The following is a 144,179-nucleotide window of genomic DNA, read 5'->3' on the forward strand; positions in this document are numbered from 1 at the left end:
GTGTGTGAACATGTCCTACTGTGTGTGAGCTAAGTGTGTGAACACGATTTGGTAAAGGTAGCGGTGAGAGGCCATGTAGGAGTACATGGTGGGTTGTCTCATTGCAGCCGTCCTTAGGAACTGAGTTCTGTGTTTGTGATCCATGAACAACTACTACCACACATTGCAATCCTTAATGGACTCTCTCGACTTATTAATCAACTTGATCTCTGTCCAGGAGTTACAACTAGTTTCTGGTGTTTGTAGGTAGTGTTAGTAGTCTACCAAGTGGCACCCGGTACAGGTGGGCTTGGGACAGACTAGGCACAGTGGCACGGTGTACCAAGTGGCACCCGGATGGTGGGCTTGGGAACCCTGCTCACATCATTTGGGGCCGTGAGCGACACCCCGGCCGGATCTCCTTGCGGATGGAACCCGAATAGGCGATAAACCTGGACGAGAGACTTGTGTGGTTAGTCAGGTCGTGGCCGACACCCTCCCTGGGCTTCCGCTTGAAGGTTGCCGAGTACATGTCGTGTAAACGGTGGTAAGTGGTGAGAGCGTGTGTGAAGAAGTACACCCCTGCAGGGTTAATATGATCTATTCGAATAGCCGTGTCCACGGTAAAGGACTTCTGGGTTGCCTGTACAGTTCATAGACAAGTGAAAGTGGATACTCTAAAATACGCAAGATAAGCGTGAGAGCTATGGATGGCGTTCTCGTAGGGAGACGGGAGCGGATCCATAGTGGTGTATTGATATGGTGAATATGTGGACTCGTGTGCGCCACCTCAAAAGAGTTACTTGCAGTCGTAGTTCAGGATAGCCACCGAGTCAAAGCTGGCTTGCTGCAGTTAAACCCCACTACCCCCTTTGTTGATAATGATGCATATGTAGTTAGATCTGATGTAAGTCTTACTGGGTACATTTGTACTCATGTTGCTTAATTTATGTTTTTGCAGAGAGACTTCAGTCTCGCTAGTAGTTCCGCATGGACTTCGATGTTTAGCTTGTTACCTCAGCTACGATCTTGTGCCGTCAGCAGGATCTGGTAGATAGTCAGGCTTCTCAGCCTTTTTTCATTTGTAGATGTCTGTACTCAGACATGTTAAGATTCCGCATGTGCTTTGACTTGTATGCTCTGATTGTTGGGTCATGAGACCCATGATTGTAATATCTCGCTCCTCGAAGCCTATTGAATAGAATACTTGAGTCGTAGAGTCATGTTATGATGCCATGTTGTATTTGCACATATCGAGCATATTGTGTGTATGTTATTGAAATGCTTGGTATGTGTGGGATCTCACAACCTAGTTGTTTATCCTTGGTAGCCTCTCTTACCGGGAAATGTCTCCTAGTGCTTCCACTGAGCCTTGGTAGCTTGCTACTTATCCGGAACACTTAGGCTGGCCGGCATGTGTCCTTCTTCATTCTTGTGTATGTCCCTTCGGGGAAATGTCACGCGGTGTCTACCGTATTCCTGCTAGCCTGCTACAGCACGGTTTACCGGAGTCCTGCTAGCCCAGTTGCTACAGCCCGGATTCACTCGCTGATGACCAACACATTCGTTGTTGGGTCATGTATGCCTATCCCTGTAAGTTGGTGCCACTTTGGGTTCACGACTAGCCATGTCAGCCCGGGTTCTTTGTCATATGGATGCTAGCGGCACTATCATATACGTGAGCCAAAAGGCGCAAACGGTCCCGGGCCAGGTAAGGTGGCACCCGTGGGAATACCGTGCGTGAGGCTGCAAAGTGATATGATGTGTTACATGCTAGATTGGTGTGACTTAGGATCGGGGTCCTGACACACACGCTTTGCAAACGGCAACTGTGTGCACGCTTACACACGTTTCCTCTCTATGAACCGTCTCGGATTATGGTGTATATCACAAACGTTTGTGTTTTACCAACCGTGTGTGCCGTAACAACTTGGAGAGCGTAATTTCACCGTAATTTAATTGCTTCTATATCAATTTAAAGTTGAATTTGAATTTGAATGTATGCTATAGATTTATTCATATCCATCAGGTTCAGACAACTAATGCATTATTCGATTCATAGGTACACATCAAGAATTACATAAGAACCAAATAAAGAATGATGAACCACAGTTGTATACTTGTACCATTAAAGACGGTAAAGAAAGAGGCGAAATACATTCTGGTTGCTAAACAAGGTGAAGCGGAATGCCCATATTGTGCCCCTCCTCCATGCAGAAGGCACGCACGACTCTAGTCCAACCCCTTGTGATTGCCGACCGCCCATCCTTCACGGTCTTCATGAAAACATCTAGATAATCATCGTGTTCTAGTAGAAATACTTTAACCTTTGCATGCCCACCAATCATGTAGTTTGAGAGGTAATCTTTAGTAAACTACTTTGGGAACCACTGCAAAGGAATAAACATTCAAACATTGTCATCTAACACAACTCATTATGGGCAGTAAAAAGATGGTTGCAGAGTTCTTACTTCCCCCAGCCCCGGATGTCCGACCCTTGTAACTTCAGCCTTTCCCATTTCACTGTTTGGTCCATAACTTTCACATCCGAAGTCCGATTTTGATGTTCTTTAGCTCGTTTTGAAGCTAATGACATCCCCCATCTATCTAGATAGGTTTCAACACCATTTGAGTCCATAAAGTTTTTGGAACTTTGGCATATTTGCCTAGGCCTTCCACCATATCATCTGCATTACCACCACCGACTTCTAAAACCTAACCCATATTGCACCCCATTACATTTGAGGTTATTTGAGTAGTGATTCGAGTCTCCTAAGGTGTTTCGGCTACTTAGGACAGTTGCTTCTTCATCAACCACCACCATAACTTCCGCATAACCTTGCCCACCATACATTTTGCCACCCCAACTTAACCAAATTTTGTTTGAGCTTGTTTGAATTGTGGTTTGTGTCTCCTAAGGTGTTTCGGCTACTTAGGGACGACAACTTCAACTCCGACACGTGTATGGCCCATCACTCCACTTCCGCATTGCCAAGTGCAAACTACCACCGCTTTCCGCTACCACTATTTGACTTTTGACGTTTGGAGATTCTGAGTTTGCGGTTTTTCTGTTTCCTATGGTGTTTTGGCTAATTAGGAACGGGTCAACATCGGCAACACCGCCACTCATCATCGCCAAGGACAGTAACCTCGATGACACCATTGTATATTCCACTTGCAATTGCATTGACAACCCCTAGCCCATTTTGCGTTACTTGCCTATCGAGACTAGCCATTTGAGTATTGCCGGCAACGTTACTTGTGCACATTAGGGATCTACACCTTCCATTGCATACATACCATATCATATTGGTATCATCTTGCTATCATATCATATCTTGTGTCACAAGTTTGTTCCTGCATATACGCAATTGCTATCTTGGTTTGTGCATTGGTGTAGAAATGGCCATACAAAAAAAGAAATAAAGCTTTTAAGCAAAAGAAAGAGAGCAAAGAAGCTTGTAAGAAAGTGCCATAGCATCATACCACATTGCATATAAGATTGTCATATCCGATCATCTTGGATCATCTTGAGACAAACACCGGGAACCATACATACATAGCATACTTGGGATAGAAAGTTTATCCATTTTGCATCTTATAGGTTGTGCACAAGTGTCTTATCCGCCTATTGAGCAATCGTGCTAGCGTCTCTCTTGAGTTGTGCAACATGAGCGTTTTTCGTGGATTCCACATTTTGTGCTCATTCCTTGGTTGCACGACCCCATTTATCTATTCGTGTGTGTGTGTGTTTCCGTGTGCCATTCATTGCTATTTGTCTACTTGTTTCACTTGCAAATTTGTGAATCTCTTTCCACATTATTTGACTCTTGCTAACATTTTGCATCAAATTTTTGTGCCACTATCCTCACCGAGCTCCACCATAAGCCTTACTTGTGTAGGTGTGAGAAATCGACGAGATCAGTACCAATTGTGCTATTTCCTTGTTACATCATTGAGTGATCATTGATCCATTTTCAACATCGGTCAAGGTACATTTGGTATAGTTCTCTCCTTTCTTCCACTCATATTTGCTCGAGTTTTGTGATGGATAGGCAAGGGATTTCATCTCCGGTCTTCGACAACAATGACGGCGCGAACAACTACATCACTAAAGCGTCCATCTTTGATCTGCAATGACAAATGCAAGGCGCACAATCAAGATTGCGAGAGCGCATCAAGAACATCTCCATCGACATTCGTCAATCCGAAGCAAGGAAAAGGGACTACATCTACAAGAAGATTTTTGCACATAAAGAGGAGCAAGATGCAAGGATGGAGGAGATTCGAGCCTTAATCAAGTCTACTTCCCCTTCATCATCCTCAAGGCGGCGATGTTCAAGTCACAAGTCTTTCGAGCGCAAACAAGATGCAAGTGCAAGTCGTCCACGTCCACATCTACATGGCGACCACCATCACATTTGTGATCAACATCGTCATGAAGGGAAAGTCACCTCCAAGCAACTTGTGCACGACGACGACGACCGACATCTACTATGAGCTCAAGCACGACAACGACATCATCATCATAAAGATGCTCTACAAGCGCAAATGCACAAGTCCCAACAAGGCCAACTTCACGCCAAGTCCAAGCTTCATGAGCAAAAGAGAAGACCGCGAGACGAGCATCACAATGACGGAGCTACGGCTACCACCACCACTTCGGCATCTTCGGCAAATGCTACCAAGGCATCGTCGCCTTTGGAGCAAAGAGAGAAGCTCCAAGTCAAGATCCTACCATGACAAAAGATCTTCTAGTCGTGAGCGAAATTTCTACAATTGTGGAAGACCCAGAAACTACTCCAATGACTATACGGCTCCCTACAAAAGAAGAGAAGACTCACCTAAAAGAAGAAGTAGAAGAGAAGAATCACCTCCAAGAGAGAGAAGGAGTAGAGATGATCATTGTGAATGAAGAACCTCTCGCAGAAGAAAGGATTCGGAAAGGAAGGACAAGTCATCAAAGAGCTAGACAAAACAAAGACATCAAACTCATGTTGGTGAATGGGTATCCGGTTCTGACTCTGACCACCACTCCGAGAGAAGTTATCACTCTGACTCCGAATATACTCAAGATGAAGGTGTTGTCGGTCTTGCACTTGTGTCAACCAAATCCTATGACATATTTGACTCACCAAATGAAGGAATTGGAAGATGCTTCATGGCTAAAGGCCCCAAGGTATCACACGCCGAGTCTATTGATTTCAATAGTGATGAAGATGATTTGCTAGGTGATGATGAGTTACTTGTTGACAATGCTAGTGATGAAAACTATGATGAAACTATTATTAATCATGCTAATGAAGATGGAATGAATGACAATGATAAGAACGAGATTGAGCTTCTAACTAAAGACTAAACACAATTAAGTTACCTCCTGAAACTACTTTAGAAGATCATCAAGAACTTTGAAAAACTCATGTGAAGCTACGCTTTGAGAAGCTCAACCTAGAGCAAGAACATGGGTTCTTAAAAGTCATCAATGATAATCTTCAGAAGAAAAGGTCTTCTTACATTGCCAAGCATTTACTCTTGTCTACTTACATGCCACAAGTAAAATCTAGCAACAAGAGTAAGAAAGATACTTCTTCTAGTAGTAACAATAATCATGTTAAATCCAATATTGTTGCTTCTAGTAGTTCTCTTGATTCAACTAATGATTCTCTTAGCCAAGCTACACTTGAGCAAGAAAATAGCTTATTGAAGGGAATTATAGAGAAAGATGTTTACAAGAGCCTTGCCGGAAGTAGGAAATTTGAGGAAATTGCACGCAAGCAAGGAAGACACCAGAAGAATCAAGGTGTTGGTTTTGAACGAAAGTTCAATGCCAATGGAGTTGAATGGGAAGAAGATCAATACCCCAAGATTAAGTTTGTTCCTCAACAAGAGAAGTATGATCCTACTTCCTTCAAGGGGACACAAGCTCAAGATGATCTTCCACCACAAGACCACAAGCTAAAAGTCAAGGACAAGCTTCAAGAGGAGATTGATGCATTTGAAGAAGCTCCAAAGGCCTTGGTCAAGTGGGTTCCCAAGTCCACCTCAAGTTCTACTTCATCAAGTACATCTACAACCCCAAGGATTCCCATAAAGATGATGTGGATCCTGAAGAAGAAGAACTAGAGAGTTCTTGAGGGTGACTCCGCCAACATACTTCACTCATATTAATATTGGCAAGAACAAGTGCAATCAACTTCCACATATTGCACTAGTTCAAGGAGTCACAAACGCTCTTGTTAAGTAAGTCAAGGGACAAGGTAACCTAATGCTTTCATGGACATCATCTTGTATGTACTTCACTCTATGTCTATGGATATTCTTGTTTGTTTCTTGTGGGACTAGCCCATGTAGGTATTGAAAGTGCAACTCACTCCAATGGATTGCTCCAAATGATCTACATCAACATTGAGCATCCACATCTTCAACATCTACATGAAGTCATCATCGATAAAACCCAAGGTTAGTTCATCCCTCTAAAAAGGATATCACATCTAGGGGAGCTTTACTCTAAGAGTTGAGCTAAAGCAACTCAAATGATGTGAACACAACAATGCTTTATGTAAAAGTGGTAACCCCACTTGAGCTTAAACGATGAGTATGACCTATGATCAAATGTTCTCATTTGACTCCTAAGTCAATATACTCATATATAGATGGCCTAGTCATTGCCAATTTCTTGATAGATGCTAGAGTGTTTGTGCATTCTTTGCCACATATTTCATTTGCTATCTTATTGTGTGAGCATGTTGGTTGCATAATTTTCTTCATTCGAGGACATCCATTTGTTGTTTTGATTGTTAAAAAATTTGGTCTTTTCTTTTGCCAAATGGATGGACAAGAATGCCTAAGTATTCTCTCTAGCTATCTATGCTTTTCTCGTCTCAAACTCTATTCATGCTACATCACAAAGCTTGATCAAGTCAGATTCGAACCCTCTGGGTGAGGACACTAGGAGTCACTGATTCGTCATAGACTTAAACTTCCAAAACCTCTTGATGCATCTTGGTCTGACCAATTCATTCCTTTGGGTCACACCGAGTTCATTAAGTTGATCTAGGTTTCAATCTCGGTGCAACCGACTTGAACACTTCGGTCTCACCGAGTTGTAGTAACCGCTTGTGATTTTGCATCTTGGTGCCACCGAGTTGTTCCACTCGGTCACACCGATAGGGTCTGGATATATATACCACGGGTTGAATTTTTGGAAATCCTCCAAAACTCTTCGCCCGCGCAGTCCAGCTCTGCTGACTCGAGGTCTCTGGATCATCGCCTCTGTCGCCAGTGACCCCCTGCCGCTGGTCTCCGCCGCTGACAACGGATTCTCCTCCGCCGTTGTCGTCGTAGCGAGCTCATCGCCAAGTTAGGGTATGAGTTCAATCCTTTGTGCTTTCTCACTCCGGTTCTTAGCACGAAGACAATGCCATGATTCTTGCCACAATTGAGATTACTCTATCTAGCAAAAACTTCCTTTAGATTAGTTTTGATTCGAAAAGTTAGGGTTAGGTTTCCACCGAATTCATCTCGGACCGGCCGAGTTGTAGAAATAGGTCTCACCGATTTGGCCTAGGCCATAGCACTTGTGAGTTTCGGTCTGGCTGAATCTTGAAAATCAGTGTGACTGAGTTCAGAACTTTGTGAAACCCTAGCAGTCTCGGAATCACTGAACTGTGTCTCGGTCTGATCGATGTCACTAGTTTAGACTCTGAACATTGCTTCGGTGTCACCGAAAGAACAAATCGGTAGCTCCGAAATGCCTTTTGCAGAAAACTTAAACTAAGTTTTTGGCTCAGTTGTTTTGCAAAATCTCTACACTTTGTGATGCTCATCCACTCTATCTCATCTACATCTATTCATAGGGTCAACTTTTCGCTTTCAGCATATCTGACAATAGTTATAGCCAGAATCAGTCTAAGGAGCAGGTTCAGATGAGTGAGGGCACTAGTCCCTCTGAGAGAAGTTATGACGATGGGAGCAGAAGCACTCCCAGCAACCTACCCAAAGCTGCAACTAGGCAGAGGAAGAAGAAGACATCAGATTCTGAGGATGAGGATTTCAAGATTGATGAGGAAGCCTCTTCCAAGAGGGAAAGAGACAAGAAAGAGCTTGGTACTACTGCCAACACCGAGCTAGGGATGAAGCAGAAAGCTCTTGCAAGAAGAGTTCCCATGTACAAATCCAGAGCCTCAACCTAAGAAACCACGGAGTTCACACTTGAACCCAAGGAGGCTGGTGAGGGCAAAAAGAGGAAGGAGAGGGTCAAGAAAACAATGGCCAGAGTCATTGGGAGATCTTCTATGATCACACACCCAGAAGAGGAAGAAGAGCAAGATGCACCTCCTGCAAAATCTCAGAAGCTAATGGGGGATGCAATCAGATCAAGGCTGCTCCATCAAAGCCCAAGTTGGCCCCCAAGGATGCTGCTCAAGCCCCCAAGAGATCCACTAGAAACATTCCAACAGCTGAGAAGAACAAGGCCCTAGTGCGTGAAGTGGAAGAAGAAGAGGAAGGACATGTACTTAGAAAGTTGAATCCCAAGACTCCTGACCATGATGACACCATCATGTGGCAGAAAATATGAAGCTCAAAAAGGATGCCGGTCTCAGGCTATGGAGGCAGAGTGGCCCATATGCCATTAGAAGGAGAACAACTGTTGATTACAGGTTCCACACAAAGGAACAACAAGACTTCTATGAGACTGTGATGCTTGACAAGAAGCCAATAGTAAGTGACATGAGATGGGTGGACTGGAAGTTCATTGACAGCAATGAAGATCATTTCCCAGGAGTCCATGAGAGCTTCAGGACAACAGCAGTTGATGCATCTGTTGGCCAGAAGTTGGCAAAATGAAATGAAGAGTTGATCATGCAGTTCTACTCCACAACACACTTTTACCGTGATGGTAAAATTGTTTGGATGACAGAGGGTACCAGATACCAATCTTCGGTGGCTGAGTGGGCAAAGCTGATAAATGCCCCAGAAGAGCATGAGGACGATACTAATGTATATGCTAAGCCAAGGAAGGGACATGACTCAATGGCTCACATGTACAAGGAAATTCCAGATGCTGCCTTGGACACCCACTAGTTTGGGTCTGTGTATTATCTGCTATCAGGTCTGCCAGCCATCAACACAATTCTCAGACATACTCTGCTGCCCAAGTCTGGAGATGACAGGATGATTAGAGGGCACTCAATAAATCTGCTGCATGTGTTTGATGTGCCTGAAAAATTCAAACTGATGACACAGATTGTTGAGACAATCAAGAGGACAGCAGCAGACCAAAAGAGATCATGTGGCTATGCTCCACAAATTCAGATGCTCGTCAACTCCAACATGGGCAAGGGCATGTATCTCTTGGATAAGCAACATCTTCCCCTGCTGCCAGAGTTTGAGGACAATGTGGTTGTCATGGATCCATCACATCCCACATTTGTGCAGGCTCAGGAGAAGAAAGGAAAAGCTAGAGCAGAGAAGCCAGCCAAGCCACCAAGTGCTGAAGAAGCCTCCCAGATTTTCCTGAAATCCAAGCAAGATCAACTTGGCTATCTCATTTAAGGAACTTTGAGGATTGATAAAGGGTTGGCAACCCTAACTCAGAACCAAGAAAGTCTAGAGAGGATCATTGAGAATAAATTTATGATCTAGACTTGAAGGTCACAGAGATCAAGACTGCAGTTGAGCAACTCCAGGATGAAGCTAAAGAGAGAAGAGGGAGAGCTACCACTGAAGCTTTTCACATAGTGCCAAGGGTACAAAGGTATGCAGCTGTGCCAGCTAGTGACACAAGGGCTACTACATCAGTGCCAGCTGCTACAGCCTCTATTGCTCCTCCAGTTGCAACTCCACCAGCTCCTCAGACCTCTTCGGGTGCATTCATCGCAGGACTCCTGATGCGGATCATCCTTCGATCATCCCCACGGATATACCATCATATCACCAAGCACCAAGAGGACCCATGACAAGAGCAAGAGCTACAGCTCTCGAGACCGAGGTGACTTCTCTCCTTAGTGATATCTCATTTCATCCTCTCGAGACATGGCTACTACCTAAGTCCGGAATGTTGTGCATGATTAGGTACCAAGTGGACCCTCCCGAGGATGCACATGAAGATGATCAAGCCACCAAGTCCATGGTAGAAGAGAACCAACGGAAGAAGGCGAGAACAGCTTCCAGGCACCGGACATCCGGCCATGGCCCCGGAGATCCGGCCCCTGGAGATCTACATGGCCAGGAGTCTGCAGGAGAAGCTACAGGGCCCGGACATCAGGCGTCCAGCCCGGACATCCAGCCCTATGCCCCGAAAATCCGGCCTCCTGCCTGGACATCCGGACACGCCGTCCAGGGAGCACAGAAGGCTACCCCGACAACCCGGACATCCGACCATCACCCCTGACATCTGGCGCCTCCCGAAGCCCCGGACATCTGGCCCCTGTGCCCGGACATCCGGCCCCGTCCATCTAGAGAGCAGCAAGGTCAACTCCAACGGCCTGGACATCCGGCCCGACAGCCCGGACATCCGGCCCGACATCCCGGGCTTCCGGCCCCTCGCGAGCACCCGGACATCTGGCCCCCTCCTGCCTCGGTGCAGCGCCTCCGGGCCGTGGCCCATGTACCCCTTCGCCCTCTAGACTATATATACTCCCCCTCCACCTACGTTCTAGGGTTAGCATTGGTTTAGCTCATTTGAGATAGAGCATTGCTCATCCGTACCAGATCTACTCCTCGTGAGGGACCGCACCTCTTCGGAGAAGATCCACCCAGATTCAAGGCCTCCATCCGGAGAACACAATCAAGACCTCCTCACAGAGAAGAACGGTTACTCTTGTATCATCCCTTGTTGACTTTGGATCTCGTGTTACTTTTTGCCTCGATGATCTAGCACTTGTGTGATCATATTCGTGTCGGTTGCGTGTTTCTCTTGTTTTCCCCCATTTTCCCTCGTGTTCTTCCACGCGTTCTTCGTGTTCCTCGTAGGGATTCTCTCCATACGTGAAAGATCGGCCCCATAGGGTTCCGCTCTACATCATCTTGGTATCATGAGCCACATTGATCACGTTTTTGGAGCCCCTACCCCATGTTTTCTAGCTTTATTTTGTTGTTTTCGTCCTAAATCCGAAAATCCCCACTAAAAATAGCCCCAACTTTTTTTGTGAGTTGTTGGTGTGATGAAGTTTTGTTGGATTTGATCCACGGATCTGCTTTGCATCGAGTGGATCTAGCTTTTCCCCATCTCTCCCACAATTTCCATCCATAAATTCGTCCGAATTTTGCCCCAGAGTTGCCCTTTTTCCCGTGGAGTTCATCGCGTTCATCCCCGATCCAGGCACCCGGACATCCGCCTGAGTCCCCAGACATCCGGCTGCTGGCCCGGACATCCGGCCCGTGGTAGAAGCAACTCCATCCCCCGCGCCCTTTTCCGCCAAGCTTTGCCAAATTTTGCCACGGTGCCCACACAACCTTCCGCATACCACCACCGCTCATTGCTACCTCCTATGATGATTTTGACTCATTTTGGTCTTTGAGATATTGGGTTGTGGTTCCCTTGTCCTATTGTGTTTCGGCTATATAGGTACGGTTCGACGTCAACATCACCACCACTCATCTCCATCGACTAATCATCATCGCCAAGGACGGTAACCTCGACGACATCTTTGTCATACCTTGCAATTGCATTGATAACCACATGGCCTTACTTTTGCATTGCTTACCCATCGAGACTAGCCATTGAGTATTGTCGGTAATGTGACTTGTGCACATTAGTGATCATACTCCATAGCATACATACAATACCATAGTGGTGCATATCTTAGCATCATCTTTTCTGTCACACAGTTGTCATCGCATACACAATTGCTATCTTGGTTCGTGAAGTTTTTCATGAGAAAAGAGCTCAAAAGTGAAACAGCCAACCAAGCTTTTAAGCAAAAAGGGAAAGATAAGTGAGGGAGTCCTGGATTAGGGGGTGTCCGGATAGCCGGACTACCATCATTAGCCAAACTATCATCGGCCGGACTATCATCATCGATCGGACTCCAAGACTATGAAGATACAAGATTGAAGACTTCGCCCCGTGTCCGGATGGGACTTTCCTTGGCGTGGAAGGCAAGCTTGGCGATACGGATACGTAGATCTCCTACCATTGTAATCGACTCTATGTAACCCTAGCCCTCTCCGGTGTCTATATAAACCGGATGGCTCTAGTCCGTAGGACACAACAACAACCATTACAATCATACCATAGGCTAGCTTCTAGGGTTTAGCCTCCTTGATCTTGTGGTAGATCCACTCTTTTAAACATCCACAATATCAATATCAATCAAGCAGGACGTAGGGTTTTACCTCCATCAAGAGGGCCCGAACCTGGGTAAAACATCGTGTCCCTTGTCTCCTGTTACCATCCGCCTAGACGCACAGTTCGGGACCCCCTACCCGAGATCCGCCGGTTTTGACACCGACATTGGTGCTTTCATTGAGAGTTCCTGATGCGGAGCATCCCATGATCATCCCCATGGACGCATCTACATCCCCTACAACACAACTTGGACCTATGACTCGAGCACGTGCAAGAGCTCTCGAAACCGAGGTGACATCTCTCCTCTCTCAATTCCCTTTCGATTCACATGAGACGTGGTTACTACCTCAAACGGAAACGCTATGCATACTCAGGTGCCAAGGACGTCGCTGTGAAGAAGCCAGGGAGCAAGGAGAACCGGAAGCGGAAGACATACGTGAAGACGGAGAGGAAAAGCGCCAAGGACCAGACTGGCCGGACGATCCGGACGGCGGCCCGGATGATCCGGACAGAGCCCGGACGATCCGGACCCCCATCCGGACGATCCGGCTAATTCGACCGAAGACTACAGAAGCCTCCCCCCTGAAGCCGGATCATCCGGACCCCGTCCCGGATCATCCGGACCCTACCCGGACGTCCGGACCGCCAGCCGGACATCCGGCCCTGCGCCTCCACCAGCCGAGTCTCCGAATCATCCGGGCCTCCACCCGGACCATCCGGACGAGCCCGGATCATCCGGCTTCGGACACGGATCATCCGGCCAGTGCCTGTGTGCGCGTGTTGGGCTGAGCCCGTGTACCCCTTCGACCCCCTAGCCTATAAATAGGACTCCTCCTCCTCCTTTTGAGACTTAGCATTGGATTAGCTCATGTTTGTGTGAGATCCTTTGCTCATCCACTTGGATACTTCTCCTCGGAGATCAGGACCTCTCCGGAGAAGATCCCCAAGCGGATTCAAGACCCCTCTTTAGGGAAGAACATCAACGCCTCCTCTTGGAGAAGAACGGTTCCGTTGTATCCTTTCCCTTTGTTGATTGTGGATCATATGTTACTCTATGTATTCGGTGATCTAGCACTTGTGTGATCGATTCCTTGTTGGTTGAGTGATTCCCTCTCGTTTTTCCCCCGTGTTTCCCTTTGTGCTCCTGCGTGTTCTTCGTGTTTCCCAGTAGGATCCACTCCAAACGTGAAAGATCGACACTACAGGGTTCCACCCTACATCATCTTGGTATCATGAGCCACGTTGATCACGTTTTTGGAGCCCCTACCCCGTGATTTCTAGCTTGATTTTGTTGTTTTCGTCCTAAATACGAAAATCCCCACCAAAAATAACCCCAATTTTTTTTGTGATTTGTTAGTTTTGAGGATGTTTTGTTGATTTTGATCCGTGGATTCGGTGTGTAACTCGTGGATCTTGCTTTTCCCCACCTTCTCCACCTCGAAATCCATCCAAAATCCGCGAAATCATCAAATTTCTCCCCGTTTTCGTGTTCTTCCCGAGCAGTTCCCGAGCGAGATTGACCTGCCCGGATCATCTGGACCCCGACCCGGATCATCCGGACACGCCCGGATCATCCGGCTCCTGGCCCGGATCATCCGGCTTCCTCTGCCGAAACTGCAGTTTTGCAGTCCTCCTCCACCACCCCAACCACCACCACTTCCACCTGCCAAACCCCAGCGACACAACCTCCGTACTACCATTCGACTTTGGGTTCGACAATTTGAGTGATATTTTCGTGTCCTTTTGTGTTTCGGCTATTTAGGCGCGGTGCGACATCAACAACTACCGCTCATTTTTGTCGACTACTCATCTTTGCTGCGGATGGTAACTTCATCGACATCTTTGTCATACCTTGCAATTGCATTGATAACCATCATATACCATCTTTTGCGTTGCTTACCCATAGAGACTAGCCATTGAGTATTGCCGGCAACGTGACTTGTGCACATTAGTAAGCATACCCCATATCATACATATCATCGTGGTGCATATCTCGGAATCAACTTGTGTGTCACAAAGTTGTCATCGCATACACAATTGCTATCTTGGTTCGTGAAGTTTGCATAAGAAAAGAGCTCACAAGAGAAAGAGCCACTCAAGCTTTTAAGCAAAGAGGAAAGATAAGCAAAGAGCTTATGAACAAGAAGCATAGCATCATACAACATTAAGATTGTCATATAAGATCATCTTGGATCATTGCACCGAAATACCATACATATAGCATACTTGGGATAGAGATCGTTGCATTTTTGCCTAGTAGGTTGTGCACAAGCTCCGTATCCGCCTATTGTGCAATCGTGCTAGCGTCTCTCTAGTATTGTGCAACAAGAGCATTTTCGTGGATTCCATATTTTGGCTCACTTTTGGTTTGCACAATCCCATTTATCTATTTGCGTGTGTGTTCCCGTGTACCACTACTTGCTTGGTCTACTTGTTACATTTGCGAATTTGCGAATCCTTTTCAACATTTTTGAGTCAAGCTAACAATTGCAATCAATTTTGTGCCACCATCCTAACCAAGCTCCACCAAAAGCTTTTACTTGTGTAGGTGTGAGAATCGACAAGGATTGGTACCAATAGTGCTATTTCATTGTCCACATTTGAGTGAACTTGATTCATCTTCAACTTAGGTCAAAGGTACATTGGTATTAGTTCTTCTCCTTCTACCACTCACAATTTTACTTGGTATGATGGATAGGCCAAGTTCTTCTACAAATCCACCTCTCATCGAGAACGGCGACGACATGTCATCATTCGTCACAAAGAGCCACCTCTTTGGTGCTCAAAGGGCATTACACCAAGAGCAACAAGCTATGAGCGACCGCATCGACAACCTCGCCACCGACTTGCGACTCTCTGAGCAACGTACAAGAGACTACTTCAACGACAAGTTCGACTCTCATAAGCAAGAAAATGATGCAAGAATGGACGAGATACGCGCCTTGATGAGGAACCGGCATCATTCCACTTCTTCCTCCTCAAGACAGAGCCGCTCGAGTCGACACCCTGATGACACCTTCTCCGGCTCAAGTACACCGTCTTCGGCCATTCTTCGACGAGCCGCGCATCAAGACTGTCATGCACCTCGCAACCCGCTACATGACAAGCAGTCACAAGAGCAAGACGATGAGCAAGTCCCTCGTCATCAATCAAACCAAGTGGCTTTTGCTCAAGCTCAAGAACGGCAATGACTTCGGCGCCAAGAAGAAGAACGAGCGAGTCTACACCAAGAAGAACAAGACGCCGAGGCTCAACGTCTTCAACAACAACAACGAGAAGCGCAAGCGCTTGAGGCGCAACGTGCCCTTCAAGAATCAAGTCGAGCCATCGCCAACCGCAATCGCGAATGGCGCAATCAAGAGGAAGCCCTTGGAGAAGAAATCCAAGAGAGGAACTACCATCCGCGTGCGCAACGTCAAGCTCCACAAGCCCCTCCTCAAGCTCGTCAAGCTCCCCTTCAACCTCAAGTTTAATAAGAGCAAGTTGATCATGGACTTCCTCTGCGCCAAGAGCAACATGAGGATGACTACCCTCCACGCCAAGTACGTCATCATCACCATCGCCAACAACACAATGAAGAGCAACGCTATGGCAAGCTCAAGTTCACAATGCCCAAGTTCAAGGGAAGCAATGATCCGGAAGAGTACCTCTCATGGGCATTGAAGGTCGACAAAATCTTTCGTTTGCACAACTATGAGGAAGAGAAGAAGATCGCTATGGCATCACTTGAGTTCCAAGACTATGTGCTCATATGGTGGGAACAAGTCCTTGAACGCCGGGAAGCAAGAGGTGAACCTCCAATCACCACTTGGGCTCAAATGAAGGATGTCATGCGAGCACGTTTTGTGCCAACCTACTACAACCGCGATCTCTTCAAGAAGCTACAACTCCTCAAGCAAGGAACAAAGAGTGTTGAAGAATACTACAAGGAAATGGAGATTGCCATGATTCGAGCGAATGTCACGGAAGATGATGAGCAAACAATGGCACGATTCTTGAATGGACTCAATCATCCCATCAAGAAGATCGCCGACTTCCAACCCTACTCCAACCTCATTGATCTCGTGCATCAAGCTACAAAGGCGGAACGTCAAGTGCAAGATGACTTCAAGTACGCCAAGTACTCCTACAAGACACACGGCTTCTCCAACAACCAAGCTTCAACAACTACTCCAACTTCGACATCAACCAAGCCTTCTCCAAGCAACGACGACAAGTCAAGTTACAAGAAAACTTCCACAAGTTCAAGTCGTCTTCCTCGTACTATGAGTAACCTCAAGCCGCGTGCTTCATCATCTACTCCAACCGATGAGACCGTCAAGACAAGCTCCTTTAAGTGTTTCACTTGCGGCGGCCGAGGCCACAAGTCCTATGAATGCACCAACAAGCACACCATGATCCTCAACGACGACGGCACCTACGACTCAATGAGTGAAGATGAAATGGAAGCTATTGAGCAAGTGGCCATGCAACGGCGCGTGAACGAGGATGAAGATGATCAAGTCTTTTGTGATGAAGATACGAGCCCCGCTCTTGTTGTCTCCAAGGTCTTGACACTTCAACATCAACAAGAAGAAGAGCAACGATGCCACATCTTCCACACAAAGGCCGGCATCAATGGACGATCCGTCAAGGTCATCATCGATGGAGGTAGTTGCCACAACTTAGCAAGCGAAGAACTATGCTCCAAGCTTCAATTGATCAAGAAGAAGCACCCGCACCCCTACAAGGTTCAATGGCTAAGTGACTCCGGCACTATACGAGTCGAGCATACGGTCCAAGTCTCTTTCAAAATAGGTGCTTATGAAGACACTTTGGAATGTGATGTGGTCCCAATGACCGTTTGCCACCTCCTTCTTGGTCGACCATGGCAATTCGACCGTGGTGTCATCCACAATGGGCGAACCAATCACTATAGCTTCAAGATGAAAGGGAAGGAGTATGTGCTACGACCTATGTCTCCTAGTCAAGTGATAGCCGACAAGCAAGCTACCCACCATGGAGAGAAGAGTGAGAAGGTCACCCACCCAAAAGTGAGTGAGAGCCACAAGCCAAATATGAGCGCCTCTTCGCCTAGAGAGAAAAACCTCATCCTATTTGCCACCAAAAGTGAGATAAGAGAAGTGTGTGAGAACCCATCGAGTGTGATGCACTTTGTCCTTGTGTGCAAGGATGGAGAACCAAAAACTAACACCATTCACGAGCTACCTTTGGTGTTTCAATCTCTTTTGCAGGAATTTCAAGATGTTTTCCCCGATGAGCTACCTCCGGGTCTACCTCCTCTACGAGGCATTGAGCATCGAATCGACCTCATCCCCGGAGCACCACTTCCAAACAAAGCTCCATACCGTGTCAATCCCGAAGAGACAAGGGAAATCCAACGGCAAGTACAACAACTCATCAACAACGGTCATGTACATGAAAGCTTAAGCCCATGTGCCGTTCCCGTTATACTTGTGCCTAAGCCCGACGGAAGTTTCTGCTTGTGTTCCGATTGTAGACCTATAAATGCTATTACCGTTCACTATAGGCATCCCATTCCTCGTTTAGATGATATGCTTGATGAACTTAGTGGAGCCAACTTTTTCTCAAAAATAGATCGTAAAAGTGGCTATTATCAAATTCGCATTCAAGAAGGTGATAAATGGAAAACTGCTTTTAAAACCAAATTTGGCTTATATGAGTGGTTAGTTATGCCTATGGGTTTATTGGAAGCTCCCGGTACTTTCGTGCGTCTTATGCATCATGTGCTTAGACCTTACATTGGAGTATTTGTTGTGGTTTACTTTGATGACATTCTTGTGTTTAGCAAAACAATGAAAGACCATATTAATCATGTTAAATCTGTTTTGCAAACCCTTCGCAAGGAAAGCCTTTATGCAAATTTGAAAAAATGCACGTTTGGTGTTGACAAAGTGGTTTTCTTGGGATTTGTTGTCTCTTCAAAAGGTGTTCATGTTGACGAAACTAAAATTGAGGCAATTAAAACTTGGCCCAACCAACCAATTTGCAACAAGTGCGTAGTTTCCTTGGCCTTGCAGGATTTTATCGCCGATTTGTGAAAAACTTTAGCACAATAGCCGCTCCTTTACATGCTTTGAACAAGAAGAATACTCCTTTTGTTTGGGGAACTTTGCAATCAACCGCTTTTGATGAGCTCAAGTCTTTGCTTACTCATGCTCCGATTCTTGCTTTGCCCAATTTTGACAAAACTTTTGAGGTTCATTGTGATGCAAGTGGTACCGGAATTGGCGGAGTTTTGATGCAAGAAAAACGAGCCATTGCTTATTTTAGTGAAAAACTCTCCGGTGCTCAACTTAACTATCCCGTATATAACAAAGAATTGTATGCTTTAGTGCGTGTCCTACATGTTTGGGAACATTATCTTAGACCTCATGAATTTGTCATCCATACCGATCATGAAACGCTTAAGTACTTAAAAGGTCAAACTAAATTGAACAAGCGTCATGCAAAATGGAGTGAATTTATTGAATCTTTCCCATATGTGATTAAGTACATTAAGGGTAAGGAAAATGTAGTTGCCGATGCACTTTCTCGCATATGCACGCTTGTCACCCAACTTGAGTTGAATGTTATTGGCTTTGAACACATAAAAGACTTGTATGCCAATGATCCATCTTTTGCACCTCATTATGCTAAATGTTTGACGCATACATCTTGGGAACGATATTACATCAAGGATGGTTACCTTATGAGAGCTAACAAACTATGTATTCCCGAGTCTTCTCTTCGTTTGCTACTTTTGCAAGAGGCTCATGGAGGTGGACTCATGGGACACTTTGGACGCGGCAAGACTTTCGCCACGCTCTCCAAGAACTACTTTTGGCCAAAGATGTTCCGCGACGTCTCACGCTTCACCACACGATGCTCTACATGTCGCAAAGCTAAGTCAAAAGCTCAATCCCATGGTCTTTACATGCCACTTCCTATTCCTTATCAACCTTGGGAAGACATTAGTATGGATTTTGTACTTGGTTTGCCTAGAACTCAAAATGGAAAGGATTCCGTGTTTGTCGTTGTGGACCGATTTTCTAAGATGGCACATTTCATTCCTTGCAACAAGATAGACGATGCTTCACATATTGCAAATCTCTTTTGTAGGGAAATCTTGCGCCTCCATGGAGCATCCCATGATCATCCCCATGGACGCATCTACATCCCCTACAACACCACTTGGACCTATGACTCGAGCACGTGCAAGAGCTCTCGAAACCGAGGTGACATCTCTCCTCTCTCAATTCCCTTTCCATTCACATGAGACATGGTTACTACCTCAAACGGAAACGCTATGCATACTCAGGTGCCAAGGACGTCGCCGTGAAGAAGCCAGGGAGCAAGGAGAACCGGAAGCGGAAGACATACGTGAAGACGGAGAGGAAAAGCGCCAAGGACCAGACTGGCCGGACGATCCGGACGGCGGCCCGGATGATCCGGACGGCGGCCCGGATGATCCGGACAGAGCCCGGACGATCCGGACCCCCATCTGGACGACCCGGCTAATTCGACCGAAGACTACAGAAGCCTCCCCCCTGAAGCCGGATCATCCGGACCCCGTCCCGGATCATCCGGACCCTGCCCGGACGTCCGGACCGCCAGCCGGACATCCGGCCCTGCGCCTCCACCAGCCGAGTCTCCGGATCATCTGGGCCTCCACCCGGACCATCCGGACCAGCCCGGATCATCCGGCTTCGGACCCGGATCATCCGGCCAGTGCCTGTGTGCGCGTGTTGGGCTGAGCCCGTGTACCCCTTCGACCCCCTAGCCTATAAATAGGGCTCCTCCTCCTCCTTTTGAGACTTAGCATTGGATTAGCTCATGTTTGTGTGAGAACCTTTGCTCATCCACTTGGATACTTCTCCTCGGAGATCAGGACCTCTCCGGAGAAGATCCCCAAGCGGATTCAAGACCCCTCTTTAGGGAAGAACATCAAGGCTTCCTATTGGAGAAGAACGGTTCTGTTGTATCCTTTCCCTTTGTTGATTGTGGATCATATGTTACTCTATGTATTCGGTGATCTAGCACTTGTGTGATCGATTCCTTGTTGGTTGAGTGATTCCCTCTCGTTTTTCCCCCGTGTTTCCCTTTGTGCTCCCGCGTGTTCTTCGTGTTTCCCCATAGGATCCACTCCAAATGTGAAAGATCGACGCTATAGGGTTCCATCCTACATCAGTTCCTCTATGTCGTCACCGATAGGCTTGATGGCCTCTTCAATCGACAATGACGTAGTCCTTGGTGAGACTTTTCTCCCCGGACAGATCTTCGTATTCGGCGGCTTCGCACTGCGGGCCAACTCACTTGGCCATCTGGAGCAGATCGAAAGCTACGCCCCTGACCATTAGGTCAGGTTTGGAAGCCTAAACTTCACGGCCGATATCCGCGGGGACTTGATCTTCGATGGATCTGAGCCACAGCCGAGCGTGCCGCGCTGTCACGATGGGCACGACCTAACTCTGCCGCCAGACGACACCTTGGAGGCCGCACATGAATGCGCTCCGACCCATAGTCCAGAGCCGATCGCTCAGATCGAGGACGGATGGCTGGACACCGCCTCGGGAGTAGCAACTTCTACGGCGATGGAGCCGAACACTTACCTTGTCCCGCATAAAGCTCATGACTCCGAGGTGCCGGACTCTCTGCCGGACTCTAAACCTCCTGCGCCCCTGCCGGTCGAATCCGACTGGGCGCCGATCATGGAATTCACTGCTGCGGACACCTTTCACCACTCACCCTTCGGGGATATCTTAAATTCGCTGAAGCATCTCTCACTATCCGGAGAGCCCTGGCCGAACTATGGCCAGGATGGTCGGGACGCGGACAATGAAGAAATTCAGAGCCCACCCACCACCCACTTCATAGCCACCGTCGACGATCTATCCGACGTGCTAAACTACAACTTCGAAGACATGAACGGTATGGACGACGATGCCGGAGACGATCAAGAACCAGTGCCTACAGGGCACTGGAAGGCCACCTCGTCACATGACATACATATGGTGGACACCCAAAAGGGAAGCGATACCGAGGAACAACGGGACGCGGCAAAGGATAATCCCGCCGATAAACAACCAAAACGGCGACATAGGCGCCGCCCTAAGTCCCACCTCGATCAAAGCAGCATTCCTAACGACCCAGCGATAGAGCAGGGCAAACCAGCGGACGACGAAGAAACAACCAAGCAACCATCCGAACAGGACGAATCGGATAATCAACCCCTTCACGGAGCAATCAACAGTCCGGACACATCACCGGAGCATAAGAACCTTCACAAAAGACTCGTCGCCACTGCAAGAAGTTTGAAGAAGGAAAAACGGAAGCTCAAAACAGTGGAAGACATCCTCAGAATGAAGTGGAGCAAAATACTCAAGACCATAGACAAATATGGCAATGGCCATCAAACAAAGAGCTACCCGAAGCGCAAGCTGCTGCCAGAATTCGACGAGGAAGCCATAGAGCCCTCACAGTCAAAAAATAAAGAGGCCGCCTGGCCGGATAGACGGCCAGATAACAGGCCAAAAGCGACAAGCGGCGCCGCACACAAGCTGACTTATGATCCTTGGAAAATGGACGGCCCAACTAGGTCCATCTACGGGCCAAAAAAGAGGGCCCCAGGAAGTAACACAACACGACAAGTGTTCGAAGACAGCGTTACACCCAAATACAGGGGCGCCGCACACCCGCTATGCTTTACCGATGAGGTGCTGGATCATGAATTTCCAGCAGGGTTCAAACCCATAAACATAGAGGCATACGACGGCACAACAGACCCCGGAGTCTGGATAGAAGATTACATACTACACATTCACATGGCTAGAGGAGATGATCTCGACGCCATAAAATACTTACCCCTCAAGCTCAAAGGGCCAGCTCGGCATTGGCTCAAAAGCCTCCTAGAAAACATTGTTGGAAGTTGGGAAGAACTTGAGGACGCGTTTAGAGCAAATTTTCAAGGGACTTATGTCCGCCCTCCGGATGCAGACGATCTGAGTCATATAACCCAACAGCCCGGAGAATCAGCGCGCAAATTCTTGGACAGGTTCCTTACCAAAAAGAACCAAATAGTCGACTGTCCGGACGCGGAAGCCTTAGCATCTTTTAAACACAACGTCCGAGACGAATGGCTCGCCAGACACCTCGGCCAAGAGAAGCCAAGAACAATGGCCGCGCTAACAAGCCTCATGACGCGCTTTTGCACAGGAGAAGACAGCCTCATGACGCGCTTTTGCGCAGGAGAAGACAGCACCAGCGACCCGAGTACATCCGAGATTAGAGATGGAAACGGAAAATCACGGCACAGGAAAGATCAGCGCCGGAACAAAGAAAAAAGCCCAAAGGGCACGGCGGTCAACGCCGGATTCAAAAGCTCGCGGCCAAACAATAAAACATTGCCTCTTAAGGACAACAGCGACGAGCTATCAAATTTAAACAAAATTTTAGATCGGATATGTCAAATCCACAGTACCTCCGGAAGGCCTGCAAACCATACCAACCGAAATTGTTGGGTTTTTAAACAGTCCGGCAGACTCAACGCCGGACACAAGGGGCTCGATGTGCCAAACGAGGACGATGACGAACCCCACCAGCAGAGCACCGGAAGTCAAAAGACTTTCCCACAAGAAGTCAAAACAGTAAACTCACTTCATGTGATAGTACGGAAAACCAACACGGCACTCGCTAAGACAAGTGTCGCACGGTCCACCCCAGCGGAACACCAACATTGGATGTCAAAACCAATGACTTTCGACCACCTGGATTAGTCCAGAAGTATCCGGAACGCAGGATAGAGTGCCCTGATACTGGATCCCATAATAGACGGACTGCAATTCACGCAGGTTCTGATGGACGGCGGCAGTGACTTAAACCTGCTATATCCGGACACAATCCGCAAGTTGGGATAGACCCTACTACAATTTGGCATAGCCGCACTTCCTTCAAAGGAGTGGCGCCAGGCCCTTATGCCAGGTGCACAATTTCATTATTACTAGAAGTTGTGTTCGGGTCACCTGACAACTTCCGACGAGAAAAGCTAACCTTTCATGTCGCCCCATTTAAAAGTAGCTATCAAGCATCACTGGGACGGGAAGCTTTCATCCGCTGCAATGCAATACCACATTACACGTCTCTTACACTTAAAATGCCCGGTCCACGTGGCATCATTTCATTAAAAGGTCACCTGAGACCCCAGACACGGCTGGACGAGTCCGGAATAAATAAGCTAGGGGCTACCTAGCCACACACCCCTTCACAAGGGTTTGTACATATAAGCCATAATGAGCTAGCACAAGCTCAGCTTTATTAATCTATATTTCAATTTTTTATGCACTTTCTCGCATGATTTCTTTTCAAACTAAGTTCCTCTCTTTTTACAGATGAACATCGTTCACACCCGTCCAGGATACGGCACAACGGAGACACAGGCGCAAACGTGCAGTAGGGACCCGTTGCAAGGACTCTTTTCAGACTAAGACCCTACGTAAACCTTTCTTAATGTCTCTTGTTGCTATAATCCCCTGGTTTCTCATTATAACCGGAGTGGAGACTGGCGTTTTGGCATAGGCCGCGCCAGAAGAACCTGCCCGTACCTGGACACAAGGGGCTTAGGGCATTGTTTTGCCCGCTACTGTAAAGACCGAACACCTTCGGGAGTGTTCGGCGTCTCGAGTTAGGCCTTATATGCATCAGCTCCGAATCATGTCTTTGGTCAAATGTTGGGTTTGCCCGGCTCCTGTGTTTTGCTGCCTTACGTTCCGTATCATCGGCTAACGCAGCACCAGGAGAACTACTGCGATTGTGCCCCAGTTCGGCTGGGCGAGCACCTCAGTAGAGAAAGCCGAAAACTGACTGTCATGATACAGCGAGAGACTAGTCAACCACACGATCGACCATGGGAATGTTTAGAATTCCTCCGCTTTGATGAAGGGCTGTTTCCCGGTCAGGCACATATGCGCCCCAAATTCGGAGAGCGCGGTGCCCCCAGGGGCTATGTCGTAGCCCCACCCTCGAACTCCATGGCTAAGTGAAAGTGATAAAGCATTATAGTCCGGTTGCCTCGTTTGCTACGCTACCACCTCCTTTACAGGACCGAGACGTCAGATTAAGTGTGAAAACGCGCTATTTTTTGCGAACACCCCCACACCTTGTGCGTGGGGGCTGAAGCCGATGACTGCCATCTTTCAGGTTATACACACGTATACATGAACGGCCGCATAGGAGATATTCTATTACTTGAACGCACAAGTATAAAAGGCGCTTACATCATAAAAATGTTCATTCGAACGTAACATTTTTTGAGCACTGCGACTCTATTACACGAGCACCACGCAGCACTTTGCCAAAATAGTGCTCGGCGGGTAACCGGTTATCATCCGAACCCGGGGTCGCAACAGCGGTGGCATCCATCTCTGTCCAATGTGTCTTCACACGGGCGAGTGCCATCCGTGCACCCTCTATGCAGGCCGACCGCTTCATCGCCTTGATATGCGGCACCGCCCCAAGAAATTGCTGCAATAAGCCAAAGTAACTCTTCGGCTCGGGCCTATCCGACCGGACATGGGTCACTATATCCGTCATAGCAAGCCCGGACAACCTATTTAGATCAGCCCACTCGGCCAAACGGTCGGTCAGCGGAAGTGAATGCTCCAGACTATGGAATTGAGACCAAAACAGCTCTTCTGTCTTGTGATCCTTCTGGCTTCGAAAATGCACAACGGCATCCGCCGCACTCGCTGCTAAGTCCGTATAACGGTCCTCTGGACCCCACACTTGGCCCAGCTGAGCATACTTTGGATCCGTAAACCTTCGGCGCAGCAGAAACGGCTTGCCAACTACAATATCTCTGGTCTGGCGTAGCTCTTCCTTTATAGCCCGCATTGCAGAGCGGGCATCCTTGGCTTCGGCGGTGGCCTTCTCCAGGTCTTCTTGCCCCGCTAGGCGCTCCTTCCCAAGAGCCTCATTGCAGTCGGTAGCATCTTTTAACTTCACAGCCATTTCGGCCATCTCTGCCCTGCTCCGGCAGTGTGCGGCCCTTTCGGCCGCTAACTCGTCGGCCGCCCTCGAGGCTGCCGCATTACTCCTTCTGGCCTGCTCCTTGGCTCGAGCAAGTTCGGCCCGAAGGCTCTCCACAGCAGCGGCACTAACTGCATTTTACGCACATGTTGTAAGGAGCTGGCTTCGGCCCCCTTACCAAGTGACAGCACAAAAACACTTACCTTGCGACTTATCAAGTCGCCTGTTGACCAACGTGATGTCCGCATCCGCAACAGCAAGTTGCCGCTTTAGTTCAGCAACTCCATCAGTCCGGCTGGCCCCCGGACGACCCGCCACCTGCATCGGCACGGCGGGAATTTAAACCTGCGATTTTGATCCTCGGCATGCTGTTGATTTCGACACCCTACCGAGTCTCAGGGGCTACTATCTATACATGGCGCATTCTATATGCAAAACTGTTAAAAGGTGTGTTATTTTTACGTACCTCAAACCCCGCCAGCAAACTCCTGACGGCATTATGCAACCCGCCTTTCACGGACGAAATCCTTTCAATCACCATCCTCATCAATGCATGGTGATCTTCTGAGATAGACGCCTTCTCAAGCAGATCCTTCAGCCGTACACCAGTTGGCGCCGAACTATCCGGCTTTGCCAAACCCGGGGGCTCCCTCCGTGACGACACTTCAGGCTCGTCCGCCCTATCTGACGGTGCCTCGGACAGAGGCGTCTCGCTCTCCATCATCTCCGGACGAAGGTCCCCCGAAGACGAGCTCATTTGCGAAGGACGGAGATCCGAACTACAAGGTAAAAACTTTAGTTATCCTCAGAAGCACAAATAGGGATGTCCCTTACTATAAAACTCCTTTCTTTCTACTTACGGCTCGTTGGAGGGCTGACTCTTTAAGGGAGATTGTGCGGCCGGGGCCTCCCCGGACACAGGACCCTCTGACGAAGGTTTCTTCCCCCGTTTAGGGGCTTTTGCCCCTGGGTCCTCGGAGGCAGTCCTCTTCTCTCCTTGGAGGGAGGGATTCTCGATCCCCCCTCTTTCAAGAGCCTCCTTAGGCGAGGCAGTAGCTTTCCTGCTTTCCCCTTCGCCTTCCTCTGGAGGCGCAACCTCAAGCATCCGGACCAGCATGGAATCCGGCACGGTCTCGGGGAGGGGGGCCGGACACCATATCAATTTTGCTTCCGCTATCCACTCATGTTTAGAAGGAAGTTGGTCATAAGGCAAATTGTTGAAAGGCAAACAAACGGTATGTCCGGACTTGGAACTACTTACTTGAGAATCCGGGCGATTGCAGCTTAGGCCAGCATCCTCGGTCAATTCCGGACACGCCTCTTGCGATCCGAAGAATAATTTGTACATCTCCAGGGGTGTCATACCCATGAAGTGTTGAAGAATCCGTGGGCCCTCCGGATTGAACTCCCATAGCCGGAGAGGGCGGCGTTTGCAGGGCGGAAGACGCCTAATCAGCATAACTTGCATCACCACCACCATATCAACCTCCCTCGTTAGGAGATCTCGAATCCGGCCCTGCAGTAGGGGCACATCCTTTGACGGCCCCCAGTTGAGCCCTTGGTTGACCCACGACATCAACCGTCGCGGAGGTCCCGGGCGGAATAAGGGCGGCGGCTTTTGTCTGCGGCCCCTCGGAACGGTAATATAGAACCACTCTTGCTGCCACGGGCCGAGCTCCTCTTGGAAGGAGCCAGCGGGCCACGGGGCATCGGCCCTCCTACTTATGGCCGCCCCGTCGCACTCCGCTTGACGCCCCCCGATCATCTTCGTCGCCACATTGAAGGTCTTCAGCCATAGGCCGAAGTGAGGGGTGACACGGAGGAAGGCTTCGCAGACAACAATAAATGCGGAAATATGGAGGATGGACTCCAGAGCCAAATCATGGAATTCCAACCCATAGTAAAACATGAGCCCTCTCACAAAAGGATCCATCGGGAAGCCTAAACCCCGACGGAGGTGGGATACAAAAACAACATACTCGCCGGGCTCGGGGGTGGGGATGTCCTGCCCTTCGGCAGGCAACCTGTGCGAAATCTCATAAGCCAGGTACTTGGCCTCCCGCAGCTTTAGCACGTCCTCCTCCGTGATGGAGGAGGGCATCCACCGGCCCTGGAGGTCAGAACCGGACATCGTTGAAGGTCCGAAGCGCTCGAATCTGGAGCTCTAGGTGCTGGAACTTGGAGCGGGGAGAGGATTCGATGGAGGATTGAAGAAAAGAAACAAGGCTTGGTCCCGTTATAAAGAGGGAGAATACCAAGAGCCGTCTCCGTGACCGTTTGGTACTTGCCTTCGATAGAGGGGGCGTGGTGACGGGCGCGGTTGGGTTACCCACATTCGTATTGATGAGAATCCCGGATTAAGGGGGAACACGATCTCTGCTTCGACAAGACGTGCCAAGGAAACCGCTTCGCTAAATGCGCTGAGGTGGTAGACTAAAAAACGATTCAAGTAATGGCTTGGTAGTGGCGTGACGTCATGCCGCAAAAAGCGTCAGCAGATTGAACTTGTGTATATATTATTCTCTCTACGGTGAAATGTGGAATTTATTTTGCAGAGCCGGACACTATCCTGGTGTTCACAATCTTCTATCATTTGGAGGAAGAACCCGCCTTGCAATGCCAAGCAATATACGCGCCGGACTTATCGTCATTGAAGCCTGGTTCAGGGGCTACTGAGGGAGTCCTGGATTAGGGGGTGTCCGGATAGCCGGACTACCATCATTAGCCGAACTATCATCGGCCGGACTATCATCATCGACCGGACTCCAAGACTATGAAGATACAAGATTGAAGACTTCGCCCCGTGTCCGGATGGGACTTTCCTTGGCGTGGAAGGCAAGCTTGGCGATACGGATACGTAGATCTCCTACCATTGTAACCGACTCTATGTAACCCTAGCCCTCTCCGGTGTCTATATAAACCGGATGGCTCTAGTCCGTAGGACACAACAACAACCATTACAATCATACCATAGGCTAGCTTCTAGGGTTTAGCCTCCTTGATCTCGTGGTAGATCCACTCTTGTAAACATCCACAATATCAATATCAATCAAGCAGGACGTAGGGTTTTACCTCCATCAAGAGGGCCCGAACCTGGGTAAAATATCGTGTCCCTTGTCTCCTGTTACCATCCGCCTACACGCACAGTTCGGGACCCCCTACCCGAGATCCGTCGGTTTTGACACCGACAATAAGCAAAGAGCTTATAAGCAAGAACCATAGCATCATACTACATTAAGATTGTCATATCCGATCATCTTGGATCATATCACCGAAATACCATACATATAGCATACTTGGGACAGAGGTCGTTGCATTTTTGCCTAGTAGGTTGTGCACAAGTTCTGTATCCGCCTATTGTGCAATCGTGCTAGTGTCTCTCTTGTATTGTGCAACAAGAGCATTTTCGTGGATTCCACATTTTGGCTCATTTTTTGTTTGCACAATCCCACTTATCTATTTGCGTGTGCGTGTACCACTACTTGCTTGGTCTACTTGTTGCATTTGCAAATTTGTGAATCTTTTACAACATTGTTGAAGCTCACTTACAATTCCATCAAATTTTGTGCCACCATCCTAACCAAGCTCCACCATAAGCTTTTATTTGTGTAGGTGTGAGAACCGACAAGAATTAGTACCAATAGTGCTATTTATTTGTCCGCATTTGAGTGAACTTGATTCATCGTCAACATCGGTCAAGGTAAAATTGGTATAAGTTCTTCTCCTTCTACCACTCACATTTTTGCTTGGAATGATGGATAGGCCAAGTACTTCTACCAACCCACTCTTCATCGAGCAAGACTACGACATGTCATCGTTCATAAACAAGAGCCACCTCTTTGGTGCACAACGAGCATTGCATCAAGAGCAACAAGCGATGACCGACCACATCGACAACCTCGCCACCGACTTGCGACTCTTCGAGCAATGTACAAAGGACTACTTCGACAACAAGCTCGACGCTCACAAGCAAGAGAATGATGCAAGGATGGACGAGATCCGCGCCTTGTTGGTAAACCGTCCTCCTTCTACTTATTCATACTAAAGATGAAGCCGCTCAAGTCGACACTCCGACGACACCTTCTCCGGCTCAAGTACACCGACATCGAACACTCTTCGACGAGCCGCGCGTCAAGACCGTCATGCATCTCGCAATCCTCTACACGACAAGCATTCACTAGAGCAAGTCGACGAGCAAGTACTTCGTCCTCAACCACACCAAGTTGCTTTTGCACAATCTCAAGAATGCCAACGCCAATGTCGCCAAGAGGAAGAACAAGCGCGTCTACATCAAGAGGAACAAGACACCGAGGCTCAACGTCTTCAACAACAACAACGTGAAGCACAAGCTCTTGAGGTGCAACGTGCCCTTCAAGAATCAAGTCGAGCCATCACCAACCGCAACCGAGATCAGCGCAATCAATAGGAAGCACTTCGTGAAGAAATCCAAGAGCAGAACTACCAACTGCGAGTGCAATGTCAAGTTCCTCAAGCTCCTCCACAAGACCGACAAGTTCCTCCACAACCTCAAGTTCAACAAGAGCAAGTTGATCATGGACTTCCTCCACGCCAAGAGCAACATGAGGTTGATTATCCTCCACGCCAAGGGTGTCATCATCACCATGCCCAACAACACAATGAAGAGCAACACTACAGCAAGCTAAAATTCACCATGCCCAAGTTCAATGGAAGCAATGATCCCGAAGAGTACCTATCATGGGCATTGAAGGTCGACAAAATCTTTCATTTGCAAACCTATGAGGAAGAGAAGAAGATCGCTATGGCATCACTTGAGTTCCAAGACTATGTGCTCATATGGTGGGAAAAAGTCCTTGAGCACCGAGAAGCAAGAGGTGAACCTCCAATCACCACTTGGGCTCAAATGAAGGATGTCATGCGAGCATGTTTTGTGCCCACCTACTACAACCGCGATCTCTTCAAGAAGCTCCAACTCCTCAAGCAAGGAACAAAGAGTGTTGAAGAATACTACAAGGAAATGGAGATAGCCATAATTCGAGCCAATGTCACGGAAGATGATGAGCAAACTATGGCACGTTTCTTGAATGGACTCAATCATCCCATCAAGAAGATCGCCAACTTCCAACCCTACTCCAAACTCATTGAGCTCGTGCATCAAGATACCAACGTGGAACGCCAAGTGCAAGATGACTTCAAGTAAGCCAAGTAATCATCCAAGACCTACGGCTTCTCCAACACCCAAGCTTCAACGACTCCTCCAACTTCTACCTCAACCAGGACATCTACAAGCAATGACAACAAGTCAAGTTACAAGAAAACTTCGACAAGCTCAAGTCGTCCTCCTCCTACTACATGAAACTTCAAGCCGCACGCTTCATCATCTACTCTGACCGATGAGATCATCAAGATAAGCTCCTTCAAGTATTTCACTTGCGGCGGCCGAGGCCACAAGTCCTACGAATGCACAAACAAGCGCACCATGATCCTCAATGATGATGGAACCTTTGACTCCATGAGTGAAGAGGAGATGGAAGCCCTTGAGCAAGTGTCCATGCACCGGCGCGTGAACGAGGATGAAGATGATCAAGTCTTTTGTGATGAGGATTCGAGCCCCTCTCTCGTTGTCTCCAAAGTCTTGACTCTTCAACATCAACAAGAAGAAGACGAACGATGCCACATCTTCCACACAAAGGTCGGCATCAATGGAAGGTCCGTCAAGGTCATCATCGATGGAGGTAGTTGTCACAACTTGGCAAGTGAAGAACTATGCTCCAAGCTACAATCGGTCAAGATGAAGCCCCCGCACCCCTACAAAGATCAAAGGCTAAGTGACTCGGGCACTATACGAGTTGAGCATACGGTCCAAGTCTAATTCAAGATTGGTGCATATGAGGACACTTTGGAGTGTGATGTCATCCATATGTCTATTTGCCACCTCCTTCTTGGTCGAACATTGCAATTCGACTGCAGCGTCATCCACAACGGGCGTACCAATCACTATAGCTTCAAGATGAAAGGGAAGGAGTATGTGCTACGACCTATGTATCCTAGTCAAGTGATAGCCGACAAGAAAGCCACCCATCGTGGATAGAAGAGTGAGAAAGTGATCCACCCAAAAGAGAGTGAGAGCCACAAGCCAAAACTGAGTGCCTCCATGATGAGCGACAAGAAAAACCTAGTCCTTTTTGCCACCAAAAGTGAGATGAGAGAAGTGTGTGAGAACCCATCAAGTGTTATGCACTTTGTCCTTGTGTGCAAGGATGGGGACCCAAAAACTAACACCTCTCACGATCTACCTTTAGTGTTTCAATCTCTTTTGCAGGAATTCCAAGATGTTTTCCCCAATGAGCTACCTCCGGGACTACCTCCTCTACGAGGCATTGAGCATCGAATCGACCTCATCCCCGGAGCGCCCCTACCAAACAAAGCTCCATACCGCATCAACCCCGAAGAAACTAAGGAGATACAATGACAAGTACAACAACTAATCGACAACGGTCATGTACGTGAAAGCTTAAGCCCTTGTGTTGTTCCTGTTATACTTGTGCCCAAGCAAGACGGTAGTTTCCGCATGTGCTCAGATTGTAGACCCATCAACGCTATTACAGTTCATTATAGGCATCCCATTCCTCGCTTAGATGATATGCTTGATGAACTTAGCGGTGCCACCATTTTATAAAAAATAGATCTTAAAAGTGTTATTATCAAATCCGCATACAAGAAGGTGATGAATGGAAAACTGCTTTCAAAACCAAATTTGGCTTGTACGAGTGGTTTGTTATGTCTATGGGTTTGTCGGAAGCTCCCGGTACTTTCATCGTCTTATGCATTTTGTTCTTCGACCTTATATTGGAGTGTTTGTTGTGTTTACTTTGATGACATTCTTGTTTTTAGCAAATCCATGAAAGAGCATCTAAAGCATGTTAGGGCTGTTTTGCAAACACTTCGCAAGGAACGTCTTTATGCCGATTTGAAAAAGTGCACATTTGGTGTTGACAAACTAGTTTTCTTGGGTTTCGTTGTCTCTTCCAAGGGTGTCCATGTTCATGAATCTAAAATTGAAGCAATTAAAACTTGGCCCCAACCCACCAATTTGCAACAAGTGCGTAACTTTCTTGCTCTTGCAGGTTTTTCTCGTTGCTTTGCGAAAGACTTTAGCACTATTGCCGCTCCTTTGCATGCCTTGAGAAAGAAGAATGCTCCTTTTGTTTGGGGATCTTTGCAATCCACCGCTTTTGATGAGCTCAACTCTTTGCTTACTCATGCTCCGATTCTTGCTTTGCCCAACTTTGACAAAACTTTCGAGGTTCATTGTGATGCAAGTGGTACCGGAATTGGCGGAGTTTTGATGCAAGAAAAACGAGCCATTGCTTATTTTAGTGAACAACTATCCGGTGCTCAACTTAACTATCCCATCTATGACAAAGAATTGTATGCTTTAGTGCGTGTGCTACATGTTTGGGAACATTATCTTAGACCTCATGAGTTTTTCATACATACTGATCATGAAACGCTTAAGTACTTAAAAGGAAAAACTAAGTTGAACAAGCATCATGCCAAATGGAGTGAAATCATTGAATCTTTCCCCTATGTGATCAAGTACAATAAGGGTAAGTAAAATGTAGTTGCGGATGCACTTTCACGCATATGCACGCTTGTCACTAAACTTGAGTTGAATGTTATTGGCTTTCAGCACATAAAAGACTTGTATGCTAATGATCCATCTTTTGCTACTGCTTATGCTAAGTGTTTGATGCATACATATTGGGAACAATATTACATCAAGGATGATTATCTTATGAGAGCTAACAAACTTTGCATTCCTGAGTCTTCTCTTCGTTTGCTCCTTTTGCAAGAGGCTCATGGAGGCGGACTCATGGGACACTTTGGACGCGACAAGACATACGCCATGCTCTCCAAGAACTACTTTTGGCCGAAGATGTTCCGCGACGTCTCACACTTCACCAACCGATGCTCCACATGTCACAAAGCTAAGTCTAAAGCTCAATCCCATGGTCTTTGCATACCTCTTCCTATTCCTTATCAACCTTGGGAAGACATTAGCATGGATTTTGTACTTGGTTTGCTTAGAACTCAAAATGGAAAGGATTTCGTGTTTGTTGTTGTGGACCGATTTTCTAAGATGGCTCATTTCATTCCTTGCAACAAGATAGATGATGCTTCACACATTGCAAATCTGTTTCGTAGGGAAATATTGCGACTCCATGGATTACCGAAGACAATCGTCTCCGACCGTGACGTCAAGTTCTTGAGTTAATTTTGAAGACGCTATGCGCCAAGCTCAGAATCAAGCTCTTGTTCTCATCCGCATACCATCCTCAAATCAACGGCCAAACGGAGGTTAAAAACCATATGCTCTCCACTCTACTTCGCGTGTTGATTAAGAAGAACTTCAAGGAGTGGGAGGAGTGTCTACCCATCGCCGAGTACACCTAAAACCATGCAAGACATTCGACGACCAGTAAGTCCCCCTTTGAGGTCGTCTATGGCCTCAACCCGTTGTCCCCATTGGACATTCCACCTCTTCCACTACAAGAGCGCAACAACATGGATGCGAGTGCACGTGCAAGCTACATCAAGAAGATGCATAAGGATACAAGGCACACCATCGAGCGCCAAGTACAACGACTCGCAGCCAAGTTCAACGTCAACAAGCAACCAATGATATTCAACATTGGAGATCTCGTGTGGCTACACCTTCGGAAGGACCGCTTCCCCAACGAACGCAAGTGTAAGCTTCTACCTCGAGCCGATGGACCCTTCAAGGTGCTAGCATGCTACAAGAACAACGCTTACAAGATCGATCTCCCACACGACAAGTATAACGTGAGCGACATCTTCAATGTCACCGATCTCTCCCAGTACCATGGTGATGAGGATTTTGATCCGAGGTCAGATCTTTCCCAAGGGAGGGGAGATGATGCAGAGCATCCTTCGGTCATCCCCATGGATCTACCATCGTCTCACCAAGCACCAAGAGGACCCATGACAAGAGCAAGAGCTACAGCTCTCGAGACCGAGGTGACTTCTCTCCTTAGTGATATCTCATTTGATCCTCTCGAGACATGGCTACTACCTAAGTCCGAAATGTTGTGCATGATTAGGTACCAAGAGGACCCTCCCAAGGATGGACATGAAGATGATCAAGCCACCAAGTCTACGGAAGAAGAGAACCAATGGAAGAAGGCGAGAACAGCTTCCAGGCACCGGACATCCGGCCATGGCCCCGAACATCCGGCCCCTGGAGATCTACATGGCCAGGAGTCTACAGCAGAAGCTACAGGGCCCGGACATCCGGCGTCCAGCCCGGACATCCGGCCCTACGCCCTGGAAATCCGGCCTCCTGCCCGGACATCCGGACACGACATCCAGGGAGCACAGAAGGCTGCCCCGACAGCCCGGACATCCGGCCGTCACCACGGACATCCGGCGCCTCTCGAAGCCCCGGACATCCGGCCCCTCCGCCCGGACATCCGACCCCGTCCATCCAGAGAGCAGCAATTTCAACTCCAATAGCCGGACATCCGGCCCCTCATGAGCGCCCGGACATCCGGCCCGACGCCTGGACATCCGGCCCCCTCTTGCCTGTGTGCAGCGCCTCCGGGCCGTGGCCAATGTACCCCTTCGCCCCCTAGACTATATATACTCCCACTCCACCTATGTTCTAGGGTTAGCATTGGTTTAGCTCATTTCAGAGAGAGCATTGCTCATACGTACCGGATCTACTCCTCATGAGGGACAGCACCTCTTCGGAGAACATCCACCCGGATTCAAGGCCTCCATCCGGAGAAGACAATCAAGACCTCCTCACAGAGAAGAACGGTTACTCTTGTATCGTCCGTTGTTGACTTTGGATCTTGTGTTACTTTGTGCCTCGATGATCTAGCACTTGTGTGATCATATTCATGTCGGTTGAGTGTTTCTCTTGTTTTCCCCCATTTTCCCTCATGTTCTTCTGCGCGTTCTTCGTGTTCCTCATAGGGATTCTCTCCAAACGTGAAAGATCGGCCCCATAGGGTTCCGCCCTACATCAACTCCTCTCCATGCCACCTTCACAATCTAGAGCTCCCGGAGATCGTGCTTAGAGCTGCATAGCACTATGCATTTTCAAGCTTTTTGGTAACTTGTTGCCAAAGGGGGAGAAATTGTATAGATCATAGGCTTCGAGAGAAAGTGTGTTTGATTCTTTTTGCTCTCTTGCTACTCCATTTGCTTTGCTTGTTTTGTTGATAGAATGTTTTATGCTTGTGTGTGAGATACTTCTATGATCATATGTTTGATCATATCATACTTTAATGCTTGTGCTTAATGATGATATTCTATCTCTCATATATGATCATTCATATCTTATTTTGGTGATGAGTGCATATTTCATATTTTATCATTTTGAGCACTCCACCAAGATGTATGTGACATGGAAGAGTGACCCATCACTACAAAAAAAGACACATCCGTGACATTTTGGGCCAAACAAAAAAAATTATGTCATGCTTATGACACTTCTATGATGATAATTCCGATAAAACCCGGTATCATCGTAGATGTGGTGGGCTCCTACTACTATGACAAAAATCATGATAGAAAATGAGCTTTTCGTCTTGGGCGGGCCTGAGACGCAGCTGCATGACATTCTTTTGGTTGTCCATGATGGAAAAACCGTGGTAGAAGCGAGGGCGAGGAAAATATCAGGGAGTTCCTGGTTACGGTGAGTGGTCGGGGGCCGAGCGATGCGCGTTTCTCTCGTACATGTACGCGCATGGGTGTGACGCGTTGGGTTGTAACTGAACCCGAGCGAGGCATTCGCCTATTGAACCCGAGAGATTGCACTAGCTACGTCACTGAACCCTGATCGATCCCTTGCTGTTAACTGAACCCGATCGAGTGATTCCTTCGCTACTGCTGCTAACTGAAGCCAATTGAACCTGCTGCCTCCTTCCCTTGATGAATAGTGAGCATTGTTGGGAGGGGTGGATGAATAGTTCCCGATGGGGGGTTGGATGAACAGGACCCCGTGGTAGTAGAGGCCATTGCCGCTGGATGAACAGGACCCCGATCGAGCCGGTTGGGGGTGGATAAACAAGACCCCGTGGAGGGCTAGATGAACAGGACCCCGTGGAGGGCTGGATGAATAGTAGTCGGTGGACGGCTGGATGAAAAGTAGTCGGTGGAGGGCTGGATGAAAAGTAGCCCGTGGAGGGGTGGTTGAATAGGACCCCGTGGAGAGGGTTGGTTGAATAGTAGCCCGTGGATGAACAGTCGCAGGTGGAGGATGGAGGAGGTCGACGGTGGATGAACAGTAGCCCATGGAGGCTCGAGGAGGTCGACGGTGGAGATGAACAGTAGCCCGTGGAGTCTCGTTTTGCGGTACGCCACACCCCTCCCGATGAACAGGACCCCTATTTCGACCGTAGAGCTCCAACACAAGTCTGTTTCCTCTGTTTTGTTGTATGCCACACCCCTCCCGATTAACAAGACCCCGTTTCGACTGTAGGCACTCGAACACAAGTCCGTTTCCTCCGTTTTGCGGTATGCCAGACCCCTCCCGATGAACAGGAACCCAATTCGACCCTAGGCGGTCGAACACAAGGCCGTTTCTTCCATTCTGTGGTACGCCAGGCCTCGTTTCGATCGGCTGTTACATCCAAGCCGGTTGCCTCCTGATAAACACGACGATGCAGTTTCTCCGTTCCGACCCAGCCGGTTGGCTGCCCATGAACAGGAAGCCATCACTGCCTCTCCATGTACACGAGCCCTAGCCATAAGTATGCGCGAGTAGGCGTTCGAGACCCCGCCCATATGTACATACGTGGGCGTATTTACTTTCTTGCACCCTGGTTGTACGTACGTGTATATGCTATGTGCATGCCTCTAGTACGACATGTGCCCTTCCTTACTCGGCGACGGTTCATCGCTGCAGCCTGTAGACAGACCGATCGACAGTATGCACGTACACATTTGTGACCAGAATGACAACGCTACGTACACTACAACCAGGTGGGTCCCGACTATCAGGCACTTACTTGTGTGCGAAGATGTAGCTGGTGGGTCCCAGCAGTCAGGGGGAAACATTTTTTTTCACAAAATACGGTGGCCTGTTCGGTGGGTCCCTGCTGTCAGGTGGAGGAATAATTATTTTACACGTAATAAGATTGCACTTCCTTGCTGCGGCCGTGGACCCAGCTCTCAGCCTCTCCACATATAGTACTCTTCTGATGGAAGTCGTTCCTTGACCACATTGACCACGTCGCGCCGAGAGCACCAAGGCGGTGGACGATGGTGGGGCCTAGGAAGGGGACGACACGGAGCCGGGGAAGACGTGGCAGTGGATGCCCACACGGAGAGGAGTACGAGGGTTGATGGGTTTGGCTACGGTGTGAGGCTGCTGTCGCCGCAGAATAACAGGGGTTGTGGTTGAGTAGAGAGATGGCCTGGCCAGAGGATGGAGTAGGGTGGGGCGGTTAGGCCTGCACGGCAGAAGAGTCGACCATCGGAGGCAGGAGCATGTGTCACGACCGGCGCTCGTTTGGGCGGCTAGAGCAAGAAGACCAGATGTTGAAGAATCACTACAGCCGTTGGATGGACATCGTACGGTCACTAGGGCTATAATCATTAATATTGACTAAGTTGACAAAACCCTCCTTCCGCGTCCACTTAGTAGGCCCACAAGTCAATCTCCCACTATGGGGGGTCCCAGCTAGCAGGGGGAGTCTTCAATTTTTTTTTGTATTAAGGAGGCACTTCCTTGCGTGCGAAGATATAGCTGGTGCGTCCGAGCTGTCAGCAGGGGGAACATATTTTCACGAAATATAGAGGCCCTTATGGTGGGTTTGTGTTGTTAGGTGGAGGAATAATTATTTTACACATAATAAGGTTGCACTTCCTTGCTGCGGTCGTGGACCCAGCTGTCAGCCTTTCCACGTACAGTACTCTTCCGATGGAAGTCGTTCCTTGACCACATTGACCACGCCGCGCCGAGAGCACCAAGGTGATGGATGATGGCGAGGCCTAGGAAGGGGACGACGAGGAGCCGGGGAAGACACGACAGTGGATGCACATGCGGAGAGGAGTACGAGGGTTGACTGGTTTGGCTGCGATGTGAGGCTACCGTCGCTGCAGAATAACATGGGCTGTGGGTGAGTAGAGGGATGGCCTGGCCAGAGGTTGGAGTAGGGTGGGGAAGTGAGGCCTGCATGGCAGCAGAGTCGGCTATCGGAGGTAGGAGCAGGCGGAACGACCATCGCTGGTTTGGGCGGCTGGAGCAAGAAGACCAGAGGTTGAAGAAGCACTACGACCATTGGATGGACATCGTACGGTCACTGGAGCTAGAATCGTTCATTTGACTAAGTTGACAAAGTCATCCATCCGTGTCAACTTCGTAGGCCCATAAGTCAGCCTCCCACTATGGTGGTTCGCTGCTAGCGGGGGAGTATTCATTTTTTTGTGCGTAATAAGGAGGCACTTCCTTGCGTGCGAAGATACAACTGGTGGGTCCGAGCTGTCAGTGAGGGGAACGTTTTTTTCACGAAATACAGAGGCCCGTCCGGTGGGTCCCAGCTGTCAGGTAGAGGAATCATTATTTTGCACGTAATAAGGAGGTGTTTCCTTGCGTGCGGTCGTGGACCCAGCTATCAGCCTCTCCATGTATAGTCCACTTCCGATGGATGTCGTTCGTTGACCATGTTGACCATGCTGTGACGAGAGCACCAGGGCGGTGGACGACGACGAGGCCTAGGAAGGGAACGACATGGAGCTAGGAAAGACTCGACCGTTGTTTCCCACATGGAGGGGAGTACGAGGGTTTAGTGGTTCGTCTGCCATCGCCGGAGAATAATAACAAGTGTGGGTGAGTAGAGCGATGGCTAGGGCAACGATGGGAGTACAGTGGGTCGGTGAGGCCTGCGCGGCAGCACAGCCAGCCACGGGAGGAGGGAGCAGGCAGTCCCGCCGGCGCTTGTTTGAGCGGCTGGAGCAGGAATAGCAGAGACTGAAGAAGCATGAAGGCTGTTGGATGGACATCCAACAGTCATTGCTCTTGTGTGTTGACTAAGTTGACACTGCATTGCGTGTGCGTCAACCTTTTTTATTTAGGAAAGCGTACGCGTCAACCTATAGTAGGCACACAAGTCAGCCTCAAATGTGTGGAAAATAGCATACATCCCATCTGCCATTATTTCTAATAATTTACAGCCCATTTACTAATTCTTAAGGATTTTTTAGGAGCCCATCTTCTTTTTGTTAGCATTACAACCCATATTGTGGCCACGGTTAAAAATTATACGATATTTTGCATATTTCGGTGCGGTCAACTATTTTTAATCCCGAAATTTCGGATCACATTCAAACTAATTTGGAAAATAGATTTATATAAATATAAAATCCAAATAATTGTCCACGCATAAAAATCAATGGAATTTAAAATCTTGAAATGAAAAAAAATAAAACAAATTCCCGGTTTGATGTGTTTTAAAAATATACAGCCCATTTCTCATTACTGATAGCCATTTTCTAGGCAAGCCGAATGAAACTCTCCTCGTCTCGTAAGATTTGCAGCCCAGCAGGTCTGACAAAGCAAGGAGGCCTCGTTTGGGTATTTCTTTAAAATAGTAGAACTGGGCTAGCCATTTTCAGCAAGAAAAAAACACAACTGGGCTCATGGTGTGGTAAACATAAATAAAACCCTGGCTAGACGGGCCACAGCCCGCGCACAACCCCGTTGTTACCCTGATCCGTCTTTAAAACTAGTATAAAAATAACAACTATTTGTTCCTCAAAAAAAAGTAAATAACAATTGCGCGACCTATTGGGTCCCTAGTGGCAGCCGCTCGTTGTGTAATTCTCTTATTTATTGACTATGTTGACAATGGCGTGGGCCCCAGATGTCCAACCATTAGGAGGAACCTTTTATTGGGCTTGTAATAACAAGGCACTTGCTTGCCATGACCCTGGTGGGTCCCTACTGTCATCCTCTCCATGTGTGCAGTCCTCTCCTTGTTCCTCTCAGTTGTTGACGATGTTGACAACGCAAGAGGGCGGCACACCGCACACGGTGAGCTAACCAAGGCGAAGGACAATGGTGAGGCCTCGGACGGAACGAACAGGAGCCATGGAAGATGCGCCGGTCCAGTCGCAGGGGGAGGGGAGTATGAGGGTTGACTGGTTCGGGTGCAGGTGCGTGTTGGGGCTGATGTTGCCGGAGAATAACAGGACATGCGTGGGAATAGAGGGAGGGACTGGCCAATGTTGGAGGTTACGATAGGGCGGCGGAGGTGCAGGCAGCTGTGGGAGGTGGAAGCAGGTGGAACCGACGGGGTGGTTTGGTTTGGGCGGCTGGAGGAAGAAGACAAGAGATAGAAGATACATGACAGATGTGGGATGTCAATCCAACGGCTGGTAGGCAGAATCGTTTGTTGACTAGCTAGTAAGTCGACACCACCAAATATGAGAATCCAAATTTGTCACGGTCATCCAGCCTTTCTTATGAAAATTTACAGCCCATTTGGCGTGCTAGTTCAAAACAAGTTTGTGGGTGCTGGTGGGGGCTAATCACTTGGAATCTGTAATGCACAGTGAGCTCAAGCAGGCGGGGAGACCGCGAGAGTGATGTTATTTCCCTTGGTTGGGATTTTTTACAATATTTCACTCTTAATTAAACGAATGGCAAGACATTTTCCTTGTTTCAAAGAAAATATAACAGTCACAGCCCAGTTGAAAAGGGCAACAACATCTAACTCCAGCTTACAAACTTTACAAAATCACGAGGGTTAATTGTTCATCAGGTTTAGACAAAACCTAGATTGAAAAGGGCAACAACATCTAACTCTAGCACTGTTTTCGACAGTCATAGTCAAATGGATCTGTCAGGTCCATAGAATGAACATCCTGGGTCATAAAATTTACTGGATTATGACCACAAGATGTTGTAAATAGAAGCCCTGCATGTTCAGAAGCTCTTTTGTCCACCTGAAACTCCTTTTTTTGCTCTTCGACATACCCATCCGTCAAAACCATGTTGTTGATGAACTTAAGCCTGATGGACAATAGTAACCTCGCATTCAGCAGGAAGAATGTGACAAATCTAGTGTTTGCATGGTTGGCTACATATCGTTCCAGCGTTATTGTCCTCAATTGAATATCATGATAAGTAAGAAAATCCCGGTGCTTACGAATCCACTGATTGGTTATAGCTTTATTACCCCATCCTGTTGCCTAAATAGACATGAAGATTGAAAACGATTAAGGTCTAAAAAAGAGTGTCGAAAGAGCAACAGCTGAATGGTTAATTCTAGTACACTATATGTGGGCTTCCAATGTGCGTGAAATTATCACGTTTATATACAACTTCTCCAGACATGGAAAGCATTGCAGCAAGCCAATAATCTTGTTCGGATCAAAACTATTCATTTGGATATATAAGATCTTGACAGAATCCAGCACCATTGATAGGCTATCCATGAAGCTCTTCATTGAGCATAGAACACAATATTAGTATAAAATGTGTACTCCAAGATGATATAAAACTTATGCCCAGAAATTTAAAATGCAGCTTATGGTTACAAGTGTAGATGGTAATATACAGTACCTGAATAACTGTGGAGCCAAACACCATCTTGAAATGAGCACATAGATCATGTATTACACCCAAGGTCTCCAGTTTAGGCGCGAAGACGACGGTTATTTGTGACGGTGAATAACTAGAATCAAGGATCAACCTTTGAAGTGAAGGGGCATCTTAGATGATGAGCTGCCTTCCGTCAAAAGAAATTCTAATTCTTACAAGGTTAGGCGACTTTATTTGGAGAGAACCGACAGTAACTGTGAAAACAAGCACCAAGCACTCCAGGGCAGGGTAACGGGAGTGGATGATGTTGTGCAATGATGCCTCCGATATCGAACCCGCACAAGTGAAAGTTTTTTGAAAAATGGGGGTCGAAGGTTTAGTACCAGATTGTCTGGTAGGTAGCACAGTGCAATGGTGGAGGTGTGGAGAGAGGAGGAAAACCGCGAAATGGACATCGGTGCTGAGGGCACAAGTACATGGCATTCGGTATCTGGTAGGTGATTTCCTAGGGAATAGTAGAACTCAAGCAGCTGTAGTTCTGTGAATTCAGGGGATTTCAGCCAGGTGTCCACCGTGCAGGGCATGTTATGCTTGCTCAGGTGGCATGACGGTATGTAGAGGCTTCGAATGGAGCCCTGGTGGGAGGAGATGATGGCTCTGTGGAGTTCAAAATCATTAAAGACAGATAGCTGACGACAGTCGAGATTAAGGGGCGCGGTGCGCCATAGAGGGCACCACCGAATTGAGAGGACTTGGGTGCGGCAGCAATCCTTGGTGGGGACAAGTGAGATGATCTCCCCAAGGATGGCGTCCAGGAGATCGCTGAAGCGGTCTACCCGAGATTCTATGGGTTCCTGGGATCCGGTAGGGGTGGGCTTGCCGCTTCTCCCTGCGCTACCGGGTGCGAGATCTACAACAGGAGCCACCGCTGGCGGGAGCCTCGTCTTCTTGGCACTAGGGTCAGCCGACTCCATTTTCCTCAAAGGCGTCGCGTCGAGCACACAGATTTGAGCAGAGTAACGAATGACGAGCCTAGTTGTAGTGCGAGGGAAGAAGAAGGGGAGCTAGGGTTTTTCTGTAGTAGCGAGGACGAAGGGGAGCTGGGGTTTTCTGTAGGAGTGAGGTGAGGAATTTGGGGGTACGAGTGGAGTGAGCTTGACGTGGGGTGGGTGGGAGTGAGGAGGAAGAAGAGCACCCAGTTTTTTTTGGGGGGCGGTGTGCTGGGTAGCGCCTCTCATTAAGTAAATATATGGGCTTTTGAATTGATTTTATTATTTACTAGGGTTGATGGGCTGTTTTGTCTTGGGCTCAGAGAAATAATTACTACTAGTACAGTGGAGATGCTCTACAGCTACCCAGAAAAACAATTACTCCTAGTACAATGGATACACTACCGCTTCTGGCTCCTCTGGGGTCATCGAAACGTCTCCTTCTACTAAATGTCGTTTTACTTTTGTTCACCGACATGCGGGCCATGCAGCGCGCGGGCCCAAATGCCATACACCAAATTAGAAGGCAATATGCAGGCGGAGAGTCACCCCGATCGTAGTGCGGCAGTAACGAGCTGTCGTATCACAAAACCCCACCTCCCTGCAGTCTACGTTTGACAGATGAAGCAACCATCATTTCACTCTTCACTGAATCCCGTTCTTCCTCACCGTCTTCAATAAAGCCAACACTCGCATCTGCCACTGTTCTTCTCTCCCAATGAAGGGAAGGTAAGCGGATCCGTGATGTTGATATATTTTCATTCAGAAAAAAAGAACTTTTGCAAAGCAGTATATTTATTATTTCATTATCATTGTGATTGTGTTTTCCTTTCAATGGTCTCCTAGTATTCGGCAGTTTCATGATGGACCAAGGAGAACCGGGCAAAGATCTGCCGATGTTGGACCAGATGCGCGAGGATGATCCCCATGAGACATAGAGCTCCTAGAAGATGGAGGCAGCCACCGAGAAGACCCCATATATGCTCACGGCCACTACTGAGATGGTGAAAGCCCTGTTTGAGGTTACAGCCCCCGTGGCCATGCAGGAGTAGTTTTCTTGCTTCAAGGATGTGTCCCCCCCTGCTGAGCTGCCCAAGGTGATTTTCTTCTTTGCCAATATCGATTGTAGTTTTTCATCTAAGTATGTGGTGATAAATAATGCAAAAATTTATTAGCTTTGATGCCATGCTACCTTCCCTGTCATGCATACTTTTGATTCTACATAGTGGTTTAAATAACTTGTGTTTCTTATATTGGATTGATTCTGTTTCAATTAGATCCTTCATGCAGACAAGGATTGTGTGGTTGTACATGTCACTCGCTATGAGGCGGATGACCTGAATATACACACTGGGAAACCGAGTTCTTAGACTGTTGGATCCAGGAAGCCATTTGCACTTATAGAAATGTCGAGATGTATTCCAGCCTCACTGTTGTCAGGCGTGTTGTCCAGGGTGTACCGAAGCACAAGAAGTCACAAGCTACTCCTTCGTTTGTGAGGCATACTGTTCTTGTCAAGCTTACGAAGGAAGATGACGTGGCATGCCTCCACAAACAAGTTTATGAGTGTCAAGGCCACAAGGTTATCTTCAGGAAGGTTCACAGGATTGAGCTGATGCTGGACGTCCTCGATGATGTTCATGGCAAGGTCCATCTTGTGTCCATCCCAAATTAGAGCGAGGCATGAAATAGTTGCCCCAGCTAGTGTTTAATAATAGTTTGGATAGTGTCTAATTATCCGAACCTTTCATATTATCGAGCCCGCTCGGGCTAGTACTCTATTTGAATCCATCTATCAGAACTACTACTTGTTTTGTGTGCCCGTGACTCATGTGAGAACCATCCTAATTATTGCCGAAACAGGTGCGTCCTCACTAGTTTTTTCATGAATATGGCATCGTAAGACATAAGTTGTCACGGTTTATCATACGAGCAGTGTGAGCTTCATGAAATAGAGTACTCGTTTGAGAACTGTGCGCCGACGTATACATAGGGTACGTAAGGATGGTTAAGTACTTATAACCATTGTTGGTGCTACTCCACTTGTAAGCAATTGTGCAAAACACGGCACATTGGCTCAGCTCGCTTCAACACTAGAAAAGTCGGATATCGACCAGCTAACAATCAATAATCTCTTGCCTGACATATAAGCAACTATGTATCTTGTTATAGTGGTTCATGCAGTTAACTGAGGCCACAATGTAAATTCCAAACATTCACACGCTAGTCCAGCGTTCATGAGGAACATTCACATTGAACTCGGCTCCAAAAAATACTTGAAAAGCATAAGTTAAGCAATTTTATACATCTCAATGATTCATAGAACATAACAAACATATACTAGTTCACAGCAAAAGACAAAGTTGTGAGAAGGTTTAAAAATCAGGAAAATCAAGCAAGTCTTCTCTGAGCAAAGGGCCTCCCTAATCAGGCTTTAATTTCCTGGAGTTCACTCTGGTTTTTCTTGTTGCCACCATCCAGGGTTAGGTTCTCTCATTCCAGAATAACCAATTATAATTGTGTTCTCAGTTGGAATGCTAAACTGAACCATGTAGTGTACTGACCATCTGAACTTCTTATGCAGTTCCACTAAATTTAAGCACCGCTATTTGCAGAAATAAGCAGACCACAATACCTCTTGTCCGCGCACATGTCCCGATAACCTCTATGCAGCCGTGCCAGCTACTCCTCGTCCGTGGATGAATTGGGAGGAAGTGAATTCCCTACGAGGATGCAGTTGTTTTAGCTTGTCCCTACACTGCAATAAGGAAGTAAAATGTACGAATCAGCTTCTTTCAGATTGTGTTGGTCATTCTACCTAGTTACTACCAATGTAGGAATACCTGGAAGACGGGTGGTTAGACGATGGCAGCAAGGGATAGCCATCTCATTTTGTGCAGTTCTACTAAAACCGAGGTGTGTGTTTTTGATTGCGCAGTTAGAAACGATACGGAGACATACATCCCTGTTTGCGCAAATATGAAATACGGTTATTTAAATTGTGACAGTTATTCGCGGTGGCATATGATTAACAGCAGCATCTATTGCGTTATAATTGGCACTACATTGACAGTATGAAAGTTCCCTTAAGTAGCATCACATCACATCAATACTACCACTAGATTAACATGCAGAACAATAGCATTAGTATTTTTGTCATGAGAGTAGCACATGGTCAGTAAATGTGCAATCAAATTTGTGCAGTTCCACTGGGATGAAGCAATGTTAGCGGTGTGAGATTTAAGTGTAACTGCAAAAACACAATTCATGGGAAGTAATGCAAGACAGATGCACTTCATAAAATGCTGATGGCATTGCTTCAAATTACCGATGGCACTAGACCATTACTTAATAGTGACATTAGGTGGCATTGCTTAATGCTTCATGTGACTTTACATTACGGTAGTGATATTGGCGTAGGGATAATGATGTAGGGCGGAACCCTAAGTGGTCGATCTTTCACGCTTGGAGGGATCCTACGGAGAATCACGAAGAACACACGGAAGCACAAAGGGACAACACGGGGAAAATGAGAGGGAGAATCACTAAACCGACATAGAATCAATCACACGAGTGCTAGATCACCGACAACATAGAGTAACATAAGATCCACGATCAACTAAGGTAAGGATACATAGGAACAGTTCTTCTCTGTACGGAGGTCTTGATGGTCTTCCCTAGAAAGGGGTCTTGAATCCGCTTGGGGGATCTTCTCCGAAGAGGTCCTGAGCTCCAAGGAGAAGTAGCCAAGTGGATGAGCAAGGCTCTCACACAAAATATGAGCTAAACCTATGCTACCCGTACCAGGATGTGGGGGCGTCCTATTTATAGTCTTAGTGCAAATGGAAGTCAAAACGAAGGGGTACAAGGGCTTCAGCCCGTAGGTTCGGTCAGTCAGGCGTCGGACGTCCGGAAGGTGTCGGACGTCCGGAGGCTCGGGACGGTCCGGTCGTCCGGGCGCGCTCGGGTGTCCGCTGTTTCAGCTCTGGTGTAGGCGCGTCAGTCGTCCGTAGATGGTCGGACGTCCGGAGCTTCTAGAGGGGTCGGACGTCCGGAGGCCGTCGGTCATCCGTAGATATGGCTTGGGTGTTGGTCGTCCGGTCGTCCGGAGCGCCTCGGACATCCGTAGATTCGGTTCGGGTGGCCTGGTGCCGGACGTCCGGAGGATCCCGTCGTCCGTGTCCTGGGACTCGTCGGATGTCCGGACAGGGTCGGACGTCCGATGCCTGTAGCTTCTGCTGCAGCTCTTCTTCTTGTCTATCATGCTTGGTGTCCTCGCCGTCTTGGCTCTTGTATGTAGTTGTTCCGTGGCTCGCTTCCAGGCACCTGATAACACATAGAGTTTCCGAATGAGGTAGTAGCCATGTCTCGTGAGTAGGGATAGGAAGTTCGGAGAGGAGCGAGTTCACCTTATCTTCAATAGCCTTAGCTCAGGCTCGTGTCATGGGTCCAAAAGGTGTTGAGGGAGATGTAGGCACGTCCGTGGGGATGAGCGAGGGATGCTCCGCATCATCTCCACCCCCCCTTGGGAGAGATCCGACCTCAGATCAAAAGGAGCATCACCATGGAAAGGTGCTAGGTCCTTGACCTTGAAGATGTCGCTCACATTGTACTTGCCTCGTGGTAGGTCGATCTTGTAGGCGTTGTCGTTGTAGCGTGCTAGAACCTTGAATGGTCCATCGGCGTGAGGTAGAAGCTTGGACTTGCGTTCGTTGGGGAAGCGGTCCTTGTGAAGATGTAGCCACACTAGATCACCAATGTTGAATATCATGGGTTGCTTGTTGATGTTGAGCTTGGTCGCTAGTCGTTGTACTTGGCGCTCGATGGTGTGCCTTGTATCTTCATGCATCTTCTTGATGTAGCTTGCACGAGCACTTGCGTCGAGGTTGGTTCCCTCTTGTAGAGGAAGAGGTAGAATGTCCAATGGGGACAAAGGGTTGAAGCCGTAGACGACCTCGAAAGGGGACTTGCCGGTCGTGGAATGTCTTGCACGGTTGTAGGCGTACTCGGCGATGGGTAGACACGCCTCCCACTCCTTGATGTTCTTCTTGATCAACACGCGAAGTAGAGTGGAGAGTGTATGGTTCATCACCTCCGTTTGGCCGTCGGTTTGAGGATGGTATGCCGAAGAGAACAATAGCTTGATTCCGAGCTTGGCACAGAGGGTCTTACAAAAGTAACTCAAGAACTTGACGTCACGGTCCGAGACAATCGTCTTTGGTACTCCATGAAGTCGCAAGATTTCCCTACAAAAGATATTGGCAATATGTGAAGCATCGTCTATCTTGTTGCAAGGAATGAAATGTGCCATCTTAGAAAATCGGTCCAGAACAACAAATACGGAATCCTTGCCATTTTGGGTTCTAGGCAAACCAAGTACAAAATCCATGCTAATGTCTTCCCAAGGTTGATAAGGAATGGGAAGGGGCATGTAGAGACCATGGGATTGAACTTTTGACTTAGCTTTGCGACATGTAGAGCAACGGTTGGTGAAGTGCGAGACATCACGAAACATCTTGGGCCAAAAGTAGTTCTTGGAGAGCGTGGCGAAAGTCTTGTCGCGTCCAAAGTGTCCCATAAGTCCACCTCCATGAGCCTCTTGCAAAAGTAGCAAATGAAGAGAAGACTCGGGAATGCAAAGTTTGTTAGCTCTCATAAGATAATCATGCTTTATGTAATATCGTTCCCAAGATGTGTGTGTCAAACACTTAGCATAAGGAATAGCAAAAGAAGGATCATGCTCATACAAGTCTTTTATATGCTCAAAACCAATAACATTCAACTCAAGTTGAGTGACAAGAGTGCATATGCATGAAAGTGCATCCGCAACAACATTTTCTTTACCCTTAATGTACTTGATCACATAAGGAAAAGATTCAATGAATTCACTCCATTTGGCATGACGCTTGTTCAACTTAATTTGGCCTTTCAAGTACTTAAGCGTTTCATGATCGGTATGGATGACAAATTCATGAGGTCTAAGGTAATGTTCCCAAACATGTAGCACATGTACTAAATCATACAATTCTTTGTCATAGATGGGACAATTAAGTTGAGCACCGGAGAGTTTTTCACTAAAATAAGCAATGGCTCGTTTTTCTTGAATCAAAACTCCGCCAATTCCGGTACCACTTGCATCACAATGAACCTCAAAAGTTTTGTCAAAGTTGGGCAAAGCAAGAATGGGAGCATGAGTAAGTAAAGACTTGAGCTCATCAAAAGCGGCGGATTGCAAAGATCCCCAAACAAAAGGAGCATTCTTCTTACTCAAAGCATGTAAAGGAGCGGCAATTGTGCTAAAAAATTTCACAAAGCGGCGGTAAAATCCTGCAAGACCAAGAAAACTTCTCACTTGTTGCAAATTGGTGGGTTGGGGCCAAGTTTTAATCACCTTAATCTTAGTTTCATCAACATGGACACCCTTGGAAGAGACAACAAAACCCAAGAAAACCACTTTGTCAACGCCAAAAGTGCATTTTTTCAAGTTCGCATAAAGGCTTTCCTTTCGAAGGGTTTGCAACACAGATTTAACATGATTAATGTGCTCTTTCATGGTTTTGCTAAACACAAGGATATCATCAAAGTAAACCACAACGAAGACTCCAATGTAAGGTCTAAGCACATGATGCATAAGACGCACGAAAGTTCCGGGTGCTTCCGACAAACCCATAGGCATCACTAACCACTCATATAAGCCAAATTTTGTTTTGAAAGCGGTTTTCCATTCATCACCTTCTTGAATGCGGATTTGATAATAGCCACTTTTAAGATCAATTTTGGAGAAAAAGTTGGCTCCGCTAAGTTCATCAAGCATATCATCTAAGCGAGGAATGGGATGCCTATAACGAACGGTAATGGCGTTTATGGGTCTACAATCGGAACACAAGCGGAAACTTCCATCGGGTTTAGGCACAAGTATAACGGGAACGGCACATGGGCTTAAGCTTTCACGTACATGACCGTTGTCGATGAGTTGTTGTACTTGCCGTTGAATCTCCTTGGTTTCTTCGGGATTGACACGGTATGGAGCTTTGTTTGGAAGTGGCGCTCCGGGGATGAGGTCGATTCGATGCTCAATGCCTCGTAGTGGAGGTAGACCCGGAGGTAGCTCATCGGGGAAAACATCTTTGAATTCCTGCAAAAGAGATTGAAACACTAAAGGTAACTCGTGAGAGGTGTTAGTTGTTGGCTCTCCATCTTTGCACACAAGGACGAAGTGCATCACACTCGATGGGTTCTCACACACTTATCTTATCTCAGTTTTGGTGGCAAATAGGATGAGGTTTTTCTCTCTAGGCGAAGAGGCGCTCAAATTTGGCTTGTGGCTCTCACTCACTTTTGGGTGTGTCACTTTTTCACTCGTCTTTCCATGATTGGTGGCTTGCTTGTCGGCTATCACTTGACTAGGAGACATAGGTCGTAGCACATATTCCTTCCCTTTCATCTTGAAGCTATAGTGATTGGTACGCCCATTGTGGATGACACCACGGTCGAATTGCCATGGTCGACCAATAAGGAGGTGGCAAACAGTCATTGGGACCACATCACACTCCAAAGTGTCTTCATAAGCACCAATTTTGAATGATACTTGGACCGTATGCTTGACTCGTATAGTGCCGGAATCACTTAGCCATTGAACCTTGTAGGGGTGCGGGTGCTTCCTCTTGACCAATTGAAGCTTGGAACATAGTTCTTCACTTGCCAAGTTGTGACAACTACCTCCATCGATGATGACCTTGACGGACCTTCCATTGATGCCGGCCTTAGTGTGGAAGATGTGGCATCGTTGGTCTTCTTCTTGTTGATGTTGAAGTGTCAAGACTTTGGAGACAACGAGAGCGGGGCTCGAATCCTCATCACAAAAGACTTGATCATCTTCATCCTCGTTCACGCGCCGGTGCATGGCCACTTGCTCAAGGGCTTCCATCTCCTCTTCACTCATTGAGTCATATGTGCCGTCGTCGTTGAGGATCATGGTGCGCTTGTTCGTGCATTGGTAGGACTTGTGGCCTCGGCCGCCGCAAGTGAAACACTTGAAGGAGCTTGTTTTGATGGTCTCATCGGTTGGAGTAGATGATGAAGCACGCGGCTTGAAGTTGCTTGTCGTAGGAGGAAGACGACTTGAACTTGCCGAAGTTTTCTTGTAACTTGACTTGTCGTCGTTGCTTTGAGAAGGTTTGGTTGACGTAGATGTTGAAGGAGTCGTTGAAGCTTGGGTGTTGGAGAAACCGTAGGTCTTGGATGAGTACTTGGCGTACTTGAAGTCATCTTGCACTTGACGTTCCGCCTTGGTTGCTTGATGCATGAGCTCAATGAGGTTGGAATAGGGTTGGAAGTCAGCAATCTTCTTGATGGGATGATTGAGTCCATTCAAGAAACGTGCCATTGTTTGCTCATCATCTTCTGTGACATTGGCTTGAATCATGGCTATCTCCATTTCCTTGTAGTATTCTTCAACACTTTTTGTTCCTTGCTTGAGGAGTTGTAGCTTCTTGAAGAGATCGCGGTTGTAGTAGGTTGGTACAAAGCGTGCCTGCATGACATCCTTCATTTGAGCCCAAGTGGTGATTGGTGGCTCACCTCTTGCTTGCGGTGTTCAAGTACTTGTTCCCACCATATGTGCACATAATCTTGGAACTCAAGTGATGCCATAGTGATCTTCTTCTCTTCCTCATAATTATGCAAGCGGAAAATTTTGTCGACTTTCAATGCCCATGAGAGGTACTCTTCCGTATCATTGCTTCCATTGAACTTGGGCATTGTGAACTTGAGCTTGCCATAGCGTTGCTCTTCATTGTGTTGTTGGCGATGGTGATGATGACGTCCTTGACGTGGAGGATAGTCATCCTCATATTGCTCTTGGCGCGGAGGAAGTCCATGATCAACTTGCTCTTGTTGAACTTGAGGTTGAGGTGGAGCTTGGCGAGCTTGTGGAGTAGCTTGAGGAGCTTGGCGTTGCACATGCGGTTGGTAGTTCCTCTCTTGGATTTCTTCTCGAAGGGCTTCCTCTTGATTGCGCCGCTCGTGATTGCGGTCGGCAATGGCTCGGTTCAAATCTCGAAGGGCACGTTGCGCCTCAAGAGCTTGCGCTTCTCGTTGTTGTTGTTGAAGACGTTGAGCCTCGGCGTCTTGTTCCTCTTGTTGTAGACGCGCTCGTTCTTCCTCTTGGCACCGTAGTCGTTGCCGTTCTTGAGCTTGAGCAAAAGGGACTTGGTTTGATTGAGGACGAGGGATTTGCTCATCGAGTTTTTCTTGTGAATTCTTGTCATGTAGCGGGTGCCGAGATGCATGCTGGTCTTGACACGTGGCTCGTCAAAGAATGGTCGATGACGGTGTACTTGTGTCGGAGAAGGTGTCGTTGGAGTGTCGACTTGAGCGGCTCCGTCTTGAGGATGAAGAAGTGGAAGGATGCCGGTTCCTCATCAAGGCGCGGATCTCGTCCATTCTTGCATCATTCTCTTGCTTGTGAGAGTTGAACTTGTTATCGAAGTAGCCTCTTGTACGTTGCTCGGAGAGTTGCAAGTCGGTGGCGAGGTTGTCGATGCGGTCGCTCATAGCTTGTTGCTCTTGGTGTAACGCCCTTTGAGCACCAAAGAGGTGGATCTTTGTGACGATTGATGACATGTCGTCGCCGTTCTCGATGAGAGGTGGAGTGGTAGAAGAACTTGGCCTATCCATCATACCAAGCAAACCATAAGTGGTAGAAGGAAAAGAACGTGTACCAAATGTACCTTGACCGAAGTTGAAGATGGATCAAGTCCACTCAAATGCGGACAATGAAATAGCACTGTTGGTACCAATTCTTGTCGGTTCTCACACCTACACACGTAAAAGCTTATGGTGGAGCTTGGTTAGGATGGTGGCACAAAATTTGATGCAATAGTAAGTGAGCTTCAATAATGTTGGAAAAGATTCACAAATTTGCAAATGCAACAAGTAGACCAAGCAAGTATGGGTACACAAAAACACACACGCAAATAGATAAATGGGATTGTGCAATCCAAAATTGAGCCAAAATGTGGAGACCACGAAATGCTCTTGTTGCACAATACTAGAGAGACCTACTAGGCAAAAATGCAACGATCTCTATCCCAAGTATGCTATATGTATGATATTTCGGTGCAATGATCCAAGATGATCCAATATGACAATCTTAATGTTGTATGATGCTATGGTTCTTGCTCATAAGCTCTTTGCTTATCTTTCCTCTTTGCTTAAAAGCTTGGTTGGCTCTTTTACTTTTGAGATCTTTTCTCATGCAAAACTTCACGAACCAAGGTAGCAATTGAGTATGCTATGACAACTTTGTGACACACAGGTTGATCTCAAGATATGCACCACTATTGTATGGTATGTACGCTATGGAGTATGATCACTAATGTGCACAAGTCACTTTGCCTGCAATACTCAACGACTAGTATCGATGGGTAAGCTACGCAAAATGAGGCAATGTGGGTTATCAATACAATTGCAAGTTATGACCAAGATGTCGTCGAAGTTACCGTCCTTGGCGGTGATGAGACCCTCGAGAAGTTGAGTCGTGGTGATGCTGAAGTCCACCGTACCTAGATAGCCGAAACACAAAAGGATACGGGAGCCACAACTCAAAAATCTCAAAGACCAAATTGTGTCAAAATCGTCATAGGAGGTATCAGGGAAGATGGTGGTGTATGTGGGTTTGGAAGATGTGGAGGAATGTGGAGTTGTGGTGGAGGCGAACTGACAAAGTTCAGTTTCGTCAGTGTTTTACGGACGTCCGGGCTTTTACGGTCGTCCGGACTTTGTCGGACGTCCGACCTTTTCCAGTCGTCCGGAGCCTGGGCGAAAATCGGGCTCGGGAAGAAGAACTGTGAGATTTCCGGGGAAGAAGAAGATGGTGAGGTCGAAATCGAGTGATATGGTGCAAGGAAAAGGGTGGGGAGGGTGGGGAGAGCTAGATCCACACGCAGCAACACAAATCCATGGACCAAATCCAACAAAATCTCAACTCACAAACAAATCACAAAAAAATTTGGGGCTATTTTTGGTGGGGAATTTTCGGAATTAGGACGAAAACAACAAAATCAAGCTAGAAAACACGGGGTAGGGGCTCCAAAAACGTGATCAACGTGGCTCATGATACCATGATGATGTAGGGTGGAACCCTATGTGGACGATCTTTCACGTTTGGAGGGATCCTACGGAGAATCACGAAGAACACACGGAAGCACAAAGGGACAACACGGGGAAAACGAGAGGGAGAATCACTAAACCGACATAGAATCAATCACACGAGTGCTAGATCACCGACAACATAGAGTAACATAAGATCCACGATCAACTAAGGTAAGGATACATAGGAACAGTTCTTCTCCGTACGGAGGTCTTGATGGTCTTCCCTAGAAAGGGGTCTTGAATCCGCTTGGGGGATCTTCTCCGAAGAGGTCCTGAGCTCCGAGGAGAAGTAGCCAAGTGGATGAGCAAGGCTCTCACACAAAATATGAGCTAAACCTATGCTACCCGTACCAGGAGGTGGGGGCGTCCTATTTATAGTCTTAGTGCAAATGGAAGTCAAAACGAAGGGGTACAAGGGCTCCAGCCCGCAGGTTCGGTCACTCAGGCGTCGGACGTCCGGAAGGTGTCGGACGTCCGGAGGCTCGGGACGGTCCGGTCATCCGGGCGCGCTCGGACGTCCGCTGTTTTAGCTCTGGTGTAGGCGCGTCGGTCGTCCGTAGATGGTCGGACGTCCGGAGCTTCTGGAGGGGCTGGACGTCCGGAGGCCGTCGGTCATCCGTAGATATGGCTCGGGTGTTGGTCGTCCGGTCGTCCGGAGCGCCTCGGACATCCGTAGATTCAGTTCGGGTGGCCTGGTGCCGGACGTTCGGAGGGTCCGGTCGTCCGTGTCCTGGGACTCGTCGGACGTCGGGACAGGGTCGGACGTCCGATGCCTGTAGCTTCTGCTGCAGCTCTTCTTCTTGTCCATCATGCTTGGTGTCCTCGCCGTCTTGGCTCTTGTATGTAGTTGTTCCGTGGCTCGCTTCCAGGCACCTGATAACACACAGAGTTTCCGAATGAGGTAGTAGCCATGTCTCGTGAGTAGGGATAGGAAGTTCGGAGAGGAGCGAGTTCACCTTATCTTCAATAGCCTTAGCTCGGGCTCGTGTCATGGGTCCAAGAGGTGTTGAGGGAGATGTAGGCACGTCCGTGGGGATGAGCGAGGGATGCTCCGCATCAGATAACAGGGACATAAAGTGGTGAGGCGGATGTGGTTGCCGAGAGCGTCAACCACTCAGTCAGCATGTCCGCATTTGTCACCCAACACCCCTCACTTTCTTTCCATTTTCGACCAAGAGATAGGTCCACTTTCCCCCACCCTTCGCCATCCACCAAGGTTTCTTCGCCTTTTCAGCCAAGAGACCGGTTGGGTAGCCAGCATCTATTACTTTCCCCCGTTTCCTCTTAGAACCAAGTTCCTAGATTCATGCTACAGTTTTCCCACTTTCTTCCCTGTTTGAACCAACTCTTAGATTCGACTGTATGAACTAGCTTTACCTCTAATAATAGTAAAAGTCTAGTGGCTTTGGAACAGCCGACGGAAGTAGAAAAAGATCCACACGTAACCACGTGGGGAGCTGGGGCAGTAGAGTAAGGTAGGTTTCGAAGGAATACATACCTGAGGGTCATCGACATGTGGCAAAGATGGTGCCGAAGGCCGCATCTTGGACACAATACCGCAAGGAGGAAGAAGGGGTCGGAGGCCCTCCCAAGCCGGCGCTATCTCGGAGAGAATGGCACGGCCGTCGATCGGGACGCGCGGGCAGTTGTTGGTCTCCTCCCTCGCCGCTGACGACCGCGTGAACGATGCACCTACACCCCTGCCCCAGTTGAGGTGGTTCGGCCGGATTTTTGACCAGCCGTGAGCAGAGAGAGTGTGGCCACCTATGTCTTGCTTAGATCTTGAGATCATGAGAGAGTGAAAGAGAGGAACCCTAGTAAAGCAAGCGCCGAGGATTCTGCATATATATAGTGGAGTGAATTTGTTGTACCAGCCGTTATTAAATTGAATGCGCGTGAACCACTATTTTCGTTTAAAGTTCAAGTAAAAATAAAACTCGATCAATAAGGTGCCACCGTGTCTAGGATGCACAATACTGTATCATTCACGTGCGGTCAACGATCCTCCATCCAGTTGAAAACTAGACTAGTCAAAATATCAATTGGGATGCCTCTTTGTAAACAAATGCGCTCCTAGCTTCAAAAAAAGCGCTCCTACATGTACCCGTGAGTGGGTGTGACAGAACTAGTGTGTGCGTGCACCGCTTCTCTTCGTGAGAGTACAATATACTACGCCCAAAGAACGTTCGCCACAAGAGTAATAGTATAAGTGTGTGACGTGTGAGTTAAAATAAAAGGTGTGCGACGTCTTTTATTTTTTAGAAGTTCTGAGGGTAGGGTATGAATATCACATATGTGTGTGATGTCTACCTATAGACGGTGGGTTCGAGAGGACTCGGGAGACTCATGACTCGTGAGGATGCGTATGTGCATGAGAGAGAGGGGGCATGTATAATTGCAATGCATGTGTCCGTAAATCATATCTGACAAACGTTTGTCAAAAGCCGTTTCCTAATGAACGCGGTAAGAACTGTTAGATCGGCATCCGACAATGTCAGTTTTTCCATGTCATTTAACAGAACAGCCACTCCTCCGACACACAACTCTTCCACGTGAGTGTTAGCAGCTGCCATATGCTCCTCCCTCCGTTCCAAAATGTAGTTCATATAGCTTTATTGAAAATTTGAACCTCGTAAACTTTTACCGAGTTTTCGTATACCAAAATGCACATATATAATACCCAGTATATATCATTTCATTCATCTTCGAGAGGTAACTATAAAGATGGGGGTGTACAAAGAAAGACTATCGTATGACCTGCAGCAATTTCGACCATCCTTTGGTGTGGAGGAATATCATAGGAACTCTATATGATATGATTTTTATAGGATTTTTTTTCTTTTAGAGCCAATTGGTTCATAGGAATAGATTCATATACTCCACATTTCAAAGGAAAATAAACATGATAAGATTTTTATAGCTTTAGAGCCACTTGGTTCATATGAATGGATTCCTATACTCCCACAATTTCAAAGGAAAATAAACATTAGCGTATATTCAATACAAAAGTTCCTTTGATGTGAACCAAATGACATCTCTTTTCTAATCCCTCCTCATAGGAATTGAGATACATGTCATCTCTAGATTCATTAGAAAAGTTCCTATGATGTGAACCAAATGACATATCTTGTCCAATCCCTACTCATAGGAATTGAGAGACATGCCATCTCTTTCCCTACAACTTCCATGTATACACCTTCTCTATTCCTAAATAGCTAGTACAACCCACTAGTAGCTTTTTCATGGACATGCATGCAAGTCATAAATCACATTGTTTTTGTACTCTATGCATGCAAGCACCACATCATAAATTCGTGCATGTTACTCATAAGTTATTTCTTGCATTAGATTTTGTATTGACAATGTATGTGTTGGTCACGTGCACACATATGTAGTTCACATTCACATTTTTGTTAGAAATGTCATTCTTTTAACTGCAATTCACTTTTTATCTTTGTATTACATATTCATTTTAAGCATACATTCACTTCCCATTAGTTATAGTTTTTTTTGGAGGAACTTTTATGCATTATCTTGAGTAGCAAATTTCACACGGCCGTGGATATATCAAAATGCGGGGCCCATGCATCATTGCCTTTCAGTCGAACCTACGTCCACAATTTTTTGTACTACGTATATCTACACTGGTCCCCGAACCCAAAATGTTGCCTCCTTCCCGTAAAACCAAGCGGCCCACCCGTGTTAAGGGGTCGACTCGAACTCATCAATCCCTCTCCCGTTTACTACACCGTGGCCCTGCACGCTGTAGTACTCCTACAAACCCTACCCGCCGCACACATCATCGGTTTTCTTCAAGAGGACAAGGGAGAAGCGGATTTGTAGTCGAGGCTCCTACGCTATGGTGCCCTAGGTAGTTGTCGCACACATCATTGGTTTTCTCTTTTCTTTATGCTCTTGCGCCCTAGACTAAAATGATGGTTGCTTTGTCCATCCAGCTTAATGCGGGAAAGGTGGGCCTTTGTGATTTGACCCCTCATCGCTCATTTACTACTACTGCGGTGCTACGACCGGGGTGCCTCCAAGTCCAACCGCTGCTCCAAACTATAATTTGGTGGACCGCACGTGGAACAAGATGGTGGATGAGCCACATGTCGGCCAAAGGGTCCTGTTAAGTGTGTCGCCATTTTGTGTGCGGACTGACCCTACTTGAGTAGCTAAGCCAACACGATAGGAGCAGCCTATGACTTTGTTTTGCTGCTTGGTGAATCCCGACTATATTGATCTAAAAAGATACTACTCCCTCCGTCTCCGTTTATAGGGCGTGCATGTAGTTCTAGGTCATCCATTTCACTAAGTAAATATGAGTTACTATGTCACAAAAAGTATATCATTGGATTCTTAAGCGGATGTAGTTTCTAAACATATTATTGTTCATCACATAGTAATATATCATCGGCATTCTGGATATGGGGGTATCCAGACTTGCCTACCTGCGACCTACCACGTGGCTCCATCGATGGCCTGGTATGGCCCAGCTTCGACATCAACAGCTCAAGACCCTCGCGAGAGGCCAAGCCTCACGAGGCGGATGATGCCAAGACCCCCGAGGGGATCGGCCTCCTCAGGCTGGCTCCCAAGGGGCAGAGAGTTCTATGCAAGGTGTACCTCACGAGGATCAGCTGACGTGAGCCGTGACAAACAAGGCCAGGCGGGTGCCAGCGGGCGTAGAGCGCCAGCTTCCTCTTTGGTGCAAGGGAGGCAAGCCGTAGGCGCGGAGTCCCGAGGAATCAGCCAAAGGTTTCCATTCTGGTGCAACAAGACCAAGACCGCCAGGACGGCAGGACGGAGGTCATCATCAAGCCCACCGCAGTATCACGACCATGGGCTTTTCGCAGGTGAAGACTACTTTTGTCAGGATAAGCTGTACTACCTGTCCCCTTTCAAATCCTGCCATTGTGGGATCCCTTCCCACCAACATTTGGGAAGAGGACCAAGGCCACTATAAATAGGACTTAGCCACCACCATAGAAGGGGATCGAGTCCGATCGGATCCATTCTCACCGGACCACCTCATCAGCTCTCTTGAGCTCAAGAACACCTCACCTCCAGAGTCTAGTTCATCCACTGTACTAATTCATACTCAGCCCCTTGAGGAAATCAACCAAAACACTGGAGTAGGGTGTTACACCGCAAGGTGGACCGAACCAGCATAAACTGTTGTGTCTCTTTGTCTCTTCGAGCTCGATGCGCTAGGCTTAGGAGGATCGCGAGTAGGCAGACCGGGTAGGTTGAGATATCCGCACGCACCCCAGATTTCGAACCTCTCAAGGGTTTGTGCAACCCGTAATCTGACATTTGGCGCGCCAGGTAGGGGTGCGTTGGAGAACTTCTGCCCCGTCCGCGAGATCGCGCCGTCGACTCCGATGGCGGGCGCTCCTCCGATGACTCGGCCGACGCGCGCTTCCAAAGAAGCGCCGGAGCTGCGCTATTTCACCCTCTCCCTGCGTCAGGTGGAGTACCCACCTAAGTTCAGACCGGAGATGCCGCCATGCTACGACAGTGATGCGGATCCGGCCGCCTTCCTCCATGCATACGAAGAAGCAATTTGGGCGGCCGGCGGAGACGACAAAGTGAGGGCCAACTGGCTCCCCATGGCCCTCATCGGCGCACCGCGCACCTGGTTACTCAACCTGCCGGAGCCCTCTGTGGCCTCTTGGGAGGAGCTGCACGGCCTCTTCCCCGCGCGCTATGCGGCGCCGGCGCCCCCAGCCATCGCAGCTCTTCTAGGTGGCTCGCAGGCACCGCCTTCTGACCGCCACATCAAATAGTTCTACCGACAAGTCAGTGCTGCCCAGGCGGGCTCGGGGGCTCCCCGGGGCTGGGCGACGCCCAAGCCGACCTCACCTTCGGCCTCGAGGATCATCCAGCCGCCACGATGGGAGCAGGTGATAGAGGCAAAGGTGTCCCGATGTTTCGATGAGATGGTGGCTATCGTTTCTATGGGAGTCAACCTTGATGATCCGACTACAAACGTGCGAGACGTCACGCCTTAGCAATCGCTAAACCAACTTCCGAGGGGTTATTGACCACGCCGGAGCACGATCAACCTGACCACAAGGGTCTGTTTCCTACGAGCAAATGAAGAACAAGCAAGAAATTGAGATTGCAATCTGGATATTGCGAATATAAGAGGAAAGCTTTATTAATGAAGGTGGGGTTCCATGACGTCTTGGTCTGGTTGTTGAACACAAACTAAGTACGCGAAGTTGTAGCCATGGAGAACTTTTAATCTAAACAAAACCCAAAGTCTAAACGGTGCCCTAAGGGTTGTATATATGGAGGAAGAGGGGGGAATTTCGTGGCCCTTGGTGGAGAGGTCCAAAACTAACCCTATCTCTTGTTTTCCCACACATATGGACTCTAAAAATATCCTATACTTATGTATTTTGAAATTACATGGGCCTGGCCCAATAATAAGGTGACGCAGCACCTAGAATAGCCTCTGGACGAAATTTATGAAGTGGCATCTTGTATATTTCGTCCAAGGCTTCATGCACTCATTATGGTGGCTTCAAAGTCCTGAAATCATCACTTGTAACTCTGTTCTTGTTCTCGTTGCGCATGCCATCATCTCCATGCTTGTCCTTGCTCCAATGTTCATCCTTCTCCAAGCTAGGCCCTTCATTTGTAAGCAAAACAAATGTATCCAATTTAGGCAGCATCAAATTCTCATGAACATTAGAATCATTACCAAGAAACGGAAGTACCTGATAATTTAATTGGCGTATGGGCAGCAGTATATGTAGCAGTAGGGGCTGTGGGTGTAACAATGGTATTGATGTCCTCATCATCCTCCCCTTCTTGAAGTGAAATCGTCCTTGACGGAAGCTCATCTTCCTCACCCAAATAAGGCTTCAAATCTGCAATGTTAAAAGTGGGACTAACCCCAAAATCTGCAGGCAGCTCAAGTTTATATGCATTATCATTTATTTTCTATAACACCTTAAAAGGACCATCAGCACGTGGCATTAGCTTTGACTTGCGCAAAACGTGACATCTATCCTTACGCAAATGTAACCAAACAAGATCTCCATGTGCAAACACAACATGTTTTCTACCCTTATCTCCAGCAAGTTTATATTTAGCATTCACACGCTCAATGTTTTCCTTAGTTAACTCATGCATTTTTAAAATCAATTCAGCATGTTGTTTAGCATCAAAATTAACCTTCTCCGAAGATGGAAGAGGCAACAAATCAATAGGTGCACGAGGTAGGAAACCATACACAATTTCAAAAGGGCACATCTTAATAGTAGAATGCAATGAATGATAATAAGCAAATTCAATATGAGGCATGCATTCTTCCCACATTTTCTTATTATTCTTCAAAACAGCCCTAAGCATAGTAGATAATGTTCTATTGACTACTTTAGTTTGTCCATCAGTTTGGGGGTGACAAGTAGTACTAAAAAGCAGTTTAGTCCCCAACTTAGCCCATGAACATCTCCAAAAGTGGCTTAGAAATTTAGTATCATGATCTGAAACAATAGTATTTGGCACACCATGCAACCGAATAATTTCAGAAAAGAACAAATTAGCAACATTAACAACATCATCGCTTTTATGACATGGTATAAAGTGTGCCATTTTCGAGAATCTATCCACGACAAAAAATATGCTATCCCTCCCCTTCTTTGTTCGATGTAAACCTAAAACAAAGTCCATAGATATATCCTCCCAAGGAACGCTAGGTATAGGCAAAGGCATATATAAACCATGAGGATTGAGTCGTGACTTAGCTTTTTGACATGTAGTGCAGCGAGCAGCAAAGCGCTCAACATCCCGTCTCATCTTTGGCCAAAATAAATGTGTAGCAAGTACGTCCTCCGTCTTCTTCACGCCAAAGTGTCACATTAATCCTCCTCCATGCACCTCCTACAACAACAAAAGACGAATGGAGTTAGCTGGAATGCATAGCTTGTTAGCACGGAACACAAATCCACCATTAACGACGAACTTGTTCCATGTTCTTCCTTCTTTACAATTCTGCAATACATCTTTAAAATCAGCATCATGCACATAATGATCTTTGATGGTCTCCAAACCAAATATTTTGAAGTCAAGTTGTGAAAGCATAGTATAGCGGCGAGACAATGCATCAGCAATAACATTTTTTTTTGCCCTTCGTGTGTTTAATGACATAAGGAAAAGTCTCAATGAATTCAACCCATTTAGCATGTCTACGATTTAGTTTGGCTTGACTTTCAATATGTTTCAAAGATTCATGATCAGAATGTATAACAAATTCTTTGGGCCATAAATAATGTTGCCATGTTTCTAAAGTCCGAACAAGAGCATATAATTATTTGTCATAAGTACAATAATTCAGACTAGGCCCACTCAATTTTTCAGAAAAGTATGCAACAGGTTTGCCATCTTGTGATAACGCACCTCCTAATCCAATTCCACTAGCATCACATTCAAGATCAAAAGTCTTATTAAAATCAGGATGTTGGAGTAAAGGAGCATGTGTCAACTTATCCTTCAATACCATGAAGGCTTCTTCCTGTGCGGTACCCCAAACAAAAGGCACATCTTTCTTTGTAAGCTCATTGAGAGGTGCGGCAATGGTGCTGAAATCTCTCACAAAACGCCTATAGAATCCAGCGAGGCCAAGAAAACTCCTCACTTGTGTGACCGTTTTGGGCCGCGGCCAACTCTCAATAGCTTCAATCTTGGCTTTATCAACTTCAATTCCCCGTGGAGTAACAACATAGCCAAGAAAAGATACTCGGTCGGTGCAAAAGGTGCACTTCCCAAGCTAACCAAACAAACATGCATCATGTAGAGCAATAAAAACTGCATGTAAATGTTCCAAATGTTCCTCCAAAGATCTACTATAAATCGGTATATCATCAAAATAGACTGCCACAAATCATCCAATGAAAGCACGTAAAACTTTCTTCATTAATCTCATGAAAGTACTAGGTGCATTATTTAACCCAAAAGGCATGGCTAACCACTCATATAGTCCAAACTTAGTTTTAAATGTTGTTTTCCATTCATCCCCCAATTTCATACGAATTTGATGGTATCCACTATGCAAATCAACTTTGGAGAATATTGTAGAGCCACTCAATTCATCAAGCATATCATCTAGCCTAGGAATAGGATGACGATAACAAATAGTAATATTATTAATGCCTCTACAATCAACACACATACGTGATGTACCATCCTTTTTCGGCACTATAATAATAGGAATAGCACAAGGACTAAGGGATTCACGTATATAACCTTTGTCGAGAAGCTCCTGTACTTGAAGCATAATCTCCTTCGTCTCCTCTGGATTGGTATGGTATGGCACACAGTTTGGTAGTGAAGCACCGGGAATTAAGTCAATCTGATCCTCAATCCCTCGAATAGGCGGTAATCCCGGTGGCACATCTTGTGGAAATACGTCAGCGAACTCCTGCAAAATGTTAGTGACAGCAGGAGGCAAAGAGGAAGGCACGTCCTCGAATGAAAATAATGCATCTTTGCACACAAAAGCATAGCAAACAGATTTGCTGAAATCTAGCTCATCAATATCAGATTTGGTGGCAAATAAACATGCACTTTTCAATTGAATTTCAGAAGCAACACTAGATGGTTTATTATTAGGCCTCATTTGTTGCTCAAATTCTTTTGCCACAATCTGATTTTCACTCTTATTCTTCTCCTGTTTTGCTTTATTAGCTCTATTAATATCATCTTTCAAAATGGAATCAGGAGTCATAGGAAGCAAAGTAATATTTTTAATCCTTATGGACAAGAGTATACTGATTGTTTCTACCATGGTGTACAGAATTTTTATCAAATTGCCATGGTCGACCAAGTAATAAGGAACAAGCTTGCATAGGTACCACATCACAATCAACGTAATCAACATATGTAGAGATACTAAAATACACATGAACAGTACGTGTTACCTTAACCTTGTCACTGTTGTTGAACCATTGGATGTAGTAAGGATGTGGATGTGGTCTTGTGGTGAGAGATAGCTTCTCCACCATCTCCATGCTAGCCAAGTTGTTGCAGCTCCCTCCATCTATGATGGCGCGCACAAAACGTCCCTTCACAACTCCCTTTGTATGAAACAAATTATGCCTCTGATTTTGCTCAGCTTGTGTAACCTTCACACTCAAAACACATTGAGCAACTAAACATTCATACCTGTCAGCATCTTTAGGAGCAATGTATTGCGTCTCATGATCAGAATCATCTCCACCGTGTTCTTCACTTGTAATAAGAGCCAAAGTCTTCTCATCATAGTCACTAGCGGAATCATACCCACCATCCTCAGTAGCAATCATCACACGCTGAGATTTGCATTCTCGCACATAATGTCCTCTTCCCTTACAACGACGATAAATAATATCACTTGTGTGCCCTGTTCATGCCATGGAAGAAGAAGAGCTCTGTGCAGGCCCGGCAGGTGTGCTCTTGGCAGATAGTGGTGGTTGTGCCTGCTTTCATGTATCACGGCTGGAGGTGGCACCTGATGGAGGTGCTGGTGCAGTGGAAGTTGAAGATGCACGCGGTGACCTGCAGAAACGTTAGTTCGCACCAATGCTTGTCGATCCTGCACTTCACGTTTAGCTTTACAAGCAAGATGGAATAAATGAGTGATATTAGTATACTCCTTATACTCTAGAATGGTCTGAATCTCTCTATTTAAACCACCCATAAAACGTGCAAGCATAGCTTCATTCTCCTCAACAATACCACATCTAACCATGCCAGTTTGTAATTCCTGATAATATTCTTCTACATATTTTTTTCCTTGTCTCAAACGCTGCAGTTTTTGAAGTAATTCACATTGATAATATGGTGGAACCCAACGAGTACGCATAGTAGTTTTCAAAGCAGCCCAAGTAGCTGGAATATGATATAATCTACAATGTTCAGACCACCATACACATGCAAAACTAGTGAAAGCACAAACAACAGTAGCAACCCGTCTCTCCTCGGGATATTGTAAACATGTAAAACGTTGTTCAGTTTCTAACTCCCATTTAAGATATATATCAAGAACATATCTACCCTCAAATGGTGGAATATTCAATTTCAGTTTAGGAATATGGTCATTATCTCGTACCTAAGGTGGTGGTGCAGGCCTACCATTGCGAATATATACCTGAGGTCGACCTGCTGGTGGTGGTGCTGGTGGCTGCACGTAGTTCCGATTCTGATCAACCTCATCCTCATAATCGCCCGCATAATTGTCATCCTCCTCGGCACTAGCAGTCGCTATAGCAGGAGCCAAAGAAGCATCAACAGTAGGTGCAACGGCACCAGAATTTTGACCAGTCTCAATTGGAACACGTTGTGCTCGTCCCACTTGATTTGGAAGGCGGTGTTGGATATGTTGTTGTTGTTGTTGTAGAGGTGCGACAGGTGCAGCCGGTGGTGGTTGGGGAAGACGCTTGAGCAATTCATTAAACTTGCTATCTAGCTTTGTCTCGAACGACTTCTCAATGCTATCAATCTTCTCCATGGCCTCTTCAAATCTGTTTAGCACATCTTGCACCTGTCCACTCATCATTTGCTGAAATTTGTCATGTACTGTTTGTTCGTCATGTTCTCCCAATCAGTCTCATTGGCTTGTGATCCTGCCATGGTTAGCAGCAATAGAAACACAAAATAATATGATCCTACAGACTACTAGGAAGTGGTGGTGATGGTGGTGTGTCACAAATCCTTCAAGCGAATCTCAAATTCTTACCAGTTCTTACCCAGCAGTAGGTGGTGATCGGCAATAGTTGTAGTCAAAACTCTCAAAGCTCCATAGAGCGATTACCAGGGAGAGTCAAACACACGACATAGATGTATGTGGACCTGGGAAGGCTTATAATATGGTAGCAAAAAGGGTTGGCACTGTGCTGGTCCTAGGATAGACTGTGCTAGAGACGCGAGCCTAGAACACTAACAAAATCACGGCGGTGCACGGAAACAGGGGAAGAGAACAATCTGATTTTTTTTTGCTTTTTTTTGCGCTCTTTTTTTTTGCGCTCCTCTTTTCTTTGCCGAAAAATCACTATGAGGAAGAGCGGGGGATTTCCTGGTCCTTGGTGGAGGGATCCGAAACTAACCCTATCTCTTGTTTCCCCACACATACGGACTCTAAAAATAGCCTATACTTATGTATTTCGAAATTACATGGGCCTGGCCCAATAATAAGGTGACGCAGCACCTAGAATAGCCTCTGGACGAAATTTATGAAGTGGCATCTTGTATATTTCGTCCAAGGCTTCATGCCCTCATTATGGTGGCTTCAAAGTCCTGAAATCATCACTTGTAACTCCATTCTTGTTCCCCTTGTGCATGCCATTATCTCCATGCTTGTCCTTGCTCGAATGTTCATCCTTCTCCAAGCTAGGCCCTTCATTTGTAAGCAAAACAAATGTATCCAATTTAGGCAGCATCATATTCTCATGAACATTAGAATCATTACCAAGAAACGAAAGTACCTGATAATTTAATTGGCGTGCGCGAGCTCAAGTAATTGGTCCAGTATATGTAGCAGTAGGGGCTGTGGGTGTAACAATGGTATCGATGTCCTCATCAGCAGGCGCGCTCCCGATGCTTTGTATCCCCACCATCTGCAACGTGGCGGTCAAGACTCTCATCGATGGTGGAGCCGGCCTCAACGTGCTCTCTGCAGAGACATTTGGCCTGCTTCACATGCCCCCCGGCCGGCTACGCCGCACCAAGCCCTTCTCCAGGGTTGGTGGTGGCTCCACCAGCCTCCTGGGGCAGATCCGCCTCCCTATCACCTTCGGGCCCCACGACAACTACCGCACCGAGCTCATCGACTTCGACATTGCCAGTATTGACCTGCCATACAAGGCCATCCTAGGGTACTCGGCCTTGGCCAGGTTCATGGCGGCGACTCACCCAGCATACAACCTCATGAAGATGCTTGGCAGCAATGGTGTCCTCACGGTAGCAGGGGACACCAAAGACACACTGCAGGGCCTCAAGCTCACCTTCAGGTCAGCGACATCCGCGCTGCCTGATGAGAAGGGGGGCCCTGAGGCCCTGGAAGCGGCGCCGGCCAAGAAGATGCAGTTGTTCTCCCAAGATCGAGTCGAGACGAAGCAAGTGCTGGTCAGTGAGGAGGGAAAAAACAGCACCACATTCACCATAGGGGCTGGCCTACCTCAGGACAAAGAAAAAGTGTTGGTCGACTTCTTACGCGCCAACAAGGATGTATTCACTTGGGAGCCCAAAGACCTGGCTGGGGTCCCGAGGGGAATAATCGAGCACCACCTAAAGGTATACCCAAATGTGCGACCAGTGAAGCAGAAGGCTTGTCGTCAGTCCACCGAGAAGCAGGCCTTCATCGTCCAAGAAACCGGCAAGTTGCAAGTCGCAGGGGTCATCAGGGAAGTACGATACCCGTAATGGCTGGTGAACCCCATTGTCATCCCCAAGAAAGGAGGGAACGAGCGCATGTGTGTCGACTTCACCAACCTCAACAAGGCATGCCCGCATGATCCCTTCCTGCTTCCTCACATTGACCAGATCGTGGACTCCACCGCCGAGTGCGACCTGTTGTGCTTCTTGGATGACTTCTCAGGCTACCACCAGATCAAGATGTCGGTGCAAGATGTGGAGAAGACAGCATTCCTGACCCCCTGCGGGGTGTACTGCTACACCTGCATGCCCTTCGGGCTGCGTAATGTCGGGGCTACCTTCCAGCGACTGATGCATATCGTCCTGGGCTCACAGCTCAGGAGAAACACGGAGGCTTATGTTGATGACATAGTGGTGAAGTCTCGGGAGGCCGGGACCCTGATAGCAGATCTGGAGGAGACATTTGCTAGCCTGTGCAAGGTGGATCTTTGGCTCAATCCCGAGAATTGTGTGCTCCGGGTTCCCTCTGGTAAGCTGCTAGGCTTCCTGGTGTCACATAGAGGGATCGAGGCCAATCTGGAGAAGGTCAAGGCAATAGAGGACAAGAGCCCCCACAGACCCTGAAGGACATGCAGAAGCTGGCGGGCTACATAACCTCGCTTGGGCGTTTCATCTCCAAGCTGGGGGAGCGCGCCCTCCCGTTCTTCAAGCTAATGAAAAGGAAGGAGCCGTTCGAGTGGACCCCGGAGGCAGACGCAACCTTTCAAGACCTGAAGAGGTATCTGACCAACCCGCTAGTGATGGTGGCTCCACGCCCTCTCGAGCCCTTGGTGCTCTATTAGGCAGCCACCCTTCACCCAGCCAGTGCCGCCTGGTGGTGCTAAGGAGGGAGCACCCATCCAAGGACCCTCGGCAGGACACACAACCACCAAGCAAGGCGCAGCACCCTCAGGACAATGCGCGCGGGGCCTTGACCAACCCAGTGGTCGATGTCCCTCCCGAGGCTACGATCGACCCCACAGCTGGGGGGCTCCTAAGTACGGACCTCACGACGCCATCGAAGACCCGTGCCCTCGGGAAGAGCAAGACTCCGCTGATGCCTCTCCCCTCGTCGAGCACCTTGTCTACTTCGTCAACATGGTGCTGAGGGAGGCATGGGCGCGCTACCCCATGCCCCAGAAACTCTTGCTCGCACTCCTCGTCGCCTCCCGAAAGCTGCGCCACTACTTTCAAGGCCATCCCATCAAGGTCGTTTCGGCATACCCACTGGAGAGGGTGCTCCGGAGCCCGAACGCTGCCGGGCGAGTTGCAGAATGTAACATCGAGCTTCAGGCGTTCCGTCTCGAGTTCAGCACCACTAGGGTCATCAAGGGTGCAGCCGTCGCGGACTTTGTGGCCAAATGGACTGACGCCCCCGACCACGGGGCGAGCAAGGACCGCTCCCTCTTAACGGGAGACGAGGAACCGGACAGGTGGATCATGTACTTTGACGGGACATTCGCGCGAGAAGGCGCAGGAGTAGGGGTCGTCCTCATCTCACCCTCCAAGGACAAGCTCTACTACGCGGTACAACTCTCCTTCCAGCAGGGCGAGAAGGTCTCCAACAACATTGTGGAATTCGAAGGCTTGCTCGCCGGTCTCAGGGCCGCGACGGCGCTGGGGGTGAAGCGCCACACCACCAGGGGCGATTCTCAGCTCCTCATCAACTTCTCCAACAAGGAATACACGCCCAAGAACGAGCACATGGAGGCATATCTAGAAGAGGTATGCAAGATGGAGAAGCAGTTCATGGGCTTAGAGATGCAGCACGTGCCGCGAGGGACGTACAAGGAGGCGGATGATATCGCCAAGAGGGCCTCCCGAAGGCTCCATTAGGAGTCGGGGGTGTTCGAAGAGCGGCTCTTCAAGCCGTCTGCAGCTCCCCCCACCACGACTCCAGTACCGCCTCAGGAGGACCTGCCTCAGGCGCCTGAGATGGGCACTCCAGCATGTGGCCACCCCACGGGGGCCCACCTGCTACTTGCGCTCGAGCCTCAGGAGGGGTGCTGGACTAAAGAGTTCAAGGCGTACCTGCTTCAAGGGACCTTGCCAGAGAAGGAGGCGGATGCCGAGCGCGTGGCTCGTCAAGCCACCGCGTACTGCATCCAAGACGGTGAGTTATATCGCAAGAGGCCCAATGATGTTTCTGTCAGGACCCCGACTCAATGCCATACCGATCTAGCATGTAACACCTCATATCACTTCGCGGCCTCACGCACGGTATTCCCACGGGTGTCGCCTTACCAGGCTTGGGACCGTTTGCGCCTTTTGGCACACGTATATGATAGTGTCGCTAGCATCCATATGACAAGGAGCCTGGGCTGACATGGCTAGTCGTGAACCCAAAGTGGCACTAACTTACAGGGACAGGCATACATGACCCAACAACGAATGTGTCGGTCATCAGCGAGTGAATCCGGGCTATAGCAACTGGGCTAGCAGGACTCCGATAAACCGAGCTGTAGCAGGCTAACAGGACTCCGGTAGACACCGCATGACATTTCCCCGAAGGAACAGCCACAGGAACGAAGGACACATGCCGGCCAGCCTAAGTGTTCCGGAGCAGTAGCAAGCTACCAAGGCTCAGGGAAGCACTATGAGACATTTCCCCGTAAAATAGGCTACCAAGGATAAACAACTATATAGTCAGATCCCACACATACCAAGCATTTCAATAACATACACACAATATGCTCAATATGTGCAAATACAACATGGCATCACAACATGACCCTACAACTCAAGTATTTATTCATTAGGCTCTGAGGAGCGAGATTACAAACATGGGTCTCCTGACCCAATATTCAGAGCATACAAGTAAAAGCACAAGCGGAAGCTTAACATGTCTGAGTACAGACATCTACAAATGAAAAAGGCCGAGAAGCCTGACTATCTACCAGATCCTGCCGAGGGCACAAGATCGTAGTTGAGGTAACAAGCTAAACATCGAAGTCCATGCAGAACTACTAGTGAGACTGAAGTCTCTCTGCAAAAACAAAAAATAGGCAAACGTGAGTACAAATGTACCCAGCAAGACTTACATCAGAACTATCTACATATGCATCATTATCAACAAAGGGAGTGGTGGGGTTTAACTGCAGCAAGCCAGCTTTGACTCGGTGGCTATCCTGAACTACGTCTGCAAATAACTCTTTTGAGGTGGCGCACACAAGTCCACATATTCACCATATCAATACACCACTATGGATCCGCTCCCGTCTTCCTACAAGAACGCCATCCATAGCACTCACGCTTATCTTGCGTATTTTAGAGTATCCACTTTCACTTGTCTATGAACTATTATAGGCAACCCAGAACTCCTTTACCACAGAGATGGCTATCCGAATAGATGATGTTACCCCTGCAGGGGTGTACTTCTTCATACATGTTTCCACCACTTAGCGTCTGCACACGACATGTGCTTGGCAGACTTCAAGCGAAAGCCGACGTGGATGTAGACCACGACCTACCTAAACACTCGAGTCTCTAGTCCAGGTTTATCGCCTATTTAGGTTCCATCCGTAGGCAGTCCGGCCAAGGTTTCCACATACGGCCCCGAACGATGTGTACAGGGTTCCGCGACACCAAACGGGCGCCCGGCATACCCGACCACGTGCCTACCGCATCACAGCCCACCCCTTGGGTCAGTGCTGCCCACGGCCTCCAGCATACTACAAACACCAGAACCTACTTGCAACTCCTGGACAGAGGATGAGGGTGGTTAAGAAGTCGAGCGGGGTCATATTTCTGGGCCCAATGCATGGTAGTAGCTATTTCATGGATCACAAACACATAACTCAGTTCCTGAGGACGGCTTCAATGAGACAACCCACCATGTACTCCTACATGGCCTCTCACCGCCGCCTTTACCAAATCGTGTTCACACACTTAGCTCACACACAGTTGGACATGTTTACACACCTCCGATTCATCCCCGATGAATCAGACCTGACTCAACTAGCAGTAGCAGGCATGACAAACAAGCATGAATGAGTAGGCACATCAGGGCTCAAACAACTCCTACTCATGCTAGTGCGTTTCATCTATTTACTGTGGCAATGACAGGTCATGCAGAGGATAAAGGGGTTCAGCTACCGCAGCAAGTAACAGTTGAATCGTTGTTGTCCAAATGCAGTAAAAGAGAGCAGAGCGAGGGAGTGGGATTGTATCAGAATGAACAAGGGGGTTTTGCTTGCCTGGCACTTCTGAAGATAGTATAGTTCTTCATCGGTGTCATAGAACTCATCGTCGGAACCACGTCTATCAAGAGGGGACAAACACCGGCAAACAAGGAAGAACACAATCAATGCAATGCACAATATGATGCACGATCATGACATGGCAATATGCTGTGGTTTGAGCTAATGCAACTAGCAGCAGGTTAAATGGAGTTGGTTTGAATCTAAGATTCAAATTCAAACTCCATATATGACATTTCAAATGCCATTAACTCAAATTGTTGTATACAGCAGCTTTAAGTTGTTCAAACATGCATGATAATGCCATAACACTAGTAGAAAAGGACCTAATGTGAGACACATTAGTCCCGGTTCGATTTTGGCCCGGTACTAATGGTACCATTAGTGCCGGTTCGAACAGCTATGCATTTATGCCGGTTCATTTTGAACCTTTAGTACCGGTTCGTGCCACGAACCGGTACTAAAGGGGGGTGGCAGGCTGGCATCAGGCCGGGGCCCCGTGATCACCTTTAATACCGGTTCGTGGCACAAACCGGTACTAAAGGGCTAACCTTTAGTACAAGTTCGTGCCACGAACCGGTACTAAAGGGGTTTGACCTATAGTACCGGTTCATGGCACGAACCGGTACTAAAGGGCAATTTTCAAACTCCCCCCCCCCCCCCCCCCCCCCCCCCGTGGATCGCCATTTCAGTTTTGAAAAATACAAAAGAAAAAGATAAAAAATTTAAAAAATAAAATTCTTCGAGATGTAGTTATGATCTACTAGTTAGGAAAATTGAAAATCTTAAATTTGGACATGTTTTGCAAAAAGTGTAGGGAAAATGTAAAACGGTTATAACTTTTACATACGATGTTGGAAAAAAACATATAATATATCAAAAAAATTAGCACGACAATCCGCATCCGATTTTGACTGCCTATGTCCAGTTTGCAATTTTTTAGAACCCTCAAATTCCAAAAGGAGAAAAAGATATGCTCAAATTTAAGTTTTTTTTAATTTTGGTTAAATCTGGTCAAACTATGGTCAAACTACTTATTCAAGAAGTATTAATGTTACTACATACTTATCAAGAATATTAGTGTTACTAAATAATTATTTCAATTTTATGAATTTTGGTCAAATCTGGTGAAACTATGGTCAAACTGTGGTCAAACTATGGTCAAACTTATTCAAGAAATATTAGTGTTACTAAATAATTACTATTTTTTAGAATAATAGTTTCAAACTCAAACGGTGAAATGTGTGACCTAATGCTCAAGCTAAACTGCTGAGGGTTAATAGGATTTACAGCTTACATTTGTCAGGAAAACAACAAGTGCAGACTTGGAAAGTAGGGGGAATAGAACTCCGAAGTTAAGCGTGCTCAGGCTAGGGGAGTGAGAGGATGGGTGACCGGTCGGGAAGTTAGACGATTTGGAATGGGTGATCCACACTTGAGTAGTTAAGAGGGGCGATTAGAGACTAAATCATCAAATAATTCAGAAATTTGAAAATAAAAAAAATAAAAAAAATTCCAAAATTTTCAAAAAATAATTTCAGTAAAAAACCTTTAGCTACTAAAGGTCCCCCATACCACGGCGCGAGCTCACGCCACGTGGTGGGCCTTTAGTGGCGGTTCGTGCCGAACCGGTACTAAAGAGGAGGGGCCTTTAGTCTCCACTCTTTAGTGCCAGTTGCAGAACCGGCACTAAAGGCCCTTATGAACCGGTATTAAAGCTCCGTCTCCTACTAGTGTAAACAGATTCTTTGAATTTTTCTGATCAATTTTCATATATAATTTATTTCATTCTGAGTTATAGATTATTTTCTATGATTTTTAGAAGTTTTGGGCATTTTGTGAAAATAAATAATCATTTAGATTTATTTAAATTCCAGAGAAGCATTACTGCGTCAGCATTGCGCAAGGCTGATTTCAGCAGGTCAACTAGGCCGGCCAGGTCAAACCTGACCAGTGGGGTCCACTGGTTAGTGACCCAGGGTTGGTTAGTGTCGCTGACAGGTGGGCCTGGTCAACGGCCACGTCAGCCGGGTCAACACTAGCGTGTGGGCTCGGTCCACTGTGACGTGGGCAAGTCAAAGGTGACAGGTGGGCCCCCATGAGATCAGTGCTAATCTAACAGAGAAGTTAACTAACTAATTAGGCATTGGGGTCCACATGTCAGTGAGAGTAGGGGGGGTTAATTAGCACTAGCAATGGGGTTTAGCCGGTGACTAATCGCCGGTGCTAAGCAATGCACGGCGGCGATCACCGGCTGGCCGTTTCCGGCCACGGCTGGTCGTGTGGGTGGGTTCTACGGCAAGCTGGAGCTCGTGCACATCCAGCGGTGGCAGTGGGACGACGCGAGCTAGCCGGAGTTGAGCACGGCGTCGACTTCGGCGGCGGCTGGAGCTCGGACGTCGACGAAACTGACGACGCAACGTGCGGGGAAACAAGCGATTAGAACCTACATGTTCTACACGCACTCACAAGGCCAACGGGCATAAGCACGGGACCAAATGGTCACCAAAGCCTCATCGGCGACGAGCTCGGCGGCGGCGCATTCGGGCGCAGGCGACGCGGTGGCTGTGAGGTGCAAACGAGGCAAAGGAGAGGGGGGTTCGGGGCAGGATCTCACGGTGAGCAGGTTGGGCGGGTTGACGAGCTCGGGGAAGCACCAGAGGGAGTGGAGCAGCGAGAGGGATCTCCGGCAGCCGGCGTGGAAGAAGATGATGTTGGCGGCATCACAGGGCGACCCAGCTCCTGTGACTCGGTGAAGAAGATGACGACGATGTGGCAGAGCTCTCGGACGCGTCAGGGGAGCAAGGGGGTGGCTGTGGCCGCGCGAGCGCTGGTCGGCGGCACCGGCTGTGCTCGGGTGAGCTAAAGGGAGAGAGCCACGGGAGGGGAGAGAGAGCGGCGAGTGAGGGAAAGGGTACAGGGCCTTCGGGGCGTCTCCATGGCGTCGCTAGAAGGGGCCGGGGAAGCAGGAGGTGGCCAAAGCAGCGTCGGCGCTCGCCACACACCTGGTTGTCCTCCTGGCAAAGGAGGAAGATGACAAGGGGGCACTGGTGGGCTAGGCCGCTAGCTGGGCTGCCAGCAGGCTATAGTAGCAGGCCGCAGGTGGGTGCAGGTAGGTCCTTCTGCTCTATTTTGTATTTTCTGTTTGTTTTCTATTTTCTGTAATTTGTTTTTGATTTAGTTTTCAAACTAAATCAAATTTACTGCTTCTGATAAATATTGTGTGGGTTAGTTGAGCTATTCCAGAGCCCCACACAAATTTACAGAATTATTGGACTTATATTAAATATATAGCAAATATAAATCCAATGCAAATAGTTGTTGCATTAACTCCAAATGCCCAAAATAATTTTATGAGCTCCTAAAAATACTGGTTTGAATTTTACCTCTGGCCAATATTTTCAGGGAGAAACATGAACATTTTCTTGGACCTATTTGAAGAAATTTTTATGTTGGTCATTTTCAGAAATGATTCCTAAGGCTTTCACATGTCCCCATTTCAAATTAAATAGTATTTAAACATGATGCAACAGACAAGTGCTAGCCTAGGCATTACCAGAACTAGGGATGTGACAACTCACCCCCACTAAACAAGAATCTCGTCCCGAGATTCAAGCGTAGGGTAAGATGAAGGGGGAACACAAACTAACATAATCTTCACAATCCAGGTTGCACTTCATAAAGGCATTGATTCGATCACCATCTTTGTCTCGATGTCTTGCTCTGAGAACTCCAACTAACATGATAATGAGAGTAAAGAGAAAACTCTAGAAGGATTGATCTTATCGAAGATCGAACGACTCAGGATCAACTCATGGAGCGAGACGCTCAAACAACTCTCGAGATGAGACACGAAGCATATGTTCAGATGGATGGAGTGAAACACATGACAAAGGTTCACTAGGTAGGCAACAATCCAACAGTTAAAAGGGTGGTGAGCGGTTGTCAACATAGCGAGGAGTTAATTGCTATGATTCCATAACGAGGCACCTCAGGGAAGATGGCTCGTAGGATCATCTCTTAAGTGGAAAAAAGAATTACTTTTGATATAGAGATCATTGAGACTCTGTATACCAGCCTAAGGCAAATCTCGAGCGATTGTTTGGGGGATTCGGTAGGATGGCATACTCGGACTAGAATGGATGATGTGGATTACCTTGTTGAAGACAACGCAATGGATGATTTTGCTTATCACCGGAAATGGATGGGACCCACGGTGGAATGGCCCATTGGCGGTGCAAGCTGGGAACAAAATGCAAATGCTGGGAATGATTCTAGTAACTGGGGAAAACTCATCAGACGAGAGTGAGTCCACTGTTCAAAAGTTATAGCATAACCAAGGAAACCGAGAGCACTATGGAATTAATGACGACGGTAAAACCTCGTGCTTGCGTGTGCTCTTAAGAACTTGAGCATTTCCATATTCATCAAGGTTTTACCAATATCCATGTCAAGGATCCTAGCAACACAACATACCACCATGATGGATATTGGGGGGGATGCAGATGCAAAGGAAGATAACACTTTCTCGGATTTCACCTTGGCGGGGCCAAGGGAGCAAAATCTGGATGATCGACCGAGAGACATTTAGCACTCCGCTTCTAAGGTTCTCCTTGATGTGCTAGTGTATCCCATTCATACATATGGTTTGATATCTATAACATCAAGTAAAAGGTCGGAGTTCAGGAACACAAAAATCCATAAGGGACAACTAGGGAGTAAATCCTACGAAATCCTTATGGGGATGTGGCCAACTTCCTCAATCAAGATACTATAATAATGGGTCTTCCAGCTGGGTGTGTTGGCCATGATATTCACTTTACCGGGTTACAGAGAGGCCAATATTATAGTTCTTTGGGAAACATTCCAACCATCACAACTGCCTGAGATTCAGATCTGGTTGGTGTCAGGATATTCCAGACTCGTCAAATCTAGAAAGGAAAGTGAAAGTTTGCAACACAAATCGACGAGATAACGTTGCGAGATTCTCGGGAGATGAACGACGATAGTAAGCTCCAAAACATGAGCTGGTTCTGCTGCTACACCCATGTGAACACGTTGTCCCAGACAAACATGAACACATGGTAGTCTTACAACAAAACACTACCGAGTTCCGGAGGGGAAACCACCAATGAGGATAGCAAAGTCCTAACATAAGTCATGATTCTTAAGAAGGAACTTCTTCTCGTTGAACAAATCAATCAGTGGGTTGGTGTGCTAGGGACACATATAGAGTGAAGGTTGCAAGTCTCCAAACCACAGAGTACTTCACATATGTGCATGACTGATTTGGGATGATTCCAAAGGAAGCAACATTGAATTTCTAGAATCCATGGCGGCAACTTGCATCAAATGCACATGAATTAGAGGAAATCACTTCTTTCATCTGGGCATATGCTCCATGCACGGGACATGAAGATAACACTTATAAAAGTTTCCAACACTAGCTTAATGTTCAACAAAATTATGGAGAGGACAAGGATGTTGTCGATGGGCTCAACAACAATTCATCCATGTTCCCATAAAAATGGAGTTCCACAATTATGTGAACAAGTGATAGCATTGGTTAGACCCAAAAGATATAATGGTGTATGCTTGAGGGATCAACCACGAGTAAGACAACATTATGAACATCATTGGTTCTGATTTGATTTGATGATAGCCCATACTCAAATCAAAGTTTTGATACGACAATAGGTCCAACAACTGATCACAGGAACCAATAGATAAGATATCATCTCTCTTCAACACACACAAATATATCCCTTGAAATGAACTAAGCTGGCAAGCTTTTGTCTTCCAACTCTCCAAGTTATTGTTTAGCTTAACCAACTAGCTCAGGGTGTAACCAACACAGATTCTTGGATAAGGGGTGGTTACAAGGAACCAACTTGATCACGAACTCAACATAGCGGTCAGGTGACAACCTGGTGATACTTCCGAGAAGATATTCGAAAAATCATGAAACCACCGATATGTTACTAAGCTTGAGAACAATCTTGCTTTTGAGACAAGATGATATGATCGAATAAGCAAGGATTGAAATAGCCCTAACTCATTGATCGAAAGGTGCACCGAAAATAAGGACTAGGGGGCACGATCAACCTTAGGGTGATGATTCAAAAATCAACTCGGTAAGAATGAGGTTATTGTCCTTTAACTACCAAGCAACAGGGTTGCTAGGAGTATTGATTTCACACATCACGCTTCACTTGTCGGCACTCTGGTTGCATTAACACAAGGACCAAGGAATGAATAACGATGGCGAGAAGTATCACTGTATCAAGAGTTCATAGGATGGTGTGCAATTCCCATGACATTCTCGACATAAGACGGTAATACTTCAGGGTAGAACAGATTCAAAAGCTGGATTAGCATTTTGATCTGCAGAATATAACTGCTTTGACCCAATCCTGGATATGGGAGAGGTACCGGATTTTGTTTCTCCTAGTAATTCCGGAATAGAATGGCTTTACGGACCACAAGAGTGGTAGGCATCAATGAACGAGTGCTCACATACTCTTGTCTACCAATTGATAGACGGGTGTCGGAATACAACTAAGGAGGGACAACTCAAAGAACATAAAACTTTCTGAGTTGTGGAGGCATGGGTTAGTACGTCGAACCAAGTTCAACATATTTCTTCCGGATAACCCATGCAGAAAGGTAGAACTGGCAGAGCCACAACATAGAATGGAGAACTCAACAGGAGCACTCTGGTTGTGATCCTTCGGTTCAACGAGAACTGCTGCCATAAGTAGTTCATGGTATTTGGAAGAACGATATACCACAGACCTCGAGGACTATCGCAAAGGTTACTAATATCCTAAAGGAACTAGCAAACACTAACAACATGAAGTAGGTAGGGAAATCTCGGGTTCAAAACCCAGGAGTAGAATGCCTACTAACTAAATGGCATCACGGGATGCTTTCGAGGATGATGGCCAGAATCATCACACTGGGGACACAAAGCATGGCTATGTTACTAGGTGATACTCTAGACACCTAGGGTCATAATAATAGCTCCAACATAAATGTCGAGGCAATGAAATACCTCAACACACTAGTTAGTGTGGTTGATCTAGCCAAAAGAACATCGAGAACAGAAAGAAGGGACTTGCAAATGCATCAGACTATTTTAGAAACCTGGGACGACTCGGACAGCATAACGGCTGTAAATGCTCAAAAGGATTTAAGACATCCTGCAAAATGGTGGCATAGCCACTCATCATCCCAATATCAAGGTTCCGAGACCAACTATGAACACACAGAAGATAGTAGGAACTGAATTGAAGCTTAGAACCATCAATCCTATAGGTCTACAGATTAGAAACATGTGATCCTGATAGAAAGAAGAGATAGCCTAGTTCCTTAACCCCGTAGGAAGGATAAGATGACTCGGATCATAAGGGCATAAGGTATAAGGAGTCAAAAGAGCCTTACATTCCATCCCACAATCAATTCCCTTATATAACTAAAGAATTTCTAGACTCAACTTCGACCAGTTTGGCTTGGTATTCCTACATGCAGTCAGGCTCTGATACCAAAGCTATCAGAACCCCGACTCAATGCCATACCGATCTAGCATGTAACACCTCATATCACTTTGCGGCCTCACGCACGGTATTCCCACGGGTGTCGCCTTACCAGGCCCGGGACCGTTTGCGCCTTTTGGCACACGTATATGATAGTGTCACTAGCATCCATATGACAAGGAGCCCGGGCTGACATGGCTAGTCGTGAACCCAGAGTGGCACTAACTTACAGGGACTGGCATACATGACCCAGCAATGAACGTGTCGGTCATCAGCGAGTGAATCTGGGCTGTAGCAACTGGGCTAGCAGGACTCCAGTAAACCGGGCTATAGCAGGCTAACAGGACTCTGGTAGACACCGCGTGCCATTTCCCCGAAGGGACAGACACAGGAACGAAGAAGGACACATGCCGACCAGCCTAAGTGTTCCGGAGCAGTAGCAAGCTACCAAGGCTTAGTGCAAGCACTAGGAGACATTTCCTGGTAAAAGAGGCTACCAAGGATAAACAACTAGATAGTTAGATCCCACACATACCAAGCATTTCAATAACATACACACAATATGCTCGATATGTGCAAATACAACATGGCATCACAACATGACCCTACAACTCAAGTATTTATTCATTAGGCTCCGAGGAGCGAGATATTACAAACATGGGTCTCATGAACCAACATTCAGAGCATACAAGTCAAAGCACAAGCGGAAGCTGACCATGTCTGAGTACAGACATCTACAAATGAAAAAGGCTGAGAAGCCTGACTATCTACCAGATCCTGCAGAGGGCACAAGATCGTAGCTGAGGTAATAAGCTAAACATCAAAGTCCATGCGGAACTACTAGTGAGACTGAAGTCTCTCTGCAAAAACAAAAAATAGGCAAACGTGAGTACAAATGTACCCAGCAAGACTTACATCAGAACTATCTACATATGCATCATTATCAACAAAGGGGGTGGTGGGGTTTAACTACAGCAAGCAAGCTTTGACTCGGTGGCTATCCTGAACTACGTTTTCAAATAACTCTTTTGAGGTGGCGCACACGAGTCCACATATTCACCATATCAATACACCACTGTGGATCCGCTCCCGTCTTCCAATGAGAACGCCATCCATAGCACTCACGCTTATCTTGTGTATTTTAGAGCATCCACTTTCACTTGTCTATGAACTGTTATAGGCAACCCAGAGGTCCTTTACCGCGGACACGTCTATTCGAATAGATGATGCTAACCCTGCGGGGGTGTACTTCTTCATACATGTTTCCACCACTTAGCATCTACACACGACATGTGCTCGGCAGACTTCAAGCGAAAGACAACGTGGGTATAGACCACGACCTACCTAAACACTCAAGTCTCTAGTCCAGGTTTATCGCCTATTTAGGTTCCATCCACAGGGAGTCCGGCCGAGGTTTCCACATACGGCCCCGAACAATGTGTACAGGGTTCCGCGACACCAAACGGGCGCCAGACATACCCGGCCACGTGCCTACCGCATCACAGCCCACCCCTCGAGTCAGCGCTACCCACGGCCTCCAGCATACTACAAACACCAGAAGCTACTTGCAACTCCTGGACAGAGCACGAGGGTGGTTAAGAAGTCGAGCGGGGTCATATTTCAGGGCCCAATGCATGGTAGTAGCTATTTCAAGGATCACAAACACAGAACTTGGTTCCTGAGGACGGCTTCAATGAGGCAACCACCATGTACTCCTACATGGCCTCTCACCGCTACCTTTACCAAATCGTGTTCACACACTTAGCTCACACATAGTTGGACATGTTTACACACCTCCGATTCATCCCCGATGAATTAAACCGGACTCGACTCTAAGCAGTAGCAGGCATGACAAACAAGCATGAATGAGTAGGCACATCAGGGCTCAAACAACTCCTACTCATGCTAGTGGGTTTCATCTATTTACTGTCGCAATGACAGGTCATGCAGAGGATAAAGGGGTTCAGCTACCGCAGCAAGTAACAGTTGAATCGTTGTTGTTCTAATGCAGTAAAAGAGAGCAGAGCAAGAGAGTGGGATTGTATCAGAATGAACAAGGGGGTTTTGCTTGCCTGGCACTTCTGAAGATAGTATAGTTCTTCATCGGTGTCATCAAACTCATCGTCGGAACCACGTCTATCGAGAGGGGACAAACACCGGCAAACAAGGAAGAACACAATCAATGCAATGCACAATATGATGCATGATCATGACATGGCAATATTCTGTGGTTTGAGCTAATGCAACTAGTAGCAGGTTAAATGGAGTTGGTTTGAATCTAAGATTCAAACTCAAACTCCATATATGACATTTCAAATGCCATTAACTCAAATTGTTGTATACAGCAGCTTGAAGTTGTTCAAACATGCATGATAATGCCATAAACAGATTCTTTGGATTTTTCTGATCATTTTTCATATATAATTTATTTCATTCTGAGTTATAGATTATTTTCTATGATTTTTAGAAGTTTTGGGCATTTTCTGAAAATAAATAATCATTTAGATTTATTTAAATTCCAGAGAAACTTTAATGCGTCAGCATTGCGCAAGGCTGATGTCAGCAGGTCAACTGGGCCGGCCAGGTCAAACCTGACTAGTGGGGTCCACTGGTTAGTGTCGCTGACAGGTGGGCCTGGTCAACGGCCACGTCAGCCGGGTCAATACTGGCGTGTGGGGTCGGTTTGTCGGCGTTCTAGGAACGGGGATACCCAGACTTGCCTACCTGCGGCCTGCGGCGTGGCTCAAGGAGTGGCCCAGTACGGCCCATCTTCATCAGCACATGCTCAAGACCCTCGCGAGGGGCCAAGCCTCACGGGGCGGATGACAGGAGGCTTCCTCAGGCGCGGCCTCGACAGGCTGGCTCGCGAGGAGGCGAAGAGATCAAGGCGGGGTACCTCACGAGGTGCCCGTGATGCAAGCCATGACGACCAAGGCTAGGCGGGCGCCGGCCTGCGCAGAGTCCTTGTTTCCTCTTTGGTGCAAAGCGGGCAAGCGCAGGCAAGGGTATCAAGCAAAGGCAACCATTTCGGTGCAACAAGACCAAGACCAGCAGGACGACAGAACGGAGGTCATCGTGGAGCCCAAGCCGGCGTCATCGTCAGGGTCTTTGGCAGTCGAGGACCAACTTTAGTCAGGATAAGTGTACTAGATGTTCCCCTTCAAAATGGGCAATTGTTGGCGCCCTTCCCGCTCAATATTTGGGAAGAGGCCCGGGGCCTTCGCCTATAAATAGGACTAGCCACCCACAGGGTAGAGGCATCGAGGGAATGAGGATAGAAAGACAGAGAGAGAGAGAGAAGCGATTGAACTCCCCCTAGCAGTTCATCACACCAGCCAAGAACAGACCCTCGCGAGGCTGTTCTCCCCTTGTATTATTCCTCGTCAGCCCCAGAGGCAATCCACCACACCACAAACTGGAGTAGGGTATTACACCACAATGGTGGCCTGAACCAGTATAAATCTCGTGTCCCTTGTGTGGTTCTTCGTGTAGTTTTAGATCCTAGCGAGGCGGTGAGACATGGGTAGGCTGGAGGTGTGATCTCCGTGTGCACCTCAGTGTTCAAACCTTGAGGGTCTGCCGGAACCCGAAATCCGGCATTTGGCGCGCCAGGTAGGGGTTTGCCGGAATCTGCCTTCCGTCGCCTCGTGTTTCACCGCCCGTCCCATCAATGTCAGACGCACGTCGCGCCCGCGACGAGCGCCGGGCCGCTCTCGCCACTCGCGTCGCCCAGACGGCCCCCATCGGCGGGCGCCCCTGCCGTTCCCTGTCACCTGCCGTCAACGCCGCCACCGGCCCGGCGGGGAACGAGCAGCAGGCTTCATCCCTGCATCCTTCAGTGCAGCAAGAAGGCCGCACCGCCACCCCGTCGCTAACACCGGCCGGCTCCTCGTCCCACACCCATCGCGCTCATGCGGACGTGCACACCGTGCTGCTCCTGGCGCGGGAGCTCTTGCACTACCGTCCATCGACGACCTCTACGACGAGTGGCTCGCCCGCATCACCGAGCTCGTCAACGCCGCTGGGGGCTCCCCTGCACCATCCCTCTCACTGCACCGTGCCCCGCCCTGCGCGGGCGACGAAGCTCCGGGGGCGCCTCAGCCGCCTCCAACTCAAGAAGGCGCCTTGGCCCCAAGGCGCATGGCCCCTGGGCGGAACCCACTCCGTCCGGCGCCAGCACAGCAAGAGAAGAGCTGCCAAGAGATCCCTCGTCCCCAAGAAGCCGCCCGTGTGCTCCCCGCACCGGCTCGTCACGAACGCGCACCTGCTCCAGCGCATAAGACCCCGCGCTGGACCTGGCTGCAGCACACAGAGACCTGCAAGATCAAGCTCTCCGTCACCAAAGGGCTCTCGCAGCCACTGCAGGCTGTCGTGCCTTCTCCGCCGAGCTGCGCAGCATGGCCTGGCCGGGCAAGTTCAAGCCAGACCTGCCCCCGCGCTACGATGGCACAGCTGACCCTGCTGAGTTCCTCCAGCTCTACGAGCTGAGCATCGAAGCCACCAACAGGGACGAGAAGGTCATGGCGAACTGGTTCCCCATGGCGCTCAAGGACGGCGCCCGCACCTGGCTCCTGAACCTGGCTCCTGGCATGATATCCTCCTGGGACGAGATGCGCACCCGATTCATCGCCAACTTCCAAGGCATCCGCGACCAGCCCCCGGCCATGAGCGACTTGCGCCGCATCAAGCAGCAGCCGGGAGAGACCCTGCAGAAGTTCATCCAGCGCTTCAACAGTGCTCGCCTTAAGATCCCCAAGGTGTCTGAGGAGGCCATCATCTCAGCCTTCTTCGACGGTGTGCGTGACGTCAAGATGAAGGAGGATCTCGCGATCCATGAGGACCTGTGAACCTCCCTGGAGCTGTTCAATATGTCGACCAAGTGCGCTAGGGCAGAGGAAGGGTGCCTTTCCCTCCTCGAGCTGCCAGCTGCCGACCCAAAAGAGAAGAAGCCCAAGGCCAAGGACGTGAAGCGCAAGGGGGCTGTCGTGCTTGCGGCAGAGCCGGACACAAAGCGAGGCAGGGATCAGCCTGAGTCATCCAAGGGCAGCCAGTACTGCGTGTACCATGACCTCCACACTCACAACACCAACGAATGCTAAGAGCTCAGGGCCGTGCGAGACATGCGTGCCGGCCGACGCCCCGAGCGCAGCGACCGAGGCTATGGCCGAGGAGGAGGAAGAGGTGGAGGACGATGGGAAGACCGTGGCCCTTGCCAAGGGTGGCGTGACCGACCTTGCAAGGACCACTGGCAGGACCCGCCTCGTGAGGGAGGTTGGAGGGACCCACCCCGCGAGGGGGGTTGGAGGGATCAGCCTCGCGAGGATCGCCCACAAGGCAACGCGGGCCTCCCTTCTCTGCCACCACAGCCGAGGAGAAATGAAGATGATCACCAGGACGAGGGGGCTGGAGGCTTCCAGGAGCTGCGCGCAATCGCTTGCATCTTGGGCGGCGCACAAGCCCCAGCCTCTCAGCGCATCTTCAAGCAGTTTGCTCGCAAAGTGAATGCAGTCCTCCCCAAGCTTGAGGCCACGCGCCCTCTCAGATGGTCAGTGTGCGCTATCACGTTCAACTCAGCGGATCAGCTGAAGTGCGCGGCCATAGCAGGAGTCCTCCCGATGCTTTGTTCCCCAATCATCAGCAATGTGCAAGTCACCAGGACCCTCATCAATGGCAGAGCCGGGCTCAATGTCCTATCCGTGGAGACGTTCAACAATCTCCAAGTGACCTACAATCAGCTGCAGCCAACCAAGCCTTTCTCAGGAGTCACTGATGGTTCTACGGTTCCGATAGGGCAGGTCCGCCTTCCTGTTACCTTCGGGAAGCGTGACAACTACCGCACCGAGCTCATTGATTATGACGTCGCTCACATTTGCCTGCCGTACAATGCCATCCTTGGGTATCCAGCCTTGGCCAAGTTCATGGTCGTGACCCATCACGGCTACAATGTCCTCAAGATGCCAGTAAGCGGTGGAGTCATCACGGTGCCCTGTGAAGAGAGAGACGCTGTGTGTTCTATGGCACGTGCTTTCCAAGCCGCATCAATTGAAGACCCAGATCACAGGAACGGGAGGCTTCCCGAGGCTACCCCTAAGAAGAAGAAGACATCGCCTGGCCCGACCCCTCGGGAGGCAGGCCCCTCAGGGTCCGCGCCTGTTCAGGGGGCACCTCCTTCTGTCGCAAGGCTCGGGGGATCTCTTCTGGAGGGCCATCGACTTTGCTAAGATCATGAGGGAGGCGCTCGGGCACCACTTGGAAGCGTGCTTCAACGCACGTTTCCCTCAGGAAGGAGCAAGGCAAGGAGGGCCAAACCCTCAGGAATTCGTTAGCGAGATCATTCAAGAGCTGCAGGAGTCAAGAGTCATGAGTGGCAGCCGCCGCTTGCCCGCTGTAGCTCCCCATCCAGGCGAGGATGGTGGGCTGCACGTCTGCATCGACATACCAGGACTCAACCGAGCCGCCTCTCAGGAGCGCCTCTGGCCCTCACGCGTGGGGCGCTGCAAAGGTCCACCCCACAGCTATGTTCGCATGCCTTACGGCCTGCCGAACGTGGCTGTTGTGTGTCGGCGCCTCATGAGGAGCATCTTGGAGGCTCAGGCGGTCAGGCATTCCGCAGTCCTGGTAGAGATGGAGATGGTCTGTGAGGAGCCGCCAGCGCCTCTAGGGCCTCCCGAGGCCCCTGGGCCTGGGGGCTCGTGAAGAGCGTCTCCCACAGCGCACGCCGTCCGCTACTTCAGCATCCCACCATCTTCAGCATCATCAGGTGACATCCTTCGAGTTTCATTTTCAGTTCGGAGCGCCCCCCAGGGCTGCATCATTCCCAGGCCGCGTGGGTCCGTCCCTGCGGCATGTATCCCTTTAGTTTATGTTTTCAGCTTACTTTATCGGGGGCGCCCTCGGGCTGCATCATCCCCAAAGCCGCTCGGGCCCGACCCAGCGGTGATCGTCTTTCTCTGCGTCTATCTAAATGGATTTGCTCCTTCATGATTAATGTGCTTGACTTAATCGCCTGCTCGATTGACACAAACTGATGGAGCTGCTCCCTCACGGCACGACGCTTGCGCATGGGTCCGTCCCTGCAATGTTGACAAACCTGGATGGCTGAGCTCTGGCCGCGGCAACCCCGTAGGGCGCCACCTCACCAAGCCTTCAGTGCCTCGTCACCTTCCCAGAGCAACCAGCAGCTGACCGGCAATTGTAACGGCAAACCCTCGCTTTTCTCATGGTGAGCTCGCAGTCTCGCTTTAAGGAGCAGCGTCGGGCGAGGCCTCCGCAGCATCTCCTTCGCTCTCGTCCATGCGAACCGCTTGCATGTTAAAGGGGGGGTACCTGAGCATCGCGACTCATGGGCTCTTACTGGCTCTCCAGCCCTCACCCTCTGGCCTTGTCCACGGAATCGCGACCTGGCATACCAGCGACGGCTGAGCCCGCTCGAGGGCCGGGACCTGAGGACGTAGAGCACGAGGGGGAGCAAAGGCGAGAGGGAAGAGGCATGTGGGGACCTCGCCAGGAAACTCCTCAGCTGTCGACGCACGGGCCCGGCGCCGCGCCAAGGAGTGGTTACTGACCCTCGAGATAAGTCACCCTCCGGAAACACTAGCTATCACAGCACCGACCTTGCACCTAATGTAGTTCCGTTTTGGTGACGTCGCACTCCTGTCTCACCGAACGATGGCTGCTTGAGCGCTAAAGGGGACCTCCTGAGCATCGCAACTCAGGGGGTCTTACTGGACCCCGGGCCGCTCACCTCCTGGCCTTGACCACGGCATCGCGACCTAGCATACCAGCGACGGCTAAAGCCTACCTTGGGACCGGGACCTATCAGCACAGAGCGTCAAGTCCTCGCGAGCTTCGAAAGGAGGAACTAAGCTAAGACGGGACGAGCATCCCTCACCACTTCATGATAAGGATCATATTAACAAATGGAACCACAAGCACCTTACAAACCCCCACGAGGTGTGTTCTTTGATTCCTCGCAGGGAACAAAAGGAGCAAATCCTAAAGAGTGCTAACTACGCGCGCCTCCGCAAGAGACACCATCATCAATAGTGGGCCGTCAGCCACCGGCGCCAACCCCATACAGATCAGTGGCGACGGCGTCCTGACGAGCCCGCCCTGCTCCGAGAGCGACGCAAGCTCGGGGGTTCGTAGCTGTCGTCGCTCGTCTCCGGGGTCGCGAGGAGCTTGGCGGAGTCGCTGGATCCTCCGACACCTCCGCTGCCTGAGGAGCTGCTGGGGAAGTGGTTATCGAGCCTAGTCCTCGCCGCGGCAGGGCCCCGGCCACCTTTCTCAGGGCAGCACTCCATCCGGCGTCCCTCCGTGTTGAAGACCTTGAAGAACATCAAGGAGGCGCCATCGTACTCGAGGTGGATTGCAAGGGCGCCACCCATTTGGCAGACCCGGGCGATCTCGCCCCAGCCATGGGTCAAGTAGACCCTGCCCGGAGCGATGACCTCGACCTCCGCTTCGGTCGCAGGGGTACTGCAGTCAGCATGCTGTAGCCAAACCTCGATAAGCCCCCTCGGTGGGATCTCGAAGGCGAAGGAAGGAGGGAGGCGAATCCAGGACCGAGGAGGCATGGCGGCGTGAAGCATGAGCTCGCGAGAGGAGCCCTCGGCGTGAGCTCCTGGAGGAACGACGTGCACCGCCGTGATCCGCCGGCGGCGACGGTGCCTCTGGCGATGCCGCTCGGTGCCAGCGCCTTCAGGACCCTCGATCCAGGCGTACAAGGGCAGTGGGAATCCCGGCGGCGGACGCTCGAACCATGGCCTTGAGATCTCCTGCCAAGCACCCCCTTCCCCGTGGCAAGAGACGAGCCGTTTCTTCGGAGGAAGCGGGACAGGACCCTCTCGGGGGGCCTTCCCCTTCTCTTTGGCAGAAAACCAACGGATCAGTGCCATTGGCGTAGGGAGGAGCAAGGACGAAGAGGAAGACGAAGAGTAGCGGGAAGAGATGGACGGGAAGGGCTCGTGCCGTTCCGTACATATAGCCGAGGAAGGCCAACCGTCGGCTTCCACGATCACAGGGTAATCATGACCCGTTTTGCATGCAGGGACTTGTCAACTCGTGCAGTTACCAAGGCGTCATGGGGGAGCCAGGACACCCACATCCAATCAACCGCCACGCGCCGCCTAAGGCCGCAGGCTATTGGGGCCCGCGGCGCTTCGCACTTGCCTCTTCGCTTCTCTGCTAAGCCAACTCCAAGCGCGCCTTGGGCCCGAGGGCTACTGTCGGCGTTCTAGGAATGGGGTTACCCAGACTTGCCTGTCTGCGGCCTGCGGCGTGGCTCAAGGAGTGGCCCAGTACGACCCATCTTCATCATCACATGCTCAAGACCCTCGCGAGGGGCCAAGCCTTGCGGGGCGGACGACAGGAGGCTTCCTCAGGCGCGGCCTCATCAGGTTGGCTCGCGAGGAGGCGGAGAGATCAAGGAGGGGTACCTCACGAAGTGCTCGTGACGCAAGCCATGACGACCAAGGCCAGGAGGGAGCCAGGCGGGCGCCGGCCTGCGCAGAGTCCTTGTTTCCTCTTTGGTGCAAAGGGGGCAAGCGCAGGCAAGGGTATCAAGCAAAGCCAACCATTACGGTGCAACAAGACCAAGACCAGCAGGACAGCAGAACGGAGGTCATCGTGGAGCCCAAGCCGGCGTCATCGTCAGGGTGTTTGGCAGGCGAGGACCAACTTTAGTCAAGATAAGTGTACTAGATGTTCCCCTTCAAAATGGCCAATTGTTGGCGCCCTTCCCGCTCAATATTTGGGAAGAGGCCCGGGGGCTTCGCCTATAAATAGGACTAGCCACCCACAGGGTAGAGGCATCGAGGGAACGAGGATAGAAAGACAGAGAGAGAGAAGCGATTGAACTCCCCCTAGCAGTTCATCGCACCAGCCAAGAATAGACCCTCGCGAGGCTGTTCTCCCCTTGTACTGTTCCTCGCCAGCCCCAGAGGCAATCCACCACACCACAAACTAGAGTAGGGTATTACACCACAATGGTGGCCTGAACCGGTATAAATCTCGTGTCCCTTGTGTTGTTCTTCGTGTAGTTTTAGATCCTGGCGAGGCGGTGAAACATGGGTAGGCTAGAGGTGTGATCTCCGCGTGCACCCCAGTGTTCTAACCTTGAGGATCTGCCGGAACCCGAAATCCGACACGGTCAACTTTGACGTGGGCAAGTCAAAGGTGACAGGTGGGCCCCCCTGAGATCAGTGCTAATCTAACAGAGAAGTTAACTAACTAATTAGGCACTAGGGTCCATATGTCAGTGAGAGTAGGGAGGTTAATTAGCACTAACAATGGGGTTTAGCCAGCGACTAATCGCCAACGCTAAGCAGTGCACGGTGGCAATCACCGGCCGGCCGTTTCCGGACATGGCTGGTTGTGCGGTGGGTTCTACGGTGAGCTGGAGCTCATGCGCATCCAGTGGTGGCAGTGGGAGGACGCGAGCTAGCCGGAGTTGAGCACAGCGTCGACTTCGGCGGCGGCCGGAGCTCGGATGTCGACGAAACCGACAATGCAACGCGTGGGGAAACAAGCGATTAGAACCTACATGTTCTACACACGCTCACGAGGCCAACGGGCATAAGCACGGGACCAAATGGTCACCGAAGCCTCGTCGGCGACGAGCTCGGCGGCGGCGCATTCGGGCGCACGTGACGCTGTGGCTGTGAGGTGCAAACGAGGCAAAGGAGAGGGGGGTTCGGGTCAGGATCTCACGGTGAGCATGTTGCGCAGGTCGACGAGCTTGGGGAAGCACCGGAGGGAGTGGAGCAGCGAGAGGGATCTCCGGCGGCCGACGAGGAAGGAGATGATGTTGGTAGTATCACAGGGCGACCCAGCTCCTGTGACTCGATGAAGAAGATGAGGACGACGTGGCAGAGCTCTCGGACGATTGAGGGGAGTAAGGGGGTGGTTGTGGCCGCACAAGCGCTGGTCGGCGGCGACGGCTGCGCTCGGATGAGCTAAAGGGAGAGAGCTAGGGAAGGAGAGAGAGAGCGGCGAGTGAGGGAGAGGGGACAGGGGCTTCGGGGCGTCTCCGTGGCGTCGCTAGAAGGGGGCGGGGAAGATGGAGGTGGCCAGAGCAGCGTTGGTGCTCGCCACGCACCTGGTTGTCCTTCTCGCATAGGAGGAAGATGACCAGGGCGCGCTGGTGGGCAGGGCCGCCAGGTGGGCTGCCAGCAGGCTACAGTAGCGAGTCGCAGGTTGGTGCAGGTATGTCCTTCTGCTCTGTTTTACATTTTCTGTTTGTCTTCTATTTTCTGTAATTTGTTTTTGATTTAGTTTTCAAACTAAATCAAATTTACTGCTTCTGATAAATATTGTGTGGGCCAGTTGAGCTATTCCAGAGCCCCACACAAATTTATAGAATTATTGGACTTATATTAAATTTATAGCAAATATAAATCCAATGCAAATAGTTGTTGAATTAACTCCAAATGCCCAAAATAAATATTTATGAGCTCCTAAAAATATTGGTTTGAACTTTACCTCTGGTCAATATTTTCAGGGAGAAACATGAACATTTTCTTGGACCTATTTGAAGAAATTTTTATCTTGGTCATTTTCAAAAATGATTCCTGAGGCTTTCACATGTCCCCATTTCAAATTATATAGTATTTAAACATGATCCAACAGACAAGTGCTGCCCTAGGCATTACCAGAACTAGGGATGTGACAGTTTTGTTGCGATGCATCTCCAGGGAGCAGGGGCTTGAGCTGCTAGTGGACATACATGATGGGGACTACGGGCATCATTCCTCATCACGCACTCTGGTGGGCAAGGCATTCCGCAGCGGCTTCCACTAGCTCACTGCACTCAACGACGCCATAGAGCTGGTGCGTTCCTGTGAGGCTTGTCAGTTCCATGCCAAGCAAATTCATCAGCCCGCGTAGGGCCTCCAGACAATCCCGCTCACATGGCCGTTCGTGGTCTGGGGGCTGGACATCTTGGGGCCATTCCCTCGAGCGCCAAGGGGCTACCGATACCTCTATGTCGCCATCGACAAATTCACCAAGTGGGCGGAGGTAGAGGCCATTCGCACCATTCCAGCTGGATCGGCCGTCAAGTTCATCAAGGGAATCGTGAGTTGGTTTGGGGTCCCTAACCGCATCATCACCGACAACGGCTCGCAATTCACTAGCAACCTTTTCAAAACATATTGTGCTAACCTTGGAACACAGATATGCTACGCTTCAGTAGCACACCCCCAGAGCAACGGCCAAGCCGAGCGGACCAACGCCAAAGTCCCGAGGGGCCTCAAGACGATAACCTTCAAGAAGAAGCTCAAGGCCTGCGGCAGGGGCTGGCTCGACGAGCTACAGTTCGTGCTATGGTCCATCCGCACCACCACGACCAAGCCAATGGGAGAAACGCCATTCTTCCTCGTCTACAGAGCAGAAGCAGTTCTCCCACACAAGGTCAAGCATCGCTCCACGCGGGTCCTGGCGTTCGACAGGTGCATCAGGATGCCATGCGGGGGATGGATCTCGTGCTGGGGGAGGAATGCTGCCGTCAAGCCTCGCTCCGGGCGGCAAGAAACCAGCATGCGTTGCGGCGGTATCACTATTGCAACATCTGCTCCAGGATGTTAGAGGTGGGCGACCTCGTCCTGAGGCGGGTTCTCTCCAGGGAGGGGCTGCACAAGCTCTCTCCCATGTGGGAGGGCCCGTTTAGGATTGCCCATGTCTCCAGGCCTGGGGCCGCGCGCCTAGAGACACGGGATGGGGTCCCCATCCAAAATGCCTGTTACATCCAACACCCTCGGAAGTTCTACCCCAGAAGAAAGACTCCGGCCTATGAAGCAAGGCTCCGGCCAGTGAAGATCTCCGCTCGTGACACTCTCACGTAATAATGAGTGGGGCTGTACACGCCCCAGAGTCTCCTGAGAGTCGCCCTGGGGCCTCATGGGGGCTCCCTCCCACGTCTTAGTGGCAGCACTTGGCTCCGCGCTGGTGAGAAAACTAGAGTAGGTGCTGGACGCGGCTGTTCATTTGCTTTCCTAAGTTGCTTGCAGTTTTTAGTGATCTTTCAATGCATTTGGTGATCTCGTGTTTTGGTTCGCCCAGTTAATTTCTTCTCTCGCTCGTTTGTTTTTGGCCTAAGGATAGGAGGGAGGTGGCAGTTGCCCGTCACTCTCCCTCGCGTGCCTCACGCATGGGGGCCAAGCAGGTGTGTACGCCTTGGGCCTACCCTCATACGCACACACCACGCCAAACCCCATTGCCCTGGTGTTTCGGCCTCATCCTCGCGAGGAGCCCTCGATCAAGCTCACAGGCATCAGCACCCCTCATATCCGCGCCCCCCCGGGCAGCGCGACGCGGTGCATTAAGTCAGAGCTAATCTATGACAGGGGGCTCACATAAGAAGGAGAGAGGTGCACGTCAGTTTTCCTTTTCCTTTGAAAGCAACTCTGCAGTGGTTCCGCGGTGGCTCCTGAGACCCCGAGGCGTCTCTCGAGGTCTGCAACCTTCAGCTCCCCAGGAAGGGGGGCCCATCGAGTGCCTGAAGCCAGGTCTTCGCGTGGCGGAAAGCTACTGCGCACATTTCAAGCTAAGTTTTCCTATCATGGCTTACTTGGAGCGCAAACATTACAACACAACACCAAGATAGCAAAGCATAGCATAAAGGGCATAACTGCCATAGTTCATTACACGCCCTGGCGGGGTACATCATCTTTTTTCGAATTACAGGAGATAGGAAAGGCTAAACAAAGAAGACCCAAGGGCACGCGAACCTGGCACAAGCGCCCCATCCTGAAGCAGCGCCTCAAGGTGGCCCGGCGCTCCACCAATTCCCCGATAGGCGACCTGGGGCTGTAGCTGGTCTTGAGTCCAAGTTCGGCGGCCCCCAGACTCACGCCGGGCTCCTCTCCAGCTTCACCGGAGCGTTGCGGCAGGGTGAACCACCACCGTCCTCGACACGAGCACGACGACGTGGGGGCAGGTCGTAGCCACCGCTGCTCGAGCTCTCATCCGAAGAAGAGCCGTCGTCGCGAGAAGAGGAGCAAGCACCACCAAGACCAAGCTCACCTTCGCCACTCTCGTCGTCGCTGCCGTCCTCCTGGCAGCACCCCACGTGACGGCCGTCCTCCGTGAACACCCTCACGAAGAGGGTCGCCAGGCCGTCATACTTAAAGTGGAGGGTGCACCTTCCTTCGAGGCCCCGCGCGTGGGCGAATGTCTGCCAGCCGCGGGTCAGGACCACGCTGCCGGAGGCAGCGACCTTGGCCCCGACCCACGAAGCTCTACTGCAGCAGCCGTCCGCCTGCAGCTAGAGGCCATCAAGCCCCAAGGATGGAAGCTCGCCGGAGAAGAAACATGGAAGGTGGAGCGAGGTGCTGGCGGGGCTCTCCGACCACACCACAAACTCAGGGAGCACGTCCAGCAAAGAGAAGCGCGGCCAAGGCAGGTGCACGATCATGGCGCGCCTCCCCTCATCATGGGGACTGCTCCGAGGCCAATGGCCCCTGCCGCAGGAAGAGGTGCCCTCGCGGGCACCAAGAGAAACGCCGACACTGGTGGGTGCACGCCCGTGCCCTCTGGAAGCCGCCGCGGGGTGCTTACAGGGACGACTGTGGCCTCTCTTGGGAGGTGGAGAGGATAGTCCCTCCTTGGAAGCTTTCCCCTTCTCGGCCGCGGAAAACCTCCTCGGCGACGCCATAGGAGCAAGATGAAGAAGGAGAGAAGTGGGCGGCAGCAAGACGAAGGAGAGATGGGCAGGGGGTTTTGCCACTCCCCCTCATTTATAGCCAAGGAAGGTCAACCACTAGCCTCCACGACCTCGCGCGGTGATGATCTTTTGCATGCCGCATCGATCCATCAAGTTGAACGGTTGTCGAGGTGGCATGGGGAAGTGGAGACGCCCACGTCCCATCAATCGCCACGCGTCATCAAGGCTGCAGGTGGTTAGGGCCCGCGGCGCTCCACACTTGCCCTATGGCTTCGCCTGGAAGCCATGTCTGAGCGCGCCTTGGACCCGGGGGCTACTGTCGGCGTTCTAGATATGGGGTTATCCAGACTTGCCTGCTTGCGTCCCACCACATGGCTCAATCGACAGCTTGGTACATCACAGCTTCGACATCAACAGCTCAAGACCCTCGCGAGGGGCCAAGCCTCGCAAGGCGGACGACGCCAAGACCCTCGAGGGGATTGGCCTCCTCAGGCTGGCTCCCGAGGGGCGGAGAGTTCTATGCAACGTGTACCTCACGAGGCTCAACTGACATGAGCCGCGACGACCAAGGCCAGGCGGGCGCCAGCGCGCGCAGAGCGCCAACTTCCTCTTCGGTGCAAGGGAGGCAAGCCGCAAGCGCAGAGTCCTGAGGAATCAGCCAAAGGTTTCCATTCTGGTGCAACAAGACCAAGACCGCCAGGACGGCAGGACGGAGCTAGGTCATCACCGAGCCCACCGCAGCGTCACGACCAGGGGCTTTTCACAGGTGAAGACTACTTTTGTCAGCATAAGCTGTACTACTTGTCCCCTTTCAAATCCGGCCATTGTGGGATCCTTTCCCGCCAACATTTGGGAAGAGGACCAAGGCCACTATAAATAGGACTTAGCCACCACCATAGAAGGGGATCGAGTCTGATCAGATCCATTCTCACCGGACCACCTCACCAGCTCTCTTGAGCTCAAGAACACCTCACCTCCTGAGGCCAGTTCATCCACTGTAATAGTTCGTCCTCAGCCCCTCGAGGCAATCCACCAAAACGCAGGAGTAGGGTTCTACACCGCAAGGTGGCCCAAACCAGGATAAACTGCTGTGTCTCTTTGTCTCTTCGAGCTCGACACACTAGGCTTAGGAGGATCGCAAGTAGGCAGACTGGGTAGGTTGAGATATCCGCACACACTCCAGAGTTCGAACCTCTCAAGGGTTTGCGGAACCCGTAATCTGACATATATAGCTAGTTAAATTCTCAACCTAGAACGACATGCAAGCCCTGTAAACCGAGACGGAGGAAGTAGTAAAAAAGAGGTGATTTTACCGAGCGGTGGGCGGAGGAGCATGGCCTGTCATGCGGTCCACGTGTCATGATGTACCAAGGCGATGTGCGTCCCTCTTGAGACAGAACAATGCCAGAAGCGATGTGTGGTTTTCTTGAAGGAAGGAGATGATAGCGAAGCGGATTCAGCGAAGTGTTAATCAATGGTTGCTTCGTCCATTTGGGAAGGTGTGGCATTGTGATTTGACGTCTCATTGCTCATTACTACTACTTGGGCGCTACGACTGGGGTGCGCCCCCTGCTATTCTGCAATGTTATTGGGTGCATGACACGTCGACCCTGTTGCTATATGTTCCACATGTCGGCAAGAGGAAGTATTGAATTCATGAAAGCGAGCGTCTCTACTCTTTTAGTACGACGCAGGAGTACAAGACACGGCTTGGTTTTTGCTGCTTCGCGCGATCCATCGATACAAACTCATACTGAAAAAGGTGAGGGCGGGTCTTCTCCCGCGTGTCAGGCAGGGGAGTTTGGCATACTTTGTTCGAGGCAACGAGGCAGGAAGGGAAACAAGCAAATAAAGTTTGAGCGACTTAGTTTTAGGAAAATCTGATTTTACAGAGTATGTAGCCACTATGAAGGTAGTACTACATACTAGTCCCTCCATTCCGGTTTATAGGGCTGATCTAAAAAACGTTTGGATTTTGAGGTGCATTAAATCACCCGATGCAAGCAGTATCAAGAGAAAACTCACCAATGCATGTAGAAGGTCATGAAAAATTAGTGGTCATGCATGCATTCGTTGTAATTAATGCTTCAGTAAACATAACTTCTTGAGAAAAATGAGGGTAATAATTACTTGCGCAAACTACGAAATTAATTCCACCATTCACCGTCTACCTTGGTTGGAGAGATTTTGAAATTGAGCCATAAACTGGAAAGGAGGGAGTAGTAACATAGCCTAGGGTAGCTTGATGCACCACGGACTCCAAGGAAATTGTTGTAGTACTAATACTCCTACTACTAAAAGACATAGTATATTTCAAACAATATGATAATCTCTCTAACCAAGGTAGGAACGAGGAGTAACGGAGGGAGTAGTAAAATTTTCTCCTCGTCCTACGAGCCACCATGCGCATGGGCGAAGGAGCGGGCATAGGCGTTGTAAGCAAGCTTCTACTGATCCTGCGACTCTGCGAGCCACCGCACCCATGGGCGGGGGAGATGGCATACTAAGCAAGCTTCTCCTTGTTCTGCGATTTGACGAGACACATCAAAAGTAATACGTACAGGGCATCTCTAGTGTATAGAGCCTTGCCTCTAAGGTAGGCCCCACATGGTTTGCCTCTTACCAAATGAAAAAAACACAATGTATAGAGACTCTAACCAGCCTCTAAGGTGGGCCCTAGCAGAAATTAAAAAAATATTGATTAGCAACACATTTTTCCAATCAGTACTATTTCTCTTGTACTCCTACTTTCTTGTGCTACCTAAGTGATGCGGAGCATCCTACGGTCACCCCCATGGACCTACCATCGTCTCACCAAGTCCAAGAGGACTCATGACAAGAGCACAAGCTAGAGCTCTCGAGACCGAGGTGACTTCTGTCCTTAGTGATATCTCATATGATCCTCTCGAGACATGGCTACTACCTAAGTCCAGAATGTTGTGCATGATCAGGTAACAAGAGGAACCCCCCGAGGATGCACATGAAGATGGCCAATCCACCAAGTCCACGGAAGAAGAGAACCAACGGAAGAAGGCGAGGACAGCTTCCAAGCCCCGGACATCCGGCCATGGCCCCGGACATCCGGCCCCTGGAGATCTACCCCGCAGCCAGGGATCTTCAGCCGAAGCTACAGGGCCCGGACATTCGACGTTCAGCTCGGACATCTGGCTCGTCGCCCTGGAAATCCGGTTGCCAGCCTGGACATACGGACAAGCCATCCAGGGAGCACAAAAGGCTGCCTCGATGGCCCGGACATCCGGCCATCACCCCGGACATCCGGCTCCTCCCGAAGCCCCAGACATCCGGCCCCGTCGCCCGGGCATCCGGCCCCACCTATCTAGAGAGCACCAAGCCGACTCCACCATGCCGGACATCCGGCCCCCTAGCCTGGACATCCGGCGTCTCGAGAAGGCCCGGACATCCGGCCCCCTCTGTCTGCGTGCAGCACATCCGGGCTGAGGCCCATGTACCCCATTCGCCCCTTAGACTATATATACTCCCTCTCCACCTACATTTTAGGGTTAGCGTTGATTTAGCTCATTTGTGAGATAGAGCCTCGCTCATCGATCCGGATCTACTCCTTGTGAGGGACCGACACCTCCACATGGAGAAGATCCACCTGGATTCAAGACTTCCATCCGGAGTAGAACCCATCAAGACCTCCTCATGGACAAGAATTGGTTACCCTTTGCATCGTCCTTTGTTGGACTTGGATCTTGTATCTCTCCTTGTGTTTCGATGATCTAGCACATGTGTGACTTTTATTCTTGTTGGTTGAGTGTTTTTCTCTCATTCCCCTTGCGTTCTTCGTGTTCCTCGTAGGGATCCTCTCCAAACGTGAAAGATCGGCCTCTAGGGTTCTACCCTACATCATCTTGGTATCATGAGCCACGTTGATCACATTTTTGGAGCGCCTACCCCATGTTTCTAGCTTGATTTTGTTGTTTTCGTCCTAAATCCGAAAATCCCCACCAAAAATAGCCCCAATTTTTTTTTGTGATTTGTTGGTGTGATGAAGTTTTGTTGGATTTGATCCACGGATCTGCTTTGCATCGAGTGGATCTAGCTTTCCCCCATCTTATCCACAATTTCCATCCACAAATTCGTCCGAATTTTGCCCCGGAGTTTCTCTCTTTCCCGTGGAGTTCATCTCGTTTGGCCACGATCCAGGCGCCCGGACATCCGGCCCCTGGCAGCTGCAACTCCATCCCCCGCGCCCTTTTCTGGATAGTCTCGCCAAATTTTACCTGGTGCCCACGCATACTTCCGCATACCACCACCACTTTCCGCAACCACCACCACCACTCACCGCTACCTCCTATGACGATTTTGACCCATTTTTGTCTTTGAGAATTTGAGTTGTGGTTCACGTGTCCTATTGTGTTTCGGCTATATAGGTACGGTTCGACATCAACATCACCACCGCTCATCTTCGCAAAGGACTCATCATCGCCAAGGACGGTAACCTCGACGACATATTTGTCATTTCCATGCCATTTGCATTAATACCCACATAGCCTTACTTTTGCGTTGCTTACCCATCGAGACTAGCCTTTGATTATTGCCGGCTATGTGACTTGTGCACATTGGTGATCATACTCCATAGCATACATACCATACCATAGTGGTGCATATCTTGGCATCCTCTTTTGTGTCACAAGGTTGTCATCGCATACCTTATTGCTATCTTGGTTCGTGAAGTTTTGCATGAGAAAAGAGATCACAAGTGAAAGAGCCAACCAAGCTTTTAAGCAAAGAGAGAAAGATAAGCAAAGAGCTTATAAGCAAGAACCGCTGCATCATACTACATTAAGATTGTCATATCCGATCATCTTGGATCATATCACCGAAATAACATACATATAGCATACTTGGGATAGAGATCGTTGCATTTTTGCCTAGTAGGTTGTGCACAAGTTCCGTATTCGTCTATCGTGCAATCGTGCTAGCATCTCTCTTGTTTTGTGCAACAAGAGCATTTTCGTGGATTCCACATTTTGGCTCATTTTTGGTTTGCACAATCCCACTTATCTATTTGTGTGTGTGTTTCCGTGTACCTCTACTTGCTTGGTCTACTTGTTGCATTTGCAAATTTGTGAATCTTTTCCAACATTATTGAAGCTCACTTACAATTGCATCAAATTTTGTGCCACCATCCTAACCAAGCTCCACCATAAGCTTTTACTTGTGTAGATGTGAGAACCGACAAGAATTGGTACCAATTGTGCTATTTCATTGTCCGCATTTGAGTGATCTTGATTCATCTCCAACATCGGTCAAGGTACATTTGCTATAACTTATTCTCCTTCTACCACTCACATTTTTGCTTGGAATGATGGATAGGCCAAGTACTTCTACCAACCCACTCTTCATCGAGCAAGATGACGACAAGTCATCATTCGTCACCAAGAGCCACCTCTTTGGTGCACAACGAGCATTGCATCAAGAGCAACAAGCAATGACCGACCACATCGACAACCTCGCCACCGACTTGTGACTCTCCGAGCAACGTACAAGGGACTACTTCGACAACAAGCTCGATGCTCACAAGCAAGAGAACGATGCAAGAATGGACGAGATCTGCGCCTTGTTGGTGAACCGCCCTCCTTCAACTTCTTCATACTCAAGACGGAGCCGCTCAAGTCGACACTCCGACAACACCTTCTCCGGCTCAAGTACACCGACATCAAACACTCTTCAACGAGCCGCGCGTCAAGACCGTCATGCATCTCGCAATCCTCTACACGGCAATCATCCGCAAGAGCAAGTCGACAAGCAAGTCCTTCGTCATCCACCTCACCAAGATCCTTTTGCACAAGTTCAAGAACGACAACGTCAACATCGCCAAGAGGAAGAACGAGCGCGTCTACATCAAGAGGAACAAGACGCCGAAGCTCAATGTCTTCAACAACAACAACATGAAGCGTAAGCTCTTGAGGTGAAATGTGCCCTTCAAGAATCAAGTTGAGCCATTGCCAAGCGCAACTGCGATAGGTGCAACCAAGAGGAAGTACTTCGAGAAAAAATCCAAGAGCAGAACTACCAACCACGAGTGCAACGTCAAGTTCCCCAACCTCCTCTTCAAGCTCGACAAGAGTACCTATCATGGGCATTGAAGGTCGACAAAATCTCTCGTTTGCACAACTATGAGGAAGAGAATAAGATCGCTATGGCATCCCTTGAGTTCCAATACTATGTCTCATATGGTGGGAACAAGTACTTGAGCGCCGCAAAGCAAGAGGTGAACCACCAATCACCACTTGGGCTCAAATGAAAGATGTCATGCGAGCACATTTTGTGCCCACCTACTACAACCGCGATCTCTTCAAGAAGCTCCAACTCCTCAAGCAAGGAACAAAAAGTGTTGAAGAATACTACAAGGAAATGGAGATAGCCATGATACGAGCCAATGTCACGGAAGATGATGAGCAAACTATGGCACGCTTCTTGAATGGCCTAAATCATCCCATCAAGAACATTGCCAACTTCCAACCCTACTCCAACCTCATTGAACTCGTGCATCAAGCTACCAAAGCTGAACGTCAAGTGCAAGATGACTTAAAGTATGCCAAGTACTCACCCAAGACCTACGGCTTCTCCAACACCCAAGCTTCAACGACTCCTCCAACTTCTAACTCAAACAAGCCATCTACAAGCAACAACGACAAGTCAAGTTACAAGAAAACTTTGACAAGCTCAAGTCGTCCTCCTACTACTACAAGCAACTTCAAGTCGCGCGCTTCATCATCTACTCCAACCGATGAGACCATCAAGACAAGCTCCTTCAAGTGTTTCACTTGCGGCAGCCGAGGCCACAAGTCTTTCCAATGCACCAACAAGCGCACCATGATCCTTAACGATGATGGAACCTATGACTCCATGAGTGAAGAGGAAATGGAAGCCCTTGAGCAAGTGGCCATGCACCGGTGCGTGAACGAGGATGAAGATGATCAAGTCTTTTGTGATGAGGATTCGAGCCCCGCTCTCGTTGTCTCCAAAGTCTTGACTCTTCCACATCAACAAGCAGAAGACTAAAGATGCCACATCTTCCACACAAAGGTTGGCATCAATGGAAGGTCTGTCAAGGTCATCATCGATGGAGGTAGTTGCCACAACTTGGCAAGTGAAGAACTATGATCCAAGCTTTAATTGGTCAAGATGAAGCACCCGCACCCACACAAAGTCCAATGGCTAAGCGACTGCGGCACTATACGAGTTGAGCACACAGTCCAAGTCTCCTTCAAAATTGGTGCATATGAGGACACTTTGGAGTGTGATGTCGTCCCGATGTCCGTTTGCCACCTCCTTCTTGGTCGACCATGGCAATTTGACCGAGGTGTCATCCACAACGGGCGTACCAATCACTACAACTTCAAGATGAAAGGGAAGGAGTATGTGCTACGACCTATGTCTCCTAGTCAAGTGATAGCCGACAAGCAAGCCACCCATCATGGAGAGAAGAGTGAGAAAGTCATCCACCCAAAAGAGAGTGAGAGCCACAAGCCAAAACCAAGTGCCTCCACGACGAGTGACAAGAAAAACTTAGTCCTATTTGCCACCAAAAGAGAGATGAGAGAAGTGTGTGAGAACCCATCGAGTGTTATGCACTCTGTCCTTGTGTGCAAGGACGAGGCAACAAAAACTAACACCACTCATGATCTACCTTTAGTGTTCTCTTCTCTTTTGCATGAATTCCAAAATGTTTTCCTCGATGAGCTACCTCCGGGTCTACCTCCACTTCGAGGCATTGAGCATCGAATCGACCTCATCCCCGGAGCACCTCTACCAAACAAAGCTCCATACTGCGTCAACCCCGAAGAAACTAAGGAGATCCAACGGCAAGTACAACAACTAGTCAACAACGGACATGTATGTGAAAGCTTAAGCCCTTGTGCCGTTCTCGTTATACTTGTGCCCAAGCAAGGCGGTAGTTTTTGCATGTTCTCGGATTGTAGACCCATCAATGCTATTACCGTTTGTTATAGGCATCCCATTCCTCGCTTAGATGATATGCTTGATGAACTTAGCGGTGCCACCATTTTCTCAAAAATTGATCTCAAAAGTGGCTATTATCAAATCCGCATACAAGAAGGTGATGAATGGGAAACCGCTTTCAAAATCAAGTTCGGCTTGTACGAGTGGTTGGTTATGCCTATGGGTTTATCGGAAGCTCCCGGTACTTTCATGCGTCTTATGCATTTTGTGCTCCGACCGTACATTGGAATGTTTGTTGTGGTTTACTTTGATGACATTCTTGTTTTTAGCAAATCCATGAAAGAGCATCTGAAGCATGTTAGGGCTGTTTTGCAAACTCTTCGCAAGGAACGTCTTTATGCCAACATGAAAAAGTGCACATTTGGTGTTGACAAGCTTGTTTTCTTGGGTTTCGTGGTTTCTTCCAAGGGTGTCCATGTTGACGAATCTAAAATTGAAGCAATTAAAACATGGCCCCAACCAACCAATTTGCAACAAGTGCGTAGCTTTCTTGGCCTTCCGGGTTTTTATCGTCGCTTTGTGAAAGATCTTAGCACTTTTGCCGCTCCTTTGCATGTCTTGAGTAAGAAGAATGCTCCTTTTGTTTGGGGACCTTTGCAATCTACCGCTTTTGATGAGCTCAAGTCTTTGATTACTCATGCTCTGATTCTTGCTTTACTCAACTTTGACAAAACTTTTGAGGATCATTGTGATGCAGGTGGTACTGAAATTGGCAAAGTTTTGATGCAAGAAAAATGAGCCATTGCATATTTTAGTGAAAAACTCTCCGGTGCTCAACTTAACTATCCCATCTATGACAAAGAATTGTATGCTTTAGTGCGTGTGCTACATGTTTGGGAACATTATCTTAGACCTCATGAGTTTGTCATCCATACCGATCATGAAACGCTTAAGTACTTGAAAGGGCAAACTATGTTAAACAAGCGTCATGCCAAATGGAGTGAATTCATTGAATCTATCTCCTATGTGATCAAGTACATTAAGGCTAAGGAAAATGTAGCTGCGGATGCACTTTCCCGTGTATGCATGGTTGTCACTAAACTTGAGTTGAATGTTGTTGGCTTTGAGCACATAAAAGACTTGTATGCTAATGGTCCATCTTTTGCTACTCCTTATGCTAAATGTTTGACGCATACATCTTGGGAACGATATTACATCACGGATGATTATCTTATGAGAGCTAACAAACTTTGCGTTCCCGAGTCTTCTCTTCGTTTGCTCCTTTTGCAAGAGGATCATGGAGGCGGACTCATGGGACACTTTGGACGCGACAAGACATTCGCCACGCTCTCCAAGAACTACTTTTGGCCCAAGATGTTTGCGACGTCTCACGCTTCACCAACCGATGCTCTACATGTCGCAAAGCTAAGTCTAAAGCTCAATCCCATGGTCTTTACATGCCTCTTCCTATTCCTTATCAACCTTGAGAAGACATTAGCATGGATTTTGTACTTGGTTTTCCTAGAACTCAAAATGGAAAGGATTCTGTCTTTGTTGTTGTGGACCGATTTTCTAAGATGGCACATTTCATTCCATGAAACAAGATAGACGATGCTTCACATGTTGCCAATCTCTTTTGTAGGTAAATATTGCGACTCCATGGAGTACCAAAGACAATCATCTCGGACCGCGACGTCAAGTTCTTGAGTTACTTTTGGAAGACGCTATGCGCAAAGCTCGGAATCAAGCTCTTGTTCTCGTCGGCATACCATCCTCAAACCGACGGCCAAACGGAGGTGACGAACCGTACACTCTCCACTCTACTTCACGTCTTGATCAAGAAGAACATTAAGGAGCGGGAGGAGTGTCTACCCATCGCCGAGTCTGCCTACAACCGTGCAAGACATTCAACTACCGGCAAGTCCCCTTTCGATGTCGTCTACGGCTTCAACCCGTTGTCCCCATTGGACATCCTACCTCTTCCTCTACAAGAGCGCACCAACCTCGACGCAAGCGCACGTGCAAGCTACATCAAGAAGATGCATGAAGATACAAGGACAACCATCGCGCCAAGTACAACGACTCGCTACCAAGCTCAACACCAACAAGCACCCCATGATATTCAACATTGGAGATCTTGTGTGGCTACACCTTTGCAAGGACCTCTTCCCCAATGAACGCAAGTCCAAACTTCTACCTCAAGCCGATGGACCCTTCAAGGTGCTAGCATGCTAAAACAACAATGCTTACAAGATCGATCTCCCAGGCAACAAATACAACGTGAGCGACATCTTCAACGTCACCGATCTCTCCCCGTACCATAGTGATGAGGATTTCGATCCGAGGTCGGATCTTTCCCAAGGGATGGGAGATGATGCGGAGCATCCTACGGTCATCCCCATGGACCTACCATCGTCTCACCAAGCTCCAAGAGGACTCATGACAAGAGCACGAGCTAGAGCTCTCGAGACCGAGGTGACTTCTCTCCTTAGTGATATCTCATATGATCCTCTCGAGACATGGCTACTACCTAAGTCTGGAATGTTGTGCATGATTAGGTACCAAGAGGAACCCCCCGAGGATGCACATGAAGATGGTCAAGCCACCAAGTCCACGAAAGAAGAGAACCAACGGAAGAAGGCGAGGATAGCTTCCAGGCCCCGGACATCCGGCCATGGCCCCGGACATCCGGCCCCTGGAGATCTACCCCGCAATCAGGGCTCTGCAGCTGAAGCTACAGGGCCCGGACATCCGGCGTCCAGCCCGGACATCCGCCCGTCGCCCCGGAAGTACGTCACCAGCCCGAACATCTGGACAAGCCATCCAGGGAGCACAGAAGGCTGCCCTGAAGCCCCGGACATCCGGCCCCGCCTATCCAGAGAGCACCAAGGCCGACTCCACCAGCCCGGACATCCGGCCCCCTAGCCAGGACATCCAGCGTCTCGGGAACGCCCGGACATCCGGCCCGATGCCCAGACATCCAGCCCCCTCTGCCTGCGTGCAGCACATCCGGGCCGAGGACCATGTACCCCCTTCGCCCCTTAGACTTTATATACTCCCTCTCCACCTATGTTTTAGGGTTAGCGTTGATTTATCTCATTTGTGAGATAGAGCCTCGCTCATCCATCCGTACTCCTTGTGAGGGACCGACACCTCCATCTAGAGAAGATCCACCTGGATTCAAGACCTCCATCCGGAGAAGACCCCACCAAGACCTCCTCATGGAGAAGAATCGGTTACCCTTTGTATCGTCCTTTGTTGGACTTGGATCTTGTATCTCTCCTTGTGTTTTGATGATCTAGCACATGTGTGACTTTTATTCTTTTTGGTTGATTGTTTTTCTCTCGTTCCCCTCCTCGCATTCCTCGTTTTCCTCGTAGGGATCCTCTCCAAACGTGAAAGATCGGCCTCTAGGGTTCTACCCTACATCACGAAGACTAGCCACAATGCATAATAACATACACATATCCCTAAACTATGTTACTACCTTCATAGTGGGTATTAACATAAGTGTGGTGTCATGAAAAGCTTCATTTATTAGGTTATAGACTCATAGTGCATTTGGACATGTGATGTTACGGTAACTAGCTAACTTACTCAAACTACCTTTCTCCTCATTAACTCATTGCCAAATAAGCAAATTTGCTTAGTTGGACTTGATGTTACTGCTGACAATTGGGACCAGATGGATTGTTACATTGTTAGAGGCATCCTCTAAGGTTAGACACGATGCTAGCCATTTTTTTTGTTAGAGGCAGTTAATGCAATTTATAGAGGCCTGCCTTTAAGAGCAGAGAGGGCTTAAAGGAAAGAAAAAACATACATTGTGGATGCTGTAAATGCCTACTTTCCGGTCTATATGACTCAATTTAAAATCCACAATGCATCCATAATAGATGCTGAGTGGTGGAATAAGTTTGTTACTTCCATAGTTCACAAAAGTACTAAGCATGCGAGATGGTGAATGGAGGGAGTACGATACCATTAGTACTATAGTTCTTTTGGAAGGGTTGTAGTCGTCCCTCCCATTCACATGTTCACATTTCAAGCTTAAAACGTTGCACTCAAGGATTACGAGAAACCTCAGCAATGCATGTACTCCCTCAATCCATATAGGGTATAAAATGTGTTTTGGAGGCTAACTTTGACCACATTTTCGAGCAATAATATGACATCCAACTTACACAAATCTTACCATTAAATCTGTACGTGGTCATTTACTAATAACACATGCATGTGTTGCAATTAGTACGTAGATAAGGTAGTAAACACTCACTATCTAGTAGGAGTAGTACTAGTAGTACTCTAGACTACTACTACTACTATGAGGTCATCCTACTGTGTCCTGGCAGAAGCCTGCGGACACCAATTATTCATTCATATTTAAAAAAAATTCACACAGCAAAATATCCATGAAAACAACACAAGGAAAAATTTCACGGCGAACGACGGATTTGAATGTGCTAGGAGGGGTGGGGCTATTTGGATCTTGCACGGGGTAGCCAAAATATTGGCGACCCTTTTGTCCACCCGTGCATTTGCCACCGATGAACAAGGAAGAGCTCGGGTGCTCATGCATCCTCCAGTGCATGCGTTGGAGACGAGCTCGCACAAGCTGTGCTTTTTTTGTCCCACCGCGCCGCCCGAGCCGGCCACAGACCGACCGGCGACCCGCAAATTACGCCATCCAACCGTAGCCACACACATTCTGATAGCAACTCAACCAACCGGATGAAATTCATGCAAACACATCGATATTTCATATAAACAATGACGGGATTCATATAAAATATTGAATTTTCATACAAACATGACGGATTTCATTACATTCAAATCAACTAAGCGGTTCTAGTCCTAAACAGCACAGGTATAATAATACCTTGCCTAAATGGTTGCCATGGTGGCCTCCCGTGTTCTACTTCTCCTCGATGATGGCGGCGGACATGGAGGCGTTGGCCATCGACTCGTCGCTCTCCGCGCACCCGGCTTCTGTCTCTGCTTGGATGGCGCAGCCACAGGCACGGGAGTCTCGGCCGCAAAAACGGGAGACGCGGTCGCAGACACAAAAGGCGCGGTACGAGGCGATGGCGCGGCCGGCAGCGACGATGCCCGTGCTCCCCGCCGTGCCGACGTAGAGCATCTCGCCGCTCCTCGTTGAGCTAACCTAGAGCGGCGAGTTGTTGAACTGTGCATCAGCTTGGGGCGGCAACTGGCTCTGTCGGGCGAAGGGAGGAAGGTGGATCAGCGAGCTGCATAGCTCGTATCCGGTGGGCTCAACAGGCCACCCATCTGGCTTGTATGCCAGATAACTACTCTTCGTAAGCCATTGTAAGAGTGGAAAAATGGTGAAGGAGGAGATAGGGGAGCAGCAGAGGTGTGCGATTCTTGGCCGGCATCTGGCTTCGTTTAAATACGAGATTAAATAGACGGCGGATGGGAGGAGCTCGGCCGGCGTTGTGTTTAATGTCGGCCCGGTCATGAATGGGCGTGTGTCCAGAGTGGGTTTCTCGGCTTCCACACAGGTTTCATGGAGGCGTTTGAATGTGGCAAGGAGGCGTGTTCAGCTGGGCATGCAGCGAGTGGCGCCCTCGACTCTGACATACAACACCCCGCCGTTATTCCACTAACGTGTGGGATTGTTGTGTTCCTGGCCCGCATGCCAGTGACCCAACACAGGCAGCGCACGGCAGAGGAGCTTTTGGTGGGCCAGGGTGGTCAGATTCGGGCATTTCTTAAACCGATGATTGTTCATTGAATGTGACGTCATCTATTTCATGTAGATAAGCCTACTATATAATGTAAGAGAATTTTAAAATTTTCATATATATGTTGATAGCCCATTTGATACGTTGGGATTCATAAAGACAGCTGCAAACATCAATGTTCTGCTTATCACAGATATGATTAATACCCGTAACAATCCATGTCCTTAACAAAGGGTGCATGCACGTATAGGTTGAGCGTGTGTGTTGCGTTGTGTGATGTGTGCATGCAGGCGTGCAAGTGTTGCGTGCATGCATGTGTATGTTTCAGTGTTGCATGCATGTGTGCGGGTGTGCGTGTGTTCGTGAGTGCATGTGTACGTGTCAGTGTTGCACGCCTGCATCCATGTGTGTGTTCGTCGAGTGTTGCGTGCGTGCATATGTATGTACGTGTGAGTATTGCATGCATGCAAGAGGGTGTTGTGGGCGTGTTTGTGCGCATGTGTGATGAGCTATTATTCACCACATTGGCTCGTGCGTGCAACCAATTAAAATGGTCGGCACAACATATCATCGCAAGGCGATCCTTGTCTGTTGTGGTTAGGGGCGCGGGCTGCCAACCAGAGGTCTCACAACTTCGAATCCCCACCGATCACTAATTGAAAGTGCAACTAATCCCTGGGTGGTTTTGGTAATTCTTAACAACATATAGTCCATTTGACTAATGCTCTTTCATGATGATCATTTCAGAAAGTTCAATGATTGGCATGGCATGGACTAGAAATGTGGACCCCTCAAAATGCTAAGGACACATATTGGCAACAAGCTCAAGACTCTACATTTTCATTTAAGTGATCCAAGATCACATTGAGTCAATCGGAAAGCCAATACTTTTAAAAGGGGATGAGGTGTTTATTAATGGCTTGCTTGCTCAAAATGCTTAGAGATATGCTCCAAAACCCTCTGCCACTTTCTCATTTCCACATATGTCCTAAACCTAAAAGTCAAATTTGGCCCCACTGATTTGATCTATCTGGCACCACCGAGTTTCATTTGACATAGCCACTGCCACAAACCCTAGTCACTTCGGTCTCACCGATAGGGATTTCGGTCTCACCGAGATGGGATTACAAACTCCTTGTTTCCTTTTTGTAACATTTCATTCACACCGAAATAGGCGAATCGGTCCCACCGAGTCTGCAATGCAAAGTCCATGTTTCCTTTTCGTAACACTTCGGTTCCACCGAACTAAGCGAGTCGGTCCCATCGAGTGTGCCTGACCAACTCTCTATGTGCCTATTGCTGAAATTTGGTCCCATCGAGTTTATGCGATCGGTCACACCGAGATTACGTTATGCCCTAGCCCTAGCATATCGGTCTCACCGAGATTACTGTGTCCGTCCCACCGAAAACTCTAACTTCCACATTTTGACCTAAATTAGTCTGACCGAGTTTTACCATTCGGTCTCACCGAGTTTGGGAATCTGTGTGTAAAGGTTAGATTTTGTGTGGAGGCTATATATACCCCTCCACCCATTCTTCATTCATGAGGAGAGCTATCAGAACGTGCCTACACTTCCAGCATGCATTTTTTGAGAGAGAACCACCTACTCATGTGTTGAGACCAAGATATTCCAATCCAACTACAAGAATCTTGATCTCTAGCCTTGCCTAGGTTGCTTTGCACTCAAATCATCTTTCCACCATAGCCAAATCTGTGAGAGAGAGTTGAGTGTTGGGGAGACTATCATTTGAATCACAAGAGCAAGGAATTCATCATCAACACACCATCTATTACCTTTTGGAGAGTGGTGTCTCCTAGATTGGTTAGGTGTCACTTGTTAGCCTTCGTCAAGATTGTGGAGTTGAACCAAGGAGTTTGTAAGGGCAAGGAGATTGCCTAATTCATGAAGATCTACCCTAGTGAGGCAAGTCCTTCATGGCGATGGCCATGGTGGGATAGACAAGGTTGCTTCTTCGTGGACCCTTCGTGGGTGGAGCCCTCCGTGGACTCGCGCAGCCGTTACCCTTCATGGGTTGAAGTCTCCATCAACATGGATGTACGATAGCACCACCTATCGGAACCACGCCAAAAATCTCCGTGCAACATTGTGTTTGCTCCCTCCAAACTCCTCCCATTTACTTTCTTGCAAGTTGCATGCTTTACTTTCCGCTGCCCATATACTCTTTGCATGCTTGCTTGAATTGTATTGAGATTGCTTGACTTGTGCTAAGTTGCTAAAATCTGCCAAGAACTAAAATTGGGAAAAGGTTAAGTTTTTATTTGGTCAAGTAGTCTAATCATCCCCCCTCTAGACATACTTTAGATCCTACAAGTGGTATTAGAGCTTTGGTCTCTATTTGCCTTGATTTCCATAGATTTGGTGATCATAGCTTTGGTTTCACAACCTAGGAGAGTATGGCGTCAAGCGAGGGAAATTACCACCGTAGAGGTCCTTACTTTGATGGTACAAATTTTGCTAGTTGGAAACATAAGATGAAAATGCATATTCTTGGACATAACCCCGCTGTTTGGGCTATTGTGTGTATTGGTTTGCAAGGTGAATTCTTTGATGGGAGACAACCAAATCGTGAAGCTACCGCGGAAGAATTGAAGATGTTGCAATACGATGCTCAAGCTTGCGATATCCTCTTCAACGGATTGTGCCCCAAAGAATTCAACAAAATCAGCCGCCTTCAGAATGCAAAGGAAATTTGGGATACTTTGATTGATATGCACGAAGGTGCCGACTCCATCAAGGAATCCAAGTTGGATGTGCTTCAAAGTCAACTTGACAAGTTCAAAATGAAGGATGGTGAAGGTGTCGCTGAAATGTACTCTAGGCTTGCTCTCATCACAAATGAGATGGCCAGCCTAGGAAGTGAAGAGATGACCGACAAATTCATCATCAAGAAGATCTTGAGAGCCTTGGATGGAAAATATGATACCGTGTGCACTTTGATCCAAATGATGCCAAACAACAAAGATCTCAAGCCAACCGAAGTCATTGGAAGAATTGTTGCTCATGAGATGTCACTCAAGGACAAAGAAGAGCTCACAACATGTCTAGTGGTGCAAAGCTCAATCTTGAGCAAGAACATGGGTTCTTAAAGGCCATCACTGATGATCTTCGGAAGAAAAGTTCTTCTTACATTGCCAAGCATTTACTCTTGTCTACTTACATGCCACAAGTAAAATCTAGCAACAAGAACAAGAAAGATTCTTATTCTAGTAGTAACAATAATCATGCTAAATCCAATATTGTTGCTTCTAGTAGTTCTCTTGATTCCACTAATGATTCTCTTAGACAAGTTACACTTGAGCAAGAAAATAGCTTATTGAAGGGAACTATAGAGAAAGGTGTTTACAAGAGCCTTGCCAGAAGTAAGCAATTTGAGGAAGTTGTACGCAAGCAAGGAAGGCACTAGAAGAATTAAGGTGTTGGTTTTGAACAAAAGTTCAATGCCAATGGACTTGAGTGGGAAGAAGATCAATACCCCAAGACGAAGTTTGTTCCTCAACAAGAGAAGTATGACCCTTCTTCCTTCAAGGGAACACAAGCTCAAGATGATCTTCCACCACAAGACCACAAGCTAAAAGGCAAGGATAAGCTTCAAGAAGAGACTGATGCATTTGAAGATGCTCCAAAGGCCTTGGTCAAGTGGGTTCCCAGGACTACATCAAGTTCTACTTCATCAAGCTCATCTACAACTCCAAGGATTCCCATCAAGATGATGTGGATCCCGAAGAAGATGAACTAGAGAGTTCTTGAGGGTGACTCCGCCAACATACTTCACTCATATTCATTTTGGCAGGGACAAGTGAAAACAACTTCGGGGTGGTGGTGGGCACATCATTTCTAGTTGTGGTGGGTCAATGTGAGGACTCATGGGTTGGTTCCATCCTGCGCCACATAGGTTGGATCGAGACACATTATACGAAGACCCATGTGGAGGACTCGGCGTACAAAATGAAGCTACCAGAGTCGTGGAGGACTCTATCCCCATTGATGATAAGCCGACTATATATGATTTGTAACCCTAAGCCCCGAGTATGTTATAGAAGATCGGGGGCTAGTTCGTCGATAGTATACACACACACAATGCCTGGTATTCACGTGTACTTTGTATACACCCCTATCACAAATATACAGTACCAGGAGTAGGCTTTTTCCTCAACTGCAAGGGCCCGGACTTGGGTAAAACTTTGCCTCGTATTACCATCCAGCCTAACAAACAGGGATGTCCTACCGAATGATCTGATGGAATCATATCTGCCAACTACTAAGAGAGAGGTGTGGGGGGGGGAATGTGTGTGAGAGAGGCCAAAAGATAATGTGCGTGCGGGAGACACGTAGGCACATATATGTGCCTATAGCGGGCTAGTAGAGACCGGGCATGTGTATATACGCATGTGAGAGAAATAGTGTTTTCCAACTGAGATTAGTGAAAGAGTGGTACATAGTAGTAAGAAAGAGAGAGGGAGATATACAGAGAGTGTGTGCGTGAGACACCTCGACACCCCGAGAGAGATTGTGAGCATGTGTGAGAGAGAAATACCGATGTATATAAAGTGTGTGCACTTATGCGTTAGACAGTGAGATATATAGCGCGCGTGTGAGAACAGGCCGAGGCATAGTGCATCTACGTGTAAAAGGTGGTTCTACGCATTAAATTAGAATATAAATGGCATTATTATTTTTGGATGAGATCATGAATTTTGCAATTTGTGTATGAACGAACATCGGTCTATCAGACACCCATACTCTATTGAATTATAGCATGTGGATGTGTATATTTCATATTATTGATCCATAGAGTGAGAGTGGTTTGAAATCCAGACAATGCATTGCTTTTACAATTCATATATAAACATTAATTAGTGCACTCCATGTTGTTAGTGTGAAGCACTTTATACATTTGTCACTTACATAGATACATTCCAAATTGCTAGCTACGAAATAGAATACATGTTGAATTCAACATAAAGGGTTTTTGAAGATTCAAAATCATAGGAAGTGCATTCATCTATTTGAATCCGAGATAATGGCATTTGTAAATCAGATCTAAAAGGGGGCATCAATCTTTGGTGTGCGTTTGAACATGCTATATATTCATACGCATATCTAACTATTTTTTTTTGCAACGAACGAGATTATATCCGGAACCATGGATGAACTGAGGTAAGATGCATACTTTTTAATATATACTAGTGTAAAATGTATATTCAAATGCACCCTCTCCATTCCAAAATTAATCATAGTTTTAGGATTTTCAAGAGACAAGATTTGTGAAGTTTGACAAATCCTGAAAGTTCAATTCAAGAGAACTGAAAATGTTAATGCTTCTGCTCCCAAATATTGAACAAAGCGCCAAATAAGCCTCTAGTCACCCGAAGCCGCACGAGACTAATGTTTGGTGGTAGGAAATTATTGTCCTGACTCTGGCCCGTGTAGCCTATCGGCCCAATGTCCAAAGGTCTAAACCGGGGTAGGTTTGTAACTTCACCAAGACACCAGTCTCAACCGCCTCCAAGAAACATTCGTACACCATGGGCGCCTAAACACCCATGCGCTCGACCGAAATCTATCCCGCCCACCATTTGGGACACCTGAGATTACTGTCCTACCCCCGACCCACAATATGTCCGAAATTTTAGATGGGGGCAAAGTTTGTAACTTTCCCCAAATTTCAAACAAGCGCGTCCCAAACCGAAACATTGTTCCCCCTTAGTTCCCCACTCCCTCTGTTTCCCTATTTCATATTCCGTGGGAGCCAAAACGCCCTCTCCACCAGCCGCGAAACCCGAGCCTCCTCCGTCCTCCACCCTATCACGCCAATCCACCACCGCCACCTCCATCACGCCGGAGCCGGTACCCCGACATTGTCGTCCAATGCAACCGCAACCACAATGCCCTCAAGGACTTAGCAGCTCAAGCCGAGGCAGAGCTTCCTGCATGACGCTGACGTCGACGTGCACCGTACCAGAACCACTTCGACCACACCGTCCTGCGCCTCACCACTGCCGCTCAGTGTCGCAACCGTCCACCACACTGGAGTTCTTCCCGCTACGCCGTCGTTGGCCGCCTCGGATCTGGTTCCCCGCCACCGACAGACGGCCACCGCACCACACTCAACAACTTGGCCATGGGTTCATCCAAGGCTCCACTATCCTCCACATCTTCTCATTTCCAGTGAACCACAAGAAGATCGTTGGAAAAACAGAAGGAGGACACAACACTGCCAGCAGAAAGAGGTACTCCTCTTCCCTCATTCATGCAAATCTTACGTCTCTGCTCACACCGTATTCATCCCACGAAAGAAACTAGTTGAGCGCTTCTTACCGCATCTTCTCCGTGATACTAAATGCATAAGGTTTCCTGCCATTTACTATTTCACCTTGGCAAAGGTCAGTAGCCCGCCTGGATTTCAATTCAAGGCCAGTTGATTCACAATTAAAAGAAGCAGCACCCGCATAGGCGCGCGGAGCACCTAGTCCGCATGTTCGCCGAGGAAGCGGCGCATCGGTGTCTATCATAGGGGTGTGGGGCGCAGGAGCTGCTTGGGCTTGATCTGGAGGTCGGTGGGGCTTGAAAGGATGGTCGAGGGGCGGTGCCAAGCACGGCGGTGCGGTGAGGTCGAGGGGAGGGCGGAGGCAGGGGACTGGGCCGATGGTCGCTAGCATTTCGAGGAAGATCATCAACACTAACTGGCTGGAGGTAGATGAATGCGATCTGCCCGTTCTATGTACATCGGATGGTGCTGAAAAAAATGGACTAACCTGTTTGTTTTCAGTCGACTGTTATTTTCATAGGACCACACCTTGTGGTGTGCTGGAGGAGCATATGCATTTCCCAGCCATCCATGTGCTCATATTTCAAAATCCTAGAATCTAGTAATTTCGTGTATCATGCATGTTGTAGAGCTATCTGTTAACACCAGATTTTGGCGCGGTTAAGAACTTGATTAAGATGGCCTCAAATAGAGAAGTGATCTACATGAAAAAGTTTCATATTGTCGATATGAACATCTTTGAAGTTTGGGTTATCGCCATCCGACCTCATCTCAAGGGCCGAAACTATGCTCAAAATATTATGATTTTGTATTCAGAGTATTGTTCGGCCAATTAGGCCTTCGAGACGACCTCTTATAGGAAAAGTTTCTACATGGATTGTTTTCGTCTCGTCGAAACGATCGATTTTGATATAAAGAATGTCTCCATTAGAGTTCGTATGAAAAAGTTAAAGGCAAAACAGTGTGCTGCAAAATTTTATCCCAGAAGTTCCGGGCAAAACTTCCGGGGAGGTTACGGGCTAAACAGAAAGTTTGCACACGGTTCGCCCCGAAAGCTGGAATTTTAACATTATTTGCATATTTACGGGCCAGAATTCAGTATCAAGATGACCTTGGATGAAAAAGTGATGAACTGAAGAGTTTTTCTCCATTGCAAGATCTACAACTTTGCTTTTTGGAACATCGCGATCCGAGGTCATGTGCGAACTGCAGGAGCTATACAATAGGGCTACTTGATGTAATTTTAGCCCGAAAGTTCCGCGCTGGCCGGAAGTTCTGGGCTAGCCGAAAGTTCCGGCCCTCATAGTCCGAGTTAGGTTATCTTTTGATGTTGTGGACGGGATTTGAGTCCTTTTCTTGTACGGAAAGTCCAGCCGCCTCATATATATGTAAGGGGTGACGGCCGATTGAAGAACAACACACAATCGCAACGCATCTACCACTTTTTTCATCTACGTTTTGTCCTCCCCTAGTTCTTGCTCCCTCGTTCTTCGTCGTTCTTCATGTTGGAGAGCTGCGAATCCCGAGGCTCTAGGGGTGTCTTGACCGACCTAGGGCAGCCCATAGCCGCCGTACTCCCCGACGGGGTCCCTCCCGGGAGTGTGGGGTTTCGGGTCCTCAAAAGTTCTCTCCGATCGTCTTGCGAATTGCGCTTCCGATGAGACTCGTTCGACGTGAGCTGCGGTGCATCACCCCCGGTGTCGAGGGTACATGTGACATGTTCATGTGCGAACACACTTTTTGGCGACTCCGTTGGGGACGAAGATCAATCATTATCATCCACCATGTCCGATCTTCCCAAGCCATCTGAGGTAGACGCTGATAACATCATTAAGCCCAGTCTTGATGAGATATCGACCGATCATCGCCAATTCTATGAGTACAAGAAGGCGCGCGAAGAGAAGGATTTGCAGGAGCTCCTTGCAAAATTCAAGAAGGATTGCCAAGACAACATCACTCGGATTGAAGAAATCAAGTTCCCTCCTCTTGAAGCCAAGAAGGTTAAACCCGCTGTGAGTACTACCTTTTCTCCTGAGCAGTGGGCTGAGATTGAGAGTTGTATTGCTGATGGTAACAATCTGGTATATCAAACTTTCATAGAAAATACTAATGCTCAGAAAAATATATCTCAATCATCTAGTGGTAATGATGGTGTAGCTGCTAGTGTGCAAAACCGTAATCTGGCTTTACCTATCTCATCGGCGCCTCCCATGCCGATGACTTATTATCCTACTCAAACAAATAAGATTGTGACTGCACCTATTAATCCTATCATGAGTATGCCAAGTTCGGTGGTGACGCCGAACCAAACCCTACCTACAAGAGCAAACACTATTAGATCACTACCGAATTACAATTTGGCATGCATGCCACAATTCACACCTGCAACTACTAACCCTACTCCTCCTATGCTACCGCCACAAGCTTCATCGTCCACTGTGGATGATGGTCTAGCTAATCTTCAAGGGGAGATGGCTAAGATGCTCCGAGAGAATTTTGGAGTTGAGTTACCAAGGAACCGTATTCACCAAAATCCATATCCAGAATACTTTGATGCAATTCAATGCCCTCCGGGATATAAAATTCCAGATTTTGTTAAGTTTAATGGAGAGGGCATAAAAACCACCTGTGAGCATGTTAGTCAGTACTTGGCACAATTAGGTGAGGCAAGTTCACGAGATGAGTGGACAGTACGTTATTTTCCTTTATCTTTAACCGGTACTGCTTTCTCGTGGTTTTCTGCGTTACCACCTGGTTCTATTACTACATGGTTTCACTTGGAACAAAAGTTTCATGATCATTTTTATAGTGGCGATAATGAGCTTAAGTTGTCACATCTTACATCGGTTAGACAAAAGCATGATGAATCGGTCTCCGATTATGTCAAGAGATTTAGAGATACAAAAAACCGGTGCTATAGTTTGGTGATAACCGAGAGAGATTTGGCTGATCTTGTGCTTAGTGGTTTGAGAACTCACATTAGAGAAAGGCTAGAAGGACATGAGTTTTTAACTATCAACCAAGTCTTGCAAAAGGCTTTGGCTCAAGAAAGCCGAAGCAAAGATCTTAAAGAGGTGCATAGGTATAAAACTGATCGTCCTAAGATGAATATGGTTGAGTATGATAGTGACCACTCGGACGATGAGGGTGATATATATGGTGCTGAATTTGTTTAGCCATCTAAGGCCAAACCATTTACTTGCAATGATTTAAATCCGATTCATAAGAATCGATATGAAGAGATGAAATTTACTTTCAACATTGCTAAGTGTGATAAAATATTTGATGCTTTGTGGCAAGCCAAGATTATTAGAATATTGATGTCTACTACACAACCTTCTTCTTGTAGACGTTGTTGGGCCTGCAAGTGCACAGGTTTGTAGGACAGTAGCAAATTTCCCTCAAGTGGATGACCTAAGGTTTATCAATCCGTAGGAGGCGTAGGATGAAGATGGTCTCTCTCAAGCAACCCTGCAACCAAATAACAAAGAGTCTCTTCTGTCCCCAACACACCCAATACAATGGTAAATTGTATAGGTGCACTAGTTCGGCGAAGAGATGGTGATACAAGTGCAAAATAGATAGTAGATATAGGTTTTTGTAATCTGAAATAATAAAAACAGCAAGGTAACTAAAGGTAAAAGTGAGCGTAAACGGTATTGCAATGATAGGAAACAAGGCCTAGGGTTCATACTTTCACTAGTGCAAGTTCTCTCAACAATAATAACATAGATAGATAATATGACAAATCCTCAACATGCAACAAAGAGTCACTCCAAAGCCACTAATAGCGGAGAACAAACATAGAGATTATGGTAGGGTACGAAACCACCTCAAAGCTATTCTTTCGGATCAATCTATAAAAGAGTTTGTACTAGAATAACACCTTAAGATACAAATCAACCAAAACCCTAATGTCACCTAGATACCATTGTCACCTCAAGTATCCGTGGGCATGATTATACGATATGCATCACACAATCTCAGATTCATCCAACCAACACAAAGTACTTCAAAGAGTGCCCCAAAGTTTTTACCGGAGAGTCAAGAATGTGTGCCAACCCCTATGCATAGGTTCCCAATGTCATGAAACCCGCAAGTTGATCACAAAAACATACATCAAGTGGCACATGATATCCCATTATCACCACAGATAATCACGGCAAGACATACATCAAGTGTTCTCATAAAGACTCAATCCGATAAGATAACTTCAAAGGGGAAACTCAATTCATCACAAGAGAGTAGAGGGGGAGAAACATCATAAGATCCAACTACAATAGCAAAGCTCGGGATACATCAAGATCGTGCCATAGAGGGAACACGAGAGAGAACATGAGAGAGAGAGAGATCAAACACATAGCTACTGGTACATACCCTCAGCCCCGAGGGTGAACTACTCCCTCCTCGTCATGGATAGCGCCGGGATGATGAAGATGGCCACCGGTGATGGGATCCCCCTCCGGCAGGGCGCCGGAACGGGATCCCGAGAGGTTTTTGGTGGCTACAGAGGCTTGCGGCGGCGGAAGTCCCGATCTAGCTTCTCGTCTGGAAGTTTTAGGGTACGTAGGTATATATGGGTGCAAGGGGTACGTCGGTGGACCTCCAGGGGGCTCATGAGGTAGGGGGCGTGCCCAGGGGGCGCGCCCCCCACCCTCGTGGGCAGCCCAGGAGTCCCCTGACGTGCACTCCAAGCCCATCTGGTTGGTTTCCTTCCAAAATTAACTTCTCCAGCTGATTTCGTTCCGTTTTGACTCCGTCTGATATTCCTTTTCCTCGAAATACTGAAATAGGCATAAAACAGCAAATCTGGGCTGGGCCTCCGGTTAATAGGTTAGTCCCAAAAATAATATAAAAGTGGATAATAAAGCCCAATATTGCCTAAAACAGTAGATAAAGTAGCATGGAGCAATCAAAAATTATAGATACGTTGGAGACGTATCAAGCATCCCCAAGCTTAATTCCTGCTCGTCGTCGAGTAGGTAAATGATAAAAAAGAATTTTTGATGCGGAGTGATACTTTGGCATAATTCCAATGTAAATCTTCTTAATTGTGATATGAATATTCAGATCCGAAAGATTCAAGACAAAAGTTCATATTGACACAAAAATAATAATACTTCAAGCATACTAATCGAAGCAATCATGTCTTCTCAAAATAACATGGCAAAAGAAAGTTCATCCCTACAAAATCATATAGTTAGGCTATGCTTCATTTTCGTCACACAAAGATGTTCCCAACTTCTATACCCCCGATGACAAGCCAAGCAATTGTTTCATACTTAAATAATATCAAACTTTTTCAACCTTCACGCAATACATGAGCGTGAGCCACGGATATAGCACTATGGGTGGAATAGAATATGATGATGGGGATTGTGTGGAGAAGACAAAAAAAGAGAAAGTCTCACATCAACTAGGCGTATCAACAGGCTATGGAGATGCCCATCAATAGATATCGATGTGAATGAGTAGGGATTGCCATGCAACGGATGCACTAGAGCTATGAATGCTCAACAAAAGAAAACTAGTGGGTGTGCATCCAACTCGCTTGCTCACGAAGACCTAGGGCATTTGAGGAAGCCCATCGTAGGAATATACAAGCCAAGTTCTATAATGAAAAATTCCCACTAGTATAAAAAGACAACTTATGAGACTCACTACATGAAGAACAAGGTGCTACTTTAAAGCACAATATATGAGACTCACTACATGAAGAACGAGGTGCTACTTTGAAGCACAAGTGTGGAAAAGAGATAGTAGCATTGCCCTTTTTTTGGGCCTTTCTTTTTTTTCTTTTGGCCTTTCCCCTGTTTTTTGGGCCTTTTTTTGGCCTTTCTTTTTTTTATTTGGGCAATGCTCTAATAATGATGATTATCACACTTTCATTACAACATATGAATTACAACTCGAAACTTAGAACAAGATATGACTCTATATGAATGCCTCCGGCGGTGTACCGGGATGGTGCAATGAATCAAGAGTGACATGTATGAAAAATAATGCATGGTGGCTTTGCCACAAATACGAAGTCAACTACAAGATCATGCAATGGCAATATGATAAAAGTAATGTATGTCATGATGATGATGATGGAAGTTGCATGGCAATATATCTCGGAATGGCTATGGAAATGCCATGATAGGTGGGTATGGTAGCTGTTTTGAGGAAGATATAAGGAGGTTTATGTGTGATAGAGCGTATCGTATCACGGGGTTTGGATGCACCGGCGAAGTTTGCACCAACTCTCAAGGTGAGAAAGGGCAATGCACGGTACCGAAGAGGCTAGCAAAGGTGGAAAGGTGAGAGTGCGTATAATCCATGGACTCAACATTAGTCAAAAGAACTCATATACTTATTGCAAAAATTTAGAAGTCATCAAAAATCAAGTACTACGCGCATGCTCCTAGGGGGATAGATTGGTAGGAAGACCATTGCTCGTCCCCGACCGCCACTCATAAGGATGCACAAGCCAGGTACACTTCATGTTTCAAATTTGTTACACAACTTTAACCATACGTGCATGCTACGGGACTTGCAAACTTCAACACAAGCATTCTTTGAATTCATAATCACCCAACTAGCACGACTTTGATATTATCACCTCCATATCTCAAAACAATTATCAAGCATCAAACTTTTCTTAGTATTCAACACACTCATAAGAAAGTTTCACATATCTTGAATACCAAGTATATTAATATTAAGCAAATTACCATGCTATGTAAGACTCTCAAAATAATCTAAGTGAAGCATGAGAGATCAATAGTTTCTATAAAACAAATCCACCAACATGCTCTAAAAGATATAAGTGAAGTACTAGAGCAATTGACAAACTACTCCGAAAGATATATGTGAAGATCAATGAGTAGTCGAGTAATTATGCAACTATGTGAAGACTCTCCCATTTAATAATTTCAGATATTTATGCTCTATTCAAACAGCAAGCAAAGCTAAAGAAAACTACATTGCAAGGATAGCACAACTCATGTGAAGAAGCAAAAACTTAGGCTCAACCGATACTAACCGATAGTTGTTGAAGAAGAAAGGTGGGATACCTACCGGGGCATCCCCAAGCTTAGATGCTTGAGACTTCTTGAAATATTATCTTGGGGTGCCTTGGGCATCCACAAGCTTGAGATTTTGTGTCTCCTTAATTCCTCTCATATCATGGTTTCTCTTTTTATCAAAAGCTTCATTCACAACAAACTCAACAAGAACTCGTGAGATAGGTTAGTATAAACCAATGCAAAACCTTATCATTTTCTACTGTAATAAATAACTTAAATAATTATTCAACATTTAATACTAAATGCCTTTGCATATTTAATACTCCTATCTTCAAATAGAATCATTAAACAAGCAAACATATGCAAACAATGCAAACATAACAGCAATCTGCCAAAACAGTACAGTCTGTAAAGAATGCAAGAGTATCAATACTTCCCTGACTCCAAAAATTCTGAAATAAAATTCCCACTGTCATAAATTTATCATAGCTCAGTATGAAAAAAGATTCAACATTATACCACTCTCTGACTTTTCTAGAGAATTTTTGCAACATCGGTAAACTTTCTGTTTTCAAACAGCAACATGTATACTAGCAAAATAAGCATGGCAAAGGCTATCCTTGACTTCTGTATTGAGACTAAAGATGCAAAACATTATTCTAACTAACAGAAAGCAAAAACTAACAAAAGGAAATGACGCTCCAAGCAAAACACATATCATGTGGTGAATAAAAATATATCTCCAAGTAAAGTTACCGATGAACGAAGACGAAAGAGGGGATGCCTTCCGGGGCATCCCCAAGCTTAGGCTCTTGGTTCTCCTTGAATATTACCTTGGGGTGCCTTGGGCATCCCCAAGCTTAGGCTATTGCCACTCCTTATTCCATAGTCCATTGAATCCTTACCCAAAACTTGAAAACTCCACAACACAAAACTCAACAGAAAACTCGTAAGCTCTGTTAGTATAATAAAGTAAAACCACCACTTAGGTACTGTAATGAACTCATTCTAAATTCATATGGGTGTAATGTCTACTCTACTCCAACTTATCTATGGTTCATACCCTCAGATACTACTCATAGATTCGTCAAAATAAGCAAACAACACACAGAAAACAGAATCTGTCAAAAACAGAACAGTCTGTAGTAATCTGTATCAAACGTATACTTATGGAACTCCAAACATCCTACCAAATTAGGAAGTTCTACGAAATTCTTGTACCAATCCAGCGCAAAAAGAATCAGATCAGAAGCATGTATCTGTGAATTAATAAAAGTAATTTACTGGGTGCAAAAGTTTCTGATTTTCAGCAGGATCAACACAACTATCACTGTAAGCCATCCTAAAGGTCTTACTTGGCACTTTATTGAAACAAAAAGCTATAAAACATGATTACTACAGTAGCATAATCATGTGGAAACAAAAATAGTAAGGATAAAAATTGGGTTGTCTCCCCACAAGCGCTTTTCTTTAATGCCTTTCTAGCTAGGCATAATGATGACAATGATGCTCACATAAAAGATAGGAATTGAAACATAACGAGAGCATCATGAAGCATATGACTAGCACATTTAAGTCTAACCCACTTCCTATGCATAGGGATTTTGTGAGCAACAACTTATGGGAACAATAATCAACAAGCATAGGAAGGTAACACAAGCATAGCTTCAAGAATTTAAGCACATAGAGAGGAAACTTGATATTATTGCAATTCCTATAAGCATATATTCCTCCCTCGTAATAATTTTCAGTAGCATCATGAATAAATTCAACAATATAACCAGAACCTAAAGCATTCTTTTCATAATCTAAAAGCATAGAAAATTTTCTACTCTCCACATAAGCAAAATTCTTCTCATGAATAGTAGTGGGAGCAAACTCAACAAAATAACTATCATGTGATTGAAAATTAAGATCAAGATGACAAGTTTCATGGTTATCATTATTCTTTAAAGCATACATGTCATCACAATAATCATCATAGATAGGATGCATGCTTCATCATAGTAAATTTGCTCATCAAAGCTTGGGGGACAAAAAATATCATCTTCATCAAACATAGCTTGCCCAAGCTTGTGGCTTTGCATATCATTAGCATCATGGATATTCAAGGAATTCATACTAACAACATTGCAATCATGCTCATCATTCACATATTTTATGCCAAGAATTCTATGTAATTCTTCTTCTAGTACTTGAGCACAATTTTCCTTTCCATCATACTCACGAAAGATATTAAAAAGGTGAAGCGTATGAGACAAACTCAATTCCATTTTTTTGTAATTTTCTTTTATAAACTAGACTAGTGCTAAAACACGAAACAAAAAGATTCGATTGCAAGATCTAAAGATATACCTTCACTTACCTAGCCTCCCCGGCAACGGCGCCAGAAATGAGCTTTATGTCTACTACACAACCTTCTTCTTGTAGACATTGTTGGGCCTGCAAGTGCACAGGTTTGTAGGACAGTAGCAAATTTCCCTCAAGTGGATGACCTAAGGTTTATCAATCCGTAGGAGGCGTAGGATGAAGATGGTCTCTCTCAAGCAACCCTGCAACCAAATAACAAAGAGTCTCTTGTGTCCCCAACACACCCAATAAAATGGTAAATTGTATAGGTGCACTAGTTCGGCGAAGAGATGGTGATACAAGTGCAAAATAGATAGTAGATATAGGTTTTTGTAATCTGAAATAATAAAAACAGCAAGGTAACTAAAGGTAAAAGTGAGCGTAAACGGTATTGCAATGATAGGAAACAAGGCCTAGGGTTCATACTTTCACTAGTGCAAGTTCTCTCAACAATAATAACATAGATAGATAATATGACAAGCCCTCAACATGCAACAAAGAGTCACTCCAAAGCCACTAATAGCGGAGAACAAACGTACAGATTATGGTAGGGTACGAAACCACCTCAAAGCTATTCTTTCGGATCAATCTATAAAAGAGTTTGTACTAAAATAACACCTTAAGATATAAATCAACCAAAACCCTAATGTCACCTAGATACTCCATTGTCACCTCAAGTATCCGTGGGCATGATTATACGATATGCATCACACAATATCAGATTCATCCAACCAACACAAAGTACTTCAAAGAGTGCCACAAAGTTTCTACCGGAGAGTCAAGAACGTGTGCCAACCCCTATGCATAGGTTCCCAATGTCACGAAACCCACAAGTTGATCACAAAAACATACATCAAGTGGCACATGATATCCCATTATCACCACAGATAATCACGGCAAGACATACATCAAGTGTTCTCATAAAGACTCAATCCGATAAGATAACTTCAAAGGGGAAACTCAATTAATCACAAGAGAGTAGAGGGGGAGAAACATCATAAGATCCAACTACAATAGCAAAGCTCGGGATACATCAAGATCGTGCCATCGAGGGAACACGAGAGAGAACACGAGAGAGAGAGAGAGATCAAACACATAGCTACTGGTACATACCCTCAGCCCCGAGGGTGAACTACTCCCTCCTCGTCATGGATAGCGCCGGGATGATGAAGATGGCCACCGGTGATGGGATCCCCCTCCGGCAGGGCGCCGGAACGGGCTCCCGAGAGGTTTTTGGTGGCTACAGAGGCTTGCGGCGGCGGAACTCCCGATCTATCTTCTGGTCTGGAAGTTTTAGGGTACGTAGGTATATATGGGTGCAAGGGGTACGTCGGTGGACCTCCGGGGGGCTCACGGGGTATAGGGCGCGCCTAGGGGGGCACGCCCCCCACCCTCGTGGGCAGCTCGGGAGTCCCCTGACGTGCACTACAAGCCCATCTGGTTGGTTTCCTTCCAAAATTAACTTCTCCAGTTGATTTCGTTCCGTTTTGACTCCGTTTGATATTCCTTTTCCTCGAAATACTGAAATAGGCATAAAACAGCAAATCTGGGCTGGGCCTCCGGTTAATAGGTTAGTCCCAAAAATAATATAAAAGTGTATAATAAAGCCCAATATTGCCTAAAACAGTAGATAAAGTAGCATGGAGCAATCAAAAATTATAGATACGTTGGAGACGTATCAAATATGGATTTGGATTTGGAGGGGAAGAAGATGTTAATTCGGCCCAACATAGCTGAATCAGCTAATAAAAATAATATTGTCATTGGTGAGCCCAGGAAAAATGAGGAGAGCAACAAGGTCTTGGGGAGACAAGTTGTGCTTGACAAGCAACCCGGTGGCAAGGAGGTAATTGATACGTCTCCAACGTATCTATAATTTTTGATTGCTCCATGCTACTTTATCTACTGTTTTGGACTATATTGGGCTTTATTTTCCACTTTTATATTATTTTTGGGACTAACCTATTAACCGGAGGCCCAGACCAGAATTGCTGTTTTTTGCCTATTTCAGTGTTTCGAAGAAACGGAATGTCAACCGGAGTCCAAACGGAACGAAACCTTCGGGAATGTGATTTTCTCACCGAACGTGATCCAGGAGACTTGGACCCTACTCCAAGATGTAACAGAGGCGGTCACGAGGGTGGGGGGCGCCCCCCCTAAGGCGCGCCCCCCTGCCTCGTGGCCCCCTGTTGCTCCACCGATGTACTCCTTCCTCCTATATATACCTACGTATCCCCAAACGATCAGAACAGGAGCCAAAAACCTAATTCCACCACCGCAACCTTCTGTATCCATGAGATCCCATCTCGGGGCCTGTTCCAGAGCTCCGCCGGAGGGGGCATCCACCATGGAGGGCTTCTACATCAACACCATAGCCCCTCCGATGAAGTGTGAGTAGTTTACTTCAGACCTTCGGGTCCATAGCTAGTAGCTAGATGGCTTCTTCTCTCTTTTTGGATCTCAATACAATGTTCTCCCCCTCTCTCGTGGAGATCTATTCGATGTAATCTTCTTTTTGCGGTGTGTTTGTTGAGACCGATGAATTGTGGGTTTATGATCCAACTTATCTATGAATAATATTTGAATCTTCTCTGAATTCTTGTATGTATGATTGAGTTATATTTGCAAGTCTCTTCGAATTATCCTTTTCGGTTTGGCCAACTAGATTGGTAGTTCTTGCAATGGGAGAAGTGCTTAGCTTTGGGTTCAATCTTGCGGTGTCCGTTCCCAGTGACAAAAGGGGCAGCAAGGCACGTATTATATTGTTGCCATCGAGGATAACAAGATGGGGTTTTTATCATATTGCATGAATTTATCCCTCTACATCATGTCATCTTGCTTAAGGCGTTACTCTGTTTTTAACTTAATACTCTAGATGCATGCTGGATAGTAGTCGATGAGTGGAGTAATAGTAGTAGATGCAGAATCGTTTCGATCTACTTGTCTTGGACGTGATGCCTATATACATGATCATACCTAGATATACTCATAACTACGCTCAATTCTGTCAATTGCCCAACAGTAATTTGTTCACCCACCATAGAATACTTATGCTCTTGAGAGAAGCCACTAATGAAACCTATGGCCCCCGGGTCTATTCTCATCATATCAATCTCCATTACTTATTTACTTGCTTTGTTTTTACTTTGCCTTTTTCTTTTCACTTTGCATCTTTATACCAAAAATACCAAAAATATTATTTATCATCTCTATCAGATCTCAGTCTCGTAAGTGACCGTGAAGGGATTGACAACCCCTAATCGCGTTGGTTGCGAGGAGCTATCATTTTGTGTAGGTACGAGGGACTTGTGCATGGTCTCCTACTGGATTGATACCTTGGTTCTCAAAAACTGAGGGAAATACTTATGCTACTTTGCTGCATCATCTTCTCCTCTTAGGGGAAATCCGACGCAGTGCTCAAGAGGTAGCAAGAAGAATTTCTGGCGCCGTTGCCGGGGAGGCTCACGCAAGCAAGTCAACCATACTAAGTACCCATCACAATCCCTATCTCTCGCATTACATTATTTGCCATTTGCCTCTCGTTTTCCTCTCCCCCACTTCACCCTTGCCGTTTTATTCGCCCTCTCTTTCCCAATCTCCTCCTCTTTTTCCCGTTGCCTTTTTTTGTTTGCTCATGTGTTAGTTTGCTTGCTTGTCGTTATGTCTGAAATTGGGGAAATTATTGCCAACATGGGCAATAATAATATCATGGAAAATTCTGAAGCTCCTGCTGAAGAATCCCCTACCTATCATACAAAAAGATTTCGAATTGGTAGTGGTAATATTATTGGAAAAGGAGTTATTCTAGATTTCGTTACTTGTGTCGGTGCTTTGCCCTCTATGGGCAGTTCTATTCTTCATAAAACCAGTAGTCTTGCTGATGCCATTGCCATGCTTATCGTTGAACTTGAAAGGCAATTTATGCATATGCACCCTTCTATACAAAGGATTTTCCTAGAATTTTCTAATATCGAACACTCCTCTGTTAAGCGTGCCGCTACTATCTTTTTGGCTCATGAATTCAGATTTATAATAAAAGAGGCCAAGGAAATCTTTGCGCATTATAGGGTGGACGCCGGCCGTCCTCCCATAGAATCTATCCTCTTTGATCAAGAAAGAAATTATGCGTTTTCAATCTCTTGACTATGTTGCTTTCAATGAAAATCTTAGAAAAAAGGTGCCAGCCAACATTTTAATTGATAGAATCTCTGAACTTAATGATGATTTGCCTATTCGAAATAATGAGTTAGGATACTCTCTTGAGTGTAGACTCACAAGGTTCTGACAAAAGAACGCTTATGATGATGAATTGGTCGTGCATTATGAAGGGCCGAAAGAGGAACCTATACCTCCTAAAATTGATCTTTGGGATTTTTGCCCTATTAAATTTAGCCCTTTTGATTACTTTTGCTTACCTCAAAGAAAACTTGCTACCGAACGTAGAGAATATGAAACGAGTTTCACCGATCTATCTTATTACTACGGCACTACCTAGATCTATCCTTGCTTTTATGCCTAGCTAGGGGCATTAAACGATAGCGCTTGTTGGGAGGCAAGCCAATTTTATTTTTGTTTTTTGTTTTTTCTTATGTTTAGGAATAAATAATCCATCTACCTTCTGTTTGGATGTGGTTTTATGTTTTAATTAGTATTTGTGCCAAGTAGAACCTATAGGATAACCTACGATGATACTTGATTTGATTCTGCTGAAAAAACAGAAACTTTGCGCGCACGAATATAATTTTTTTAAATCACAGAAACGTGATTTTGCGTTGATTCTTTTTCCTGCTGTTCAATAAACAAATTGTCCAGGACTTCCTATTTTTGTAGAATTTTTATAGTTCCAGAAGTTTGCGTTAGTTACAGATTTCTTCAGACTGTTCTGTTTTTGACAGATTCTGTTTTGCGGGTGTTGTTTGCTTATTTTGATGAATCTATGGCTAGTAAAATAGTTTATAATCCATAGAGAAGTTGGAATACAGTAGGTTTAACACCAATATAAATAAAGAATGAGTTCATTACAGTACCTTAAGTAGTTCTTTGTTTTCTTTCTCTAACGGAGCTCACGAGATTTCTATTGAGTTTTGTGTTGTGAAGTTTTCAAGTTTTGGGTGAATTCTTTTGATGGATTATGGAACAAGGAGTGGCAAGAGCCTAAGCTTTCTTGGGGATGCCCCGGAAGGCATCCCCTCTTTCGTCTACTTCCATCGGTAATTTACTTGGAGCTATATTTTTATTCACCACATGATATGTGTTTTGCTTGGAGCGTCTTGTATTATTTGCGTCTTTGCTTGTTAGTTTACCACAATCATCCTTTCTGTACACACCTTTTGAGAGAGCCATACATGAATTGGAATTTGTTAGAATACTCTATGTGCTTCACTTATATCTTTTGAGCTTGATAGTTTTGCTCATAGTGCTTCACTTATATCTTTTGAGCGTGATAATTTTTGCTCTAGTGTTTCACTTAGATCTTTTAGAGCACGGTGGTGGATTTGTTTTAAAGAAACTATTGATCTCTCATGCTTCACTTAGATTATTTTGAGAGTCGTTAATAGCATGGTAATTTGCTTAATGATAATATACTTGGTATTCAAGATATGTGAAACTTTCTTTTGAGTGCGTTGAATACTAAGATAAGTTTGATGCTTGATAATTGTTTTGAGATATGAATATGGTGATATTAGAGTCATGCTAGTTAAGTAGTAGTGAATTTAAAGAATACTTGTGTTGAAGTTTGTGATTCCCATAGAATGCACGTATGGTGAACCGTTATGTGATGAACTCGGAGCATGATTTATTTATTGATTGTCTTCCTTATGAGTGGCGGTCGGGGACGAGCGATGGTCTTTTCCTACCAATCTATCCCCCTAGGAGCATGCGCGTAATACTTTGCTTTGATAACTTCTAGATTTTTGCAATAAGTATATGAGTTCTTTATGACTAATGTTGAGTCCATGGATTATACGCACTTTTTCCCATCCTTCCACGATTGCTAGCCTCTCTAATACCGTGCACTTTTTGCCGGTATCATACACCCACCATATACCTTACTCAAAACAGCCACCATACCTACCTATCATGGCATTTCCATAGCCATTCCGAGATATATTGCCATGCAACTTTCCACCATTCCGTTTATTATGACACGCTCCATCATTGTCATATTGCTAGCATGATCATGTAGTTGACATCGTATTTGTGGCAAAGCCACCGTTCATAATTCTTTCATACATGTCACTCATGATTCATTGCATATCCCGGTACACCTCCGGAGGCATTCATATAGAGTCATACTTTGTTTTAAGTATCGAGTTGTAATTGTTGAGTTGTAAGAAAAATAAAAGTGTGATGATCATCATTATTAGAGCATTGTCCCAAGTGAGGAAAGGATGATGGAGACTATGATTCCCCCACAAGTCGGGATGAGACTCCGAACGAAAAATTAAAAAAAGAGGCCATAAAAAAAGAGAAAGGCCCAAATAAAAAAATGAGAGAAAAAGAGAGAAGGGACAATGTGACTATCCTTTTACCACACTTGTGCTTCAAAGTAGCACCAAGATCTTCATGATAGAGAGTCTCTCATTTTGTCACATTCATATACTAGTGGGAATTTTTCATTATAGAATTTGGGTTGTATATTCCAATGATGGGCTTCCTCAAAATGCCCTAGGTCTTCGTGAGCAAGCAAGTTGGATGCACACCCACTTAGTTTCTTTTGTAGAGCTTTCATATACTTATAGCTCTAGTGCATCCGTTGCATGGCAATCCCTACTCACTCACATTGATATCTATTGATGGGCATCTCCATAGCTCGCTGATACGCCTAGTTGATGTGAGACTATCTTCCCTCTTTTTGTCTTCTCCACAACCACCATTCTATTCCACATATAGTGCTATATCCATGGCTCACGCTCATGTATTGCGTGAAGATTGAAAAAGTTTTGAGAATGTCATAAGTATGAAACAATTGCTTGGCTTGTCATCAGGGTTTTGCATGATTTAAATATTTTGTGTGGGGAAGATGGAGCATAGCCAGACTATATGATTTTGTAGGGATAACTTTCTTTGGCCATGTTATTTTGAGAAGACATGATTGCTTTGATTAGTATGCTTGAAGTATTATTATTTTTATGTCAATATGAACTTTTGTCTTGAATCTTTCGGATCTGAATATTCATACCACAATTAAGAAAATTTACATTGAAATTATGCCAAAGTATCACTCCGCATCAAAAATTCTTTTTTATCATTTACCTACTCGAGGACGAGCAGGAATTAAGCTTGGGGATGCCTGATACGTCTCCAACGTATCTATAATTTTTGATTGCTCCATGCTACTTTATCTACTGTTGTGGACTATATTGGGCTTTATTTTCCACTTTTATATTATGTTTGGGACTAACCTATTAACCGGAGGCCCAGACCAGAATTGCTGTTTTTTGCCTATTTCAGTGTTTCGAAGAAACGGAATATCAACCGGAGTCCAAACGGAACGAAACCTTCGGGAATGTGAATTTCTCACCGAACGTGATCCAGGAGACTTGGACCCTACTCCAAGATGTAACAGAGGCGGTCACGAGGGTGGGGGGCGCCCCCCCTAAGGCGCGCCCCCCTGCCTCGTGGCCCCCTGTTGCTCCACCGATGTACTCCTTCCTCCTATATATACCTACGTATCCCCAAACGATCAGAACAGGAGCCAAAAACCTAATTCCACCACCGCAACCTTCTGTATCCACGAGATCCCATCTCGGGGCCTGTTCCAGAGCTCCGCCGGAGGGGGCATCCACCATGGAGGGCTTCTACATCAACAACATAGCCCCTCCGATGAAGTGTGAGTAGTTTACTTCAGACCTTCGGGTCCATAGCTAGTAGCTAGATGGCTTCTTCTCTCTTTTTGGATCTCAATACAATGTTCTCCCCCTCTCTCGTGGAGATCTATTCGATGTAATCTTGTTTTTGCGGTGTGTTTGTTGAGACCGATGAATTGTGGGTTTATGATCCAACTTATCTATGAATAATATTTGAATCTTCTCTGAATTCTTGTATGTATGATTGAGTTATATTTGCAAGTCTCTTCGAATTATCCTTTTCGGTTTGGCCAACTAGATTGGTAGTTCTTGCAATGGGAGAAGTGCTTAGCTTTGGGTTCAATCTTGCGGTGTCCGTTCCCAGTGACAAAAGGGGCAGCAAGGCACGTATTATATTGTTGCCATCGAGGATAACAAGATGGGGTTTTTATCATATTGCATGAATTTATCCCTCTACATCATGTCATCTTGCTTAAGGCGTTACTCTGTTTTTAACTTAATACTGTAGATGCATGCTGGATAGCGGTCGATGAGTGGAGTAATAGTAGTAGATGCAGTATCGTTTCGATCTACTTGTCTTGGACGTGATGCCTATATACATGATCATACCTAGATATACTCATAACTATGCTCAATTCTGTCAATTGCTCAACAGTAATTTGTTCACCCACCGTAGAATACTTATGCTCTTGAGAGAAGCCACTAGTGAAACCTATGGCCCCCGGGTCTATTCTCATCATATCAATCTCCATTACTTATTTACTTGCTTTGTTTTTACGTTGCCTTTCTCTTTTCACTTTGCATCTTTATACCAAAAATACCAAAAATATAATTTATCATCTCTATCAGATCTCACTCTCGTAAGTGACCGTGAAGGGATTGACAACCCCTAATCGCATTGGTTGCGAGGAGCTATCGTTTTGTGTAGGTACGAGGGACTTGTGAGTGGTCTCCTACTGGATTGATACCTTGGTTCTCAAAAACTGAGGGAAATACTTACGCTACTTTGCTGCATCATCCTCTCCTCTTCGGGGAAATCCAACACAATGCTCAAGAGGTAGCAGTGATCAAGATCACGATCAAGAATCTTACACTCGGGGGGCAACCACAAGTGCAAGAGAACACTCATGTCAAATTTGTTAGGCCCAAGAGTCCAGAGGTTGGCAAGTGGAAGACGAATGAAGCCAAAGTGCAGCGCAAGAGAATCAAGCCAACTTTTGATATGATGTTGTCCAAGTATGCTAATCAAGCGGCCGGTTCTAGCTCTAACCGGTCATCAAATTTGAAGTGCTCAAGATCACCTCTGAGGGAAGAATTTCAGCATCACGCAAGGCCATATGGGTCATGGGCACCAGGACCATGGATGGCACCGCCCCCCTATGCGCCATACTACATGGGTGGCTTCAATGGAGGATGGGGGCAGCCCCCAATGGCCCCTTATGCTTTTCATCCGGGTTGGGAAGAACCAAGGAGGCCCGTTCACGGGAGGCTTTCTTATCCCACACGAGGCCGTTTGAATAATGGTGTCAATCGGCCAATGCAAGATAATCAAAAAAGGGTCAACCGACAAGTGTGGCATGCCAAATCACCAAGTGCTGTAATTTCAGAGCCTAGCAAGCAAAAGGAGAAGAATGCTAGTGGTGAAACTATTATGATAGGCACTAAAGAATTAATGATCAAAGAGCCAATTATTGTTGATAATCCGGCTGATTCTAATAAAGATGTGGCTGCGGTCCAGCAAGGCCCCATGGCTACTGATCATGAAGCTAGCACAAGCAAGGCCAAGTCGAGGGATCCAAAATATAATCAGCCTAAGTGGTGTCCTTCCGGTCTGACCAAGGCGCAAAAAAGGAGATTGCAGCGCATGAGGAGTCATGAGAAGGAAGAACAAGAAGCAGAAAAGCTAAGGGATAAATTATTCAATGAAACCGTCCCATGATACCCCCAAAACAAGTGTGGAGGCCAAAGCAATAGGAAAACATTGTAGCTTTTGCATTGATCATAGCAACACCCACACCACCAACGGAGGACGATGCGGCTACTATTACATCGTCCACTTTGCCTACTACTTCCTCTTCCCTTGAAGATGTTTCGGAGTCAGTGGACATGCTTGCGGAAGGAGATGAAAATCTTGATTACGAGTCTACACTAGTTCATGAAGGTATGGATATTAATATGGTGTATTATTTACCCGCTAAATTTCGTGCTATAGATGAAGAAGGGGAGGTAGGTGAGCTAGATTTTGGTCCTAAAAATGCTATATTCGAGAAGCCAAAAAAACGGCGACGCACTTGAAGCCATTGTTCCTTAAAGGTCATATTAACGGATCGTTGGTTGCTAGAATGCTTGTCGATGGTGGCGTTGTGGTGAATCTTATGCCATATTCGGTCTTCAAAAAATTGGGGTTGCATGATGAAGAGTTAATAAAGACCAACATGGTGCATAATGGATTTGAAGGCAAAGAGAAAACTGAAGCCAAAGGTGTGATGTATGTGGAGCTTACGGTGGGAAGCAAAACTTTGGCTACCGCATTCTTTGTCGCCGAGGTGCAAGGTAACTACAATGTGATATTAGGCCGCGATTGGGTTCATGCGAACCAATGCGTGCCATCTACTATGCACCAGTTTTTGATTCAATGGGTTGATGATGAAGTAGAAGTCATTCATGCAGATAATTCGGCTTGTGTTGCTTTGGCCGATGCATCGGTGGATTGGCAACATCCCAATGCTACTTGCTTGATGGGGCGCGACTTATCAGAATATGATTTTCTTAGTGCCACAAAAAGTGGTTTCTTGCCCGTTTCTTTAAAGCCGGTTGGCGATAATCGGCTCCAAGGTATGATGTATTTAAATGGATCCTAACTCAGAGTGGTTACAAAAGCGTCTTGTAGAATATCGGTCCAATGAGAACGATATGTATGAGTCCATAGAAGAGTTAGATTATATGGATAAATTAGGGTAAGGTTTTACATTGGCCAATCCATTACAAGAGATAGATATAGGAGATGGTTCAATTCCCAGGCCGACATTTGTAAACAAAAATTTAAGAGCCGATCATAAGGCTAAGTTGATCGAGCTATTGAAAGAATATGTTTGTTGCTTTGCATGGGAATATCATGAGATGCCAGGTTTAAGCCGAGAGCTAGTGGAGCATCGGTTACCTATAAAGGCCGGTTTTAGACCATACAAGCAATCGGCCAGAAAGTTTAATCCAAAAACGTATGACCGGATCAAGGAAGAGATCGGTCGTTTGCTTAAAGCTAATTTTATTAGACCTTGCAGGTATGCCGAGTGGATTTCTAACATTGTACCAGTAGAGAAGAAAGGCTCCGGCAAGTTGAGGGTGTGCATTGATTTCAGAGATTTGAATAGAGCTACACCTAAAGATGAGTATCCTATGCCAATAGCCGATATGCTTATTAATGATGCTTCTGGACATAAGGTCATTAGCTTTCTTGATGGTAATGCGGGGTATAACCAGATTTTTATGGCCGAAGAGGACATGTCCAAAACGGCTTTTCGATGTCCCGGTTTCCTTGGTTTATTTGAGTGGACAGTGATGACCTTTGGATTAAAAAATGTCGGTGCCACGTATCAAAGGGCTATGAATTTAATTTTTCATGATTTACTTGGTGTTATACTTGAGGTTTATATTGATGATATTGTTGTCAAATCAGATGCTTTTGAATCTCACTTAGCCGATTTGCGTTTGGCTTTTGAAAGAATGAAGAAATATGGGCTGAAAATGAATCCTTTGAAGTGTGCCTTTGGTGTATCGGCTGGGAAGTTTCTGGGTTTCATTATTCATGAAGATGGCGTGGAAATTGATCCCAAAAAGATAGAAGCTATACAGAAAGTAGAGGCTCCAACATGCAAGAGAGATATGCAAAAAATAATTGGCAAGGTCAATTATTTGGGGAGGTTCATAGCCAATCTATCAGGAAGGTTGATGCATTTACTCCTATCCTTCGGTTAAAGAATGATGTTGATTTTACTTGGGGGGCAAAACAGTAAGAGGCATTTGATATGATTAAGAAATATTTGTGCACTCCTCCGGTTATGAAAGCGCCCAGGCACAGGGAGCCATTTAGACTTTACGTTGCAGCAGAGGAAGGTGTTATTGGTGCTGTTTTGACTCAAGAGACCGAAGGAAAGGAGCATGCTATTACTTATTTGAGCTGACGATTATTGGACGCCGAAGACAAGGTATACATTTATTGAGAAATTATGCTTATGATTATATTATGCTTGCACAAAATTGAGGCATTATCTAGTGCCTAGTACTTGCATTATAGCTTGTCAAACCGATGTCATCAAATACATGTTGCATAGGCCAATTCTTAGTGGTAGAATTGGCAAGTGGGCTTATGCATTAATTGAATATGATTTGGCTTATGAATCTCTGAAATCCATGAAAGGCCAAATTGTTGCTAATTTTATTGTTGAGCATCGGATTGATGACAAGCATGATATTGATATAAACCTTGTCTCATTAGTACCATGGAGATTATATTTTGATGGTTCAGTTTGTAGCAATGGCCAAGGTGTTGGTATTGTTTATATATCTCCTCATGGTACTGTTTTTGAAGCCTCATGCCGCTTAGAATACTTTTGCACAAATAATCAAGCCGAATATGAAGCATTGTTATTCGGCTTAGAGATGTTGCTTGCCAATAGGTGCTACACATATTGAGGCTTTTGGTGATTCGTTATTAGTAGTGCAACAAATATCCAAAGTCTTTCAATGTTTTGACGAATCACTTAATGTTTATCTTGATAAATGTCTAGATATAATTTCTAATTTGGATTATTTTAGCATTGCTCGTATATCTAGACATGACAATTGGAGAGCAAATGAGTTGGCACAACAAGCATCTGGATATCATGTTGATCGTGGCATGTTTCATATTTCTCAAAGGCCGATGTCTAGTCTTGCCAACATAGGGGAGGTCGAACCGGAGCCCACCGTTTCGGCCACTAATGAAAGATTTAATGCAGGAGAAAATCAAGACTGGAGGAAACCCATTATTGATTATTTGTGTGATCCTAGTAAAAGGGTGGACAGGACTGTTCGGCATATGGCTTTCAAATACACAATGAGAGATGATGCTCTCTATCGCCGAACGGTTGATGATGTTCTTTTAAAGTGCTTGGACGAGGACCAAGCGAGAGTTCTTACGGGAGAGGTCCATGAAGGTATTTGTGGCACTCATCAGTCGGCTCCCAATATGAAATGGCTATTACGACATGCTGGGTTTTATTGGCCGACGATGGTTAATGATTGCTTCCGGTATTATAAAGGATGTGAAGCTTGTCAAAAGTTTGGTGATATTCAATTGGCTCCCGCTGCTATGTTACATCCTATTATCAAGTCGTGGCCTTTTAGAGGTTGGGGATTAGACTTTATTGGAGAGATTCATCCTTCTTCTTCAAAGGGGCATCGGTTCGTGTTGGTGGCGACCGATTATTTCACTAAATGGTCTGAAGCAATACCACTCAAAAATATGACGCATACAAAGGTAATTTGATTCATAACTGAGCATATTATTCATAGATTCGGCATTCCTCAAACATTAACTACAAACCAAGGTTCATCTTTTATGCCACATCAAGTTAGAGAATTTGCCGAACCATATAAGATAAAGTTGCTCAATTCCTCTCCATATTATGCCCAAGCCAATGGACAAGCTGAGTCTAGCAATAAAATATTAATCAATCTCATCAAGAAGAAGATTGAGGATAATCCAAGGAGATGGCATGAGCTATTGTCCGAAGCTTTGTGGGCACACAGAATCTCAAGGCATGGTGCTACAAAGGTAACTCCATATGAGCTAGTATATGGTTAAGAGGCCGTTTTACCAGTGGAAGTACATTTGAATGATTTGAGAATAGCCAAACAAAATGATTTATCGGCGGTAGACTTCTATAACTTGATGATGGACAATATTGATGAAGTCGCCGATAAACGTTTGGCTGCTTTGAATGCCATAGAGAGAGATAAGTTGAGGGTGGCAAGAGCTTACAATAAGAAGGTCAAGTTAAAGATTTTTCAAGTTGGCGATCTCATGTGGAAGGTGATTCTACCAATTGGTTCAAAAGATAGAAAATTCGGGAAGTGGTCTCCAAGTTGGAAAGGTCCTTTTAAGATTACAAGAGTTGTTCCCAGAAACTCATATTTGGTGGAATCTGTACAAGGCACATTATTACCTCGAGCTCTCAGTGACAAATATTTAAAGAAGTGTCAACCAAGTGTGTGGCAAGAAGCCTAGATAGGCAAACGGCCGATATATAACTATCGCCCTTAGCATAAACATGGACGATACATAATTATCGTCCTGAGAAAAATAAATGGCCGATGGAGTGTTGACATCGTCCTTAGAACAAATACATTGCAAATTATTTTTCGGCACGCAAGTATTGCCGAAAAACAAGGGGGCATGTGTTCACACCAGATTTTTGCGCGGTTAAGAACTTGATTAAGATGGCCTCAAATAGAGAAGTGATCTACATGAAAAAGTTTCATATTGTCGATATGAACATCTTTCAAGTTTGGGTTATCGCCATCCGACCTCATCTCAAGGGCCGAAACTATGCTCAAAATATTATGATTTTGTATTCAGATTATTGTTCGGCCGATTAGGCCTTCAAGACGACTTCTTATAGGAAAACTTTCTACACGGATTGTCTTCGTCTCGTCGAAACGATTGATTTTGATATAAAGAACGTCTCCATCGGAGTTCGTATGAAAAAGTTAAAGCTAAAACAGTGTGCTGCAAAATTTTAGCCCGGAAGTTCCGGACAAAACTTCCGGGGAGGTTCCGGGCTAAACAGAAAGTTCGCACACGGTTCGCCCCGAAAGCTGGAATTTTAACATTATTTGCAGATTTATGGGCCAGTATTCAGTATCAAGATGACCTTGGATGAAAAAGTGATGAACTGAAGAGTTTTTCTCCATTGCAAGATCTACAACTTTGCTTTTTGGACCATCGCGATCCGAGGTCATGTGCGACCTGCAGGAGCTATACAAGAGGGCTACTTGATGTAATTTTAGCCCGGAAGTTTCGGGCTGACCGGAAGTTCCGGCTCTCGTAGTCCGAATTAGGGTATCTTTTGATGTTTTGGACAGAATTTGAGTCCTTTTCTTATACGAAAAGTCTAGCCGCCTCATATATATGTAAGGGCTGACGGCCGATTGAAGAACAACACACAATCGCAACACATCTACCACTTTTTTCATCTACGTTTTGTCCTCCCCCCGTTCTTACTCCCTCGTTCTTCGTCGTTCTTCATGTTGGAGAGCTGCGAATCCCGAGGCTCTAGGGGCGGCTTGACCGACCTAGGGCAGCCCATAGCCACCGTACTCCCCGACGGGGTCCCTCCCGAGAGTATGGGGTTTCGGGTCCTCAAAAGTTCTCTCCGGTCATCTTGCGAATCGCGCTTCCGGTGAGACTCCTTCGACGTGAGCTGCGGTGCATCGCCCCCGGCGTCGAGGGTACACGTGACGTGTTCGTGTGCGAACACATATGTCTCACGTCATTTATTTCTCACCGACCTGTTATCTGCTACTTTTACACTGTATTACTTATGCACACACTTCACCCATACTCACACTATCGTTTTTTATGCATGGGTATTTCAGACTCTGACGCAGTGTTGATGAGTACACAAAAGAAAATACAGAAGTCGCTCCAGTGTAATTCCAAGATAAGCACTAAGCGTTTCAGCGCTCTAAAGGGTGTAGTGTTAGCAGATGGAGACAGTAAACGTAGCTCTACAGTTGATGATCTCAATTGCCACACACAACCATCCCAGGTGCTTGCTATAACTTTGCACTGTCAAATGTGGTTGCATGTTGCATATGGTGTCTAGCTTGTATTGCTTCCAATTTGGTTAAATTGCGTCTACTTACTTTACACATTATAACTTTGTTAATGACATGCCTTCCTGTTTTTGATACATACTACATATGTCTATTAACCATGTTCGTACATCAAACTAATGCTCTTTTGTATCCTGCATCAATCACTTATGATGAGACAGTCACCCCAGTGGGTTAATGTGAGATGCGCTACTCGTTTAAAGAGTGTAGAGTCATCCTCCCCACATGATTCTCAAGAAATAGCAAGCTAAATGAAAATAGTCAATGTAGCTCTCTAGTTGATGACCGCAATTCCCCTACACCACCATCGAAGGTGCTTGCTCTTACTTGGCAATGTGATGTGTGGTTGCATGTTGCATATGGTGTCTACCTTGTAATGCCTCTAATTAGGGTAAATTGCATCTGCTTAGTTAACACATTATACCTGTGAATATGACATGTCTTCCTGTTTTTGGTACATACTACGTCTTTCTATTAACCATGTTCTTACATCATACTACTTTTCTTGTGTATCCCTCATCAATCACTTCTGACGAGACACCTTCAAGCTCACAGTGTAATATTGGTTGCATCTTGCATATCATTTCAAACATGTATTGCCTCTAATCTGTTGAAGTGCCACTTATAATGAGACACATCTAACTTGGTGGAGTGATTTTGGTTGGATCTTTCATATGGCGTCTAGATTGCATTGCTTCCAATTTGTTGAAATGCCTTCTGCTTAGCATTTTTCGTACATATTGCATCCTCCTACAATGTGGTTGCCTTACATAAAAATTGTGTTCGTCAGTATCATGCATCAACGAATTTGGAAGTGTGAATTTCATTCCTTTTTCTTGTGTGTTTACTTGACAAGGCAAAATCTAAAAGGACGAAGGCACAGCATGATGGTGGTCCTCTGGAGCAACCGAAACAGATGATCTCTGCAGATTCTCCTGCTACTCCTACTGCAGTGCAAGTTCCAAAACTCATCTCGCCCCAGGTGCTTGTTCTAAGATGGTAGTGTGATATATGGTTGCATGTTGCATATGGTGCCTAGCTTGTATTGCTCCTAATTTGTTAAATTGCATCTCCTTAGCTTACACATTATACATGTGAATATGACACGCCTTCCTGTTTTTGGTACATACTACATCTATCTATCACACCATGTTCTTACATCAAACTACATTCTTGTGTATCCTACATCTATCACTTATGATGAGACATTCACGCCTGTGGGTTAGTATGAGACACGCTACTCTTATAAAGAGTGTAGTTTTATCCTCCCCACATGATTCTCAAGAAACAACAAGCCTAAATGAAGATATTGAACGTAGCTCTGTACTTAAAGACTACATTTACCCTACACCAACATCGTAGGTGCTTGCTCTAACTTCGTAGTGTGATATGTGGGTGCATGTTGCATACAGTGTCTAGCTTGTAATGCTTCTAATTAGGGTAAATTGCATCTTCTTAGTTTACACATTATACCTGTGAATATGACATGCCTTCCTATTTTTGGCACATAATACATCTATTTGTTAACCATGTTCTTACATGAAACTACCTCTCTTCTGTATCCTGCATCAATCACTTACGATGAGACACCTTTATTCGTTGCATATTGCATATGATTTCTAGCCTGTTACCATGTATTGCTTCTAATTTGGTCCAATACATTTATGAGGCCACCCTTTTAATTTGGCAGAGTGATATTAGTTTCATCTTTCATATGGTTTCTAGCTTGCATTGCTTCTAACTAGTTCAAACACTTTGTGCTTAGTTTACACTTTATACATCATACATGTCAATATGTCATGTCGTCCTATTTTTCATACATATTACATCCTCCTATCATGCGGCTGCCTTACATGAAAGTAGTGTTTGTTGGTATCATGCATCAAGGAGTTCCGAAGAGCAAATTTTATTCCTTTTTCTTGTGGGTTTGACTTGACAAGGCAAAATTAAAAAAGAGAAAGGAAAAGAGTAAGGAAGGCGATGATGGTGGTCCTCTGCAGCAACGTAAACGGAGCATATGTACGGATTCTCCTCGTACTGCTAGTGCATTATAAGTTCCAAGTCTCTGTTCCCCTACTCCACCATCCAAGGTGCTTGCTCTAACTTGGTAGTGTGATATCTGGTTGCATGTTGCATATGGTGTCTAGCTTGTATTGCTTCTAATTATGTAAACTGCATCTGCTTAGCTTACACATGATACATGTGAATATGACACACCTTCCTGTTTTTGGTACATACCATATATGTCTATCACACCATGTTCTTACATGAAACTACTCTTCTTGTGTATCCTGCATCAGTCACTTATGATGGCACACCTTTAAGTTGGCAGTGTGATATTGGTTTGCGTCTTGAATACAATTTCTAGCATGTAGTGCTTCTAGTTTGATGAACGCCACCTATGACGAGGCAGTTTTAGCTTGGCAGGGTGATATGGATTGCACCTTCCATATGGTGTCTAGCTTGCAGTGCTTCTAATTTGTTGAAGTGCCTTATACTTAGTTACCATATCATAGGTGTGAATATGTCAAGCCGTCCAGGTTTTCGTACATATTCCATCCTCGTATCATGACTTTGCCTTTCATCAGAGTAGTGTTCGTCAGTATTATGCATGAATGAGTTCTGATGAGCGAATTTTATTCCTTTTTCTTGTCGGTTTGACCTCACAATGCAAAATCAATAAAGCGGAAGGAAATTGGTAAGGCATTGGATGATGGTGATCCTTCCAAGCAACTGAAACTGAGGGTCTCTACAGATTCTACTCCGCCATCCTCCCAACAGAATTCGCAAGACAACGCAAGGTTAGACAGTCAACGTAGTTGTGTAGATGATGAGAACATCTCCCCTACTCCACCATCAAAGGTGTTTTCTCTAACTTGGCACTATTATATGTGGTTGCATGTCGCGTATGATGTCTAGCTTGTATTGCTTCTAACTTTGTTGAATTGCATCTGCTTACTTTACACATAATGCCTGTGAATATGACATGTGTTCCTGTTTCTTGAACATACTATATCTGATCACACCATGTTCTTACATCAGACTACTATTCTTGCATATTCCGCATCACTCACTTATGATAAGGCACCTTTAAGTTGCCACTATAATATTGGTTGCATCTTGCCTATGATTTCTAGCATGTACTACTTCTAATTTGTTGAAATGCCAGACAGTTTGAACTTGGCAGAGTGATATTGGTTGCATCTTTCATATGGTGTCTAGCTTGTAGTGCTTCTAATTTGTTGAAATGCCTTCTGGTTAGTTATCACATCATAGGTGTGAATATGTCATGATGTCCTGTTTCTCGTACATATTCCATCCTCGTATCATGACTTTGCCTTTCATCAGAGTAGTGTTCGTCAGTATCATGCATGAATAAGTTCTGATGAGCGAATTTTATTCCTTTTTCTTGTCAGTTTGACCTCACAATGCAAAATCAATAAAGCGGAAGGAAATTGGTAAGGCATTGGATGATGGTGGTCCTTCGGAGCAACTAAACGAAGGGTCTCTACAGATTCTACTCTGCCATCCTCCCAACAAGATTCGCAAGACAACGCAAGGCTAGACTGTCAATGTAGTTGTGTAGATGATGAGCATATCTCCCCTACTCCACCATCGCAGGTGTTTGCTCTAACTTGGCACTATTATATGTGGTTGTGTGTTCTGTATGATGTCTAGTTTGTATTGCTTCTGATTTTGTTGAATTGCATCTGCGTAGCTTACAACTTATACCTGCAACAATCACTTACCCATAAGACACATTTAACTTAGGAGTGTGATGTAGGTTGCATCTTACATTGTCTTCTAGCTTGTGCTGCTTCTAATTTCTTGAGATGGCACTTATGACGAGACACTTTTTACCTGATAGAGTGATATTGGTTGCATGCTCATATGGTGCCTAGCTATCATTTCTTCTAATTTTGTTGAAATGCCTTCTGCTTACTGTTTTTCATACATATTCCGTCCTCCTATCGTATCTGTGAATATGCAATGCTGTCTTTTTTGTATATATTCCATTCTCCTATCCTATGCTTGCCTTACATCAAAGTAGTGTTCGTCTGTATCATGCATCAACCAGTTATGCAGAGCTAATTTTATTCATCTTCTTGTAGTTTTGACTTCATGAGGCAATATCATAAAAGAGGAAGGAAAAGAGTAAGTTAGGGTATGTAGGTGGTCCTCTGGACCGACGCAAACAGAGACTCTCTAGATTTGCCACTGCTACTGCTAATGCAGTTGAAGTCCCAAGTCTACATGAAGATTTCATCTCCCGTACTCCACCATCGTAGGCGCTTGCTCTAAGATGACAATGTGATAATTGGTTTCATGTTGCATATGTTGTCTAGCCTGTATTTCTTCTATTTTGATTAAATTGCACCTGCTGGGTATATATGTTATTGAAGGAAATATGCCCTAGAGGCAATAATAAAGTTGTTATTTATATTTCCTTATATCATGATAAATGTTTATTGTTGATGCTAGAAATGTATTAACCAGAAACTTAGTACATGTGTGAATACATAGGCAAAACATAGTGTCCCTAGTATGCATCTACTTGACTAGCTCGTTAATCAAAGATGGTTATGTTTCCTAACCATAGACATGTGTTGTCATTTGATGAATGGGATCACATCATTAGAGAATGATGTGATGGACAATACCCATCCGTTAGCTTAGCATTATGATCGTTACAGTTTTATTGATATTGCTTTGTTCATGACTTATACATGTTCCTCTGACTATAATATTATGCATCTCCCGAATACCGGAGGAACACCTTGTGTGCTATCAAACGTCACAACGTAAGTGGGTGATTATAAAGATGCTCTATAGGTGTCTTCGAAGGTGTTTGTTGAGTTGGCATTGATCAAGATTAGGATTTTTCACTCCGTGTATCGGAGAGGTATCTCTGGGACCTCTCGGTAATGCTCATCACAATAAGCCTTGCAAGCAATGTGACTAATGAGTTAGTTGCGGGATGAAGCATTATGGAACGAGTAAATAGACTTGCTGGTAACGAGATTGAACTAGATATGATGATACCGACGATGGAACCTCGGGCAAGTAACATACCGATGACAAAGGGAACAACATATGTTGTTGTGCGGTTTGACCGATAAAGATATTTGTAGAATATGTAGGAGCCAATATGAGAATCCAGGTTCCGCTATTGGTTATTGATCGGAGATGTGTCTTGATCATGTCTACATAGTTCTCAAACCCGTAGGGTCCGCACACTTAACGTTCGATGGCGATTTGTATCAAGAGTTGTGTGTTTTTGATGACCGAAGTTTGTTGGCAGTCCCGGATGAATTCACGGACATGACGAGGAGTATCAAAATGGTCAAGACATAAAGATGGACATATGGAAAGGTTATGTTCGGACACCGGAAAGGTTTCGGAAAGGT

Source organism: Triticum aestivum, chromosome 4B, assembly GCF_018294505.1.
Source record: "Triticum aestivum cultivar Chinese Spring chromosome 4B, IWGSC CS RefSeq v2.1, whole genome shotgun sequence".
Lineage (NCBI taxonomy): Eukaryota > Viridiplantae > Streptophyta > Magnoliopsida > Poales > Poaceae > Triticum > Triticum aestivum.